The sequence below is a fragment of the Ixodes scapularis genome, unplaced genomic scaffold (assembly GCF_016920785.2).
Source record: "Ixodes scapularis isolate PalLabHiFi unplaced genomic scaffold, ASM1692078v2 PGA_scaffold5__190_contigs__length_132052651, whole genome shotgun sequence".
Classification (NCBI taxonomy): domain Eukaryota; kingdom Metazoa; phylum Arthropoda; class Arachnida; order Ixodida; family Ixodidae; genus Ixodes; species Ixodes scapularis.
Genome location: NW_024609880.1, coordinates 100201606 through 100345131, shown reverse-complemented (window position 1 = coordinate 100345131; position 143526 = coordinate 100201606). Strand labels below are relative to the sequence as shown.

The following is a 143526-nucleotide window of genomic DNA, read 5'->3' as shown; positions in this document are numbered from 1 at the left end:
CGCCCGCTGGGCTTCAACGCTAAGGTTCTGTAGTTGTTAAACGTGATGCTAAAAACGTCTCGTTGTACTTACAGTCGTGCATTTTTGTCTCTTCCTGTACGAGCATTGCTATGCTCCTAGGAATCACAGCGAAACTTCAATCTTCCAGCAAATAATGCGTCTCAGATTAAAAAAAAAGGCGTCAAGTTTTTTACGGTTTTATTAGGAGGCGCGTTCTACGTTTGTTACTTGTCCGATAAGCAGATCGAACATTATTAAAATATTGGCATATATTAACATGGGGGCGATAAATCCGCCCAAAGCTTAATACAGACCTAAACAGTGAATATGGGCAGCGAAGAAGGATGTGCAAGAAGGCAGCCTTCTTGCACCATGCATAAGTCGGTACTAAGCTGAGTGGTTCGTTGATAATTGTGAGTGAAATATATCTTGTACAACTAGTTTTGTGCTTGCAAACTGCACGACCTATTGTCCTTTTTCTTTGCAAATTACAACGCGAACTGTCATTCTCTGCCCTAATTTAGCGCTAGTGGTTCAATGGCAAAATGGGGCCGGTTCTCGGTAACTGGCTTCATTCAGCTCCCTGATTACAAGGGCTCCTCGGCTGCAATTTTCCCATTGAGAATTTCAGAAACTTTCAACAACTTTCAAATAAGATAACTGTTAGCCCTGGAGCTTCGGCATCTGCTTTGAACCGCTAGCGCTACATTTGGGCGGAGAATGAGCATTCGGCGACGCGTAGTTTATTTTTGCGGTGAAAAACACACTGCGATGGGACGCCCTGTGTCATTATGTGCGGTAGCAGTCGCAGCATGCAAGAGAAATCACGAGAGCCTTTTCGCAACTTTGAAAGCAACTCTGCCGATATGTTATCTCTACACGATCTTCATTTTGTTTCCCCCGAACATGTAGAACGTGTAAAGGTTTTTTTTTTATTTAGATGTGTGTTTAGGTTTGATCCCAATCTACCAGGGATTCGCCTGGGGAGGCATCGCCCGTCTTACCGTCTCTCACTTGTCATTACGTGTTTCATGTTCCGAACGCAGCACTTCGTGTGCGCCCAGTGCGAGAAACCGTTCAACGGACGCAGGCACTACGAGAAGAAGGGACATGCCTACTGCGAAACGCACTTCGAGCAGCTCTTCGGCTACGTGTGCTTCGTGTGCAATCTTCCGTCTGCTCAAGGTAAATATGCATGCTACGAGCTCTCTGTGCCCATTGGCCAACGCGATGTTTACGAACAAGTCCGCGCGTTTGTCTACACCAGGTGTGGACAGAGCACTTGCGCAGAAACCGGATTCGTTCTAGGCGCGCCTTAAACCAGATTCGTTAACGATATCGGGTTGGAATATTTATGACTTTGTAGAGGCATACTGGCACAGACCGCCACTGATTCAGAAGCTTCTTCTTTCTTTCTTTTTTTCTTTTTTTGCGGTGAAATTGGAAAGATAAAGAGGAGAATTTCTTTTAGTCTTGCCTTCGCAAAGCTTGATGACGTAATTGTGGGATCGAAATTGAAACCGCCCGCCTGACTACAGTCGAGCGCGGCTCATGGATTGGACACGAGATCTGCGTGATCACTCGACTTTGTCTCGTAACAATACATGCCTCGGCGGCCCTTTGGGTAGTGGTTCGTGTCCAACCATTGCGGTGATGAGAATAGCCAAACAATGACTGGATATCAGCACGCGTTTTCTACATTTCCAACCCCAGCGCGTGGCTATGATTAACGTTGGCGGCATAAGAAAGGCACCAGGCCACGTGGCCGCTTGTTCTGGCTCCGAGTTGAGGGGATAAACGATGCTCATATTTCTCAAAAAAAAAAAAGAAGCTAACATTGCCTAGAAAAAAAAGAAAAATCTAGGCAGGTTTATTCAGTTATCAACGTAAGGGAGTGAATCTAATCAGTATTTAGCCTAAGTAAAAAAATCGTATCGTGGCTCCTAAAGGGATACAGAACCGAAATTTGGATTTCGCAAAATAAGGCCGCAGAAGCGGTGAAGGGGACGCTACGAACTCTAAAACCTCACGCATACGTCGATATCTCAAACGGATGGCCGTATTTTTGGAAAAGAATTTCGCGATCAAGCAAGTACTCTGACGTCACTATCTTCCTGGAACAGTTTAGAATGAGGGGAAGCGGCCTCGCTTCTCTCCTCCTCGCTTCGGTACACCAACTTGACGGGACGAAGCGAGGAGCAGAGGGAATGAGGATCGTGACGTCACATGCCTCGTCGGCCGTCTTCAATCGCGTATTTCTTTTCCAAAAATACGGCCGCCCGTTAGAGATATTTCTGTATGAGTGGTGTTTTGGGGTTCTGCAGCGTCCCGCCTATCGCTCCAGCCCTATTTTGTGAGCTTGAAATTTCGTTTCAATATCCCTTTAAACTATATATGTTTCAGCTGCACCCGCAGCACCTTCTGTGGGCTTCCATTCTTGTCCACTGGGCTGTGTAACGCGTCCTCCTCAGCATGCGCATTAGCTCGATCGTGTATCACTATACTGCGTTATGCACGTTAAAATCCTAAGCTAGCAGTCGGGCTGCACTTTTAGACTATTTATTTAAAGCGAGTGACAGTGTCTCCGTACTTTGGCAGACAAATGTCACCCGGTCAAAACATCTAATTTCATTCATTTATTGATCAGGAAAAAACAGAGAAATTAACCGAAGAAGTCTCGGTTGGCTACTCTGCGTGGGGATGGGGAGTAGGATAACAGAGGACAGGGAAGAGGAAAAAATAAAGGTAGCAAAATACAGAGCGCATATACAGTCTGGTGCAAAAAATCAGTTATCACAGAAGTGAGAATTTGTAAATATGTACACAATGAAAAGAAAAAAAAAAAAAGATCGCTTTTGTAATGCGACAGTGTTAGTTAAAAAGCCCGTCTTCATGTATAACAGTCTCTAGCATTCAACATTGTGTTCGGTTGAGTTCAACCGTGAGGTCTCCGGACACTTTAAAAGACCGTCACATAAGAGGGCTAGAACAGAAAGCTGTGGAGGCAGGTTCGCTCGCCAGCCTTCTAGAGAGAATCAGATATTCCCAGCTCCTTGCGGTCTGAAGACAAAACCCTAAAAGTACGTTGAAAAAAAAAAAAAAAAAGAAACGCGGTGGAAATTGCCAACGAAGGTGGCTATAATTATGAACATCAGTGATTACGTTTAAGAAACATTTAGCGAAAGCAAAGATCATGGCTTGTGGTTCTTTAAGTGGTAGACAAGGGGCCTTACTGTAATATTTGTGAACTAAGTTCGCTGAATGTCTGCCCCGTGTTTATTCGTTGATGATATTACTGTTGGTTTTTGCTGAATATTTCTGTCGACTGTCGTGCGTGAAGTGTAACAAAGACAAATTACGTTGTTCACTTTTTTTTTATCTGAAGGCTACAAGTCTCTGAACAAGATGTGGTGCCCGAGGCATTTTTGTTGTTCCTACTGCGATCGTTCCCTCTCCGACAAGTAAGTGTCAACCACTGATTCATAAAGAACGCGTCTACAAAACACGGCTGACATTTGCAGATCCCGATTTTTCGACATCGACTTAAGGCCTGTATGCAAGAAGTGCTACGAAAAATTTCCCAGCGAGCTACGCAAGCGCCTAATGAAATCGGCAGAGAGAAGCCCCTTCAACAAAAAATAAACAGGTTTGTTCTCAAATACAAGGCAATTTAATAAAAGAACCTATAACGCTGTGTAGTTTGAGTGTCATTGTCTTCCACTCGAAGTACTGGCCCGGTAAGACGACCTTCTGAATAAAGTTTATTAAGAAATAAATATATAAAAAAAGAAAGAAAGCGCGTGGCACAGTCAAGGCCTTCAGCTGAAACCAAGCAGATTTTGGGGAATGCGCCATATTCACCAAAAGATGCACTGTTTCGCCGATTTTATGAGGGACCCTGGGGGACACTTGAAGGCATCCAGAAAAGGAGGGAATCGTGAGAGCGCCACGTTTACACTGAGCTTGCCAGGAATACCCAGCTTGTAGACAATGCTCTGCTTATGGTACATGCCATTTTGTGGAGGCTCGCACAAAGTGGAGGCCCAGTTGATGAAAAACAATTTCTTGGAGGTCTGTCCCGGAATCTCGACCTTCCCGTCACCTGGCGCGAATCTTCGGAAAATATTGTACATGGGGCGTAGCACCGCTGCGTTCATCACGTTCTCCTCTTTGAAGATGTCCGAGGACACATTACTGCTGATATACTGTCTGGCGGCGGCCACGAAAGTGTCTTGGATGCAGGCGGTTTTTTCCATAAACTTCTTCTTTGTGTCAGGTGTCCACCAGCTATGGACATCACCTGCTGCATCAACGGTGCATCCTCGACTATCTATGGCCGAAAATATGCCTCGAAGAATGGGACTCAGCAAGAAGGGCACCGATGTAGAATGCAAGCGGCGCGAGATGGCGCTGACGAACGCCACAGTCGTCGGTGACAATCTAACCGTGTTTTCAACAGGGTCGTACGCAAAGCCAGGTATAAACGAGCTTCCATTCGGAGTCAAAGGTTCCCAAAAGTATTCCAGGTTCTTGGCAAACCAGTACTGGCTGCGTATGAGGCGTATCAGGTTGTAATATGTCGCCAGAAGTTGCGAGCTGTCTGGCGGGGGTGGCAAGCTCGAAGGGCTCGAAACGTAAAGCAAGCTCTTCATTGCTCGGCGTCAGGATAAGTTTCATATGTTCAATCTTGATGACGGTGAGCTCGAACTCGTCTCGCGACATCCACGGAGCTCCAGCAGCGCACTGCATCATCTCGGAACGCGCTTGTTCTCCGAAGAAGCGCAAGTCATGGGCGAGATCCCCCGAAAGGATTGCGGTAGACTTGGTCAACATCGCAGTCCAGATCAAGGACCTGGTTCCGAAAGGGTAAAGTCTTTCCAGGAGGAACATACAGGCTTGAAGACGGTCAGAGGCTTGGTCTACACGGTGGTACTGGTGGCTCAGCGGCATCAAGAGGTTGGCTTTGCTTGCGGGAAGAAGGGGTGACAAGTTGACAAGCAGCTTGTACCCAACGTAGTTTATAAGTACCCTTTGACTGAGATGCGATAGAACAATAGAAATTTTGTCGAAGTAGGCGGGATCAAGGAGCACAACTTTTCCACTGGATCGCCTCATGGCGTCGCCACGAAGGAAGTATGTGAAATAGACGTGCCAGTCCCAGTTTTGAAATGCGGGCATTCTAACTATTGCGCGAATCACGTGGACAATGGGGACGCTTCGAGCAGAATGGCCGGCTATGTCGCTCATCGTCTGCTCCAGCTGCACAAGTTCTAGTGCTAATGCGCTAGTCCTGGAATTAGCTCGCTTCCAGAGAGACAATGTCTTCGAAACAAAATCAGCGTATTTGTAGAGCATGTTCGTCGGATAGAAGGCTTCGTATCGGCGAAGCAGAATGGGTGGGGAATCCACATAAAGCGAAATTTCTCCTCCAGACGACCTCTGTTTCAATGACGTGCTCACGAAGGTTGACAATCCGAGCAGTTTGTCTGCCACCTTGATGATGTCATATGCCTCTGCAAATGGGTGCGGCTCCACGTAAGGCCAGTCTTGAATTCCGAGATCTAGGAAGATCTTGCGAAAAGTGGCCCACTCTTTGTCTCCCTTGGATCCATGGACGCAACCCCTCATAATCAGAGAGGCCTGACTTGCGAAAGACGAAGTCACGTTCACAGGTTGCTCCTGCAGAAACTGCCATAAGTACAACATCGTCGCGGCGGATTCTTTGAAGACGAAAGAGTGGAAGCTGGCAGGTTGATTCGTCTTAAACCATTCGTCAGAACAGACGTGTGAGTAGAAGTCCTCGCAGGGTTGGATAGACCAGTTCAACTTCCCGAGCAGGTACTTCCTTTGCCATAAGCACGAGTCTGTTTCGCATATGGAATACTGCGGTAATTTCCTCGTGAGGCGACCGATCATGTCTGTGCTGCTTCTTATCTTCGCGAGTGCGTTACCTTGGTGTACGTATGAACCACCGTGGTGATTCGAAATTACGCGAGTTGTGCTACGGTAGAGCACGATGGCGCCGCTAAACAACAACACGACCAAAATACCTGCAACGGCCACGACGGGAATGTACGGAACTTGGCATCCCACGTCGTCATCGTAGACCTCTCGATGTGACCTCCATTCCTGTTTCCGGTAAACTGGTTTGACGACAGTTCTTCGGGTTGCACTTCTCTTGTTCGCTTGTTCGGCTGAATACATCACCAGCAACTCCCCGACAGACGGTGACTTGGTCAGCCAAGGCGGTCGGCTGGAACGGACCAGAGGTGGTAACGGGGACAGTTTCGTAGGAGGCGGCTCTCTCCATGGAGGTTGAAGAGGCATCTGCTGAGGATACCAGTACGGGACAAGTGAGTTGCAAGGAGGAACCCTGAGTAACGGAAGCCGGGGTCCGTGAACCATGGTCGGGCGCCGGTGTCCCCGTGCTCGGTCGTGCGACCGGTACCGCTGGTCGTAGGGGGAGGACGACGGCGTAGTCTGGGTGCCGACAGAAGTGGACGATTCGTAGTCGCTCATCTCTATGAGTTTGGAGTTGGATAATAATTCAGAGAGGCTATCTGTCAGCAGCCGTTGAGATTTGGAATGGACAGTCGCGAGGGGGGGGGGGGGGGGGGGGGGGGCGCGAGAACCGGGCCATCAGCTTCTTTCCTTTTGTCTGCGCTGGCAAAGCAATGACGGGCATTTCAATTAAACATTTAGGGTATTGAAGGACGCAGCTAAATAGCATATATCTATTTCATCTCGTGTAACTCGAGCTCAGATCAAAAAACAATTAAACATAGCCCATCATACCGGTGGCTTCATTGGCTTGGTCCGGCACTGAACAGTCTCCAGAAACACGAAATACTACACCGTAGAAATACGCTGTTGATTATGCGCGTTTCACGTGCAGCGGTTCCGCGGGAAAATCGCTACCGGCAGCGGCACAAATCGCAAGGTTTCATTTCATATGCGTGGTCTGTGGGCGTTTTTTGCCGCTGAGACGCCCAACGTTGTTTGCAGAAAGCGGACGCGCACAATGAGTTTGAGCGGTCTCGAATAACAATCGGAATGCCTTGGGATTCTGTTTCCTCTTAATTTTTACTTTCTTAAAACAAACTAATCATCTAAAACGGTCAATTCGTCTTCTTTTGTCCTTTTCCCCTTCTACTTCCTCTTTTTACCAAAGATTAAACCGATCAGACTCGTGTGTTGTTGTTGAAAACTTTACTGGACGTAACAGGAAAGATTGGGAAGGGAAGGGGGAGTTAAAGAGATAGAGAGTGAGTGTATGCCCTCATTCCAGGGCTCCAATTGCGGTTTGGGCATGCAGCGCGCGGGTCACCAGCAGCTTTTGCACATCGATGACTTCACTCTGCAGCCCCGCTTCCCACTCTTGAGTAGAAGGCTCCATCAGTGGAGCCAGTCCAGGGATCTTCTTACACTTCCAAGTAATGTGATGCACGTCCGCCCAGGGGTCACCACAGAAGGGGCAGGCTCCCGTAGTGTACCGGTCGGGGTACCACTGGTGCAACTTGGCGGGGGTCACAAGAGTGCCCGTCTGGAGCCTTCTCCAAGTCCATTCTTCTTCCTTTCCAAGCCCCCCGCACGGGCTCGGGAATACGCGCCTGTCGAGTTTCTTCATTTTGAGTGCCTCGTTAAACGAGAGGTCCGTGTCCACTTGACCACCCGACTGGGACGAGTCCCGGAGAATACAGCCTCGGGCCGCAGCATTTGCTGCCTCATTCCCAGTGTTCCCCATGTGGCCAGGGGACCAGATCAGATGCACCCCCTGCACTTCCGTCTTACGTAGTATTCTATCAGCGACTGCGCACACCATCCCGCGAGCGAAATTTCCACATGCTTTCTGGGAGTCAGAGATGACAGTCGCCCTGGGGTTGCAAACAACCGCCAACGCAATCGCCGCTTCCTCAGCCTGCCCAGCCGACTCTACTCTGACCGAAGCTAATCTTAACACCCGACCCTGGGCGTTAGCCACTGCGATTGTGGCAGCTCCGTTTACTGGGCCGCCACAGTCAACATATAGCGTTCCCTCTCTGTGATCCCATGTCTTAGACAGGGCCTCAGATCTGGCCTTTCTTCTGCCGTCGTCCTTTCCTGGTTGCATATTCCTCGGGATACGACTCACCACTATTTTCTTCCGTATTTCTGCTGACAGCTCGTGGTCGGGGACAGTACCCGTATGCGTTCCTCCTGGAACCGCCATCCCGAGTTTGTCCATGAGCCACGCCCCGTTCTTCGTGGACCCCAACCTCTTCAGCTGAGCCACGAGATGTGCTTCGTGAAGCTCATCTATCGTGTTGTGGACCCCTAACTTTAGTAATTTGTCGGTCGCTGTCCTCTCGGGAAGCCCTAGCGCACTTTTGTAAGCTCTTCTTATCAAAACATCAATTTTTTGGCGTTCCGCTTTACTCAAGACCAAGTACGGTGTGGCGTAAGTGATTCTGGAGATAATAAAGGCCTGAACGAGTTGCATTGCTTCTTTCTCTTTTATGCCCCTCCTACGATTTCTTATCCTTCGAATCATGCCACAGACCTGGGTGGTCATGGTGTCAAGTTTATCGATAGTCGACTTGTTGCCCCTGCCTTGTCGAATGAGCTGGCCGAGGATACGAATCTCCGTGGGTTTAGAGACCCGTTTCCCGCTCACCGAAACCTCAATCTGTTCCGACACACGTTCATAAGGGTTCCTCAAGACAAGTAATTCGGACTTCTCCGGTGCACACTTTAGACCGCACTCCTCAGCGTAGTCTTCTACAATTTTGGCAGCCGCCTGTAGTCTTTCTTCAATCTCCGCGTCGTTTCCCTCCCGACACCACAGGGTAATGTCGTCGGCGTAGATGGCGTGTTCCACACCGGGAACCACCCCCAGCGCCTCCGGCAAACCCCGCAGAGCCAGATTGAAAAGAAGCGGAGATAAAACAGCCCCTTGAGGCGTCCCCTTTGAGCCGAGCTCGAAGCTATTGGATTTCATGCTCCCTAAGGTTAGAGCAGCCTTCCTGTCCGTTAAGAAACTCCGTACGTATTCGAACGTTCTCTGTCCGCAGTGGATCTCGTTCAGGCCTCTGAGTACGCTGGCATGCGAAACGTTATCAAAAGCCCCCTTTAAATCAAGAGCGAGAATACACCGTGTTTGTCCCCTGGAAGGGTTCTCCAAAAGATCTTTGTATATCCACAGGAGGATGTCCTGTGTTGAGGTACGAGGTCTAAACCCAAATTGAGTATGGGGCATGAGATTTTCCTTCTCCGAGTACCTCATTAGCCTAGTGTTTAGTACCCTCTCAAAAGCTTTACCCACGCATGAGGTAAGTGAGATGGGTCTAAGATTTTCCAGATTTAAGTTCTTTTTGGGCTTGGGAATAAAGCGAATGTCAGCGGTTTTCCAGCAAGCTGGCGTCACCCCCCTAGCCCAGTAGTGCTCGTTAAAATGATTAACTAGCTTCCCGAGTTCGCCTTCTTCCAAGTTATAAAGGAGTTTTGCCGTGATGGTGTCGGGCCCCGGCGCGGTGCCCTTTTTCATGGCCCCGAGCTCGTACTCGAATTCTGCCACCGATACCGGCCTATCCAGTTCGGAGTTTTCGCGTCCTAGATATTCCAGAGTTTCCTCCGCGCGTTCAAGACACAAATATCTGCGCGCGAGTTGGTCCATGATTTGCTCTGTATCGTTGGGTAACTCGTATATGAGTTCAGCTATTCTACTGTCCGTAACCGACTTAGTCTTAGTTGGATCTATGAGTGCCCTAAGGAGACGCCAGGACCGTGCCGTACCGAGGCTGCCGCGTATAGAGTCACAAATCCCATACCAGTTGTTCCTAGCGAGGTCGACCGCATGGTCCTCCGCGTCCTTAGTTAGTTCTTGGATCTTAGTACGAATCTTCTTGTTGTGTCGCTGACGTTTCCACCTCTTGGTCAGACCACGCCGGGCCTCCCAAAGGTGGAGGAGTCTTGCATCCACAGCCGGGGTCTTCTCCGAAAGCTCAACCTCCGTGACAAAAGGGCGCAGGCTCGTGGTCACGTCCGCAGCCCACTCCTCAATGTCCGCCAGGTGCACTTCTGTCTTTTCTCTTTTCTTCCTCCATTTGTCCCAGTCCGTGATCTTTGCGGTTCCAGTTTTTCTCTTGTATCCTGCCTCTCTTAGTGTCGTTTCAAGGATACAGTGGTCGCTTCCAAGTTGTTCTGCCAGGTTCTTCCAGTCGGCGCTCCCCACGTTCTTCACCAGCGTGAGGTCCGGGCACGTATCTCTGCACGTGCTAGTCCCCGTCCTGGTAGGCTGGTCAGGTTCCGTGAGGAGCGTGAGGCGTTCCTGGTTGATTCCTTCGAAAAGTTTGCGTCCTTTCGGCGTGACGTATTTGTAACCCCATCCCGGGTGCGGGGCATTAAAGTCCCCCGCGATGACGAGAGGTTCCTTGCCGGCCGCCCTCACCGCGTTTCCCAGGAGAGTTCTGTAGTCAACCTTGTGAAGCTTGGGGTTCCCGTACAGATTCACTATGTGGACACCCCGGTCCCTCTTCTTCACCGGGACGATCACCACATACCCACACTCCACTCCGCCCCCGTCCAGGTGCCTCTCCGTGGCCGCGAATGTCCTGTGGACGAGGGTCGAGAAGTATTGGGTTCCGCCGACCGTCCGGTAGTCCTTAATCTTTACGGGCTTCTTTCCAGGTTCCTGCAGAAGTATTACCGCAGGGGGATCGGTTTCAAGCGACAACCGAAGGCTGAGACTGGCCTGCTTCCGACCTATCCCCCTGCAGTTCCATTGCCATATTTTCAGATATGATTGTTTTAGACGACACATGGTTATTCGTGTCTTCTACTGATTCCACTTCACGTCGTGCATCAGTCGGCGATCTTCTCTTCGCCCCTAGCTCTTGGAGCAGGGAACTTCTTTTTCGTTCCAAGAATGTCGATTTTTTCCCGCTTGACCCAAGTTGCTTGAGCATGGACTCCCGGTTTCGCTCCAACGCTACCACTTTGTTGGAAAGCTGCGTGATTTTTTCCATTAAAAGCTGCGTGGCAGACTGCACCGCCTGTTTCACCGCAGCCTCCACGATTTCTCGAAATTGGTCCGTAGTGATCCCGGGGGTCCCAGAGCAAATGCTCTTCATTTCCACATCTTCCACTCCTTTACTCGGGGCATCCTGCCTGAGGACTTGTGTATGCTGGCTACTCCCGCTTGACCTCGGTGGCGGGTTATTCTTGGTCACATTGATATGGTTATCATTTTTCTGCAGCTCGGGCCATTTCTCCTGGTCCCCCAGGTCCAAGTTCTTCCCGTCCCGCGACATAGATCTTTGATTCCAATTTTGCTTCTTCCCGCCTTTACGACTTTTCCTCTTCCTTTTCTTTTCGGAAAGAGGCGCCGGGCGTGACGAGTTTCTCTTGCAGCTTGCTGATCTGCTGCGAGAGCGAGCACGCGGCCTTGAGCCACTCCGCTCCTTCGACAGCCAGCGCACCTGCTGTTCTCCGTTGCGGTGCCTCGAGCGGCTCCGTCCGGTTCTCTCAATTTGTCTCTTCTCCTTGAAAAACTTCTCAGGACAGTGACTGTCGTATGTTTTGTGCGCCCCTCCGCACAGTGCGCACTTCGGGACACATGGGTGTCCCTCCATCGCTTGCGGGGCCCCGCACATCGCACACGCGTAACCCGTCGGTTTGCTGCACACATCCGTCCGATGGCCGGCCTCTCCGCAGTTAAGGCAGGCTGCCTTTGTCTTCTTGTATAGAAAGCAGGGCGTTTCCAGCCAGTTGAAAGTGACCGTGAACGGAACTTTGGTCCCGGCGAAAGTGATGAGCGCCGATTTGGACCTTCCGAGCCTCCTAGCGTCGAGTATTTCGTGTCCTGGGGCCCTGATTTTCTCTCTGATCTGTGCATTGGACAGCTCCGGCCGAACCCCATGAATGACGCCACGGCATGCCTCTTCCCTCGGGGAGACGTGGTAGGCCTCAACGTCGAGTTGTCCGGACGGGAATATCAAACTTCTAAGCTTCGCCAACGCTTCGGCTTCGTCCCATATGTCCGTGCAGATCATAATGGTGTTTTGCTCTTCTAGCAACCGGACGATTGAATTCTCCGCAAGACACCTCGGGAGTGAGTTCTGCACCGCTTCGCCGATCTGGTCCCGGCAGCTTTTCAAGTCGACCGCCGTCTTCCGTGGCTTCACAATGATCTTGTGCTTGAATTCCTTGAGGCTGGGAAGCCGAAACGGTCTCTTCGTCTCTTTCTTCTTGACCTCCGTTGCTCTACCGGTAGGTCCTCGGTCTTCCTTCCGCTGGTCATGGACTTCTTTCTTCTGGGTCTTCTTTCTATGCAGAACTTGTACCCAGCTATTGCCGGGTAGCGTGCCTACTTGCTCCTCCGAGGCGGTTTTCTGAATTCCATCCGTATAAAGGGGCCGCGCTGCTGGATTTATGGAGTCAAAAGCCACCTTGTCCGGATCGTATCCGGTCCTGGGGCTGAGCACGAGAGCTTCCGTCGATATTACTTCCATCTTGCGTTTTCCACCGCCGCCGCGGCGGTTCCACGTGGTGACGCTTAGCTGGTTAGGGCCAGTAGGGCGGCCGCACCGAGCGAACTCGGCTCATCGCCCTAGTCGAGCAAGGCCCAACGAGGCTTAGCGAGGTTCCTCGTGGGTTCAAAACAAAATGCCTCTAAAATCAAAATATTCCGCTCACCAGCTTGAGGAAGGTATCCACGTGAACTGGGTCACTAACGCTGTCTATCCAAGACTTCTTCTCGCTCGGAAATCAAGAATGTCAGCACGAAACATCGGTTTTTCGCGGAGCCTTAATGAGCATGCGTCCGCTCGCCGCAACCTTCTTCTTCCTTCTCCAGACTCGTGTGAGCCCCGCTTGTGTGGGCTCGTTCAATTCCGGTCCTCCAGACACCACACCAACATGGAGAGGTTCTGACACAATGGAATATAGGAAATGGGGACTTCAACCTTGCAAGCACAGTTCCAAGCCAGCGGTGTCGGTCTACAAGGGGGGGGGGGGGGGGGGGGGGGGGCAGGGGGAGGGGCGAGGGGGGAATTCGGCCCCAAAAGGTTTTATCCGAACATTTCAGAAATTCCTCGCAAAATATTCGGAGGAAGGGGAGAACAATCCCCCTCCCCGATCTCCTAAACCATTTTGACGCGACCGCTGAAGTAAAAAAGCTGAACATCAGGCTGCTCATGCGTCATACAAGAGACTGTTCCCTGCAGACATGGTGACAAAATTATCTGCGGCCTTAAAGGTGCTCGAAGCATGTTTGCTTTATACATACGTATGGTTAGAATATGTCTGCAGACAGTGTTTGTCTGTGCGATGTGACCGCCATACAAGGAACAAACATGCCTCGGACTGTCTTTTGTACGATGTATTAAGCAGGGTGACTGCGGCTTAAAGACAGGTCCGCCTCCTTGCTTTGTGTATGGGTTTATGCAACACGAGTGTAGGGGCACACACAGCGGTCAGGCGCAGCCGAGGAAATGACGAAGCGGAAACGTAGCCAGCGTGCGACGCAGGAAGAGTTCCTGAAGACAGGCCTGCGGCACAGCGCGGAGCACGGGCAGAACCAGAAGTGTCTTGCCGAACTTGGCCGGGCTGTGGGGCCGTGCCTGTGCCATGTACTGGTTCAGTGCAAGCTGGGACTGCTCCAGGAGTGCCTCCACTTGCACCGATGCGGACAGGTCTCGCCTGCAATCTGGAATGTAAAATGTAAAATTTTTTTTTTACATTATAATTGCAACAACACGAGGGTGTTTAAGGATAAGTCTCAAAAGACAATCTGCGTACATATTCGAACGCAAGTCACCGCGATATCCGTGCTTCGAATGCCGCATAACAATGAGTTCAAAGAGAAAGCTTGGCACGCGGCACTCGAACCACGGATATTGCGGCTTCTTGTGTTTGCAGACTGTCCTTTGTATGATGTGTGAGCAGTGTCCCGGCTTAGGACGTTTCGTGAGCGACGTGCCAAGTATCTTAGTAAACGTCGACCACCACTGTGAAGCTGCCGGGTGACCCCTTTTCAAGCACGACACTGCGATCGTTCCTGCGAGATAAACGGAAGGAATGGATGAATGGATGCACGCGGCTAAACCCTTTGAATTGTGCGTCAACTTACGCCACCTATAATTATTGGCAAGATGAGAACGGCTGAAAGGCGTTTCGGTAGTCCCGTCTCCGACAACGGCTTTCTATTTCCGCTAATGCTTCGCCGTCTCCTGAACCTGAAGCGTAAAGTAGCCAAAGCACGGCAGAAGGCAGCCAGGGCGTGCTGGAGGTTGGGCGTCTGAAAAAGACGCCCCGCCTTTCTCACCCTGTCAGCTACTATGCGGAGAGCAAGTTCGTCTGCTTGTTGCACGAAAGTTTTTGGTGACGTCAAAACGCCGAGCTCTGATTGGCTCCGATTGAGCAAATCAGAGCTCGGCCTTCTGGCGTCACCGCAACCCCAGCGCAAGAGGCAGACGAACTTGCGCTCTGCATAATTTATATATATATATATATATATACAACACGGGCACTTCACACCATCGTACGTGGTCTCCGAGGAGGATATAAACGAAATTGTGCAGATGAATGAACCGTACTTAATCCAATGAATTAAAGAATCCAAGTTTCCAGGAACCCGCCGAAAGCCAAAAATTGGCGGAGCCAGGATGTTCAAATCCTGGCTCCGCCAATTTTTGGCTTTCGGCGGGTTCCTGGAAACTTGGATTCTTTAATTCATTGGATTAAGTACGGTTCATTCATCTGCACAATTTCGTTTATATATATATATATATATATATATATATATATATATATATATATATATATATATATATATATATATATATATATATATATATATATATATATATATATATATATATATATAAAGGACGACACGCAGTGGCATATGCATGAAACCTTCTTTTGTTTTGTTTTAGTTTTTGATCAGGCTCAGTGAGAATCGTGCTTCTGGGACAGATGACTTTGTGGATCGTGCAATGCCAAAAGGATAGCGAGGATGACGTTGCAACTTTGGGTTAGTCGCGAACGGGACTATGATACTTGTTCTCGGTGTCTACCGAAATATGCGCGGTCACTATACCGCTAGAGAAGACGGCGCGCAGCATACGCAGGATTCTTCTACGACAAGTTATGATTAGTCTTAGGATTACGCCGATTTCTTTTTTAAATAATCGGCGCATAATATATATTCTATGAGTTGCTTCTATTATTTTTTTGACAAACTTCGAGGCTCAAATGGCGTTTATTCACTAAGATAAAATTGACTTTTAATTGTTGTGGAGTTCCACAACTGAGGTAATCTCGTAACGTTGGGTGGAGCTGCGGTTGATTCCGCACGTTGTACCGCGTACCGCAGCACTACGGAGACGTCACGTCGCGGCCCTGCGGCTGATGATCAGTGTTGCCATCCCTCTAGCAGATAGTTTCGGTTTTGCCGTAGACGCCCGAAACCAAAAAGTGAGCCGTGGTATATAAAAAAACTACACACAATATTGAGAAAAAAAAAATATATACCGTGTAATTTAAAAACACCGCCTGAGCTAAAAACAGTCGTAATCTCAAATTCGAAAATATGGATCGGAGTTGCCCTTGAGACCAGCAAGAACCTAATAGAAAACAAGACTATGACACCAGCACTGCATGCATGTTTATCTGTTGGTGTGCGAAATCCAATCTTTACAAAATGGTAACGGCCAAAAGACCTTTTCTGGAATGCATACGGTGAAGACAAAGGCAGGGGCACGTGCCGTGAATCTAACTCGGAGAATGTTTTGTTTGTACTAGAACTTGTGCATAGAAAGCATACGTTCTGAAGTCACGCGCTCGCCGCCGCAGGTTTAACACTGCAGACGTTTGTGAGATGGAAGAATGCTTTTCCTTCTCTTTTGGCATTTATTTCAACTCTTTTTCCGAACACCATGTGCAAATTTTTACAGCGTACTAAGTTCAGAGACAACAAGTATGTCTTGGCAGACTTGACATTATCCGTCAAATTTACGAATTACCTAATATGCACTTCACAGGACGTTTCTGCGAGAGTTATAACCCTGTATTTATTTTTGTCTCATAGCGTGTTTACTTACCTTTCCTGCACAGTAGAATGGTCTCCAATAGCGTCCTCTCGACGGGATCCAACGCAAGCTCCTGGCACTGCGCAATAGCCTGTTGCACTTGTCGCAGGCTGCTCTGGAGCTCCGACTAGAACGGCGTAAACGACGGAAAGACGTGCAGACCGGTCACAGGGCTGGGCTGACAGTCCATTTTACGCATCTCCCGCACTATACAAAACTTATCGCACGAGTACAACGCTGTCGAAGCTGCTCGCGCGAGCGCGTTGCTTGATATTGCGCGTGATATGGCAATTCATTTTCACGTGCCCTCACGCAAATCAGATGGTTGGTACGCGATCGCTCTATACGCGCTCGCGCCATTGGCTTTGGCAGCATACGGGGGTTCACGTCCGCTTACATCGAGGATCACCGGAAAAACCGTGCTTCGTATGAAGCGGGACGACCATTTCAAGAAGTGGCTTTACACGCGACATTCGAATCACGACTGTTCCGGTAACCCATAGCGTAACGTAAGAAAACGTAAGCAAACCACTAGATAGACCCCATTTCTGCCTTTGGCATCTTTAGCGTTCGTTCTGTGGCAACGAAGTCAAAGCTTTTGCCAGAGAAGGAAGTCCGTTCAAGCATCATAACACGAATCAAAGTTGCGCACGCGCACTCTTCACTCCTTCCAAAAAGGCCACCAAGAGCTCGTAAACTTACGCGTACGAGTAGGGCTGAGGAACTTCCCAAGCCACTGTCGAAGTTGAGCTCCTCTCATTGATTTAATATGGTATTTTATATTTGTTGAAACTTGAAACCCATTATTTGCCTCACCAAGCACGCGCTTAGAAGCGGCGTGAGTTATTCACAGTAGACAGCGGACAGTTTCTCCTTTCATTGAGCGGAAAATGGGGGGAGGGGAGGGGGGGAATCTAGAGACCGTACTTATTTTAATCATTTTCTCACTCTTATTAGCTCAATCTGATGCCCTTTGGTTGTCTTTGCCCATCTTCACCAACTCCTAGATAACAAGCACCTATAGCTCATGGGACCAACATGCAAGCGGCGTCAAAGGCTCAATTCACTGGGCCTTGTCCGTCTATGACTGGTCCAGCGATAATAGAACACGCACAAAACATGACGAACACCACGCGCTCTGGATGCTGTCTGATCGGTCCCAGCGGCCCGTAATGTCGGCTGCGTCTTGACTTAGAGGGGTATTGAAACGATTTTTTTCTATTTTCGCTAAATACATTTAGAATCACTCCCTAACGTTAATAGCTAAATAAACTTCCCTTAGTTTTTCTGTCTAACCAATAACAATCGTACCCAAAACATTCGAGAAATATGAGCGTCGTTTATCCCATCAACTCGGAGCCAGAGCAAGCGGCCATGTGGGCTAGTGCCTATCCTACGCCGCCAACGTTAATCATAACCACGCGCTGGGGTCGGCAAAGGAAAAAATGCGCGCCGAGCTCCAGGCATTGTAAGAGTTCAACAATTCTCATCACCGCGGTGGTTGGACACGAGCCTCTAGTCGAGTGGCCGCCGAGGCATTGATTGTTACGAGCCGATAATGTCATCAAGCTTTGCGAAGGCAAGACTGCAAGAAATAGTTCCCTTTAATCCTCGCAATTTCACCACGTCCAAAAAGCTTATGAATCAGTGGCGGTCCGTGCGAGTATACTTGGGCAAGACTAGGACCAGTACGGCTCTGCAGTCATGAACATTCCCAATATCGTTTCATGACCCCTTTAAAGCGGGGGTGTGCCAGGAAATCACTGACGTGAGCACTTGACTTCGGCTCATATACAATCAATGCCTCGGTGGATACTCGGGTATTTGCTCGTGTCTAACCACTCCGGTGATGAAAATAGCCGAACTCTTACAATGCCTGGAGCTCAGCAAGCGTTTCCTACTTTGCCGACCCCAGCGCGTGTCTATGATTAACGTTGGCGGCATAGGATAGGCACTAGGCCACGTTGCCGCTTGCTCTGGCTGCGAGTTGAGGGAATGAACGATTCTCATATTTCTCGAATTTATTTGCCGGCTGCCATTGCTTAGAAATAAAAACTAAAGCAAGCTCATTAGGTTATTAACGTTGGGAAGTGATTCTGAGTAGTATTTAGCGAAAGTATAAAAATCGTTACAAGGCCCCTTTAAAGCAGAACGAGGTAGGGTGATAGATTTCTTTACGTCACCTACCAGCGTCGGTGCTAGGGTAACTGGGGTATTACAATGGCATTGTATTTCTTGCGGATCTGAAGTCAGGGGAATTATTTTTTAATGCCGCCAAGCACCGACCCGCATGTGGTGGTGGTGCAAAAATGGGCGCTTGTTTTGCTGGTTTGTGGATAATAAAATCTCAGTATTCAAGAAATTTCTTTGTGAAGCAACCTGTCACCCGGGATTTAGTTTGGCTCACCCAGAATGGCGAGGTCAAGAAGACACTGTTCATTCCATGAACCAAAATGGCGACCATACGGGGAGCTTGGCACTACTTTCCCAGGATTCATGTACTTTAGTGGCACCCGCTGACCCCCAGTAAGTGATGTAGATACCTCAGCACCACGGTCTTGTTATATAGGGGGGGCCGTCTTCCCACGACGTTACCTTGAGGGCGGTGGTGAGGTTCTTGAGCAGTGCGAGCAAATCGACGGGCCAGTGAGCGGCTTGGAGGAGGAAGAGCTCGCCCCAGGCCTCGTCCAAGATGGCGACCTGGTCTGTCGCAGGCAGGGTACGAAACAGCTCGTTGGCTCGGGCTCTCCGCAGGGCCACCAGGAGCACTTGGGCGGCCATGTCGCCCAGTAACTCTTCCTTGCGTTGCAGCACAAGGCCTGGAACCAGCGTGGCACCAGGACAGGGGCTTTAATGTATGAAACTGGGCCGCCGTGATTGGCCAGCGCTGGGCAATCGCGGCGGGGACACTCGGCAATCGCGGCGGGGGGGGGGGGATACTTGGCAAGAAAGTCGAAAAAATCTCCAACCGCCGCGATTGCCCAGCGCTGGCAAATCACGGCGGTTGGCGATTTTCTCGACTTTCTTGCCGAGTGTCCATCTTAGAGCTCCAGGTTGAGACTGCTCAGTGGCCATCTGGGGGAACGGTTGGAGTCATCTCGATTCGAGCATGCGGCCAACAAAGGAACCCAACAATTGATTAGCGCCGACATGTTTTGGTGGTTCGTGACGTCACAACGATGATTTGCTGGATCTGCCGTGTCGTCACGAGTTGTATTCCTGTCTGCTTGTCATCCGTTGCGCAAGTACAATGTAAGTTTGGAGTCGTCGCGTTCTTAAACTGACACCATCTAATTTGACTGTCAGGTTCTTATTTTCGTCGATGAATGCAAAATTAATCCAAGTAAAGACGTCATTGTGAGCGTTTGGTCAATCGCGAAAGCCGACCGCAGCGACGTTTTTGGTCGTACAAGTTCATCTGCTCCTTGCGTCATTTGTTTACCCGCCAAATGCGCTCACGTGCATATGTTTCTACCGGCCTCAAGCAACGACGGTGCGCACCTGGCTGCATCGACATCCCGCGTTTCCTGAGCGTTGCCTTTTGATTGGCGTTCCCGTCCTTAACCTGTCACTGACTATAGGCCCTTTCCTTTGCAAACGCTACCAGGCGGTGCTCCAGTCATTGACATTCCAGCGAACTTCTGGTTCATACAAAGATTGAACAAAGCCCACCTTAACACCGCTGCTTGAAACGTCGATGAAACATTTACCCACCAATTTCCCAGGTGAACGCCAGAAAAAACCAAGAAATGCGAGATCTATTAAAATTTTTATAATTTTCTTGTAAACCAACTTGTCTCTTCCAAGACTTTAAATCGTACAGCCGAAGGACCTCGCTACGTCTCCAACTTTGTTGTCCGTGTAACATTTATGCTTTTTAGCGTTGGCGACATAAGCAAACTCGACGAGCTTGCCAAGACGGAGCTTCCGGAAGTCCCTCGGGACGAAAGCAGCGGAATTCATGTTTGTAAACAGTAAAAAGGTCTATAGCGAAAACATGAGGATAGGAATCACCCATCTGTTTCTTTTCTGCCCCAGAACCGCAGAAACCAGGGATCTTGCAGTTGGTTCAATCCCCACCCCGTTCCCTCTCGATCACGGGTGAGCATATAGTACCGGCGTGCGGTCGTGTGTCACAACTGCCTGACGCACGTTAGACCCCAGGCTAGCACTGGTCGTGCACTGGCTAAGTTTTCCACCAGGGGCGGAAACACCAGACGCCCACTGGGCCTGACTAACTTCGCACTGTCTAAGCAAGTACACAAAACACACAAAGATTGTATACATACCCTCCGTTTCCGCGAAGACCTTGTGCGGCACGACCCGTCTGAAGGCGCTGCTGGTGGTGCAGCTGAGCTCCAGTCCGGCCAGGAACCTAGCGGAGGCGAACATGGACTGTCCGGCGGCGACCAGGTGCGGCAGTGGTGGCGGTGGGTAGAATGGAGGTCTCGGAAACGTTTGAGCGTTCATCGACGATCCCGGTCCGATCGAGCAGGGCTCTGTCGCAGACGCCGTTGACGGAACAGCCAGCGAGAAAGTGGGTGGCGCCGTTGGTACCGTCGTTGCCATCGAGCCCAAGAGAGCGTGCTGAGCCCTGGATGGCGCCCGTGCGGGAGTGGACGATGCCCGAAGGGACCGCGACGTTGTGCTCGATGTCTCGGTGGTGGTTTTGGGCCGGTTCTTGTTCTTGCGCGGGCCTCGTTCTTCTTGTACGGCTGTCGCGGAGGCAGGGGACAAGACACGGCAGATTGCAGTAACGGCCTCCGGATGTGCTCTACAATAATCATTACTATTTTAGGTGACGGGTCAAGCAAGATTTTCCGCATACGTTTGGGCAGTTCTACTTTTGATAACGCTTCACTGCACGCAAAGCCAAAGCTCTGCGGGAGGCAACAAGCGGGTGCTGGGGCGAAGCGTCTACTTGTATAAGAGGTGTTCATATTAATGCAAGATAATTGATGACTTTGACTATACTTTTACTATGACTAGACTATACTATAACTACAGTGTTACTACACTATCACTAATTTATTTTGAAGACTATTACTATAATTAATCTCACAATTGTCTCCAGCGAAAACAAAGGCACAGGCACGTGAGCGTAGCTGAACAAAAAGTAATCGTGTTGTGCATATGTTTAGAGAGCCGAAAGCTAGTCAGCTCCAATGGGCGTCTATGGTCTCATCTGTAGATGAGAAATTTAGAGAAACTTTCCAAAGCCTTGCGCTCGTGCCAAGGGTCTTTGTCAGCTCTGCAGATGTTTGTAAGGTGGCGTATTCACTTTTTCTCGCGTGAGTTGAGACGTGGTGGCGCCGGTATGCAAATAGCCCCCAACCACTTGGGGTTTTGAGCTAGAAGGCGGGTTTCGCAGTATTTGCGAGTCCGAATATACAAGCTATCTTCTCTAAATGGCCACATCACTGTGAGACTTAATTCACCCCTATCACAAAATAATGAGGAGTAAAAGGATTAGGGAAAAATACGTGAACCGAAAGCGTGCCGGGGCTATTCAACAGGTGGCGCCAAGGAGTTTGTTGTCAAACAAAAAAGGGCGCACAGTAATAGTTTGTCGACAATAAAAAGCTTTGGTCGGTCGTTTCGATGACTCCGATAGCGAGACCCGATACTCTGCTGCTGCGTTTGCGCAGGCATCCGGTAATAGAGGGTTTTAGTAGATCGTTTTCAAAGGCCCGCTACCGCTACGAGTGCGTGCTTCAGAGCATGCATCGAAGTGGGAGCGCGAGCTCCCGCTACGATTAGCGTGGCCTGAAAACAATAGAGAGTTTTAGTAGATCGTTCCGATACCTCCGATAGCCCCGATAACGATACTATGCATGCGCAAGGGAGGCGGTGGCGAAGTATCGGGATATCGTTATTGGAGTCATGGGAACGATCTACTAAAACTCTCTATTAGAGAGTTTTAGTAGATCGTTCCGATACCTCCGATAGCCCCGATAACGATACTATGCATGCGCAAGGGAGGCGGTGGCGGAGTATCGGGATATCGTTATCGGAGTCATGGGAACGATCTACTAAAACTCTCTACTTTCTTCTAAAACTCTCTGTTGTTATTAGAGAGTTTTAGTAGATCGTTCCCATGACTCCGATAACGATATTCCGATACTCAGCCACCGCCTCCCTTGCGCATACATAGTATCGTTATCGGGGCTATCGGAGGTATCGGAACGATCTACTAAAACTCTCTATTGGGTATCGTTATCGAAAGTATCGGTGGTATCGGAACGATCTACTAAAATTCTCTAGGTTTTAGCGACCTAAGAGTTTACATGGAACGAGAATAATGGCGATCGCAAGGCTAATAGCGTGCCCGGGGCGCTCCGTTGCTAGAGGGTGCTTGTGTCATCGCCTTTCATTGTGTCCTAAGGTTTTGCAGTTCCTATTCCTAATGAAGCAGTCATCATCAGGACAGCTTGACCACTGTCAGGGTTTATTGTGAGTCAATGCACGTGCAGTTGCAAGAATTGCAAGCATGCCAGTTTTACCTTTACGCGCTTCGTTTGCTAGAGCAGATTGGAGTCGCTACATTGTCTAGGGTACATCGACAATGTTTTGCATGCTGTAATATACTTATGCGAAGTTCTTGATCACGATTAATAACGACGCATTGTTCGTACGTTCCTATTATTTTATTTTTAAACAAATAAGTACCGTTTATTATGGGCTATACCGGGATTCGTAAGCTGTGACACGCGTATGGTGACTGGTCAATCACTCGGCGTGACTCGATTCACGTTTTCGTATGTCCCGCCGGCATGTTACAGCTAACAGAGGGCAGCATAGTACAACGTTAAGGGTATCGCATGTTACAATAAATAAATATACAAAAAAAAATGGTGACAGCAAACATTTTGCATCACCCTCTTTTTGTGTTATCCGTATAAGACTTCTTTCGTCGAGCACAAAACGATTTTTTTTAAGAAAAATAAAATAAAATAAGGTTCAAGCATAAAACATCGGGTATGATTGTGTCTTGCTAAATTATAGACGCTCCAAAAGAATACATTTTCCCAACTTGTTGGTCCTCCAGTATCGCAGTTAATCAGATCGTCGTCCTTTCATCATTTTAAACGTAAAAAAAAAAGTTAAAAAAGCCTTATTCCGCGAAGATCACGAAACATGACTGTTCTCTACGAAACAAACGCAGTTTTAAGCGCGAATTCGTATCGCAGTTAAACAAAATTGTTCTTTTTTTTTTTTTTTGTCGTTCCATTACAAAAGGTATAGTTTCCGAATCTCGGATAAAATAAAATATATCGATTAAAACGATGCCCGTCACCAAAATGTGCACGGCGCAGCCGGATTCATACGGGACCCCGGCCGACATTCGAAGGCCTCCGCAAACGGCAGGAACCTCGATAAAGCGACGTTCACGCGAAGCTTGGCCGGCATGGCCAACTTGTAGCGAAGCTGCTTCTTGGCGTGCGACAGCCCTCGGCTGGGCTCGCACATCGTCGAAGCCCAGTTGACGAAAAACAACCGCCGAGAGGTGAGGTTCCGAGGTTGCCCCGGGATCTCTGCCGAAAGTTCGCTCCTCTCGACCAGTCGCTGGTAGATGTTATACAGCGGCCGCAGCACGGCAGCGTCCATTACGTTCTCCTTCATCGAGAGGGACGAGGAAAGGCCGTCTCTGATGAGTCGCATGGCGCCGAAGGCAAAGCTGTTCTGGATGCACTTGGCTCGCTCTAGGTACTTGCGTTCGCTCGCGGGTGACCACCAGCGTCGGAGAATTCCACCGGCGTCGATATTGCTGCCGTCGATGTCGATGGCTGCGAACATGCCTCTAAGTACAGGGTCCAACAAGAAAGGCACGGAGGTTGGATCGAGGCGTCTCGATATGCGGCTCACGAAGTACACTGTCGCCGGCGACACCTCAACGGCGTTGTGGTCCGGATCGTAAGAGAATCCCGGTCTAAAGGAGTCCACGACCGGCGATAGAGGTTCGCGGAAGTACGTCAGGTCGCTGGTGGACCAGTACTGGGCGCGAAAAAAGCGGAGGAGGTCGTAGTAGGTACCGAGCAGTTTAGAGTCTTCGCCGGAGACGGGGAGTTGGAATGGCTCGTAACGGACTCCAAGCTCGTCCTTGTCAGGGAGCAGTGACACGCGCACACGCTCCACTTTGAGTACTGCTTCGTCCGCCTCCTTCTGTGACATCCAAGGAGCCGTGGCGACGACCTGCTTCATCTCGAAGTGCGCCTGGTCTTCGAGACGGTTCATATCGTTAGCGAGATCCTTGCGTTCAACGGCCGTTGACCGGTTGAGAACCGTGGTCCAGACAATAGACGTGATGCCGAAGGGATACAGTCTGTCGAGAAGGAACAGGCAAGCTTGGAGTTGATCGGAGACTCCTTCTACTGGTTGATAATCATGATTGAGCGGGACCATAAAAGCTGCCTTGCTTTCGGGAAGCAACGGCGACAGGTGTACGAGAAGCTTGTACCCGATATAGTTGACCAGAGTCCTCGAGGAGGTGTGTTCAAGAATGTTGGGAAGCCGGTCGAAGTAGAAGGCGTCAAGCAATACCAGTTTGGAACTGGAATGCCGACCGGCATTGCCCTGCAGAAAGAACCTGAAGTAGGTCTGCCAGTTCCAGTTGGCCAGTGGCGTCAACGTGGCTATCTGACGTGTCACGTGAACGACCGGCACGCTGCGAGACGAGTGATCAGCCGCCTCGCTCATCTTCTGCTCTAACAAGACTAATTCGAGCGCAAGGTTTTGGGTCGTCGAGTTGCCAGGTCTGTAGAGGGACATAACTTGGAATACAAACTCGGTGTACCCCTTGACGCTCTTGTCCGGGAAAGTGTTCTGGTGCCGGCGCAAAAGGATCGGCGGCGAGTCAACGTGCATGACAATCTCGAGGTCGGTAAGTCGTTCTCGCGCGGACGTGCTCACGAGGGTGGCTATTCCGAGGAGTTTGTCGGCAACTTTGGCGACGTCGTGAACCTCGGCGCTCGGAAGTGTCTCCTCGTAGGGCCACTCTGGCATCCCAAGGTCCATGAAGATCTTGCGAAAAGCGGCCATAGGGCCGTCTCGACGAACGCCACCAACGCAACTGCGCGCGAGCAGGGCGGCCTGGCTCGCGAAAGAACCGGTAACGTTGAGAGGTTGAGCCCGGAGGAACTGCCACAAGTCGAGCATCACCGAGGCACGCGCCCTGTACGCGTAAGGCTGCTTGTAGTGGACTTTCCTTTCTCTGAACCACTCGGCAGAGCAGACGTGAGAGTAGAAATCGTGACACGGGTCCACTGACCGATCTAACTTCTTGAACAAGTAATCCCCCTGCCAGAGGCAAGCGTCAGTTGCGCAGTCGCCGCTTATTGGTGACGTCACGAGGCTGTCGAATGTCGCGTCTCGAACTACAAAGTCGTCCACCGTCCAGCTGCGCCATTGTCTTGCAGATTCTTCCTCTGGAAAGTCGTCAGAGACGACGTGGAGGAAGTTGAAGGCCGCGCCGAGAAGAAGCATGAGCACGACGGTGACCGTGAGGGCGACGGGTACGCACGGATTGAGAGAGCACATCTCACAGTCCTCGTCTTCGTAGATGTCCTGTCGGTGCTTTCGAATCCTGAGCTTCTCTGGCTTTTCCGAGGGAATGGTGACGTCCGATACCAGTTCTGTTTCTCCTGTCGATGTCTTCAAAGTGTGCTCGTTTTCAAGATTCAGCAGCAGCTGCCCTATGGAAGGCGACCGACGACCTTCGGAGGGCTTATGGGAGGTTTCTGCTGTCGGTTGCGGTGAGAACGATTGAGTTTGTGGTGGAGATGGTAAGGTTGAAGGCAAGGAATGATTCGGCGACTTATTGACCGGTGGAGCTCGTAGCTCCCTATCGTGTTCTGCGCTGCGGCGGCCGAGTGACTGTTTAGGTCCGGTTTCTGAAGACGCCCTGCTACCGCGGCGAGGAGATGTGCTGCGACGGCGAGATGAGCTTCGATGGCGAGACGAGCTCCGACGGCCTCTTTTGTCGTCATTATGGCGGTAAAGGCTATCGCTGCTGGTGCTGTTTCCATAAGGCTTATCATTTGACCTCTTATAACTGGGTTTGTGGTGACGACAGCGATGCTCAAGATCAGGTAGATCATGATCCGTCTTCTCGTATTTAGGCTGTACGTAGAACGGTTGTCCGTAGACAGGTTGCTCATAGACAGGTTGGCTATAGCCCGGTTGACCATAACCAGTTTGGCCACAGTCATATTGCACATAACCGGATTGCGCGAAACCAGGAAGATGTTGCACATAACCGGGTTGCGCCTGACAATATTGCCCATGTTGTTGGTAGCCAGGAAATTCACGGGAAGGTGGAGTAAAACCGGGCTGGGCGATGTTCAGCAGATGGGTGCTTGGTTGACTGACGCCCGCTTGGCCGATGCCTGGCTGATGGAAGCCCATCTGACCTGCGTAAAATCGAGGCTGGCTGCCGAGAGAAGGCTCGGCGAACGAGGCGGCATCGGAACTTGGAAGAAAGCGGGACGAAGAAGTATGGCTCATGAAGGTTGGTTGGAGCCGTTTTAAGGGGTGAAAACTTGCGAAACGGGTGCCGGTAGAACTGGAGACTAAACACGGAACAGAATGACGGCAGAAATCGACTGCACGTGGCGCGAGTTCTGGGGCAGAGCGCGCAAACGACGCCTTGATTTCTTCTTTTTCTTTTGTGTTGGTTGCGTTCAGTGAGTGAGTGAGATAATGTTTTATTTGTCAGAAGAAAAGAAGAGGAGAGAAGGAAGGGGAGAAGACATGCCCACAACCCTTGACCTTTGTCATTGTTCACGGGAGGGGAAGGGGTTAAGGATATGAGCTAAACGCATTGAATAAGCCCGGCCGACTTGATGTCGTCGACCAACGAGTTGGCATTCCTGTGTTCGGGCGACCCCTCTGGAAAAATCCCTCAAATAATTCGGTCTGACTTGCGGTGGCAGCGATTCAATGACGTTCTTGCGTACGTTTTGGCTTTTCAGGCAGTCCCAAAAGACGTGCTCAATGTTCGCGAAGACGTGGCAGTTCTCGCAAAGACCGTCCTGTCCATCTCCATCCGTTTCATTTTTCTTCTTGCTGACAGAGAGAGACCAAACGAGAGATGACTTTATTTTGGGTAGAATGAAGGCCCTAGAGGTGCTCTTCCACTGAGCAGACCAGAGCCAGCTGATCGACGTGAGCCACCGAGAAGACGCTCTTTCGGGCCTGTGTTGGTTGCGTTCAGAGCGACCAAAACTAAGGGCACATTAGAGAATTTCAGTAGATCGTGTGGTTCCGGTGTTCCGGTCGTTGCTTGGACGGTAACCGACCCAAATCTGTGAACCAGCATTACATTTCAAAGATCTTCGACGAGTCGTTAGCCAAACAACGCCTCTAAACGGCAAGGCAAATCCGCCTTAAGTTTTTTACGACACCTCATTCTCCTTCGCTGAGTTCCGTAAAACGAAAATAAGCAGCGCCTATCTTATTTTCGTTACCTAAACATAGAATTTGGACGCCAAATTTTCTAAAACAGTAAATATGTACGCTACTGTGTAAGTGGGCCTTAAATGGATAATGAAACGATGGATTCGAATCGTACGAACTGCACATTCTTTGGCGGGACGAAAGTAAACTAGCAAACGGAGTCAGAAAGATCGTTCTTGCCGTAAATTTTCGGAAATAAGAGCGTACAGTTTTATTATTATTATTATTTTTTTTTTTTGCGGAAAACCTTGGGATGTTTTCAAACAATGATGGGTGCGTCACGTTCGAGCGCGTCTCGGCCACTGCATTACCAGTCGTCTTGCTCTCGGTAACAATCAATCCTTCGTCAAATATCAGAGTATATTCCTTTTGAAATTTCAGCCTGGGCACTGTGGTCACTATCTTCATCTGAGGAATGACATATGTGCCGTAGTAATGGCGGCATTCTAGTGACCGATGGAGAGAGACGTTGACACGATGCTGCAGCAAAACGGAAAGCATCTAGCTGGCAAACACTGAACTGGCCGGAACAGGTCCATTCGCGACTTCTATTCTTCTCTTGTGGCCTCCGTAATTACATGTTGTCGGTGATTTTCGCGATGAAAGAATTGTCCCGATAACTCTGTCGTAACTGTAGTATCAGCTCCTTAACCAGATGCTCTAGGCGCAACCTACGAAACCGCATGAACCAGACACTCCGCATTTATCGAAGTCCATCAGCACCGTGGAAGAGAAGTAGGCAGTCATTTCATCGCCTCCCCGAAGAAAGTGAAGCCTCTGGAAGTTCGCTCACGGCAACGCACCTCGGAAAGTTCGAAACGCGGAGGACAAAAATCGGAGAAAACCATTCTGAGTCCAGTGGTCGCTTGCTGGTGCCCAGCGTTGTAAATTGATCTGGCACATGGCGCCTGTTTTCGACTGCCATATTTGCCCGATAGTGGCGTCCCCTCTAGGTCGCTGGAGTCGCAAATACTCGGGGTTATCAACAAGTTGTGCCTCCTAGGCTGCAATTTTTTATTTAGTGATGAAATTGAAAGGCGTTACATCGAAAGTTTGAATCTCTTCTTTCCTAGGAGCACATAACTTCTCTATATTCGCTCTTTCACGCGTGAGTTAAAACATTATGGCGCCAGTGTGCAAATAGCTCCCAACCACTTCCGGTTCGCAATATTTGCGAAATCAAATATACACTCTATATTCTGGAAAGGGCCACTTATAGCACTGTCAAATTTAATTCACGTTTATGATAAAAGAGTGTTGAGTAATAAATTAGGAAATATACGTGACCGGGAGTGGTGCCGGGGCAACGTTAGTAGAACCACTCAGTTGGAAAACACCCATAGAGCCTGCTCGGAAAAAGTGGCACCGATTCGTACTCGCGCACCGAGCTAGTGGCGATCGTAATGCCGCCATTTCTCCCGCAGCGGCCACTCGAGTAACTGCACGTGACTTTTATTTTGGCTTTAATCGGCCATTTTGGTGCCGAAACAAATACGGTGGAAGGGGTTTCAGGAGTGCCGCCCCCGTCTCCCAAGCGGACGCGCCGCGAATTACTACCCACGCTAGGATGCGCCTAGGTCGGGACGCGCTACCTGAAATCACCGCTGATGTATGGTTGTATAAAAACAATATTAATTGTGCCGCAAAACCTTGTAAACTAAAGATTTCAGAAAACATCACGCGCCCCTCATTTTGTACTAAAACTCTAATAAAAGTTATTACAAAAGGAGTGTTTTTCCGTTGGTTTTTACGCAAAAGCATGCTTTCTAAAAGCTCAAGGTGACCACAGTATAAACAAATGATCAAGGGTGGCGCTGTTGTCGCATTTAGCTCGGTCTCGGTGGACGCCAGCGACCCAGGTTTCGACGGCGAGTTTTGGGTTGTGTGTGTGTGTGTTTATACAGCCTAGAACTTAGTCTGCCTCAAGGGGCGACGAGTCTCCCAGCTGTAGATGAGAAATTTAGCCAGTGCAGTAACAACCGCTAGCCTGGGGTCTTTAACGTGCACCACGCAGTAGTGATACACGACCGCACGCCGGTACGATGCTCATCCAGATCGAAACGGTGAGGGGTGGGGATTGAGCCCAGGATCCTGGGTTCTGCAGTGCGAGCTTTCGCTCCACGTGCTCCGAGCTGGTGTGCGCTAGCCCACTCGGCCACCGATCCCCCTCACGGTGAGCTTTCCCACTGAGTGTTTTAGTAATGTTGGTGCCGGGGCTACCCAAAAAATGGTGCCACTGCACCATCTACGGTGCCGTTGCACCGCTCCCCGCATGCCGTCTTAAAGGGGCCATGAAACGAATTTTGGGTTGGGATGAATGATTTTAAATTGGGACTTTACTAATAGCATATCGTTTAGTTGGCCAAAAGAAAGAGGCTAGAAAGTCAAAAGCCAGCTTTTCGGTACGAACATTTGAAAATATAGCGGACTATTTTGTACCTTCTTGCCTTCGAAAGCTCTCCGCCTTTTCACTATGATACATCCGCGGTTCCAAAAGCGCGTCACCGGCGCCAAACTGACGTCAGCAGAGCCCAGCTCACGCATTGGACACGAGAACTGCGTCACTCAGACGTATGCGCTCGTCAACAATCAATCCGTCGACGAATATTTGGATTCGCGTTCGTGGCCAATGAGTGCCCTGACGGAACTTTTTGTCACTGGGGAACGACAAGTTCTATGGTGTGCATAAAAAGCACGGTGGAAGCTAGGAGTCATCGCACCGGTGCCGAAGGAATGTCACGACCACGTGATTTCACAATTCGCATTTGAGTTGAGGATTAAAGCTAAGGAGCAAGAAGTAGGAAAATCGTTGCCGCGCTGGAGGAGCTGCAGTCCCAAGCTGGGCGAGTTGGCAAACGTTGAACGGGATGAAAAATCGCACGCAGAGAGACAAGGACAAAAGAGGAAGGAACACAGAGCACAGACAGGCGCGTACTCACGACTCTGGTATATTAGGTGAAGACAGGAAAGATGAAGCAAGATTCAACCATGTTTTGCTTCCTCCATCTTAAAGCCCGGACTTCGCGCCATCAGACTTTTGGCTGTTTTTCAAGACAAAACAAAATCTGAAGAGTGCACGGTTTGCGTTCGACGCCGAGGAAACCGCTACCGTGCGCCGTTGGTGTCATCAACAGCAGACCTCAATCATCTACGACGGCATGAAGAGAGTGGTGTACCGGTAGCGGATGGTGCTCTGCCGCCTGTAGGGACTATATTGAAAAGCTATGTGCTTCTGGGAAAGAGGAGATTCTAACTTTCATTCGAATGTAACATGTTTCAATTTCATCGCTAGATAAAATAGACACAGCCTAGGAGGCAAAGCGTATTGATCCCCCCTCGTACATTCGAGGAGTTAGTACAATGCGGCGCAAGAATCGAACACAAGTGCTTCGTAAACAGTCATTTCTACCTCAGATTTAGTCAATTTGTGTGCAGCACACAACGCACTGAAACGAGAACAGATTCCTGTGCGGGGTTATGTGAACGAATGACTCATAATGCAATTAAATGCAAAGGTGCAAGCGAGCTGGACAATAATTACGAAAATAATCAACGGAGAAAGGGAATGAGGAGGACAAAGGACAAATCTCCAAATGCAACTAGGTGACTGGCGCGCGACCTAAAAATTCCGCCTGGTCCTGGTATCGAACCAGGAACCTTTCAACAAACTACGTTCGTGGTTTATTGAGATACCATTTACCAAACGTTTGAGATATAATTTCATAGTATTTAAAAAAAAAAAAAAAACCTTGGTTTGCCCTAAGCGTGCCTATGTACAGCACGTAAATATCACCTATCAAACCGTAGTTTTCAAAACTCGTTAAAAAGACGTATACCTCTTCAATGATACCCGACCCCGGCCCGACCCTGGCAATAGTATGAGAGCGGCCGCTGAAATCGCATCAAACTAAAAAAAAAGAAGGGAGGAAAATAAAAGAGAAATGTATTTAGAACTAAAACGACGGAGAGCGGTCGTCAATCGAAGACACGTGGCGCGGCGGGCGGTCGCTTGTCAGCCAATCAAACGCCGGCGCGTGCCGCGCTTTGTGGACCTATCGGGGAGCGTCCTTCCCCCGAGAGGGGAACATCGTCCAGTATATCGAGCGTCGCGGAGCTGAACACGAAGCGACTCTCACACCCGGGGAACAGTCGTGCCTAGTTAATACGAACCACGTTAATATGAATAGCAGGCTATACAGGCCGGGTGTTTCTTTTTAGGCGTAACAGATTCGGTTTGTGCAGGTGAGTTATACGGCCAGGGGGACATAGTATAGGGGGCTAATCGTAGCGATAAGTCGGCTAATTGAGTAAAATGTGCTCATTGACTTTTTAGTCAGTGCAAATAGACCTATTGTGCCAATTCGAAACTTGCCGAGCGTCATCAAAAACCACTAAATCAGTCATTTTTGGAAAGACTTTGAGCGCGTGGGGAGCGTAGTAGAGCGCTAAAGTTACCACTCGTGGAGATGGAGCAAGGCTACCGGTGCGATAACGCGCCCGCGCGATTTTTCCGTCTCTTATCATATCCCCAGCTTTGTACCTGCTCCACGCCTGGTAACTTTAGCGCACTACTACGCTTCCCGCGCGCTCAAAGTCTTTCTAAAATTATTGATTTAATGGTTTTAGATGACGCTCTGCAAGTTTCTCACTGGAACAAAAAAGTCTATTCTCACAAATTAAGAAGTGAATGAACAAATTTGAGTTAATAATTCGACTTATCTGACGATTAACCCCCGCGTATTCTATCTCCCCCCTTGGCCGTATAACTCACCTTCACAAACCGCATTACTGTAGCTTTCACGGCTTTTTATTTTTTTATTTTTTTAACATAATCGGTTCGCCCTAAATGTAGGGCGAACACCCTACATTTAAACATGATTTTTGGCGACGAAATAGGTAAATACGGGGGCCGACAGAGAAGTAACGCCACCGCACTTGCACCTACCGTTGGGAAGTCGTAGTCTTTAGCGAGTGAAGGGACGTCTCGTATACGTGTTGTTATTGCGTATGACGAAGACGCGCTTAGGAGAGTACGGCAGAGTTAAACGCGTTTACATTTTGCGTTAACCCTTTTCTTTAAACACTGATAACTGTAATCTGTAAAAAATGTCTGTCGCGCGCTTTTTTTTTTTTCTTGTATGATGGTTTTGTTAAATTGGTCTTACGCGTGATTTTCGGGCATTTTCTTTTTTTAGACTTAAAAAAAAAAAAAAGAAACGAGACGACTCAAAAAGATGTATTCTCTCCATGCGATGAGGTGAAGAAACTCGCGGCCGCAACGCTGAAAGTGGCATCGCAAATCGTTATTTTACGATTCTTTTTAATTGTTTTTGAAACACCAATATCTTAGATGCGAAGGAACGCTACTTATAAAATAACATAAAATAATCACAGCCTGCATATTCACCCTGTTGGGAATAAAAAACGACAACAATCGGTTTCCTTACTTTTCGATCGGTCCTCGTACATGCATTTTTGTCTATAGTTATTATGAACAACTCACATTATGGACGCTTTTTCTTAAAAAAAGGGAGGGGGGGGGGGTTGAATCGAAGATGTCTATTTTAACGAAACACATCTGTATATTTTTGTCTATTTCTTCTTTATTTCACGTAAAAACAATGTAGGCGCGTTGGGGTACTCGCTCGGACCAAGTAAAAACTCACAAAAAGAATGTCGGAATTAAAAGGCGTCTAACGTTTGTCAGGTGAATGGGATTCCATTGTGCGCTTGTGCTAATGGAAGAGGCATTTGAAAGAGCTGCCTCCCTTCTCTCCTCGAACGGCGTGGAGTTTTCGAGGGTGCGCTTTCAACGCAGTGACGGGCGCAAAGTGGGCCCAGTGTTGGACGCTTTTGTCTCGAGTGAAGTTTCCCGATTCAACGCGAGGCCGATCGAGTGTCGGTGGAGAGTTGAGAGAAATTCCGCCGATAGCTGCAGGCATTAAACAATTCGCTGGAAAAAAGAAAAATAACTAAAAAAAAAGTAGAGAAAAACCGAACTTTAGCAGCTCTTTCAAACGCCATAGATTGCACTTCTCTTGGGTTTAGTCAAGTTGATGAGCTTAACTGCTAAAATCTCTATTACTGGTTTAAGTTTCTTGACGTTTGTGTATAACTGTACTTTTTTTATTATAATTAAAAAAAAGTACAGTAAACTGCGAAATGGCATTACGGTGAATGCGACAACAGCGTTAAAAAGAATTTCACCAGCGTGAACAAATCGTTGTGCTTAACTAGTAGCAGACACAAGTTGGCTTCTCAATCGTGCCGATTTCTGCACAGATGTGCGTTGTAAGCTCCAGTGTGGTTGGGTGCAATAATTAGTGCGTAAGGCTCTTAACGATATCCGGATTTTAAAGCGGGCTGGCTTTATGCTGATATATAAACGGCTATGCGAGAGATTAGACCCGAACTTACCCGTAATAGACGGTAATCAAATAATAGCGTGCAATCCTTACCGTTTCTGTTCATGCTCACTCCGAAGCACTTTTGGAGCCTGCAGTAGGGACACCAATTACGGCGGGCCTTGTCGATAACGCAGTTTCCGTTTCCAGCTTGAGGTAAAGGAGGAACACGACATGAGTCTTACACATTCGCTTAAAGCTTTTGCTGTGAAATTTGCAGAGGCTGTTGCTGTAGCAGATGAGCGCTTCATATCAGGTGTCGGAATCGCGTAATCATTTAATGAGGAAGCCGATATAGGGTCTCTAATTATATGTTTCATTTGAAGAAGAATGCGGAAAAGTAGCTTTTCTGAAGCTGGGGTCACACTGCTAAAGTTCGATGCACATCATAGTAGAAAAACCCAGAGACAAGGAGCTGAAAAGGACAAGAACAACACCGTCTCAGACGGTGTTGTTCTTGTCCTTTTCAGCTCCTTGTCCCTGGGTTTTTCTACTATGATTCGTCACCAGCTCGCCTGCGTCTTCACTCTAATTTCTCCGATACACATATTTGCGTTTGAGTGCGTTCGACTGCTGCGTCGAGAAACGAAAGCGGGTGACAGTCACATCTGTGCTTCGTATGAAGCGTGGAATCCAATTCAAGGGGTAGCTTGGCACGCGACATACGAAGCAGGGATATGCCCCGGTTTCTCGCAGCCGCAATGCAGTCAAACGCACTAAAACACTTTCAAAGTCAACTGTGTGTAGGGGCCTTTATACATCATACAAAAGACAGTCGGCATACGGATTCGAATGCAAGTCACCGCGACACATGTGCTTCGAATGCCGCATGACAATGAGTTCAAGGAGAAAACTTGGCATGCGGCATTGGAACCACATATACTGTGGCGACTCGTGTTTGCAGACTGTCTTTTGTATGATTTAAGCGTGAACATGTTTGATAGGACTTCGTCTGGTTGAGTCAAAAATCTCAGAAATACGCGCCTTCACCAACCAAGTTTTAAACAGTTAAGGCTGACCCACATAGGGCGTATTCTCAACGAATTTACGCGCGTTTCAGTGGGCGTAATCATGGCATTGGGGGGGGGGGGGTGCGCTTTTTCATAGAAGGGAAGAGGAGAAGTCTCGCCACACCCAAAACGGCGCTTTTCGTCGATGTCTTCTCGGCGTTTGGTGCAGTGTGGCCCAACTCGCGCTTTTCATGAAACGGTGCAAAATGGAAATCGGCTGCTACATTATCGCCCTCCGCAAGGGGACAGAAATAGTTGAATGTTAATCAGCAACGAAAGCTTAATATGCTAGCGCTTGTCTCAAAAATGTATCTTGCAATCGCCGATGCTGCTAACAAGTCCTCAAAACCCTTCCTTTTATAATTGTTTTCGTATTGCCCGCTACATAGGTGAACTTCTCTCTCAATCGATTATCGCTCGTTTGAAAGAAATATCGATAAACCGACAAAGTCGACAAGCGAGCGCCCATATCGGTGGCTGAGTAAGCCAGCCAGCCGGCCGCAAAGCTAGGCAAGCCAATCCTCGAGCAACTTCCGGTTGTCAACTCTCGAGCTGATTGGCTGGCACCGAGCCGTAAGCTTCCGGAAACGTCAAGCTGAGATACGCCGAGATTTGTCTCGGTCGGATCGCCGAGATTACGTCCGCTAAAACGCTCGTAAATACGTCCAAAATACGCCCTATGTAGTTCGGCCTTTAGGAGCTCGACATTTAGAAACCGATTCGTTTCTATTCAAACAGGGGCGACTATTTGCACGTAGAGAGCAGCGGCTTCTTTTCCATCTACGGACGGGGTCGTCTGCTTCACTCACTTTTTCCTCTTCAAGTGCCCTAGTCCATTGACACGCGTCGATGGTTAAGTGGATGTCGACCTATTCATATTTCCTGGTATAGTGTGGATATGCCAGGATTTTATTAGAAGTCGTTGGCTCATTAGTCTGTTTAGCGCTCATTAGTCTGGTGTTGTCAAAATTGATACGGTAGTCGTTGTCGTCACACTGCTCCACGACAGTACTCCGCTCCCGGTCTAATTTTCGCACATCATTCTTGTGTCGCAGAAGTTTTCCATGGAAGTTTTTTTTTCGTCTCGCCGATGTAAGGGGCGGAGCATTCAGAACACGGAATTCGGTATACAACCCCTTGCGCTTTTTCTTTAGGAGGGCGGTCTTTGGACACTATGAGTTTAGAAACCCTGTTAAAGGGCTAAATAAAGTTAGGCAAAATATATTATCTAACTTAAACTTCCATAAAACAAAGCCAGCTACGCCACAAAATGTTTTGAGATAACACACTATTTACACCTCGAAAACCAACTTCCATTCGTCTTAAATTAAAAAAAAAAAACGGATAATTTCAAAGGTGGATGAAATCAGTCAAACGAGTTATTATTGCGATTTGGTCTAGCTAATAACTGCCTATAATGAAGGGAAATTGAAACGGTTCTAAATCTAAAAAAAAAAAAAAACCTTAAATCATCTTCATTTGGTCTTCAGGATCACAAATATCGGAATTATTTTTCAATTTGATGCACGGAGGCTACACAAAATCTTTCTTAAAGTACCGTTGAAGCCCCTCCTTTCCAAAGTGTGACGTCTTACACAGAGTTTTTCGAATCTCTGCTCTCGCGCATCTTCACCACCTATCAAAGCTATGTACGCGCACTCTTGCTATTTTCCAAAAAAAGATCGGAAGAAGACGTCACGACACTCGCTTGGCGGCCGAAATATCTGTTTATGACGTAACATCTGGTCGGAGGGTTTTCATGTTTTCTCGCGTTTAGTTACATCCGGGAAAAATGAACGCGATATTCAAATTCACGGGATAAGAATACTCATGAATACACCTCTAACTCGCTTTTTCAAAAACCTCTTTAGCTCCCCTTTAAGAGAATTTAGCAGTACCACGCGGAAGACACGTGATGCCACTGATTGTGTACAGTTATTACCAATAATTTGTAGTAATTTTCACAAAAATAAAGTTGGCTTTAGCTTCATAAAAGCAAAGAAAAATGACATGTCCGTAACCATAAAAAATAAATAAATAACTGTCACATCAGGCCCTTTTCAAAAGTTCATCGAGCAACATTGGCGGTCGCCATTGCTTGGACACGAAGCGCGTGATTGGACCCGAGTCGTCGCCGAGCGCTGACGTCAGCACTCGTGTCCAATACATGCTCTCAGTATGTGATCAAGCAATGGCGGAAGGGTGTTGGCGCGAATGTTTCAAAAGGGTTTATTACTGAGAAAAGAAGAGTCTGCAGAAGGAGCTGGACTCATTTTTTTATAGTGTCTTATGCGAGCAACGTTCATTCAGTAATACTGAGCTGGTACACCGTAAGGATGAAAGCTGTAAGCCGAGAAAAGTATACATGTGACCAACTGCAAGACAGACAAAAAAACCTAGTGCTTACCGATGCAGGTGTACACAATGCCGCGCCGAATGCTTCGCTTGAAGAAGCAGCTACAACCGTCGCAGCAATACACACCGTAGTGCTTGCCGTACGAGCGGTCCCCGCACACCTTGCAGGGAACAGGAACAGGAAGAGTGCGTCCTGAAACGGTGGAAACGGATCCCTGAGCCGCAACCTTCGTGCTTTCTAATCCTCATTTGTCTGGTCCGCGCGTTAGCCTCCATGCTGCGCGAGATGTTACTTCCAATTTCAAAGGCACGCCTTCCCCTTTCCGTTTCTGCAGGTGTCTGCCGATAGGTGGCGTTGCCTCGCTTGAAGTTGTCACATTAGACCCTCTTGAGTAGCTGGTAAGGGCAACAGAAATGCAGCTGTAATGAGAAATAAAGCGCTGTGGAACTATACCAAGTATGAGGTGGTGAGGGAGATCTGGAAGGGGGAGTTATGGCTCCGAGCCTGACTTTCGTAAGCGCAGTTTTGTGCGCAAAACTGGACGTCCAGACGAGGCTAGAAATAAAGCAACGTGAGGTACGTAGATTGTCTTTGGGAGCACGTGGTAAAACACCGGACCAAGGTGTACAGGGCGATATGGGATGGCCCTCATTCGAGGGCAGGGAAGCTATAGCAATAAGATAGAATTTGAGGATGGGCTAAGAGAAATAGAGGCGGAACGATGGGCACGAAGAGTTCTTAGCTATTTACACATGAGAAGCGTCGATACAAAATAAAGAAAGTAGACTAGAAAGCTTAGATATAAATATATGGTCAATCGCAGGAAAAAAAAAGGTTATAAGAGAGTTAAAGAAACTAGGAGGTTAAATATAGAAAGCAGGCATGTAGACTAAATCGGCCTTGGAAATTTACTGATCGCTTATCGCTTAAAAAGTACATTACTAAGGAGCTTATTTTCGACACTTTTAGGGGAGCTCCTTGTTGTTCGAGGCGAGGGTGGTAGTTTTGCGGACTAAGACATATAGAGCTAGATATCAGGAAGTAGATACGGTGTGTGGAGATCGTAGAGAGGAGAAGGAAACGGCTGAGCGCTTGATACTTTACTGTAAAGCGCCGTTCACACTCTTGCAACCGAGAATTACCGAGAGACACAAGTCCGGTTTTTAAGCTTCTTACGACGGCGTAGGACCTGCTCCGCAGCAGCGCATCCGGTCCTCCGCCATCGCAAAAGGTTTAAAAAGCGGTCTGGTCTCTCTCGGTCGTACTGGGTTGTAAGTGTGTGAACGGCGCTTAAGGGGCTTCACCGTGTAGTAGCTGAGGAGGCGGCTAATTGAACAAACTCACTTGGATTTGGGGACAGGGAGAAAAAAAACAGACATGGGGAAGGTGGAGGTAACCAAGAAGAGATTATCTGAGTGGTTGCATAGGTCGAGGGAAGGAGGAATATCTTCTCATTCCCCTTCGGGTGACCCGTAGGGCGGTAGGTGTGTGCACCCGGTTGCATAAAGGCGCTTCCGTCGTACGGATTGTATATAACTTTCAAAAATAAAGCTCCAGGTATCTAACTATATGTTAAATGAATGTCAAATAAAGAAAAAAAAAGAAAAAAATCTTGCTAGGTGGTCCAACCCGCCGCCCGATTCAAATGGTTCAGCCTCATCCTTCCATCTATCCATTTATCCATCCTTAATTCCAACCATCCATTGGGAAAGCGGAGATCACCAAGCACAGGTTATCAGACTGGTGTCATTAGTCCAGAGAAAAATAAAATTTTGTTATTCTTTCCCTTTCAGTCCGCAGGGCGGAAAGTGCGTGTCTCAGGTTGCGAAGAGGTATCCCCATCGTATACCGGGCTGTAAATTTCGGTAGTGGAGATTGGTAAATGAATGCACGTGCATAGTAGAGATAACACGTTTTTTTACAAGCTCTATTAATTATGTATTAAAAAAGTATATAGTTTCTTTTATTTAAGCTGGGGCAAGTTGGCGCAAGCCGCCACCCGATTAAAAGAGTTAAGCTTTATTTCTATATCTATCCACCGGTAAAGTTAGTATAAGTTGAGAGAATAATTATTTTCTTTATTTTCCTGTCGATCCGTTAGGTAAAAGTGAATGTAGATGATTACAGAAAGGCACTTACATTACAGAAATCATAATTTTTAGTAAAAGATTTAACCTTAATGTGTTTTTTTTTAATATTATGTAGAGGTTAGTTGTTAAACTTATAATAACTAGCTAAGTGACGCAAGCGATCGCCAGGCTAAAATAATTTAGCCGTAGGTATCAACCCCTCCGTACAATTGGCGCGTCATTTTGCAGGCTCCAGATTGAAAAGCATGCTCCCTCACGAATACATACATACATATAGATAAGAAATATAAAGATGCATTTAATGGTTGTATCTTTATGCGTGTCAGATGACGGCATGAAGGTTCTTTTTGTGTGTTTTCCCGCAAGGAAACTTACTTACGCAACATATACGCGTTTAATGGAAAGTAGTATTTAGTATCCACACAAAAAGCAGCAAAAGACAAGATAATCATAATAAAAAATAACTGGTGTTTTACCAACGTTGGAGCAAGCCTAAAACTTTGTTTCAAGTGCACGGAGAACGCAAAAGAAGATCATAAGAGGGAAATGATTGCTCGTTCAGTCTCGCTGCAGGGTGTGGTATACAATACGTACGATGGGCTTCAGACGCCATTGTATTTCGAATGTCCGAAACGCTAATAGCTGGTTTTGGTGTGCGTGACCACATCCCTGGCTGCGCCGCCCTTTCTGATCAAGCAGAAGTTCAGACTGGATCAGCTGACGTGTAACAATGAACCTATAGTTCTGTTCTGGACCTCACCGATTCTGCGCGGACGCAGAAATCTATTCATTCGATTTCTTTGAACGAATTCGTGTATGCATGGTAGGGAAGCCTTGCCACGGCACAGGTACGTTGCGTTTTACCCCCACATGGCGGTTCCCATGATAAAATCGGAAAGGCCAAAGTGAGTGCCGCCCGAACACCGGACTTCAATTATGAATGGTGGCTAGCAAATGCCAGTATAGCTCATGTTGTGCAGTGTGGAACAAAACTGTTAAGCCCATAACTTTGAAGAAAAAAAATACAAAGGTGAGAAAGTGAGATAAGAGCGTTAAATAATCTGGGCCAATCTACTTCTTTAATACTTTATGCGGTGGTTTGTGTTTTGGGGTAAAGAGAGAAGATAAAGTAACAAAATAAACTTGAACAAGAAGCTTTGCTGTGACCGACGATTGCAGTCTGCGATGTGGCGTTCAACATGACGTTTCACAGATTCACTTCGTGCTAAGTGTGACATTGCGCGCCATTAATTTGGAGCTAAAACATTTTGTTTTTCGGTTCTAATCAATTGCAGAACGTTACACGTTTGCGGGGTTGCCGTTCTAACATTTACGTGTATGCTACGCACTCTCGCACAACGGAAACTAAACATCGTCTCACCCTGCGATGGACTATACTGCCAAGGTTACAAGCCACCAGGTCCAATGAATTTAGAAATCGCGGGGTATATTTCTCCGCTTTGATACACGCAACGAGACAACATGTCACGTGGTTTATAACTTGCGCGTGATTGGACTAGCCGGGCCGTATAGCTCTGACTGCAGCGAACCCAAGTGTGAGGCGGAATGTGGCCAAGCCGTCACGCTTGCAATTGTGCCTTCCCGTTTCCGAGCACGTGCTGTCGGACCTTCACTCGAGAGCTTGATGCACTTGCAATCACGTGCTATTACATCCCGTACATCAGGAGTGAATCGGACAATCATGTTGACCGTTTGTCCAGAACAGTGAACTAACGTTCGCACAATTGGGAGCAGAGTACCCTACCACGTGCTCACTGCGCGAAAGCACAAGGCAGACTGCACGCGAATGTAACTTCAAAAATCTGTTATCACAGGTGAAATTTCTCACACGAAGAAATATTTTGAAGCTATTAAAACAGTCCTTTTTCAACTGTGGATAGATTTGTTTGTTTCAATACTTAAGGAGCGAAGGGAGACAGCTTTGTGTTCATGTTACTATTTTCTGATAAGAAAATCATATTTAGTGACGATTCTTTATTCGAAGCTGAGAAAGCTGCATCAGGTGGATCCAAGGCAAAGCACCGGCCTATGGATCCAAAGGTGGCGGCCTTCCGCACTCCGGCGGAAGCTCATTGCGGAGAAGGCGCTGTGTAACCGAGATTTCGGTTGCATGTCAAAAGTTCTCCGGGTGATCGAAATGAATCTTCAGTCCTTCACTCGGGCGTGCCAGATGCCCGTCATTGTTTTGGTGCGCAAAACCTCCAAATAGGATTTAATTTAACGTTAAAAACAACAACATCGTCCTAATTTTTTGTTTTTGTTTTTGGGTAAGCGGTAAATTCTCTGTGATGTCTGTTCTTCCTATGTCCCTGTCTTCAAAGCGCAATCATGTTTTCTAAGGTAAATTCTAGACTTACTTCAGGTAAAACTGCGTTCATTTTCAGAAGAAGGGATATACTACGATCGAACAATAACGGTACATAAATTTGTGCAAGATCTTGGCTACTGCACTTTATTTCGTCGCAAGCAAGGGCGCAGTCAAAAGGCTAGAAAACAAACAAACATAGGTGCGCAGACTAAAGCCGCAAGGTCATGGTGCGCTCGCAGCACTTGATTGGTTAAACCGTTTGGTAACACACGCACGAAAGGGCGATGAACAAAGTAATGTTCAGCTTTAGGCACTACTTAATTGCCTCTATTGTCTCGTAATCTTGGGTGCGCTCTGACGTAAAATGAAACGAAGTATAATGTAGACTATTTGTTATATCCGTGATGCGTACGAGAACAGCGCAAAAATTAAAGAAGTTGTAGCTGATAAAAAAAATCACGTATCTTGTTTATGAACATTTTTATATTACAAAAACTATGAATGATTTAAAACGTGACGCGTTGCTTTGGGACAGAAGTTAAAAAGTTGAATTGCTTACAGCCGGCGGACAAAAATAATAATAATATCAACCCGATATATCACATGGTATGTGTATGCGACTAATTTAAGACGCAAGAATACTCCGAATTTATTGTCAATTTCCAAGCTTAATATAAATTAAATGATAAATTTCGACTAAAGGTAAGTTTGTTTTGATAAAATGGCATGGCATACATTAAAAACACACGCACACACACACACATTACCTCGTCTTTATAAATAGTCGCATGGCTTCACAAACAATTCGACAGAATATAAAAAAAATGTTATTTTATTTTTACTATGTTCACGCTATGCTGAGAGTTGTTAAAATGCGATTGAAACGAGACTTATTTCGTCTATGGCGCTATCAGAAGGGAACAGCGCGATTTTTCCCGCCAGTTGTACTCACCCATGGCCGCTGGGTTGACCCTCAAAGCTGATCGAGATGGAAGAGGCAGATATCAGGAGTTAGCGGCATTCCGAGCGGCGAGTCGGCCAACCGCCGACCGGTTGCCATGACAACGGCGTCAGCCCGCCGCGCCTCATTGGTCAGAAGTCGCGTTCACCTCGCGGCGGGGGAGGGGCCAAAGGGAGGGGGGTCTCCTCATTAATATTACGCGGGAGAAAAAAGGACCTCTCCCGCGGGAAGGAGACAGTGCTTCTATGATCAAATAAAAACCATGTGTGTCTATGCCGACAGTGAGAGTGGTGTTTCTCCGTTTTGATCGCCTTTGACGTGCCTTTTTGCTCGTAGTTGCCTCTTAAAAGTTTCAATAATATAATTTGCGTCATAAAATTAAATATTGCTTTTTAAAAGACAGACATTAAAGGTAAGGAATCTGAAATAAAAATCAAACTAAAAAAAATAATAAACATTAGCACCCTCTTAAACCGCGATTAGCGCCATTTTGGGTGCAGGGATGCATCACCACACTAAGACGCTTAGTGAGGTGAGGCACGCTTTACAGGGGAAATCGTTTTTTTGTGGTTGAGCGCCGCGCACGCTTGTCTTCATGCGGGAACATGTGCGTGCGCTTGCGTGCGTTTTTTGTCTGTGCGCTTGCGCGTGCACGCTTGTTTGTGCTTGCATTTGTGTGTACTGTGTACGAACCGACTTGCGCGTGTTTTGTTTTAAAGCGATAGCTTTATCGGCGACACTTTGCAGAAACTTCGACTTCGTGCCTTGTCGTCGCCGCTACGGAAAATCCCTTTTCTCCGCTCTTGGCGTGAGGCCAGGGAGGTCGGGTTTTCCCGTCGGCCAACCACGCATCCCGCCAGTAACGACACAACGAAAGAAGAGTCTTCGGAGTCGTCTGGTGGATATACCTGTTTTCAAACATTACTCGCGACGCGAAATCCCACTTTGGCAGTGGCCAGTTGCTACACGTAACGTTGAATTGTTTTAGAAATTCCCACCGCGCTTAACCACTTACTTCACGGATTACCAAGCATTGGTGACGGCCGTCAGTGGTATTCATGACACCAGCCACGACGGCTATGAGAACTAACCACGTCGAACCTCCGTCCTCAGGCACGCAACGACACCGTTCCACCCGTATTGAGCGCCCGTAGTACAGCTATCGCTTTTGTTTCTTCGTACATTGTGGGCGAAAAGTACGACATTCTGCGTGCGTGTTCTCGTTTAAAAGTGCGTCCTTTTTGTGCTCGTGTGCGTGCGCACAAGCGGGCGGTGCTTATGCCTCTATTCGTTGTTGTGTTATGTGTATGTTTATTTTTATTTTCGTGAGCGGACGCAGTGGCGCTTGTATCGTTGTGTGCGTTTCGGATTTTCGGGCGCGCGGGTGCGTGTTAAGGTTCCGTGTGTTCACGTTTTCGTAGAGCACAAAGTGCGACGCAGTTTTCACGAACACTCACCAATTTTCTTTTTTACGAATTATTGGCCGTTGAAAAAACTCTTACTGTAGTGGAATGCAATATATGGAAACAACAACTTTAAGAACAGATGACAAATTGTACGCTTACTTCTGCGAGTTGAATATATATATATATATATATATATAAAAGAAAACGTGTCGTGTCCTCGCTAACCTTACAGGCTATAGCGCATTTAAGTGTTTGTGTGTCTATGTCCGTGTTTGTGCGTTCGCGCGCGTACGCTCGTTTTTGCGTGTAGGTTGTCTTGACGTATCTACCCTCGATGGACAGTACGATTCATTTATAGACAATTGTATCAGAAAAAGTCGATTTGGTATTGGTGTAATACAGTGACAATTGATCGTTACCTTCAAGAATCCACGACACTGCTATGTTTATTCCGTTTATCAGGGTAAGAATTGGTTCACGGTGGCTGATGGCTCCAATGACGTTGAGGTTCAACAGGCACTGTGATTGGCCCAGGAGTTGATATACTCGTAGCAGTGTCTTTTCTTTATGTCGAAAAAGAAAGAAAAAGGAAAGATGAAAGCGTGTACATGCTGGTAACATTGCTAGATGTACGAAGGCCTCGTTTCCGGGTTTTTCATAAAGATAGGAAGCGTTTGGAGGCGACATGACTTCATCAGAGGTGAAACCGGGGGAGGCTTCCGGTTTGTAGTGACACGCCCCAACGATGACCGAAACCAAGAAACGCTATTGGACGGACTTGGGCACCCCTGGGGGCGTTCCCGCCGACCGCGACCTCCACTTCCGGCTTCACTCGGGATTTTCTCATTTGGCTGGTTTGAGTCGCTATGTCGCCTCGTCTTATTCCCACCTGCACGGGGGTTCAAAAAGGTACTCTGACGAGTGTTTCTATGTTTGACAGTCTTTTCTAAGTTGCGTAATATGTTGTTAAACAACATGTAACAACTTTCAAATACTTTTGCTGTCTCCTAATCAAATAGTCTATGGTCATTGACTACTATATAAAGGGGGGCGTTGTATATAAAGTGAAGCTAAATAGGTTCTTGAAAAAAACGAGTGTGAGGTGAATCCTAGCGTATTTTTATCCCGTGAATCTGAAAATCACGTTCGTTTTTCCCGAAGATGTAACTAAACACGAGAAAACACGAAAATCCACCGACCAGTCGTTACGTCATACGCAGATTTTTCGGCCGCCAAGCGCGTGTCGTTCGTGTGGGCAGCGCGTGCAATTGCGAGCTTCATAAGCATATTTCCTCGCACTGACACCAGTCGTGAAGTCTTTTTCTGACCTTTTAGCAAATAGCAGGAGTGCGCGTACATAACCTCAATAGGCGCTGAAGATGCGCGAGAGCAGAGATTCCGAAAACTTTCTATATGACGTCACACTCACGGAAGGAGGGGCTTCAACGGTTCTTTAAAAATTATTTTCTGCAGCCTCCGTGCACCAAATTGAAGAAAAAAAAAATCTCGATATTGGTTATCCTGGAAGCCAAATGAAGACGATTTAAGAGTTTTATTTTTCAAATGTTGATGTTAATGTTAATGCTTCTTGCTTCGTGATTCGTCCTTAGGCGTCGTTAGCGTCTCATGCCGCAATCTCATTGGCTAGGGACCGATAATGAGATGATGTGTACTTACCACGTACCGCGTTTAATGAGCTTCCAGCGATAATATAATCATATACGTTAATCTCGGTGATATCATGATTGCGGTCTGTTATTTTTTGTAACGTATAGAAGGCTGCAAACCAGAATAGGATGATCACACGAAAAAAGAAAAACGCGGGATCGTGAGCCGAGGCAGCGAGCGCAGGCAAAGAGCTTTCGACCGCGTCTCCCGCCTCAGCGCTCATCAATTATTTCTCCTCGGAGCCATTGAAGGCAGCTTGACCCAAAGCGAACGGGGAGGGAACCCGACACCTAAATGGCGCTGTGGACACATCCTTCGGCGGCGACGCGGTCCTAGCTGCTTGCATCAAGCATCAAGTTCCCCCATCTGCCGCCAGCCTCCTTTCAGAGTTGGAGGAAAAGGAAGAGTTCGACTGAGAGAGTCTCTCGCCGGGAGAAAAAAAAGCGTTTATTTTCGTGTTTTTTTGTTTCGTCGTGTCTTGGTACTTTTTGGGGGGGTTTTGTTGTTTGGTGGTGTTGGCACGTGCGCGTCACGCCCGAGTTGCGCCGACGGCTCGCTGAATAATTCTCGGAGTTGGGAGAGAACTCAGAGAACGCGATTGAATGGAATGCCCGGACTCCTTCTAGTCTTGTTTTCTTTTTTCGTTTTCGTTTTCTTTTTTTATATTGGGGGGGGGGGGGGGGGGTGAAGATTTACAAGAATTTTCAGATAACTACGTTGCTTCGGGATAAATAAGGGTAGTCGAATCGTTTTGTCTCATCACTCTTTTTTAATTTATTTTAACGAGTTAATAAAAGAAATTCGCAGGACATTTTCGGGATAATTCGATGGATAAAGAAAGACCAAAAGGGGAGGGTGAAAAAAAAACAATTAAAAAAAACTATAGTAATTGACAGTTTAAAATACGGAGGGCAGTGGTTCATTACGCTCATGTTGCTTGCATTGTGATTGGTCGACCTGCGTTATTATCGGATATATATTATATCGGATAATGCGGCGTTCTAACGTCACCGCATCCCCCGCAAAACAAGCAGACGAACTTGCGTTCCGTATACTCCGTTTCACTATGGTGCCTGGAGCGCGTCTTCGTCTAGTGTGTTTAGCGTTCTACGTTTCCCATACATAAAAAGTAGTCCCTAAGTGGCAACAAATGACGTCACAGAAGCCCAAGTGTCGTGCTGTTGTACGTCGCGATCCTGGCGGTTGGTCGCAGAAATGCTAGCGCGAAGGCTGCGAGTAGCACCAGCGAACGCGAGTGTGGCTGTCGTCACGACGTTCCAACCTCTGGCTGCTGACGCTTCCGTAGACTGTCACATTGGAGAGCGACTTGCAGCTGAACAGGCCTCTGCCATAGACACCACCGCTGCTGGGACGCCACCAGGGTCGCGACCGGCGACAGCGTGACACTTGTATGACGTCATCAGGCGGAAATCGAGGAACCAATTTTTTGGACGCGCTAAACACACCAGTCAGAAACGCGTTCCAGGCACCATAGTTTCACTTTAAGTCCGACCGCGGCCGACACTGCGATGCGACGCGGTGCCAAGCAAACAGTGCCAAAAAGTGCATCGTCACGACGCTCGGCGCCTTTGTGCGTTTGTGCCATCACGTATACTGAACCAAAGCATTCACAGTGACTGCGCCGCGATCCTGCGCCATCTTTCGTGCGTGATTGGTTGAGCCGATCATAGCAGAAACGCACAAAGGGCACGTGCGCCGTGACGATGCAATTTTTGGCGCTGCCTGATCGGCCTCATTGCGCCGTAGCGTCCGCCGCGTTCGTATGATCCGAGGACAGTAAAAATGAAAATGAACGAATGTTTGGGAAGATCATCACGCTTGTGAGGGTGGAGCAAAAGGAGAATAGAACAAAGTGGGATGATTCAATTATCGAACAAGCTGCTATCAACGCGTGCTAACACGCAGGTGCAAAAAAAAAAAAGTCTAATACGGGCTCACTTAACGGATGTTAACTCACCTTTAACTGCTGTTACGCGGCACCACAGTTACCGCACTATACTCTCGGACAGCTGTTTGAGAAGAAGTGAAGAGCGTGCGTGCACTGATTCGATGGTTGCTCAAGGTGCCCGAGCGCATGCAGGTTCGTCCATATAGCTTCGACTGCATAGCCGCAGAATGTTGTCCGCAAGTGTTGTGCGCTAACTGTGGCTTAGCGTAAATGCAGTTAAGTGGGCCCGTGTAACATGGGTACTGGCGGTTTACGTGTCAAACCAACTAAGGGCTTTTGGCAAAGCGAGGAATTGGGAATACTTTTCTTTTTCTTACGTAATATCAGAAATGCATTTTGAGAATACCTATTGACGGAGCGACAGTGGCCACTCGGAACACATGTAACCGTAAAGCAAGTAGCGGGATATACACACGGAACCAACGAAAACATCAGTTGCCTAGCACAACGGGTGAGGCGAAGATAGAGTAAAGAATAGGCGCATCATTGTTTGTGGCACCGGCCGCGAAGAAAGGCGTCACTTTGGTGCAGCACCAGTTCGACCAAAAGGGTGGGCGAGTGCACCACAGCTCCTCCTGCAGTAGCACCCGCATGTGCAGCGAGTTGAGGGATCCTGTCGGGCCTGTATCACCGCTCAACACCGCACTGCCCACAACACATTAGGCATTAACAGGTTAAATGACGCCGAGAAAAAAACAGCTAGAACGGAAGGTCTCCGCTGAGTCCAACGGCGACTCAGCATTCGTGTACAACCTATGCCTTTTCGTGGCCTCCGGTAGGTTACCTTGGGAGTCCAACAGTATATGGCCTTGTTACTTGGGAGGCGACGGCATGCACGTACACTGGAAGGCGAGAGGGGAGGGAGTAGAGAACAAGTTCGTGCTTTTGAGTACACAGGGAGACACACAATAGAAGGGTCAAAGCTAAGTTTTTGCGTCCGCAAGAGACGCAAACTTCACGTTCCAGCCCCACTGGAACACCAGCTTTGGCACGGCTTTTTTTTTATTATTATTACAGCGATAGCTGTTAGTGCACAGGACACTTCGCGGTTTCGCGCCGTCGCCCACACCCCATATCGCCGTGGGCCACTTTCGGCACTCCTCCCAAAACATTCCACGGGTCGCTGATAACAAGATGACAAGCGAGCGAGATAAAATGCGTGGTTATGCATAGTAGAAAGATGACACGCATGGTCAGTAAAACAGACCCCATTGGGCAATCTGGCAGTTCACTGGGATAGTCTGACCCAGATTAAGCACAACCAACTATCCTAAATAAAAGTGCCCTTGAATGTTACGATGCACTCTGTATCAAAAAGCAAGGGTAAAGCAAGTGCGTTAGTACCCCGTCACTGCACCTGACAGAGACAAAGTTTCATTTTCTAAATGAATAGCCAGAAATAATAATTGGGGTTGTGGGGATATTTATACAGCGTGTAGTTGGTCAGCCATTAAAGTTGCGACGAGTCACACGCTGTAGATGAGCAATTTAGCCAGTGCAGTACAACCGCTAGCCTGGGGTCTTTAACGTGCACCACGCAGTAGTGATACACGACCGCACGCCGGTACGATGCTCATCCAGATCGAAACGGGCAGGGGTGGGGCTCGAGCCCAGGATCCCTGGGTTCTGCAGCGCGAGCTTTCGCTCCACGCGCGTCGAGCTGGGTGTGCGCTTCAGCCCACTCGGCCACCGATCCCCCTGAATAGCCAGAAAGATCGTATTAATAGTGTGTGTTAAAGTTCGAAACATGTAGCTCCAGCCAAAACTCGAAAGTAACCCCGACGTTGCGAAACCAAGTCGGTTTCCTCTTCAAGGCTGACTGAAAGCACGCGGAACACCAGCAGCTCCTAACTTCTTCGTCTTCAGAAAAACAATTAATTAAATAATATTGTAATTTGTTTAGTTATGAAGGCGGTCATCTCTTCAGCTCTCTTGTCAGGTCACAGAGGCCATGTGCGTACACAGAGGGCAATGCGCCCAGGGACCGGTTTAGGTTTCCTGGCGTACGCTGGACTTGCCACAATTCCAGGAAATGTCATCTTTAGAAATTGGGCTCTGTGTCAATCACGTGCGCGTTTGCGAAGTCAATGCGATGGTCTAGGGTATCCCAATGTTCGTCGAGGGCGCTGCGATCATTGTCAAACTTCCGCACGTCGGTCTCGTGTTCGCGGATTCGCTCGGGAAAGTTCTTTGTCTCGCCGATGTACAGGGTGTCTCAAATAGCGACCAGGCATTTTAAATCAACCTTAAAATCGGTTTCTTAATCTACTGCGTCACGATTTTGTGCAGCGTTGCCCACAGATGTTTTATAAAATTTGCGAAGAGCAAATTTACCTGAGAAAAATGTAAACAGAAAAATTGCTTAACTCCTATGGAAAGGTAGCGAAGCTACCGGTCTTCAAACAATAGGGCGCCGTTTGGCACGGGAGACAACAGATGGAGCAAGCGGTCGCGACGCCAACTGCCGCCAACGAATAAGCATACGGTGCCGCCGAGAGCCGGCGTCATTAGCAGACGATCTTTTCGGCGCCTTGATTTCGTAGTCTGGAGACGCCGAGCGCTCCTCTGGCGGCCGGCGGAGTCTGCAGAAGGGTCAGCACAAACGTTGCCGACTGCCCAGCGCTGCATAATGGCGGCGCATGCTCAGAGGCGCGCTATCTCGGGCCCAGCGTCCACCGGCCAATGTCGCACGCGCAGTGCGGAGCACACCACTCCCGCGTTCTAGACAGGTTTGACGCTGAGTGTGCATCACTCTGCAGACATGGTGAGAGACTCATGTGCGTACGCTTCAAGGATGTTCGGAGCATGTTTGCTTCATATACAGGGTGTCACAAAAAAAAATTACAATTTTTTTTATTGCAAAAATAAACTAGGCATCGCCGAACGCTCATTCTGCAACCAAAGGTAGCACTAGAGGTCACAACCAGATGCTAAAGTTTCAGCCCGATCCGACACCCCATTCAAAAGTTATAAGAGATTTTCCGAAAATTTCAATGGGAAAATGGAGCCCATTTTCGCCCGTTTTCGGTTTCTGGTGCCCATAGGGCCCCATGTATTCGAGAATTCCGTCGGCCGCCATTTTCCCATTGAAAATTTCAGAAAATCACTTATAACTTTTGAATAAGGTGTCGGATCGGGCTGAAACTTTGGCACCTGGTTGTAGAGTGCCTTCATACACTCGCGCGCTTTTGCTTGAGTGGTGACATCTCAGCCATTTTTCCGCCCAATCGTTTTTTTTATGCATTTCGAAGTGCGCGCAATCCGGTGTCACTCAGCTCGAGCGCGTAGCTTTGGCTAATGCATAGACGCCATCTTACCGCCCAAGTCACGCACCGAGTGCCCGAGAGCGTCACGCGCTGGCACATTCAGGGCAACAATGGATGTCTTCACCCTGAGACAAACAGACATGTAGGCACCCTACCTGGTTGCAGAGCCGTTTATACTGAGAGAGTTTGGCCTTCTTAAGGAGATTTTGACAGTCTGACAACCACAGCAGCGTAGTCTGACAACCGGGGGATGACTACTTCCGTCCGCCATATTGTGGCTCTGACTCATAGGAACTCTACGCGATTTCTCAGGAATGAACGAGACAAAGAAGTAACGCCATATTGTGTTATCGCGAAATCCGCTTGTTCTAGCGGCCAACAAGCTCCGCCCATCGGCCAAACTCTCACAGTATAAACGGCTCTGCCTGGTTGTGACCTCTAGCGCTACCTTTGGGCGGAGAATGAGCGTTCGGCGATGCCTAGTTTATTTTCGCGGTAAAAAAGACCGTGTAAATTTTCTTTTGTGACACCTTGTACATATGTATGTTTCGACCATATGTATGGTTTCGGCCATACATGTGGTTTCGCGCCTCCGACAATGGCTGTGTTCGAAATCTTACCCAAATAGATCCGAGCTGCTTCGGCGGGTCGTGTCACGTGATAACACAGATAGAGCGACGCTGGATGCGGCTAGGTTTTCGAACGGAAACGTACAAAACCTAACCCTGGAGTAAGATCGAGTAAGTTTTGGAACACGCGGCCAGTGTCGGCAGTCTGTCTTTTGTAGGATGTGTCAACAGCGTGATCGCGGCTTAATTGACTCAACAATGAATCCTCCTTAGCTTTCCTCCTCAACTCAAAAGCAAAGAAATCACGTGGTTGTGACGTGCTTGGTCTCCGGTGTGATAACTGCAAGCTTCTACCGTGCAATTTAAGCACACTATAAAACGGATCATTCGCAAGCGATGACAAGTGCCGTCACGGCACTCGCTGGCCGTGAACGCGAATTCAAATATTCGTGGACGGATTGATCGTTGACGAGCGTATACGTTCGAGTGACGCCCTGCTCGTGTCCAGTGCGTCAGCGGGGGCAGGCTGACGTGCTTTGGCTACCGCGAATGTATCACAGTGAAAATACGGAGAGCTTTCAAACGAAGGAGGTACGAAATAGTCCGCTATATTTTGAAAATTTTCATAGTGAATAGCAGGTTTTTGAACTTTTTTAGCCTCCTTCTTTTGGCAGGCAACTAAACGATATGAGATTAGTAAAATCGCAATATAAAAATAATTTATCCCAGCCCAAAATTGGGAGCTTCATCCAAAGCGAATAGCTCGCGCTTTTAGCACGCGCGGCTAACAATAGTCCATGCTAAGATGAAACTAGAGCCACTAAGTGAGCTCAGAGCCGTATATGTAGAGAGTTTGGTCAATGGGAGGCGCGGGCAGAGCCAGGGCGTGCGGCAGACTCGGAAAGAGGGCTTGGCATGCTCTCTTGACCAACCAGAAGCCGAAAAGAATCCCCTAGCGGTGGTAGCGAGAAACAGTTCTGAGCCGATCGATCATCGAAGGTCTCTGTTCGTATATGATTTTAATAAGTGCGTAAGAGTGAAGTGTACTAACTCTTTGTGGTTGAAAATAGGGTTCACGTGTTCTTTTATCATGATCATGCAGAAAGATGTAAGAAACGAATGCGCCGCTCGACTCTGTTTTGCGCGGACAGAGTGTGACCGCTCGGACGGCAGATTCCCGGCGCTCGGCGTTTGGCGTAAGGATTATGTCGATCTTTCCGCTAGTCGCACTCTTCCACCATCATTTTAGATGAGTGTGATTGAAACATCACGTGTACCATATTTTCAGCCATCGAGAGTTACTCCAATGCAGTTATCAGGTTTGTTTCTCGCGACCACCGCCAGGGTATTATTTCCGGCTTCTGGTTGGTCACATTCGAATTTCTGAAGACGCCCTGGAACACGCCCAGCCCGCTTTCGGCCAATGGCGCCGCTTCATTTGTCTCCTATACTTCCCAACGAATGGCCAAACTCTCTACATATACGGCTCTGAGTGAGCTGCGCTTAGAGAGTATCGGCACTCTGTTCCCCGACATTGTTGTGGGCGCCGCCATTTTGGTGCTTGCGCAGACCAGAAGCAACTGCCGATCGTCATTATTCCAAAGTGCGACTTCCTCAGAATTAGATTCGATGTTAGGAAGCTTCTGCATTATTGTTTTTCTCTGTCGCAAACTATTTAAACATGTGTGGGAACGGAAAGGCGTTTCCTGTGATTTCAGATAAAGCTTCAAATAACTGGCAACCATAATTTTAAGCCACAATATAGGCAAGTCTCATTACTCTGAAACGTAGCTTATTTAGTGGCACTAGACGAGAGGGAGTAGATACACCTTTTCCACAAGGGCGCAGCCATCTCGAATGTCGTCACTTCTGGTATGTGTCAGTATGCGTTAAAACATCGTTTTGATCTCTCCACTAGAGTGTACTGTATCTTCACTCCTCTGGAAAGTGTTCGCGAAAAACGCGTGATTTTCACACATTCTTGTTTTGCCTCACCTATATTTTCCTGCATATTCCAGGTTGAAATGTGTTATGATTATTTTCGTCCCGCATACCAGATATGAAACCGACGTGACTGAGAACGAAAGAAAACGAAAAACGTCTAAGGGGTTATTTGCTAAACGTCATATTTGAGTGTACTGCTCACTGGGAATGCTCAAAACGAGACCGACAATCATGATGGTGTTAAATACACGTTGCAAAAACCCCGAGGCGAAAGGACGCTCGCCGTCAGCACGCGCTGAGCGGCTACGCGCACAGCTATGGCCGCCAGCGAATATCCCCTTATTATGGTGGGCTAGAAGAAGGGAGGGGGGTGTGACAATCCCTTGCTTCGTCCAGCGGGAGAAAAAGGCGAGGAAGTTCAGCACGCAGCGTTAGCGTCGATATGCAAGTAGCAGTGCCACAACGCCACTCCGCCGCGCTGAGAAGAAGGCAATGTCTTCACCGTTGATCACAATCGTGAAGTACCGCTCAATGAATGTTTCCTTGTTAGCCATAACGAAATTGGAACGGCACATTAAGCTCGATGGAATAAATACATGCTGCAGTGAAGCCATGGGGGGCTCGTGAAGCCCCTCGATGTACTTCTTTCACCTTCTATTTCCTGCAGTCCATGCAGGGCGGTGGTGCTATCCACTCATCGATGGCTGTCCGCCCCGCTATCACTCACCACAGCTCCGCATGCTGAATAACTGAGTCACTTTGGCAGGCGCAATCGTCACACCTCCCCCTTCTAGCCCACCATACCTTTATGGCTACGAGATGTTCCGGTGGCGCCCTCTTACGATGCCTATTCGTGACATCACCTCCAGAACCATAGCTACTATCGACAAGTTGGATAGTGTTTGTGAAAAGCACGGTGGAGACTTGCAATCATCGCCTTCTTAGGTCAATACCGTCCAAGTTGGCAGTCTGACATTACTCTTATTTCCGTCGAGGGCATAAGAATTCACCCATACTCATGATGTCACAGTGAGCAATTGGCCAATCGTGAAAGGCCGACCACAGCGGCGCTTTGGCTAGCGCACGTCGCCAATATGCTTGAGTCAGATGCTTCTCCTGAACTGATAAGCAAAACACACACACACACACACACACACACACACACACACACACACACACACACACACACACACACACACACACACACACACAAACACACACACACACACAAACACACACACACAAACACACACACACACACACACAGAAAAGAATTAGACGCAAAACTTCTACCACGAGCCACACACCGCCATAGACAAACTCGCGCAAGGAAGCGGAACGCTACGGAAAGTCGTTAGAGTCGGCGATCGAAATTGGCTCGCATGCTCAGCGTTGTTGCCGCTGCTGTTGCTGAATGTCATTAAGCCGAAGCACAGGTCGCGCACGATGCAAGTTTGTGTTTGCATGTCGCGGTTGCCTCGCTTACTCGTGCAACGTCTGTGCTCACCATCTGGTGCGCCCAAAATCGCCGGGGGTTACGCACGGGGCACGCAGTTAGATTCTCATTAGGTGTACTGAATAAGTCAACATTCTCGCCGACGCCGGAAGGGTAATGGTAGCGGAGTAAGGTTGTAATAAACCGAACTAGATATTCAAATTAGCGATGTCACCGCTACGAACGCCGATTGATTTGTCCCAGAAGGCTTTTATTTGCCGCAGCGAGAGTGATTTCGAACTGTCCACACTGGCGGTCTGCGATTCATTGTTCCGCCATGCACTCTCCGTTTCGACACGCAAATGGAGTGCCCTTCGCCGATTTTTTTTTTTTTTTTGCTAAGATATAGCGTTGTTGAGCATCTTTCCAGCGTGCCCCGAGCTCTGACAGTTAGTATTATACAGTCTCGCAAATGCTCTCCGAGTGGTTTGATCTTGAAGAGTTTGAAACCTCACCTGCTCTCGCTTGCGGCTCATTTCAGCAGCAAATCTGGTTCTGATTGAGAACTTACTCAGGTATGTGATGGCACTCTTTTACCCGCGATGCGTGTGAAAGGGTGCTGTCACGTACCTGAGGACGGAGGTGTGACGGGGTTAATTACCATAGCCGTCGTGGTTGGCGTCGTAGATGCCACTGACGACTGCCACCAGTGCTCGGTGATCCGTGAGGTAAGTGGGTAAGCGAGGTGGAAGTTTCTAAAACCATCCAACATTACGCGTAGCAACTGGATACTGCCAAATTGTGATTTCGCATAACGTGAGTAATGTTTGAAAACAAGTCTTTCAAGCAGACGACACGAAGAGTCTCTTTTTGTCACGCCATTCTTGGAGGGATGCCAGGGTTGCCCTTTTCGCTCTCTTCGCGCGGCACGGCCGACGGGAAGTCCCGACTTCCCTCTCCTCGCGTCAAGAGGGGAGAAAAAAGTTTTTTTCCCTCTTCGCGCGCGCGGCGACGACAACCCACGAGGTCGAAATCTCTGCAAAGTGTCGGCCGTAGAGCTATCGCTTTAAAACGTGTAAAAACTCACAACAATTACGCAGTATTTTATTCTAAAACGTTAAATGAGGCAACAAAAGTACGCCGGGTGCAAAATTAAAACACACCAGCTGGGGAGGGAGTCAATTGAATTTTCATCGCCATTTTTTTTCGCATAAATCAGTGGTCTGAATAGAAAATTCCACGGAAACTGAACAGCCCAAATGACGCCAACAAAACTTTGGTGTTTGAACAAGTGCTCATAAGCGACTTCTGCAGGTACAACGCCGCAATATTTTCCCAATAAAGTTAAATTACAGCCAGTCTTGTACGCGCTACTGAAAAAAAGTAACCGATTACAATTACAATTACTTAAGACATCTGCCGCAAAGCTGAAGATCCTGCGCTTGAGGGAAGCACGGTGTTGTAGCACGCGCTGGTGGACAGTGGCGTACCAACTTGTTTTTGAGTGTGTGTGTGTATGTATGTGGAGGGCGGGGGGCGGTGCCCTTGGTATCCCTTGGGCGCCGCCGGCCAGTGTTTGCCCTACCCAGTGGCGGCTGTTTCCGGGGTTGGGGGGGGGGGGGGGGCAAAACACACGCCTTGCCCCTTACTCAGAGAGCTGGGGGGGGGGGGGGGGGGGACAAGCGCCCCCCTTGCGCCCCCTGTTGGTACGCCCATGCTGCTGAACCCTTTCGAGATGGAATTGAGGGGGTCTTTATCGTGGTTATTAGATGAAGTCAGTGCAGAACACAGTAGTCTATGATGCGGCGAACCCGGATCGTAACAACCCGTACACAAGAAACGAGGAACTCTTGACAGCCCGACAGTCAAAACGTCGCTGAGCGCGTTGATATTCTAATTCTTCTGGTATCTTAGTACCTTTTTTAGTTGTTTACGAGAAAAACAAAAGTGTCCAACGTTCGTGCAGCATAAATGAGTGATCCTCGGGCAGGCAGAGCGACTCTTTATGTAAAAGAAACTCGACTCAATATTTTAGCTCGTTCTAAAACACACAATTTATTACAGAAAAAATAGTAATTGAATTACAGCGAATGTTACCGCAGAAAAAAACGTAATTGTAGCCTTAAAAAGTTACAATAAAATGTAATTGATTGCAAGTAATGTACTTGTAACTCGTTACGTACAAGTCTGATTACAGCGCAAATGGTATTTGCTGTCTAGTTGTAATCGCACCCGTTCTTGAAGATTAACGTTACAGCGCACCAGCGTTATAGCTGTAACGTTAATCAACATGAGCTACCAACTCGTTCAATCAGCAGTCTTATCAGCGTTCTTGGAGCTTTTTGTTCGCTCGCACTTATGGTTGAACGGAGCATAGGGATTGAATGCTTGCTGGTTAAACTCAGTGCTTCGTAAACACACGCTTCTCTACCTCTTCCTTTCCCGAGGCTAATAGAGAGTTTTAGTAGACCGTTCCGACGACTCCGATAACGATACCCCTCAATCCGCCACCGCCTTTTCGCATGCACCATACTGTTATCGGGTATCGTTATCGGGGGTGTCGAAGGTATCAAAACGATCTACCAAAAAGAAAAAAAAATAACACCTTCGCAAGCAGTTTTTTTTTTTCTTTTCGTTTATCGTCATGTGTTGTACGGCATTAAATCAGGAAAGCGTGAGAAAAACAAAACTGACAAAACAGACTTACGACCTTGGAAGAACTTCCCTCCCCACGATCAGAACAAAACAAACACTAAACTTGCATCCTTCGCCAAAAAAAGAAGAAAAAAAAAAAACAATTTTTGCCGGGTTTGTTTTTTCTTACCCGAACTATTCCCGAACCCCAATCTCTACATGAAGGAATAGCAACAAAAAGAAACGAGACTCAAAGGGAAGGGGTGACTCGACCCTGATTCGATATTTGAACACCGAAACGTCCTCCCACCATAGGTAAACACGAACTAGCTACCGGTGGCGGGTTCGAATGCTGCCGTCGAATATGCTCACAACCGGTTATGCACCGGCAAGCACGGGGCGCTGTGAGCCACGCGAGGTGGAGCTACAGGGCGAGGCACCCCGTTTAAACGCAAGGGTTGCACGAAGATAAGGTTTCTCCTGAGAGCCCTTTCGGCTGGGATTAGTAAACGGAACCACCGCCACGTGGCGCCGGGGAATGCTGTTGACGTTGTTGTCCGATTCCGATCACGGTGTCCCGGAGACTGAACACGATGTAATACAGGGTGTCCCCCCCCCCCCCTTCTCCCCCCCTCCCCCCCCCCCCCAAAAAAAAAAAAGAAAAGAAAAAAGCACAGAGTTTTTTTTACTGCAAAAACCAACTACGCATTGCCAAACGCCCATTCTCCGCCTAGATGTATAGCGGGTCTCAACCAGATGCCGAAGTTTTAGTACGGACCATTATCTTGTTCATAAGTTATAAACGATGTTCTGAAATTTTAATGGGCAAATGGTGGCCGGAGCTCCGCCAGTTGGCGAAGACCCATTTTCCCATTGAAACTTCCATAAAATTACCAATATCTTCCGAATGAGATGTGGGGTTGCCGGGATGCCTTGCGGAATCTTCCGGAAAGGACTATTAGGACCATTGCGTCTGGGTTCGCGCACAACCATTTTGTTCGAATCAGGCTGTGAAATGCAAAGTGCTCTCTTAAAGCTCGTTCACGCGTACACGTTAGTGAAAATAAAGAGCGAAAACCCTTCTTTTAGTTTTTCTCCTTTTCGACTCATGGCCGAAGCTGCTAGGGCACCCTGCACAAAGCACAGCGGCCCGAGGTATTGCTCTTTCGACAGTGATAATGTTCGTGACAGCGTGTCAGATGTGAAGCGAGCGATTTCTGAATAATGCGCCATGAAACTGTGCGAGGGAAAACAAGAGCGCTATAGGGCGCGTCAGAATGCCGAACTCTGGTTGGAATGATTAGAAGGTAGAGCTAAAGCTAGTTGCCTTTCTCCTCCCTGCACTCGTCGAACGCCGGCGTTTGGCTTTCGCATTCGAACGCGTTCGACAGGTGCAATGGAGACAAAAGAAAGCTAGCTTTATGTCTACCCACTAATCCCACTAACCAGAGCTCGGCGTTCTGACGTACCCGAGCGTTCTCGTCTGATCTCTCACTCAGTTTCTCGGCGAACTGTAATATATTATATATATATATATTACTCCGCATTATCTAATGAGAGTTCTATCATGCTAACCTGCCTCGTGAATGGTCGTTTTTCACATGAAGACGACACCAAGCGGCGAAAGATCGACTTGCGATTGGCTTCTGAAGGGGAACTGCGCTACATCTCCGGCCTGTTCCGCGACTCAGAATCTCAGGTCGAGTCGCGGAAGAGATGGGAGAGTTAGCGCATCTCCCCTTCTAGAACCCAACCGTATAGTTCGAGCTTTCGTCGCCGCGAAAGGAGGGCTTCTGCATGTGCATAACTCTAAGGTCCCTATATACTGAAAGGTACTGCAAACCATTAGAGAGTTTTAGTATACCGTTTTCATCTTCCGCTCCGCTCTGAGGGTGCCAAACTGCGCATGCGCGGCCCGCTTCGCCGGAATGGAAGCGGAGGTCCGAAAACGCGTTTTAGTAGAGCGTTTTTCTTCAGCGTAAGAGCGTTTTGAGCGGGTTCGAAAAATTTGCTTGCGTAGCCCCACAAGTGGACGTTTATAGTACTAGTAAGACAAAAAAACCTGAGCGTTAACACCAAGAGAGTAAAAGGTAGCGTGATTGTAGAGGTAGTAAAAACGAAGGCGACAATATTGAGCACAAAAGAGTAGGCACACACCTGAAGAAATATTAAGCTATAAAATATAAATATAATCGTTCCACCTTGTGTGCTAGTGAAGCCGAAGGTATAAGCATGAGCATGTTGCTCTAAACGGTACTTGCACTGCACGAGCGCGCGTGCTTATCAAGGACGCTGAAAGGCCGGCACTCGCTCTTGTAGCTTCTGCTCCACTCGAATTAAAACTAAAACAGATTTACTTATTCGAAGTAGAAAAATAAGAGAAAAGGACGAAGTTTGCGCATTGGGAGTACATCCTTTTGCGTAGTACGAGTACAGTGTTGCTCAAGGCTAGCAAGGCAACTGCACGATGAATCCCCGCTGTTCTCAAGGAAGGAGACTTCTACTAACGAGATTAAGCTGGCGAGACATCGAATCTATGATTCGTATCCCTCGTGCCATCAAGCGCCGAAGCTTCCTTTCCGAACGCGGTTTGCTGGATATTTCCAACGTAGAAAAGAAACCCTTTAGGAAGCTATCCCGCTTAAAGAAGGACCTGGCTGTTCTGCATGCGGGCCTCCAAATACCAGCACCCGACAAATCGGCGCAGGGTGTTGCCAATCTGGCGAGACGCTTTGCATGGTTCTTCCTCGACTGGCCTATCCCAACCGTCTGTTCGTACTTGGATGAGCGTTTGGACGGAACTTGTCGGTGTTCTTCAGTTCTGTGAACCTCATCGTGGGTCACATCAACGAGAGGTTCGGCCACCTGCTCGCTGACATGAACAAACATAGGTGGTTGACCCTGGCGAAACTAGAGCTGTGCTCACAGGTGAGACCCTGCATGGTTTGTGTAAATTTCGCGTTTCCATTGTTTCTAGCACAGCTGCTCTGTGTGGTGAAGAGTTACTTTTTTCTATACGCCAAAGGTGTACATGGGCAGTGTCAGGAGAAGTCACGACGAGCGCGTTCGTAATCTATGAGTATTAGTAGGCCACTTTTATGAGCCCTCTTTGCTCTACTTTACGCTCTGCGAGAAGCATCGTCCCCACCGCGCATGCGTGGCCCGCTCTGAGTTGGAGCGTAAAGTTAGCGGAGTGAGCGTGCGCTCCGCTTCACAAGTTGTAGAGCGGACTGCCCTCAGCGATCCTTAGCGTGATCGCTTAGATCTCAAGATGGCTGCACTTACTCAATACGCGTCGATGTTTTTGACCGTGACCTCAGCTTGAAAGGGGTCGAATCAAGAAGTAAAGCGTACGCCCCGCGCGTAAAAAGTAAACCATTCGATTTGAGTTCTATGTAACACAAAACAGCGTAAGCAAACGAAGTGAACGAGTATCACTTTGCAACCAGCACGGCGTCGGTAAAGTCGTCGCGTTTTGTGGACGGCCTATGGCTATGCAGTCAGATGTACGGGTGCGCGTGCTTGAACGACGATTATATCTGTGCATGCGCCCTCCTGTCGAAAATGCCACTGAAAGCTGACCACGAGCATAGCGCTCGCGAGCTGCACCAAAGAAACCATTCCTCTCAGCTTTATTTATTCACACTCGCACGCAACTTTTGAATTGTTTAACTTTCCTCGAGAAATGTTTGCGTTGGATTTCCTTGGTAGATTTAGAAAATAATAGAAACTTGAATGCAGCCTTTTTAAAAGTGCAACCCATGGTGCCGCTAGTCTTCGAGGCCGCCTTATTTTGGCCAAGTGTCTAGGGAGCAAGAGAGCTACGTCATTGTTTGTCGCGGATGCGAGTCTAAATGTATTAGACACGAATGCTGCGTCAATACTGAATATGAAATGGGTTCTAGTCACAAGTCTCGCACTAAAAGCGATGCCCAAAATATGGCGGCTGAATATGTTACCCGGTGGTGTTTTGAAAAGAGTTACCAATAACGGTCGAAAGAATACTCCACGTCAATTTTTTTTTGTCTGGTGAAAACCAGACAGGCATAAACAATGCAAAATTTAGCAAACACAACCCTGGACTTCCAAGCAATAGTGGTAGATTAGAACAGTTTTCAGAAGTTTCGTTTTGAATTCCGGCGTAGCGGGCCTCGCATGCACAGTTTGACGGCCTCAAACCTTAGCAGAATTAAGAAACAACTATATATATATATATATATATATATATATATATATATATATATATATATATATATATATATATATATATATATATATATATATATATATATATATATATATATATATATATATATATATATATATTATTTTACGATACCCAGTTTTTTACAACCCTACAATGGAAATACGCTTTATCTTAGAGGAGTAACAAGTCCCATATCACATGTTTTGGTAGTGTTTAAATACTGCCGTGTTGTAAGAGAGTTTTTCTTTGTCGTTTTTATTAGGCCGTCAAGGACAAGGGAACGTCAAGGACAAGGGTTTTGTTGACCGCACAGCATGCCCATATGCCGTCCATCAAAAAAATTAGAAGAAAACCACAAGAGGGTGCTCGTCGTGAAGCACTAGGCAGTGATGTGCGCAGACGGCATAATTTGACGGCTGGACGAAACCTACAAAGACCATGGGCATTTTTTTTTGTTTGTTAATATTAGAATGCATAAAATTATCACAGTAAATCATGTTCAAGCTTTTGTACTGAGCGAAATACCTGTCCAACTGGGCTGAAAGGCATCTAGAAATATTTTAATAAAAAACGTTTACTAACGACTCCCATTTTACTTCTCAGATGTGCGTGTGAATATTGCATCTAACCAAATTACAGTGTTACTGTTGAATTCAGCATTGTAAGAGTAGACTATGTTGCGTGGCCTTCTATTGCAAGAAAAGACCGTAGCACAAGTGAGGCAGAAACTGGGCAGGAGCTTAAGCTGAAAAAACGCACTTTCATAAACACACAAAAGAAATAAAAAGAAGTGTATAGTGAAGCAAAATGGTTTCATGTCACCCCCCAAGGCAGATACATACACTGCGCTCCACTGTTAATACGAACACGAAAAAAATCGCTTTTATTTGCAGTTTATTTCTTTGACAGCTAACAGTGTCGCGCAGTGTACATAAACACCAAGGCACCATATCACAAACCGAAGCATACGAAGAAGAAAAGACTCATTTTATTGGGGAAAAAAAAAGTAGAGATATAAATGGAGCACTCGCTTTCGCTAATTTTCACTGTCTTGCTGCCTGAAGTAACCAAACAAAATATCTGTCCGTTTGCCGACTGCTTTAGTCTTTGGTCTTTAACCTTTAATTTTTGGCTCTGGAGAGCTGCGGCACCGCGGAAAGCAGCAGCCCGTACCACCGAGGCCCGCGGTGCCGCGTCTAGGGAACATGGTAATGTGATGAGTATATACGTGCAAGATGACGACGACATGGGTTGTTGGTATTGGGGAGGGTGGCAGTCCGATTCGCAGAAGTCCAGACTTCGTGGAGGCGGGTTGGGCGGGTGAGCAGCGAGCTATGAGGATCTTGCACGCCGTTCGGTCAGTGCATGAAGGAGCACCAGGAACATAATAGCGCTATTGCTCACTGGGGTCCACTGGGGTCAAAGAATCATGCTCCAAGGAGGTAGTCCAGCCGAAGTAGAAGCTGCCGCCTCCGAGGAACCGAGGCCCATGGCTCAGATTGAGACACCGCCGTCTCCCGGTGTGTCATCCTCTCAACGTCGTCGTCGTCATCTCGCATTGAAAAATCGAGCCCGCTGGCTTAGAAAAGGCAGCACCTGTTCCCACCGTTCAGGGGCCGTGAAAGGATTGCGGCCAGCGATTTCTCGAAGCAGCCAGAGGTTCTTGACTACCGTGAAACGTTTTCTGGGGGACGCCTTTTGAAACAAAGTCTGCGCAGCTTCTTAGTGCAGCGAGGTTCATAAGGGTCAAGCGCGCTCCCAAGCATGATTTCAAATAGCGAGCACCCACCTTTCCAGAAAAGCACCATCTAGTGAACCTTCACTGAGAGTGGAACGTACTTCTCAAAATGGCGACGATAGCGGAGCTAACGCTCCACGCTCAAATCCCAGAGCGGGTCGCGCATGCGCGATGGCGACTCCGCTTTCCATAGAGCGGAGCGGGAAACCGAAAACGGTCTACTAAAACTCTCTATTGTCTAAATTGGAGAAGAGAAATTCCAACTCGTCGAGGCCCTTCCTTTCTCAAAATTTTGTTCTCCCGTTTCAGTTGGATCGGGCGCGACACGTGACCGTTACCCTCCCATGATCCCACGCGATTCGGTGGTCTGCTTTGAGCTGGCGCCATTTTCGTGCAATGTAACTCCGTTGCATACAACCCAGCCAAAATTTTTTTTTTTTTTTTACGCAATAGTTTAGTGGGCGACATTTTGAAGAGGTTTTGTCCTAGTGCCTTGTCGTCGCCGCGAGTCCGAAGGATGGAAAAACCCTTATCTCCCCTCTTGGCGCGAGGAGAGGGAAGTCGGGACTTCCCGTCCGCCGTGCCGCGCGAAGCGAGCGAAAAGTCGTAGCCCTGGCGTCCCACCAAGAATTGGGCGACGAAGGGAGAACCATCGTGTCGTCTGCTTGAAAGACTTGTTTTCAAACATTACTGGCGTTTTGTGAAATTCGATTTTGGCAGTACCCAGTTGCTAAGCGTAATGTTGGATGGGTTTAGAAACTTCCACCGGGCTTACCCACTTCACGGATCACTGGTGGCAGTCGCTCGTCAGTGGCATCCACGACGGCTATGAGAATTATTAGGTCGCACCTCCGTCCTCAGGTACGTAATGGCGGACCACCTTGCGTGCAGCGCTCAGGGGGATGTGGCTGGGCAGTGAAGGGGGAAGGGGGGGGGGGGGGAGGGGGCGGTCGCGGCGGGGAACGAGGGGTTAGGGATGTTGCGACGGTTACATACCAATCTGGCTGAAGTGTCCATTAGGCCGAAGCCCCAATTCGACTTAAAGTTCGGCTTAGCACTCCAATTCGGCTCCAGTTCTCCTATTCAGCCGGAGCTCGAATTCAGCTTAAAGTTTTGATTCGACTTAACGCTCCGATTTGAGCCGAGGCCCTGGTTCGGCTGTTTACCCAGTTCGGCTGGAAGCTTTGATTAAATTCTGGGTAACCAAGTTAGACGGGAAAGTACGATTGGCTCACTTGCCGTGAGGAGACAAAGGTTTAATTCAATACGTTTCTGCATGGTAGTCGCGCATGTTTCTGACTGGCACTGTGTTTGTGTTGTTTGTCATGTTGAGCTGCTGTGCACACACAAAGTCTGTCATTCAAGGTGAGATGGTTTATTAACTTTCCTACACTAGGATTGTCCACGTCTTTCAGTGCTGGCCCCCATGAGCCCCAAAGAGAGGAAGTCCCGGCAGTTCCACTTGTCCAACCAACATAAAAGAAAAAAGATGCATCAGTCACATGAAAAAGCATCGTAGCAGAGTTTCTCTTTGATCAGTTATTTTCAATGGGGCCATAAGGCACATCATTGTACAAATATCCCCATATAACCCCTATAAAAGTTATTCTTGACATTTTATTGAAAACGTGTTGAATTTTTGTTGACTCTGATTACTTTATTTTGGCTTTGACTTCCTGTTGACATGGCCAACAAAAAAATTGTTGATTTTGTGCTGAAACTTTTTCAGTTATTTTCTTAAGGATTTTGATTGGTCTAGTTGGTTCGTATTAGCCATGAATAAAAATAGCGCGAACTTTACAAAGACAAAAAGGAGGGCAAAAAACGCCAGTCCTGTCGTACGTGAGCCTTTTTTGTCCTTGTCAAGTTCGTGCTATTTTAATCATGTCTATTTTCTTCAGCCTGAGTCAAAAGAACAATTGTTGACTTTTTATTAACTTTGCGTTGAATTTTTTTCTGCTGACTTTCTGTTGAAAGTGTCATCAGGAAGATTGCAGGCGTTCTGTTTACTTCGTGTTGAAAACGTTCACTTAAAGGCCTGTTCACACATGCAGCGGAGCGCTACAAGCATAGCGCTAACCTCGAGCTTAGCTCGTGCTGACGGCAGCGTTCACCAGCTTTGTATGGCACCGTCGAAACTGTTGCTCATGGCAGACGATAACTAGCTGACGACACGTGAGGAGCGCTACATCAGCGCTTCGCTGCATGTGAGAACCGGCCTTAACTCTCTGCAGCCAGTGTCAATAACAAAGCTACAGACTTTCTGTTGACTTTTTATTATACGTAGTACACCTTGACCACATGTCAAAAGACACTAAGTTTCTCAATAGTCTCTGACAAAGTGAGACCGGTAGGAAGGAGCTTCAGTTGTCCCGCCTCCAGCGCGAGCCTTTTACCCTTGACAATGCTTCGGCGCCTCGCGCACCTCGAGCGCGCGCGCGCAGTCAAAGCACAACGGAAGGCATGAGGCGCGTGCTAGAGGCCAGGCGTTCGAAAGATACGCCCTGCCGTTTTCTTTTTATGACTCTAGTGACTTTATTGACCCTATTAAACTAGTCAACTCGTAAAAAAAAAAAGCAAAAGAGCTTGTTTATAGTGGGGTGACTGCCTTGACTTGCCTCGTTCTGAGTGGTGCTATGCAGAGAAGCGATAACAAGTATTCTAGGAGCCGTTGTGGTGGATGTTGTTTTAGCGACTGCGCCGAATCATTATTAGTTGTACCAATGCTTTTTAGTAAGAGAGAGATAGATAGAGTCCACGAACTTCGAAACCCTTTTTTCCCTTCGACAGATCCACGAGAAATAGACAGGAGTGCTGAGCTGGCCACCGGCCAAATGATAGCCTTCATAATCGTTTGGTGTGACACGTCGCGCATTCTAGCTCAAAATATTTGCAACAATGGGAAGGCCATTTCGCCAGCCCACTTGTTCGTGAGACTGTTCACGGACTACTTTGAAGAAGTTGATTCGTTTGTTTTTGGTCTTTTATTCTTGACATTGCTAATGCATGTCGCAGAAGAGCAAATGTCGATGCTGTGGGCACTGTTGCGGACCGGACTGTCGCAACAGCGAAAGTTCGGGAGATATTCGACTATTTATGTATGAAAATTATAAACACAAAATGTACAAACCGAACCTGAAAGCTTACGTTTAAATGAAAGCTTACGTTTAACACCCTACACACTAGTGATGGGGCTGAGCAGATTACTTCAGTAAAAAAAAAAAAAGGAAAAGCAGTAAAAAAAATTGGGAGTTAAGAGTGCTGGAAAAATCAGCTCTAACAATGTAGAGGACACAAAAACAGGGCACAAGGAAAATGTGTTTGACAATTCACTGGGAAGTCCTTTGCTGTTCGAGGCGAGAACGGGAGTTTTGAGGACGAGGAGGTATAGGGCTAAATTTTAAAATACAAACACATAATTTGCTGCCTGCCATAATGAGAGCGAGACACTGCAGCACTTGGTTTTGAAGTGCACGGGGCTTCGCCCTGCCCTCTCTGAAGGGGTAACAGATTTGGCCAGGCCCCTGGGTTTTGCCGGCGATTATGGAAGGACGGAAGAGAAAGGGATTACAGTCACAAAGAGGCGATCAGAAGATTGGTGGAAATTATCTAAAGAAAATTGAACAAAGTACAACTAACTTGCACATCTGGGGGACAGGTGGGACAGAGGAAAATTGGGACTCCCTCCCGCGTGCCTCCGGCCCAAAGTTCCAACCCCCCCCCCCCTCAGTTCGTTAGGTGCTGGGGCAACGTCAACAAGGTTTGAACAGAGGAAAATTGGCGACTCCCTCGCCGGGGGGAAGAGGCGGGGGGTAATGTTTTTCAGGTTTTTGTTTGCCCGATCCCTGCAGGTCATCCTGATGATATCCCACATTGCCTGGTGATAGTTAGGAGAAAATTGCCTTAGAAGGGTGGGAAGAATCGTATGTTTGTCTTTTTAGACAGGCTAGGTGGTGCAAGTTACCGTCCGTTACAAGGGGTATAGCCATTAACATCCATTCAACATCCATTCATCCAGGGCGATTTGCGCAACCTCCTGGAAAAGGACTGTTGTGCGAGTTGGTACTTGGGTTGCCAAAGGCATGGTAGCGCTTTTTTGGACGAGGACAAAGGAAAGACATGACAGACACGAGCGCTCGTGTCTGTCTTGTCTTTCTTTCTTTTGTCCTCGTACAAAAAAGCGCTACCATGCCTTTGGCAACCCAAGTCCAATACCAACTAGCCCAACATACAGCTTTGATGAGTTGATACTGTGCACTAGAAAACATGATTTCGCTTTAGGACAAGGACAGTGGAAGAACAGACAACACAAAGTGCCAACTTTCAACTGTTTAATCACCCTCTCTGAGCAGGCCTACCCCCTACTACGACTCATCCCACTCAAAGCTGGTTAAAAGAGGAATAGCCAGTTTGTATTTCATGAACGCCTTGAGAAGGTCTTGCCACCATGCAATGCCCTGTGGGCCGGTTTTCCAAAGGCTGTGCTTGTATCTGTAGCAGAAGGCATCCCCTCCGAGAGATAGAAAAAGTGGCAGTTGTGCCGTACATGCCCAGAACAGCGCACAACCTAGGAAAGATAGCGAAACGTGTAAACGTAAAAGTTTTCTCTGCGCCGAAAAAGCTCGCCAAGGTGTGCGAATTGACAGACCCGTTCCGTAGAGCTCCGACGGGCTGCTTAAAGAAACACACGAGTCCCTTATCACTGGAAGAAAAAAAAAAATGTTGTGGCCGAAACGTTGCTGAACTAAATGGTATGAAACTCTATTTTTGATACCTGCGAACTCAATGTAGTCACTTTCCACAAAATGCAAGGAGCATATAAATCGGGTAGTGTCCACTTTCCGAGGTGCCCGTAACTGTTCTGCAGAATTTTGCAGCCAGCGATTGGTCCCGATCCCGCTGATCTTTCGGAAACTTGTGCCATAGCTTCTGCAGACACTGCCGCACAATGCTACTTTGCTATATAGAACCTGTGAGGCAGCTCTTCACGCAACACCTTGGGTGCATTCTTTTCGGAGCCGATCAGGCATTCACCACGGGCAATCACTACTCGTTTCCATATCATCAATGTACAAAACAAGTCATCTTGAAGTGCAGAACAGCGAGCGGCACAAACATAACTGCAAAGCAATCGCACGGCAAACAGTACCCGCAACGCATGTCGTTTGCTACGCGTAGAAAAAAAAAAAAGAAAAAAAAAATAATCCGTGGGAGGAAAAAAAGAAAGAAGCGCACGGTCGGGTGTATCACGTCATTTCCGGCAGTCTCTCACCCGACTTCCGTGTGCAGGTTTCCGTTTCGATCAGTTGCGTTTCTTGGCCTTATTAAAATATGTGCGACTGTATCAAAATATTAATTGGGTAGTCTTCTGACACCATATTAAATCACCTAACAAAAAATTAAAAAAAAAAAATCTTTTTTGGGGAAGTTAGTGTCCCGTTCATGACAGAGTAAGAGAGCACAATCAGAAAGTAAACGGACTTTGGGATGGCCATCCTTTGTGTCACTCTCATGACTACGGGTGCAAACCTTTATTTGCCACGTGTACTGTTCTCGCCAAACACAAAGACAACACTGAGATAATTGGGACTGACACCAGAAAAAGGGATAGCGTACTTGCGATCGGTGACTGTTGTCTGTTCTTCCACCGTCCTTGTCCTGAAGCATGATCACATTTTGTAATGGAAAAGGTTAACTATGCTGTAAGAAAGCGAGGTTCAAACAGGTTACCGTTTATCCAGGTACGGGGCAGCGTTGCGTCATTCGCATGCAACTTTTTGTACGTCACCCAGCATATTACCTGACATATAGACCCATTTGATTCTGTCAGTGCTGTGCTAGCCGCAAAATGCATCGACTTACAGTTCTTTCACGTTAGTGTTTAGGATCTTTGTGGGCAGGTCGATAGCTCTTCTAGGATTCCTTAAAGGCACAGTGTGTCACGTTATGGTATGGCTAATCTGAAAGGAAATGATACAGCGGCCCGAGGCCAAGCTGCACTCTCTGGTGTTAGTATATGCATCACAGCCGATAGACTGTGGTCTAACACAGCCAAAAGAGGTCAGACATTTGAAGAATTTGCGAAAAACCGGAGACGTTCTTCAGAGGTCCCCCCCAATTTCAAGATTGCCACAGGTTATCCAGAGTCTATGCACTTTTATTAAATGCACGCATAATCAAAAGGATGGGCACTCGAGGAACAATAAATGACATTGAAGCAGCCCCCCTATTGCTCAACACACATCCATTCAAGTACTTATATGCGCGAAGCACAAAATCACACCAGTGTTTTTCCTCAGACCTGTTCTCGAGGTTATTACCTGAAAGCTGCAACAAACAGGATTTTGCCCAAGAGACAAATGAAAGCCCAGCATCAGGGTGGAGAATAAAAATCAAGACAATATAAATAGTTTTCTAAATCATAATTCAAATCGTGATTTAGATCACACCGGTTTTACTGTGATGATTTAAATCTAACCTTTCCCGCAGAAATAATTCCCAAACTACTTTTCATGTGACGTTTTTCTATCATATAAAGCTTTCAGGGTGCGCTTGTTTCATATTGAAATCAAATGATCAAGTGAACAACTCTTCTCAGCCAATCAGAGCGTCGAGCTCTTCTTCTAAGTTCAACATAGTTTGTGTCACTTAATGTCCCATGGCAAGCAAATCAAAACGTGAAAGAAATGAAAACAAGAAAAGGAATGTCCAATTGCAAGCAAATCTCAACACGAAAGAAAAAGCAAATACAGCTTTTTCACTAACTAAAAAAATAAGCTGTTTTTGTTCTAGTATGGCAGGTTTATGTCATAAAAAAGTTGTTCATCAAATTTACTTAAAAAGCTTAAATGTACAGTAACCCTTTCTTCCGTGTTGTTTTCAGTGATTGAACAGATTGATAGATCAATCTGCCATGTTTAGAAATACATATAGCGACAAATTTTTTTTTCTAGCTACGGTAATTTATATAAAACTAAATCTGATTTATTTATTATTTTTAAAAAATCATGATTTTTGTTCCCACCCTGCTAAGCTTACATCGTTTCCCCATACGATGGCCCGCAGAGGATGCACAAGCCATCGAAACCAATCCAACGCCCTGAGAGTGCCACATGACTTCTGGGTGAAGCGCAGTGACACGCCGAGTGCATGGCTACGCGACGCGTTCATAGCACTGGACTGACTGGGACGACTCGTAGCTTTCGCTGCGGTTCATTGTAAGGTGAAACGGAGTTTAGAGTTGACCCTGCATGAGGATCAAGTCAAAACCCTGTTTAGGGCACTGCTAATTACACACAATGGTCCGCACATTCTATAAACGCAAGAAAGCATGGTATCAAAAGTCCGTCTATGCAGACCGCAGGAGATACGCCGCTCCACATAAAAAATGGATACAAAACGATATAGCATTGTTCGCTTCACTTGCATAGCAAGATGCATCTTAACAAGGTGGCATACAAAAAGTTGCAGTAGAAAAGCCAGTACACTGGGTACTCTGGCACAATACAAGATATGCAGGTGTAATGTGTAGTAGCAAAAATGTAGCATAGTATGTGTAAAAAAAAGTTGGGAATTATTTTGGGCACTGGTCAAAAAGACACGCAATAGTGAATTTTTTTTCCACTTCCATAAATTGTCAACTTCTCCTACTTATTCCACATGAGCAAGCTGCACTGACAAGTGTAGGAGGCAGTTACCATTATTTGCAGTTTTTCTGTAGTTACTGTCAAAACTTGTTTGCCCCAAAATATAAGCATCGAAAATCGTGCTTTTTGGCCAACTTGCAATGTTGAGCAGTTCTTAAAAAAAAAAAAAAAAAGTTTTTTTTTTTTTTTTAGATAAGCAAATGATGATCTTATCATTCAAAGATGTAAGAAAAAACCTGAATAATTATTCTTAAATTATCATACATAAAGAATCAGAACCCAAACAGCGCTTTTCTCGGCCACAAGTTAGTGAATATCCTCCAACCATAGGCCCAAAGTGGAAGAGAACAACAAATCTATCATTGGCAGGAATTAAACCCACCATGCAATGAAGCTGATATCAATAAAGGCATAGCCCCGACTCATATTGAATCAAGTACTTTTAACCCCTTCCTGACCATGGGAAAAGCAGCAATTCTCAAAGGACCTGTGCAACCATTCTTATCTGCCCATGCATATGCAGAAATATGACACATCAAAATGTGACCAATTGGTTTTTCTTTGAAAAGGAACAGAGGTCGGTGTAATGTGGGGAAAATATTTTAAAATGTAATTTCTTGAAAATACAATGTATGTGCAGAAGGCATATTAACGTCAAAACTTCTACAGCTATGTCAAATCAAAATGACAAATTAAAAAAATTCTGAATATACAAGACGTGTTTCACACCCACGGCCATTACTTCTTGGAGTTAGTGTACTCTAACTGACATTGTCTATTTTTGATTCGTCGAAGAGCTAGCCTCTGTAACATGTGTGCTTTTCAACGAATTAATGCTTATATTGGTGAAACACGTATAGTACACCTCAAAACCCCGGAAGAATGCTTTCTTTGTGTTCTACCTTGGTTTTATCATAGCCTTGATTGCATGTCGTTCATATTTAGCATTTTTGTCTGCCTTGTTGGGAACATAAAATGTGCAGAGGACAGACAGCATTGGAAATTATAGTGATGTTTACCGACATCCACCTGTGATGCCTAAAACACCATTTAAAGTATCTCCAGAGCTCTTGAGCTCTAAAAAATATGCTCCAATACAGTTGAATTATGTAAATAATGCCATCTTTGTGATGAAGACTGATGGAAGCAGTTAGCCATGTTAGACAAGTGCAACCACCGTTCCCAGGGCTATTTTTGACGGCATACCAACTTGTGATCAAGCTAAAACCTATGTTGAAACTGAAACTACAGTTCTTCGGTTATTTGCGAGATTGAAAAACATAATTCTCTGCACTAAATTTGATTTTTGACGACGCTTGGAAACCATCGATCACCGGGGATCGACGGCTTATGGGCATGGTCAGGAAAGAGTTAAAAACTACCAGTAAACAAGAAGAATAAAGACTTAGACTTTACAGATCCCTTCAGACACCTGCCAAAAAGGCAATGATAACTTGAAGATATTCGCTCTAGAAATTGGTTTCACAGAGTATGTCACACAATACTCAATCTCACAGTTTGGAACTTAAATATTCACAAAAATATATACAATTTTCACTCAGTATGCTGAGACAGAGATTTCTCTATAAGTGAGCAGCAAAAACATTAATGACAATTAAATTATGTTGGATACTAAACTCTACGGGCCATATATTCCAGTGGCCACTGTCCACCTCACAGAGGAGGCAGTTCCAGAGATACTAATGCCACGACAAAAAAGAAATTCATGCATAATCTTCAACACACAGGGTGTCCCCGAAAAAATTTGCAGGGTTTTTTCCATTGCAAAAGTAAACTATGCAACGCCAAACGCTCATTTTCCACCCACAGGTAGTGCTGGAGGTCCGAAGCAGATGGCAAAGTTTCAGCACGAAGCAATATTTTATTCAAAAGTTATAAATGATTTTTTTGAAAAATTCAACGGGAAAATGGGGCCCATTTTTGCCCGTTTTCGGTTTCTGTCCTCATAGAGCTCCGTGTATTTGAGAGCTCCGTCAGCCACCGTTTTCCCATTGAACTTTTCAGAAACTCGCTTATAACTTTTGAATAAAATATGGGTTCGTGCTGAACCTTTGGCATTTGGTACGGACCTCTAGCGCCACCTTGGGGCGGAGATTGAGCGTTCAGCAATGCGTAGTTTAATTTGCGGTGAAAAATACCCTGTACATTTTTTTTTCCCCGGGAACGTCCTATACATCACAGTTGAAAGTATAACCTGAGGCCTTTTTAAAGAAAAATCATGGAATGCATATTGCATGATGGAAAAGTTTCACCTTGAGCCTGCTAAGCAACTCATTACATTATTGTCTGCTGGAATTCCCAAGCATGCAGTAACCACTAATTACTAAGGCTACCAACATTTTGGAAAATCTGTGCTGGAGGAAATCGGTCTCCAACTCCCTGTGCAATGCGCATATTATTTTATGAACTCGCCCCCACACTGATACAAAACCGAAGATTGGTATGCGGACTCCGTGTGATCACAAATGCAGTAGACAAAGCTTAGAACTTGTGATATGGTGAGCAAATTAAGAAGATACAGCGCTCCCCCAAAAAAATCTTTTGAAAACTGCCTCACTGGTACACATTTTCAATTAAATTAATTTCCCCACACAAAAAAAAATGAATGCAATATTTATGTCAGCAGACATAATTTGACAGAGCTGTATAAGTGTACATCCCATCCACATTTCTTCTCTGTGCCTTTTTGCACCATACATAGGAGAGTTGAGGTGTTTACTCCTCAGGTTAAGCACAAATGGGTGCATATCTTCACTGCACTCCTTAATCCCAGTGGGAAAATGTATAGAACTGCTCTTACTCTGCCGTCACTGTGATATTGATCTCAAAACAGGCACCATCCTAGTAGCCCCTTCTAAGCCAAAATGCCTCATCTCAAAACTCGCTGTCCGCAAAATAACAAATAGAAATGCCATCCGAGAAATACTAGTACCTATAAAAATGAGATAGCTATACCCTCGTTCGTGCGAGCTGACAGTGAAGCGAAAACATTTTGTAGCCCTCAATGCGGCATCAACTCAACGCCGAACGGAGTAATTGAAGGCACGCAAGGCACAAGCTCAGCTTCGCTCGCGTCACACCGATTTGGCATGCCTAGCATCACAGGAATCGAGACGCCGACCAATGACTCTACGCCGGCGTCACTCGAGGCCATCGGCAACTGTACAGTCCAGGAGCTCTAGATGCTTTTCCCGCATGGCGTCGGTCACCTTGAACATTGGGCCGTGTCCGGGAACGACGAAGTCTGCAATGTGCAGTATCATCTGCCGGCTCTTGACCTGCTGCTTGGGGTCTTCGCTGCCGGCCACCTCTCTCCAGATCCTGGGGTCGTCGATGTCTTCTGCCTTCTCGAACAGGTCACCTAAAGGACGTCGCACAAAAGAAAACCCTCCGTCAAGTAGATTGACAGACGTCTCGAGGCAGAGCACATGAAACACGCACCTCAATGGTATTCTTGTAACATGTCAGCTATTCGTAGCCATGTTGCCATGTGCACTGCGCAAAACTGTTGGAGTGAACACGAGATCAAAGACTTTTGGCATATTGCTTCTAAAGGGTATTGGTGTGCATAAAATTTTACCTCTTATGTTAGTGTCCCAAAATGAGTGCCTTAGACTATAGTGGTAGTTTTGATGACAGCCATTTCATTTTAAGAGAAAATAAAGACTGGCAATCATCTATTTGCATTACCAGGTATGTATAAAGTGATTAGACATCCCGATTTAGGCGGGATAGGTCCCGCTTTTCCGACAGTGATCCCGCTGTCCCGCCAGCACGCTTGTGGAACGGTGTTTTGTCCTACTTAGGCGCCCCCAAACATTGAATAGATAAAAGACACGGTTAAACAAAAGGATGCATTAGTAGAGAGGGTGCATTCTCTGATCAATGAACAAGATATGCTTTAAAGCGATGGTGATGCTGAAGGTTAATTTGCGTATGACATGTGAACAGTACTATGGACATACTATCTACAAAAATAAATCCAATAATACTAAAGAAATGTTCCAGCCATACTACATAAAAGGGTTCCAAACTTGCAAACTTCAGCAGACAACAAGGTAATGAGTTGCTTAGCCAGTTTTGAGTTTGGAGAAAATTTTGGAGCAGAAAAAATCTCGTTATGAAGCCCCTTTGTATCAGAAAAAATAGCTTTATGGAGCAGCTCTGGAGGAGCACATATGCAAGTTTGGCGCAATTCAATGCAGTTCCCTATTTGTGATGCCGGCATGCATTTATGTGGTCAGTTACGTGACGCCCATTAAAAAGCCAAAATTAGCAGTACTACTGTACTATAGTTGGTGACAGGTTAAGACTAAAGTGGAAACTCCTCCCACCCCTTTCCACTTTAGCAGAGCAAACACTGGAGAGGAGGTCACCTCCTCCAGCGTTCACTCTGCTAAAGTGGAAAGAGCTGGGAAGAGCTTCCACTTTACTTTTCACCTGTCACCGAATATAGCAGGGGTGGCCAGACAGACATACTGAAAGAGCCATAAAAAGGAACCAGTTTAAGCAAGGAGCTGCAAAAAAAGGGGGCGTGTCACCCAAAACAGGTCCCGTCTCCTCAGTTGGTGGACACGGCAAATTCCGCTCATAAAATGATTGCTCAGTATGTTTCTTCAGTGTAAGTCCCCATTTGTAAAACAAGGACCTTACTCTTTTTTTTTCTTCTGTCTTTCCTTTTGATTTTGCTGGGGGTAGGTTTACCAGGGAGCCGCGAGGCCGCGAGCCGCACTGGTGCTCCCAGAGAGCCACATGAGGCTCATGAGCCGTGGTTTGGTAACCCCTGGACTATAGTCAAATTGCCCTTCAACTGCTCTGAAGCTGTGCTTTAAACTTAGTCAAATTTGTGTCTTGTTCACATTAGTGCTAGTAGACTAAAGTTAGCAGGACTGGCGTAAGCGTGCGAACTATAACCATTGGTAGGTTGATGTAGAGTACCAATTGGACCATCTAGACTAGGCGCCTTCAAATGTCTTGGCTAAGGGGCCGGATTGGGCACTTGTCACACTCCACAGGGCCGGAAAATAAACAAAATTACATTAGTGAGAAAAAACTAAATAAGTAAGCCTACATAAGCATTTGAAAAACAAAATCTAAAATAGAGCAAAAAAAAATGTAAGGTGGTTGAATAATTTATACTTTACTTTAAACACTTTATATTTAAATGCTTTCACCCGTATTCACCAGGTGCGAGTAGGGCCTGTTTAACCACCTACTAGCGATGTCGTCAACTAAAATGATCACGTGGCGAGCGATAGTCGCCGCTAAGTGAGCGCTTTGAATTCACCGGTCATGGTTAGGGCCTAGTCGCCCAGCGCGACTAAGTCGACTAACAAATCTTAGTCATGGGGTAGGGCTAGTTTAGCCGGTGTTTAGCGGGTGACTAGCGGCTCAGTGCCATGGCCGACTCGTATCACCACTGACCACCAGCGCTAACGAAGCACTTACTGTCTCGGAATGCTGGGGGACACATGTAGAAAGAATTGGAGGAGGAAATATTGTGTAAATAGCCCTGTTCAACGGCCAGAGATACCACCAAAGTGATCTCAACAGGGCGCCGGACGGCGAGAAAAAAACGCATTTACAGGCACCGTTACTAGATCAACTCAGTTATGGAACTTCCCATAGACGCAGTACATTGGAGGGGGTCCGAAACCGTGTCTGATTTTTTTGCAGCTAGGTGGTGCTGCCGGCGCATTATTCCACGCCTTTTCGTCTGCTACTGCTCCGCGGCTGCTTGCGAGTCCCGACTCCTCTCGAGGTTCAGCATGGTTTTTTGCCCTTTCACTAGTAAAAATGACAATTTGAGCATGAAAAGCGCTACGACCGTTTTGGCATACGCTTTGCATTATTGTAAAATGCTGCTGCCTTAGCTGTGCTGACAGCGCGAAGCGTTTCGAACAACCCAAATTCGTCTGCGCCGCAATCCAATGGCTACAATCAGGGCAAGTTTGTACATATTGTCATAGTAGATGTGCCGATAACTACCAACTGCAGCAGAAACAATTTGAAAGTCGTCTGCTACTGTCAGAAAAAGCGTCACAAACATCCGTAAGCTCAGTAGGCCAGATGCAACAGCCATGTACGATCTCTATGGCAACGGCCACAAGCGTGCCGTCAATGATGATGATAGCGAGTAATAATGCGGAGCGCCCGCACTCTAACAGGCGCCACGCAAAGGGACCCCCCTCCGGAGCGCAGTTCCAGAACTGAGTTGGTTCTAATAACATTGCTTACAGGTGCTTCCATATTTGCTTATGTCGCTGGCAATGCGACTTCCGTATTTCTTCCTTGCGTTTCTTTTAATTTTTCTTTGTAAAACTCTGTCTCGGGCAATTAGTCTCTCATTGTAACTTTTTTCTTCCTGATAAAGATTTAAATATTAGTTTTTATACGATAAAATACCCATTTGCGCAGCGGAATTTAAGTATGCGTGCGCGTGAAATTTTTACGTCACGTCTGCTTCTTAGCTCTGGCAAGATAGTCACCCGCTCGCTTCGCGCTCGTGAATACCGCAGGACTAGTCGATCCTTAGTCGCTGATTTTTTCTCTTAGTTCGCGACTACTTAGTCGCAATACTAACTTTAAAACAGCCCTAGTTAGTCACGACTGGTGAATACGGGTGAATATGTTGTTAATTTTGACATTACACAATACTTGTGACCCAGAAAACTCAAGAGGCATAAATCAAAGTTCATTACTGTGGCATAAAAAATACAGGGCAGAAGAAGACTAATGAGAATGCTAGATCTGATGATGAGAATATGCAAGAGTTATGACAGATTATAGTTACACATACATGAACAGGGAACTATGAATTGTAATGCTGGTGATGACAATGGACAACAAATACTGTGACGAGAGGGCCTGCGTTTTGATGTAGATTTTCTCATTCTTACTTATACCTTCGCTAGCTAGCGCTTCTGAAACGTGTTGCAACAACACCTTTTTTTTTTTTTTTTTTAAGGACTTTTTTTTTTTTGCATTAAAAGCAGTGGGTTGTGGGCCAAGCGCCACTGAAAAGACTCCGGCCATCTGCGGGCTGGAGGGAGTGCCTCTACGGGCCGGGGTCTCGAGACCCCTGCTCCAGATAGAGGGGTAAATGGCACTACACAGTCTTCCCAGATGACATAAAAAAATTAGTTTTTTTTAAATTTAGACACATTAACGGGTAGTATGATCAAGGATTCACAGCCTTTGACGTAATGAAAAGGCAACAATTTGTAACCAAGCAGTCCAGACCATTGATCTCCATGACAAGTTGCTCGATCGCGCATCCCCGCTTGGTCGGTGCAGTGCAAGTACAGTGAACTAGAAATGATTGAATGAGGCAAGCTACAGGCTTCGCTCACGCATTCAGTTGAACTCAGAATTTGGAAAGTTGGTGTGGTGAAGCTGCAATCGAAGTGGCTTGGGTTGTCTGGATTTTCGCTATGACGTCATCGTCGTTGTTCGCCGTCGTGACGACATGTTGCGTCGAGGACGATGGCATTGTGACATCAATCGATGTTGTAAAGCGTTCGTGACATTGCGTCGTGTTGAGGACGACGCCGTTACGTGAAATCAAGTCGCCGTTGTAGTGCAATCGTGACGACGCGCCACATCGAGGACGACATCGACGTGGTCGTCCATGCCCCATGCAACGTCAAACGTCGTTATGATATCACGTTAACATCATCCTGATGTCGCATTACGTAATTGTCATATTAACGTCGTCCTGATGTCATGGGATGTCGTCGTCAACGTCACAAATTGTCGGGACATCATTGTGACGTCGAGTTGCGTCATGTCGAAAATGACGTCGACGACCTGACGCCAAGCATCTTTATGACGTTGCACTGATGACAAGGACGCTGTCGTCTTGACGTAGCGTGACCTCGTCGTCGTCAACGTTGACATCGCCGTCGTTGTCAGTGTAATATGACGCCAGAATGCAGTCTTGATGTAGTGTAACGCGCATTGTCAACATCAACAACGACGTCAATGCGTTGTCGTGATGTCGCATGGCGTTGTGACGGCATGTGAGGTCGGGGTGATGTTATGTATTGACGTGACGCCCCACGTCTGGATAGTATAAAAATATAGCCCGGGGCTCTATTGTTTCTATGTCCTTGACATGTGTGCTGGTCGAGCGTGGCAATGGAATGCAACGCTTTTTTCATAAGAAGCGGCTGATAAAATACATTGAGCTTTTATTGTAGTGTCCGTTTACTCCTTGTTTATGCAAATCCAAGCCACTTTGCTTGTACCGCCCTCTCATAATTTTTCCACATGCGGAGCTTTAGATATAGCACTCCGGTGGCCCCGCTCATCCTCTTTCTAGTTCGCTTCAGCACAAGTGCGGCCACCGGACGGCCATCTTGCAACACAGAAAGTCGTCCTTTTGGAGCACAGTGAGGCTGGGCAACAGCATGCTTCAGACACATTTTCTGCCCGTTTGTGGTCATTCGCCAAAGAAGTTTCTTAAAACCTTGTGTAAACGGTGATACAGTAGAATCTCGATGATACGAATCTCGAGGGGAACCGAAAATATTCATATAATCCGAAATTCGTATAAACAAAAAACAAGTCACATAAGTACACGAAAGCAAAGCGGGGCCTATTTGTCTTTTATTGGTCACACTCCCGGCCAAAGAAGTCAGTAATGTTCTTCCGAGTCTTCCTTTTTTCAATAACACCCAAGAGACAGTTTTGGAACATGTAAAAACGTGCGCATGTGTCGTCGCTGATATAGATAGAGCTCACTATGCGCCGCAGCACGTCGAGGGCATGCAGCGCTTCAGCAGTCGTTGGCTGTTGCTCGTCGTTAGTTACATCATCAGCATCTCCACTACTAGCCTCCCCTTGCTATGCCGTCACTTCAGCAATGATTTCCTCGACAGTCCTTAATCCGCAAGTCGCAAGGTTGTCATCCGCGATAATAAAATCGACAGCAGATTCCTCAGCACAAAGTAGGTCCTAGTCCTTAATTGTCAAGTTTTCTTCTGGCTCCAGAGGAGCAGCCACTGTACGGTTTACGAATCCACACTTGCAAAAGCAGTTTGCCATGGTGCTCGCAGTAACATGGTCCGAGGACACATAGAGGAGGTGCAAAGCATTTAGCAGGCTTATTCGAAGCTCTTCGTCTTGCCGTTCGATCTTGGCGAGCAGAAGCCCTTTGAAATGGCACTTTACGTTCCGAATTATGCCGACGTCCAGTGGCTGGAGGTGGCTCGTTGTGTTAACCGGTAGAAACACCACACTAACATTTTTTAGGCTAACTTGTTTCGGGTGGGCAGCGCACTGGTCGAGGAACAGTAGGATCTTCCTACCCTGGCATGACATTTTGTTGTCAAGGTATGTGAGAAATTCCTGAAAAAAGGGTCTTGTCATCCAAAACTTCTCGTTTGCCTTATAAATGCAGGGCAAACAACCTGCCCCATTGAAACACCTCGGCTTCTCGAATCTGCCGATGGCGGCCAGCTTCATCTTTTCAGAACCATAGGAATTGCAACAAAAAAGAATGGTAACTCTCTGCTTGCTCTTCTGTCTGCCCTTTCAAGTCTGGCCCTTGAAGCAAAGGCTCTTCTCTGGTTGTACATTAATGAAGACACCTGCCTCATCAGCGTTGAATATATCACGGGCTTCATAACCCGCAATAAGCGACGGGAGAGTGTCTGTCATCCAGTCAGTGACGACAGATTAATCTGCTTTCTTGCCTTCGCCGCAGACTTGTTTATATGCCAAGCCATGTCTAGCTTTAAAACGGTGCACCCAACCGCCCGATGCATGGAAGTTCTCTATGTCGAGCGAAAGCTCAACACTGACCACGCTAACAGTACTTTTTCAAGCTTCTCGTGTTGCGCAGTCTTCGCTTGTTTCAAGCCTCGTCCACTTTCCTCAGAACTTCCAGCTTCTCCTTGAAGGACTCGCCCTCGCCCAGTCAGCAGTTTTATTAGCAATTTTCTCTTGCGAGACGATGACGCTCACGTCATGAACGCCGATTCCGAATGTCGTTTCTCGTGTTCACTCGATTGACTGAGAGTTGCTAAAACCCATTTATCATGTGACAACAAAAATAAAGCAGCAACCCTGGAGTAGGTGAATGCGAGTTACTCCGGCAATCCGAATTCGAATCACGTGACAACACAGATAGTGCAGCAACGGTGGGCGTGGGCATGTTTTCGAATTTTGGAACGCAGCCACAGTTATTGTGATTGCAGCGCGTACCTATGTAGAAAGAGCGGCAAGAGAAATAACACAAAAACGGCGGCTACAGTTGTCGGAGCCGAGTGATGCCGCCCTAAAGAATGTTTAAACTTTGTCGATCGTTGTTCGTATGATCCACCGCGGCCCGAGGAAGAATTCGGACTATCCAGAAACGTAATACATTAGCCTTAAGCAGTGATGTGATTAGCCTAAGCCATTTTGGAGCACCTTTTGGAGCAGCCAAAACAGTGTTTTGGAGCAGCAAACGTGGCCTTTGGAGCAGCCAAGATAGTGTTTTGGAGCAGCAAAAGTGGCTCTTGGAGCAGCCAAAACAGTGCTTCAGAGCAGAAAAAGTAACTTTTGGAGCATATATTCTTAGAAAAATAAATATTTGTTTTAAGTGCTGAAGAAACGAAGGCCACTTTGTGTTGAATTGTGGCGTGTTGGGGCGCAACTCGCCGCTTGTGTTTTTGCTGCTGAGACATCCCACAAGTATGCAAAGCTGTAAACGTTGCCGAGCAATCCCCCCCCTCCCCAAAAAAAAATAAAATAAAGCACTTACTGGTTTTCGACGTGGCAGATTTTTTTATAAAAAGTGAGCAAACGTAAAACAATGGATTGCAAGCGTCTCAGCTGGTGCCTCTCGTGCAATCATGTTCACATGCACGTGAGGGCAACTTCGGCAGGCTTGCAGTTACACGTGCTTCGTCGCGCGAGCGGAGACAACGGCTGTTCGGCCGAAACCGAAACCATGCCACTTCGCTCCGTCGCCAACTGGTTCCCAAAATAGTATGCAAAATGTAACTCTCCAGCATACAACAATAAACGGTCCAGCGGCGCGTGCTTGCCAGGCCGGCAGGCGAGGTACAGGCTAAACACACAGAAAAAAAGAACCTGAGTGTATCGACGCAAGACATTGCGAATCAAGGTCAAAAAGTTCTTGGAGCGCTTTGTGAAACGACTGAACTCGAGACAAACAAGCGCCCTGTGCGGGTTCAGCGTGCAGACATTGCCTTCGTTGCTTATATAGCTCGCTTCTCGTCATCAACTTTCTTTCGCGGCAGATTTTTCACGTACCCGGGTCTTTCTCGTAAGAAAGCCCACCGAGAGAAGCCTAGATAATCAAAGCTTCGCCAAGCAGTCATTGAGTTAAAGAGGGATTTTTGTAGCACCGTATGATTTAAACAAGAGCAGGAATGTCGACGTGTTTCAGTTTAGAAAGCGCCATATCTGCAGCGACGTGGGGACGGCAACACACGACGTCGCGCGACCACGGCGACTGTGTTCGCGCGAGCGCTTCAGCTCGCAAAGTAACTCTCGCCGCGCAAAAACGTGGTTTTGTTTCACAGCATGACGGCATGGCTGGCACACGGCACACTAACGTCGGAGCGTCCGCACACGCCCACGTCTATCGCTAAAAAATTAAAAAAAAAAAAAAAAAAGACGCGAGACGAGATTTTTTAGACGACGGGAGCGCGAAACGCAAGACGACGGGAAAAATCACGGAAGACCGGATAGACGATTGATACAGGGTACTTTGTGTCGGGCGGCGTCTTGAGCCACCTAGCTCACGTATGCTCAATTACGGTTCTTAGTTTAGTTTCGTTTTTGAAAAGCGACCAAAATTGGTCCTTTGGCGCAGGCTTGGCACAAATTAGCCATATTTCAGCGAAATGTAGCAGGATGTAGCAGGGCTAGCCCCTTGGCGCAGTTTGGCGCAATTGGCACAGCAATCACATCACTGCTTAAAGGGGCCCTGCAATCATATTTAAGCGTCTACCTTTTTTGCGGTTTCCACGTTTCTTGGGGTTGGGGCAAGCCAGCGGGCACGGAGAGAGTAACTAAATATCAGTGTGTCATATTTTAACCGGACGATGCGGAAACCTCCTCCACCGACGAGGGCGACCCGCAGTACCGAAAGCGCGCAAAATGTGACGTCTTTGGTCCTGGGCTTGTCACTGGTCAAAGGCGCTAAGAGCTTTTTTTTAGTCGAGACACAAAATATAAGTGTCGCGAACCGCTTCGATTATGTATGAAAGTAGTTTTTGTTCACTATTTTAGATCAGAAAAGAAACAAATGCAGTTTAGAAAGTACGGAAACGAGAAATGGCCTGTCGACATACCCGCCACCAAGCGGCGGAAAAAAACGGCGCATACTAGAAAAGGCTAGTGGGATGAGGCTACGACAAACGAGGAGAGTAGAAAGGTCCCGGATGTACGCGGCGGCGCTGTGGTCGTATACCGGCTCAAGAATCCGACCGGTTCCGAGCGTTCCGAAGGCCTTCGGCGCGGGCCCTGTTGGCGATTGGGCCATTTGGCGGTGCGTCAGCGCGAAGTGGCTCCTGTTCTGAACTGATCTTTACCCCGTGCTTGCTGTCGTTTGTGGCCAATGAAATGTTAAGCCGAATTAGTGTTTAGTCGCGCTGCAAATGCAATACGAGCTGCCCCGGCCGCCCACTTCATACAGCCTATCCAACACGTGCTTTAGTGGCGCCCTCTCGAGCCGTCGACACGGAGTGCGGCAGCCGTATGCGCTCGATGAGCTCACTACTCTTCCTCTAGTTCAAGGCCACTCAAGGCAGGACCTACGACGTCATGAAGGAGGTTATTTTTTGCTTGTTTTTGTAATTCTAATTTGCCTATAACTTTTAAAATAAAGCGAAATTTGAGAAAAGAAAAGTTGGATTAAGTTACTACGATCAGTACGCTCAGGTTCAGTGCAAATTAAAAACCAGTCAAAAAGTCATTGCAGGGCCCCTTTAAGGGACTTTGGCTGGGGATTTTTAAAAATTCATATCATCCCGAAATTTGGATGAACTGTGATCGTATCATCGAGCTGTCTTTGAGGACCTGTAGAAATTTTTCCCAAAGCGCAGCACTGCAGAAAAAAGGCGCAACTTGTGAAACACAAGTCTCGCCGGTCTTGCGGCGTGATCAAAGCTTCCTTGGTACGCCGAAGAGCTGCGTCTCTGTGCCTTCGCACGCTTGGATACCCATCAAGAATTGACGCCATGTGGATGTGTTTTGTGAGTGCAATGTGCGTGAAAACGTATGTGCCTCTGAAGCAGCGTTTTACTTTACTCTAATGACTGCACTTGTAAATTGCGGCATTCATGATCCAGAAACGAGCTTGATGCAGTGGCGACGGAAACTGGGGGGGGGGGGAGGTGAGGTGGCGGAGGCACGGCGATGGCGTCGCGTGTTTTGTTTCCTAGACACTTCTAGCAATCAGTTTAGTAGAAAGGAAATGATAAGAGTTCAAGGGAGGCTTTTTTGTGGGATATACGCAAGAGGCACGAATAAGCCCTGACCGAGGTGGAGGAATTCTCGAGTAACCGCATGAGGCTACAATGAAGCAGTTCGCAGTAAGTATTCAATTATTTTAATAAAGAAAACAAAGTATGTTATTTGAGACATTCAGCAGTTCCAATAAACACAACACTACACGCTTGTTATAAAATGGAGCACATAAATAGAAATTTATTCCGAGTCTGACTCCTCACTGACCCAAAAACATTATAGTATGCCTGTTAGTGGACATTATGCTTGGGCCCACGCTGTGTTCTATAAACTGCATTACCTGGTGATGCAGACTTATCTTTGAGTAGCACGAAACTGTTAGCAACTCGCCGGAACAGCTGGACGATCGAGAACATTGTGGCCAATATGTATGCAGCAAAGACATCTACGCACGACACACCTTCAAAACTTTCCCACGGCGTCGATTCTTGATCGGTATGCATGCGTGCGAAGGCACAAAGAGGCAGCACTTCGGCATGCCAAGGAAGCTTTGATCATGCTGCGAGACCAGCGAGACTTACATTTGACGAGTTGTGCCTTTTTCCTACGGTGCTGCTCTTTCGTAAAAATTTCCTCATGTTCTCGAAGGCAACTATCACCGTTCGCGCATGGTTTTAAGGAACTTATTTGGCGAATGACGGCGAATGAGCAGAAAATGTGTCTTCGAGCATGTTGCCGACCAGCCTCTGCAACACTGCAAAACGCTGACTTTCTGTGTCGCAAGTATAGTTTAAACTTGTTTAAACTTTTTATGGCTCGGCATCAAATGCCATGGAGGCAGAAGCCTGGATTGAATTGTGATGGCCAAACCCCACTGGATCCCTATAGTTGCCAGACAAAAACGAAAACTCCTCCAAAAACCAATTTGTCCGCATTTGTTCACTTTGGCGCAGTTTGGTGCAAGTTTTCCCTTTGGGAGCAGAAAGGCACAGGCAAGCGGGAATTTATGAATATGGTGCAAATGGCGCAACTGGACCACCTTTGTACATACATACTACATGTGCATGTCAAACAGTATGCAATCTGCAAGGAAAAGGAATGCCTGCAGTGTATACGAAATAATAAAAAAAAAAGGGTGATTTGTTATCTAGGTGTTGACTTCATCCATGCCTGTAAGTAAGTTGTTAGTTCCCAGACAAACAGGGCTGCATACTGACTAACAAAATACATAATATGAATGCAAATTCATATTACCATAGAATACTGTGCATCTGCCCATTCCACATTAAGCGCCCATTACCAAATTTGTAAGATTGGAGAAAATAGGAACAGTACATTTATATGCAAAATTGGTGATCGGACAAGAGCCCATCCCCATTCTTTTGTGATTATCTCCAAAGCTTGAGCGGGCGCTTGCCCAGTATTTTACGGTATGTACTAGGTTGGATAAATGCACAGTCATCCCATGGGTGATGTGCAACTAGCTTGCGAGTCACCCATCGGGGCATCGAGGGCGAAAGTAAGAAATGACAGTCTCTGACTAACGCCAAATGTGAAACAGCCAGAGAGTGTGATCTCTAACACCGCACTAAGCGGTAGCAACACCAAAATCAAAATATTAAAAAAATATATATATTTTGTATAGTTTATGCTTTTAAACAGTCTGCAGAGCATAGAATATACCAACATTTCAATGTGTACAGTCTTCAGACTATAGTTTGGAAAATATGGTATCCTTTCTGGTTTCAACCTGATTCTGAAAGCCTCTTTTGTTAGCAGTGTTTATCTGCACCAGCCCAACTATACCAGAGGAAGGGAGAAGGGCCCATGCCAACATTGTGCGGAACGACAAACTATAGTTTCCGTATAGCCTGGCTGGATAACTGAGAAGTGCAGCTTTGGCTAGATGGGAGGGCCCACACAGGTGTCTTCGAATGTATGTAATTTCAGCCAGATCACAGTCTACAGATGTGTGTCACTCTGGCCTGTAGGAATGTAAATTATATCTGCAGTGAGTTCGAAGGCACATGTTGAAGAGTTCCCTTCTATTCAAAGCTATGCGGAGCATAAGTTTGTCCGCTTCCTTTGCAGGGGATGTGGTGACGTCAGAATGCTGGGTTCTGAATGAAAAAAGTGAAAGCCGTTTACAACTTCCTGTAACGCCGAATTGGAGCGCAGCTCTTGAGGAGGAGGAGTGGAGGGTATATTCATCCTCCTCCCTCGTGATCATGCCTGCTAGTCCTCCTCCCCTCCTGCTCCCCCTCCCTCTCCTTTACCACCTCCTCGTCCTTCAAGCTCCTCCCCTCCCCTCGCCTCCGCCTCCTCGTCTCTCCTCCCCCCCTCCTCCACCTTCGTACTGCTTTCCTCCTTGCCGCTCAAGCCGGACAATGAGGGGAGGAGGAGGAGGGGGAGGAGGAAGAGGGGGGGAGGAGGAGGGGAGGAGGAGAAGGGGAGGAGGAGGAGGGGAGGAAGAGGGGGAGAAGGAGAGGGAGGAGGAGGAGAGGGAGGGGCGCGGTTACGCCGACGCCGACGCCGCTCAGGCTGGAAACGGGCCCCTAAGAGCTGCGCTCTAAAACAGTGGGTAGACCTCAAGGCAGCTTGCCTTGAGGTCTACCCACTATCCTTCAATCAGAGTCAATTAGGGCTCGGCGTTCCGACGTCACCACAACCCTTGCAAAAGAAGCTGACGAACTTGCACTCCGCATAGTGTAGCCACTTAAACAAACTACTAATTTGATGCTAGCGTAGAAAATTCTTGTGCACCTAAGTATACTGCGTGCTTTGCCACAGCCAGTGAATGCAGTGGGGCAACCTTTTTGGTAAGAAGTGGCATAACTCTATGAAAATGTTGTTGGTGTATCAAAAGTGCAGAATTGCAGTTTATGAATGACAGCGTTGCAAACGAGGTAAATGTGGGATTCATCACCTGTTATGGCAACAGTCCCGAGCTTGGCAGTCTTCACGATGACGCTCACGTCGGACAGGGTGTGTCCTGGTGTAGGAATTATTTGGACGTCTGTGGCAATGCGGTAGGGCTCGTCCTAAAAGGAGAAAAAAAAGTCGAGTTTGTTCTGTTTTGAGCGTCGCTATGTGGCCTTTGTAAGTGGCCAAATTGCAAAGGCAAAAGAAACTTTATGGTGGCTGCTTTTGTATGCTGCTGGTAATGCCTGCGACACACTCTTATTGTATACCAATCAAATAATAATTGTGTCATACGTGTGCTTCTGCAGCCAGAAGTTAGTCAGCCTCAATGGGCATCTGGTGTCTCGGCTGTAGATGAGAAATTTAGCCAGTGCACTAGCACTGCAAGCCTAGGATCCCTAACGTGCATCACGCAGTAGTGATACACGACCTCACGCTGGTACGATGCTCATCCAGATTGAAACGGGCAAGCATGGGGATTGATTCCTAAGTTCTTCAGCGCAAGCTTTCACTCCACGCGCTGAGAGCTGCAGTGTGCCAACATACTCGGCCACCGATCCCCCTATATAACAATCATACTTTCCGTGACTGCAGTAAATCACAAAAGATATGAGTGCAATCTCTGAAGGCCCATTCACACAGTGCCATTTATGACAGCACTGAAAAAGGCTTATGCTGAAAGATGATTACGCGCTACAAAGCGTTGCGCAGCTTGGCTATCATGATAACTCCCAGTCGTGTCTTGAACGAAGCCCCCATAACATTATTGAACACTCCAGTGTGAAAGTGTATTAGCATTTCGCTATCAGATCACCTTAACTTCTGCACGGCTGGCTGAAGTATCCAGTCAAATGGATGGACTCTGATGTCTGGCACATTTTTAAAGTGGTAACCAATTTTTCAACTACTATGTAGGCACACCAGTACCTCGCTGAAGTGCTCCCAGGCAATAAACTTTTTCAGCTGTAACACATCACGAGAGCCCGTCCTGAAAACTGATTTTCCGTCTGTCATGTTTGCCTTCCCAGTTGCCATGTTCAGAGACAGCCTCCCTACACGGCGCTTTGTGCTGCCTGATCCAAACCGCACTCTTTTTCCTCGACTCCCTGCACTGTGCTCCTCACCCGAGCCAACACCACCTGGCCTGCTCGGGCACGACCATAGTGCCTTAAACCAGGTTTGGAAGAAAGACAAAAAGAAAAAGAAAGAGACTCGGGTTTTTGCAATAGCCCAACCCTCGTTCACCTCTCTCTTTTTTTTTTTCATCTGTTGAATTTATTTCTGCGAGTTCTGTTTCATGTTGAGCTCCAAGATAGCGCTGGCCGTGCCTATCGGCGGTTACGGCATCACAAAGTAAAAAGTCAGTTTCTCTTAGCCCCTTAGGTGGGCTCCCGAGGCATGACCAAGCCTCGGCAGGCTTTCGGATTCAAAATTTAAAAAATCTTTCGGCATCCAAACATCGGAATTTGTGCTTTATTTACACATGCTGGGGTATCACATTCCAGTCTGTTAATTTTTACATGTTTGTTTTCGTATCATAAATTACAAAGCAATCTTTCGGAACTACACTACCTTGCACTGCAACATATCCAATTGTCTTCATTGTCCTTTAAGGAAGGCAGACAGCATCCATCAAAAGGCTGCAGTTAAGTTACATAGAGAAATCTCGCTCATGTGCGCGCGTATTCATTTAGGTCGGGTCAGAAAGAAAAAACTTCTTATGGACTAGAGCACAACTCTTATTCTCTCCCTCGGAGTGTCTATTTCGAGGGAGAGGGTAGTCTATGTTGAGAACATAGGGATACATGGTATTCCATTTAGAAATCCGCACGGGCACAAGCCAGTCCGCGGGCCGGCCGAGCTCTTCCGAGCTCCCCAGCGGCTGCCCGCAACCGCGGGCCGACCACGGCCGCGGGCCGGGCTTCATGGTAACATTCAGGAAGAGTCTGGGCCGGGTACGGGCCTTGCATTCAACTCTACAAGGCGGACCAAAGCAAACCAAGCCGCCATTACTTTTTTTTTTTAGCAGGAATGTTTTTTGGAAGCGTGTTCGGGGGAGTTGGGAGAGGGACCACAGTGGGGGAGACCCAAATGTTGAAAGCATGTGTATGTGCGTGTATACTATATTTTGTACGGTTCGGTGTGTGCAGCAAATACTCTTCCAAAGCACTAGTGGTGGCGTTCCTTTTCGTCACCGGAGGCGCCGCCATTGTACCATGACTTCTCCCTATCGACACGCACACATACGCGCCTACAGAATGCACACCCTCGCCGTCGTAAACCATCTGCACGTACGAGTGCATGCATCCACAATATGGGTGAAGAGATTCCCCTGAGGGGTGCTTTTCCTAAACAATTTCTCACAAACCACCGCAAAAGACGGGGACTTTTTTTTTTCAGTTGTACGCATTGGGAGTGGCCAATTTAGAACTTTGGTTGTCTTTTGTCCAAACTGATTGCGACATTTCCATTCTTTTACAACTTTGCGACATAATTTTGTTTACTGCTGCTGGTCATTTTTGTTTTTCCGTCCTTCCCCCGCGGGTTTGGTCGCAGCAAATGACGTCGGAGCATTAATAGCAGCAAAAAAAAAAGATGCTTACAGCATTGACTGTCGGTTCTGTAATCAACATATCTGTAGCAGTGACAAGCGAGCTGCCAAGCCGTGCAATTTGTAGGCCATTCATACTGGGCCAATATAAAGGGGGCCTCAGCGGGCCCAAGAAAATTAGCGTCGGGCCGGGCCGGCTGTCACAAATAGATAGCGGGCCGCTGGCGGGTCCGGACCCAAGAGACAGCGGGCCGGGCTGGGCCGGGCTTCTAAATATCGGCCCATGCAGACTTCTAATTCCATTATCACTTCTTGCGTCCTATTTACAACATTGCCATCAATATGTTCAGGTTGGAAACTCGTCATCCACGGTGCAGCACGTTTACTCTGGGGTTCCTAAGTAAGCATATTAGGTACCCTGTTGTTTATTATTTATGTCAATGATATTACAGACATTGAAACTTCTGCCAAATTGATTATGTATGCAGACGATACCAGCATATTTTTTTCTGATTGTAGAGAAGACATAATCACTTCCAAAGAAATCCATTTTTTGGTTATAAGAACATCAAAAGGAAGTATTTTCGGACAAATATAGGGTACTATAGTAGAGTGTGTATGCAGCGTCAAGACCCTCGATGTTGTGTTCTCTGAACGCATGTTGTGGAATCTTCATGTTTCTTACATAAAAAACTTTGTAAAGTAGTAGGAATAATGAACAAGTATAGTCAATTGCTTCCAGTAACTATTAAAAAATTAATATATAATTCCCCTTTTCATTCAATTTTTTGTTACTGCCATCTGGTCTGGGGGACAACAACAAAAAGTAACTATGACAGGCTGAGGTTAATGCAGAAAGAAAGCAATAAAAATAATTTAAAATGTTCCCATGCGATCATAGTTCTCTTTTCTTATTTATGAAGCATAAAATACTTGACATACCAAACATGTACTCCAATAGATTAACTGTCACATATCAATGTGCGTTGAAAAAATACTGCAATAAAAAAAAAGCTTTTTAAAGAGCACTTTTTTACGGGAGGAGAATAGCTTTTGTGCATTATTTACGCTGTTAGATGCAATTTAGGTGGAGGTCGAGAATCCTTCCCCAGTCACAAATCAGTTGCCCCGCCCATTAATGTTGGATTTGCCTGGCTGCTCGGCCAAACACGCTAACAAGCCTAGTGTCTCCCTTTCGCGACATTCAGTCAGTCTAGTCTGTCGTCCAACAACGCCTGCTAGTTGTGCGAGCAGACGCACGGCAGCCTCCGGCATCATCTGCTATTTAATCACAATCCATAGTGATTCGCTATGCCCGAAGAATGTGGACATGAATGCTGCTCGTCAGTATACATTCTCGCCTTCATCAGTTTGCCATTTTGCCCCCGTCTAAAAACATTTACGATTGCAAGGCTTGACCATAAAAGCGAGCGACAGAACAATACAAGCGTCTCTCATCGTCTGTTGAGGAAGAAGAAAGGGCAGAAAGGAAGACAAAGAAGTTAACCTGGGGTATTTTGTCCCGGTTTGCTATTTTGTTTTGGGGGAGAGGGGTGTGAGGAATAAAAGAAAAAAGAAATTTAAACAGAAAGTTAAAAAAAGAAAAATTAAGAACTACGAAGTTTGAACACTAACACTGCGCTATTCACTAACAATGAAGGTCATCTTCTATAAGCAGAAGTCCAGGCGTGTTGCTTTTAGGAATCTAACTAGTGCTTTTGTGGCCTTGGCTTCTTTGTGTGGATTGTCCCAAGCACTTAGCACTGTAGTCACGGAGAAGGGTCGGTTGTCTAGGCATGCTAGTGTGTTTTTGAGTTGTGTCCTTTCTGTGTCGTAGATGACACATTCACATAAGATGTGATGAATTGTTTCAATGGAGTCACAACTTGGGCACTTAGGTGTTGTGACCTGTCCAATCCGATGAAGGAACTTGTGTGTGTACGCTACACCGAGTCTCATTCTATGAATCACTGCCTCTGTCCGCCGTGGCATATCACTTGGAGTGTGGAATGAAAGATCCGGATCCAAAGCGTAGAGAGGTCCATACTGATGATAGGTCGCAGTATGCCACAATCTTCTTGTTTCGGTGAAGGCGTAGTGATTAATAAGAGACCGTATGTCGTTTTGACAGTACGGCACCATGACGTTGGGGGTTAAGAAATGGGCTGATTTCGCACCAGCATCAGCTGCCTTGTTCCCAGGTATGTGACAGTGACTTGGGATCCATAGGAATTTAATAGTGTGTCCTAGGTCGAAGCATTTTTTAAGATTCAGTAAAACGTCAATAAGGATTTGATCGTTTTGATTATGTCTCATAAATGTGGATATCACTTGTAGTGCCGCTTTACAGTTTGAAAATATTGTCCAGTGTTCGGGCGGCTTCGGGAAGATCATTTCAAGTGCTTGATTAATCATTGTCTGTTGATGTGCGGTAAAAAGCGACCAAGAGGATTAAAAAAAGCAACAAAATAAATATGCTGTCATTTGAGCTTTTATGTTCTCGTTATTTTTTTTCGCATGGCATCCGCGAGCAAGGTGAGAATGTGTCATGATGCACAATGAAAACTTAAACCTAAAATTATTTGCTTTGGCAGGCCAGGTGCACTGCAAAACTTGAGAACTACTTGCCCTTTGAAGCGAAATGACGGGAATATAGACAAACGTCCGATTGCCTCCAGCCGATTGGCTCGCAAATTCTTATCTGTGTAGGTATCTTCTTGGTATTGAAACAATGGTCGCAATCCCGATGAGTGCACAATTCACAGAGCAACGGGGCCACTTTTACGGGAACCAACATCTTTATTCAGCATGAACACATGCAAAGAAAGAAATCAAGCCAGATCGATCAAAATAGTGAATGTCGAAAGCTAGGCTTAGGCCACTTCGACTACAGAAACAAGCATCCGCACAGTGCTTCCGAAGGCGCATCTTGCGACAGTTGTTTGCTGCAAACTATGTCAGTTGATGGGATCTTCCTCTAAACACCTCTGTAAACTCAGAAAGAACCGCACTCCTAAAAATTGACGAGATGAACGAGCTACGCTCGTTCAGCACTCTGCAAACACTGGCAGCCATGTTTGTTATACCCTATTAATCGAGTAATAGCCGCACTCTTTATGAACAAGGCCCTTGCATCTACTTTCCTGCAGAACACATATAGAGCCAATCACTGCGTTGTGCATAAATAACATAGCAAATAACTAGACCAAGAACACGATTCTCCATACAAGTGCGACCTTCACAGATGGTGTCTTCGCGCGAAGACGTTATCTCTGTCCTGTAAATTGCTGGAATCATGCTGTCGATTCCGGTGATTGGCAATTCGTGTGCTCCGCGGAAAAGCGAACCCTCAGGTTTTCTTCGTAAAAGTGTGGCTATTACTCGAGTAAATACGGTAGTTTGAAACCAAAGCAGAAAGGCAATCTCGGAATATTCTTGAAAACAATATTGATTCAATCTAAATTATTTGTCCCAAAATATAAAACAAAAGTTGGTTAAAATACTATTATGGCACGGGGATACAAATTTACAACCAACCTTTCACATGTCAATCATCTCTCCTGCCAATGAAAGATGTAAGCACCTTGGAAGCACGGGGCAAGGCTTAGTGGGCTGCGACCTCCACATTCTGCACCCAAATTGCGTCTAGCGGCGTAAATATTACTTGTCCAAAATTTAGTTTTTGTGGTAAAAGTTTTTTAACATATGTCGCTTTAAAAAAGAAACATGTTTCATTGCGGTGTCCTTTTAAGAGAAAATATTACAATTATTTTAGACCTCACCAAACATGAAAATAATGTATCATTATACTCGTCACACCATTGGCATCCATGGCGCATCCCATCATCTAGAAATCATTTTGGCTTCCCCAGCTTGAGTTACAAATTACCGTCCCTCCTAAACAACTATTTTTCTCAAGATGTTGATACACTTTCATTAAGTGTCCATACGATTCAAACTTTCCTGTAAAAGTGAAAATGTGTGTTTTATGTTTGTTATATTTATTTACCTCAATGTGTATTGAAATGCAACTTATGTCACAATCAAAACAAAAGCAGAATGCAGCTTAGACCTTGCACAGAACGGTTGTGTAACATCTGAACTACAAGTTAGCGACTACATATTTTCTCTTCAGGAAGTCAGAACGAAAATGTGGCAGTGAAATTGGAGCGTTGTACATGCAGAAGTGGGTCTTTCTTAAGCCTTATTTTTTACATTGTTAATTTATCATTAACACTATGGTGTGAATCGTTGAACACTCGATAAATTTACCGAAAACTGAAAGTCATATCCATTATGTTGACATAGACAACGAGCTAGTGTCATCGGCTATGCCAGCTGTGACAGCAGATGCAGCCGCGATCTGGCATTCTCGAAGAAAAAAGAAAAAAAAGGAGCACACGAAACGCAAATTTAATAAAATCAAGTCTTGAAAATAGGATAGAACTCGAAACAGCTGTTAGATTAGCAAAGGTGCCAATGCTGTGCAATGCACACTCAGTCCGGGCAACAGCCCACTACTGGCAGTGGGACAGCCAAACAGCTTCGGATCCTCAAGAATTCGATCCTGAATGAAGAGAGGAGGATCCTTTCTTCATTCAGAAATTTTGGAAGATTCCTGAATGAAGTCAAAATGGCACTGGCCAGGAGCCCAACACAGAATGGAGTATACCTCCCGCCGAGCAAAGTCCAGGCAGTGGCAATTCCATACCAGTCCAGCTGGAAAGGTTGACTTAAAATATCCCAATCTTGTGTAAATAATAAATGTAAACAATTGACATGTAGCACCGAGTCATCCCCACATTACTCAGCAATGTATACCACCTAGCAGGGTCGAGTATTCACTCAATGAATTCCAGGGTACTATCACATTCACTTTCGACGTAGTCATGTCATTCAGGGGAAATCGGAACTTTGAAGCCGTTCTGAATCCGAATCGCAACACTATTTCAATGGCGCGTTATAATACTGATTTTGGTATCGTTTGGCACTGTAACTACAATCAACTTGGCAACCTGGCTTCCTTCCTTCCATCTCTTGAAACAATAGCGGTTGCTAGTCCCCTCCTAAGAAACACGTGCTGCATGAAACGAAAGTGCAAACCTGTGCACTAGTTTGCATGGCTCTTTTTATGTTTCAGCAAGTATCTTTTTGCACGAAAACCAACAGGACAAGATGCTGTAAGCTCTTAATGATAGAGATTGATATAAAATGACTGCTGCTTAGGTAAAGTGATTGATTGCGGACCTCACGAAATGTTGGTGCAAGGGAAATGTCTTTTATGAAACAACCTGTCGTCGCCAATTCTGAACCAGCTCGTTCACACTTTAAAGGCCAATGAGAAACTCCGTCGACATGTGGCCCCCAAAAGGGCACTATCCGATACTGAGCTTCTCGGCAGAGCTCGGTATCAGTACTCTGAACGTTTATCTAGTGACTCTAGGGACATGCACTCCAATCACAGACAAACTGGATAACCCCAGTGTATGGCCAACCTTGTCAAATGTGTCCAGCTGATAGACGTCCCCATTGGACACGCTGGTTCCTATGATGTGGGTGGCCCTCTGGAAGAGATTGAGGTTCCCGATGTGGTCCGAATGGCCGTGAGTGCAGACCACGTAGTTGACTTCGTCACAGGACAAACCCAGCTTGGACAGACCTGGAGATGAGCAGAAAGTAATTATGTAATTATGGCCCTGCATAGGTTCTTAGGGGCTTTGTAACATCATATATCAAATTATAGCTAACTTATCCGAGAGTAAAGCAAATCAGACTTCAGATGTAAATTGAAATTCGAGATGTCCACGAGATGTTTCAGTGATGCTCTAAGTGTCCCGAGCGACACTTGGCCAAGGTTTTGTACAATGATTTTTGTCTTTTGTTATTTCTGAAGCAAAGCTGCAGTGCACCTTGCATTTCACCTCCTGCAAGCCTGCCTGAACACAATTGTCCATCATAGAGATATAATTTAGCCTTTGTTGGTTTCAGAAGGCGTTCGTGAAGTCACAAACATATACATAATCAGTCATTTCCGGGAAGAGATGACTGCAACTGAAAAGGTGAGTAACTTGAGCCCAGCAGAGCCGATGTTGGCAACCTCAATGCTAACATAAGGGGTTGCATTTTTGTTGCCCTTTCATTTCCTGCTTCATGAGTTTTCTGCCCTTGCCTATTTTCTGGGCTATCAGCTACCACTGGAATTTTCGCGTACCGCTGAACATTACTGTTAAAGCACCCAACTCGTTGTGGCAGTGGCAAGAATAGTGAACTTGAGTATTTGAAATTTCCAGAGTTTATTGGCAATGAGACGTTTTGGTGGTGCCACCTCACGGGCGCCCTCCTAAGACGGAGCTGGTAGGACGCGAGCAGACAACGCCCTATGTCAAAACCTGGAGTGGCTATGTTAGTTTGCGTCTATGCCGATTAAAAGCGGTTTATTTATTAAAGAAACGTAAATGACAGGTTTGTGTGCTATCTTTATATTAAATAACAGTGCTTTGAAGTTGCTTTTTATATAAAAAATACTTTAAAATGTTCAAAAACAAGCCTGCAGCTTCACATTACAGCTTGCGTGGCATGAGTCAGGGCTAATCACAGCCTGTCTGGTTCTTGTCTTTTCGGATCTGCGGAGGCTGCTGTACACAAATGCTTTGCATTCCCCAGGGTAAATGACATGCTGGCTTAGCTGTGCATGCGCGCACAGTTGTGTTGCAAAGCGCCACACGCTTGTCTTAGCAACATTGAGCTTGCCGATACTGACGCTTCTATCCAAGTGCGACTCAGCAGTTGCTGATGCACGTCAGCAACTGACGCTTAGCTCCTCCCGCATCAAATAACTGGCAAAGAAGTTTGTCACATTGTGACTTCTGCTCGAAAGGAAAGCATGAATTGTCATAAATACTTAAATTGTCGGATATGTCTCGGCAAATTGAGGTGATTGATCAATTTGTTCTATCCAATTTTTACTAAGAATTGTTTACAAATTTAGAATCGCTCGCTGAGATGCGCATCACGCATTATGCGCCATTTGGGTCCGCAAAATTAAACATACAAATGGTAGTAATTCATAGCAGGTGTATACCTCATTTTTTGGGAAGCTGAAGTGACACCGACTTACTAGATTTAAGACTTCGATTGTGAGGGGGTCTCGCACGTTTCGCGTCGACCGGGGGAATAAGAAGGGATTTAATTGAAACAGCTCCAGCAGAAAGCCACCGCTTCTTCCTGCCAGTTATTTTGAGGAAAGTTTGCTTACTGGTTTACAAAATTAAAAAAAGGAATCAACTTGGAAGTAATAAGAGACCAGCACTCGCAGAACATATTGGAACCAACAGGATACATGGAGTCACTTTCACTGAAGTGTTCACTACACACGCGAAAGGTTTAAAAGTTCCGTTTTTCTATTTTCAACTTGATGAGACATTCCTTTCTCAGTTTTACTTTGTCCAAATCATAATAAAAAAATACACCCTATTCGCTGTGGTAGATTTTGTAACGGGGTAAAGCAGTGCATATTCTATATTCATCATCCAACTTTGTGTACTGGGGTAGAGAACAGAAAACCACCATCCAAGCGCTTCGATACTTCAGCGCCAAAAGTGTTTGTTAGCACGACTATGCGTGCCACAGTTTCAAGCTTTGCTAAAATGTCCTACTACAAATATAGCTTCCCCAAACATACACAGCACGTGAAACAGGCTTTGCCGCGCGTTACCCAAAAAGCGCATGAAGCGAACTGACGAGCCGAGGGATCCAAGATCTGTGTGGTCTGTCCCACTCTGGGCCACCCCTGACGTCACAAACAATGATGATGATAGCTAAAGAAGTGCCCCCGTAGTATGTGCGTGCCAGCGACAGGGTTACACGGTTTAGCCCAGAGAACCACTTTTGTCTTAGGTAATGACTAGTGCCCTCTATCAGCTTTGACATATTGAAATAAAGGTCAAGCCTGCAGAGAAGCACCATTCAAATTTCCCCGCTCAACAAACATGTCTTGTGTATCTGCGACATCAACTCAACCACAATCATAATATGGTGTCAGAAGTGGGACGACGTTTACATCAGAGGCATTGTCTAGCTTGAAGGTGAGTTCATGGCCGTTCACACAGACTGCTTAGGTAATCCCATTCTGTAGAGTCTGTGCCAACACTGTAGACATCTAAGCTGCAGAGGAAAACCTTTCAGCCTTTCCACTTTGGTGAAGAAGACCAGCGAAGCTGTACTATGGTGGGACGACCTCAAGGACGACTTCTTAAACCACTTCTTAAACGACTTCAAGGACGACGCCTAGAGGACATACCTCGGCAAACCTCACTCATGAGGGCCCTCACTCACCCTCATCTTCACACGTGAGGTGAGGGTGAGTGAGTTTCTGAACCAGGAAAATTCATGAGTGTGAGGGTGAGTGAGGGCCGTGAGGGCCGTGAGGGCTGTGAGGGCCGTGAGGGCCGTGAGGGCCGTGGGGGCCGTGAGGGCCGTGGGGGCGGTGAGGGCGGTGAGGGCCATGAGGGCCGTGAGGGCTGTGAGGGTTGTGAGGGCTGTGAGGGCCATGAGGGCCGTGAGGGCGGTGAGGGCGGCAAGGCGTATGAGGGCCATGAGTGCGTGAGGGGCGTGAGGGAGGTGAGTGGCGTGAGGGCCATGAGTGCGTGAGTGGTGTGAGGGCGGTGAGTGTGTGAGGGGTGTGAGGGCCAAGAGTGCGTGAGGGCAGTGAGTGGCATGAAAGGCGTGAGGGCCGTGAGGGCGGTGAGCGCATGAGGTGTGTGAGGGCCATGAGTGCGTGAGTGCGGTGAGTGCGTGAGGCCCCCTTCAGATCGAGCATCTTTCTCAGCAATTTTGGTGTTAATGGCGGGTTGTTCTCTAGTTTTCCCTAGATCGACACGAATTGCTGAGATCGGGTCCGGCTCGAAATAAGCAAGCAACTCGGAGCAATTCGAATGCGTTTGATGCGGCTGCATCCAATCAGGGACGCAAAATTTTCACGTGATACCTCGTGCCGGTGATGATGACACCGAAAGACTTGGTTCTGGTTTGAAATCAATCGTTTCTTTGGAAATAAACTGTTTCAGAAAGGTGCATTAGTATTGTTAACGAGATTTAAATGCATAAAAACACGTTTATAACGCGTAATTGTGTCTAAATAGTGCAAGAAAAATAAAATTTTATGATGACGATGGCAAATTGCAGCAATTGGTTGCTGCGTGTGATTGCGGGCGGCCCGTGTTGCTGGTGTTGCGACGTAAAGTTTCTGGGCGAATTTGCCCCATCTGAAGCTGGCCTGAGTGGCGGTGAGGGCCATCAGTGCTTGGGGGGAGTGAGGGGTGTGAGGGCTGCAAGGGCGGTGTGGCGCGTGAGGGCGGTGAGTGGCGTGAAGGCGGTGAGTGGCGTGAGGGCCGTGAGGGCGGTGAGGGCGGTGAGGGCGGTGAGGGGCGTGAGGGCCGTGAGGGCGGTGAATGCGTGAGGGCCGTGATGTTCAGTGAGGGTGAGTGAAGGGCTGAAGGTGAGTGTGACTGTGAGGGTGAGGGTGAGTGAGGGGCTGAAGGTGAGTGTAGCTGTGAGGGTGAGTGAGGGCGACCTAAAATGCCGACCTCTGCTAGATGACGACCTCAAGGACGACCTCTAGGTCGATCTCAAGGACGACTTCTAGGACGATTTTGAGGACGACCTCAAGAACGACATTTAGGACAACCTCAAAGACAATGTCTACGACGACCTGAAGGATGCCTAGAGGACGACCTCTAGGACGACCTCAAGGATGACTTCTAAGATGACCTCGAGGAAAACCTCTCGGACAACCTCAAGCACGACGTCTAGGACGACCTCGAGGACGACTTCTAGGGCAACCTCGAGGATGATATCTAGGACATCGCCTAGAGAAATTCAGCCTTCCGACTCTGGTGAAAATCGGAGTGGAAAAGCTGGAAAGGTTGCTGCCATTCATGAGCGAGGACAGCAAACCGGTTGTCTGGTTGCCACTGTTGCTTTGTGTCAACATTTTTTTGGTACCAGACACGATCCTGGGGAACCTAGCCCTTAACAGCTCCGCTGCAAAAATTCTTTGTGCGAATCCTCCAACAAGCCAACTTGCGATGTGTGTGCTGTGATGGGTCGCTGCGGTTTATAAAGGTTCGCAAAGTGGCCAAATTTGCCACAGCTGTAGGAGATTTGGTCCTAAGCTGGGCACTGTCGAGGAGGGCGCGTCTTTCCACAACGAGAACACTTGCGGTGAGGTGTCTTCGGTCGTTTATTGAGCAAGCCAAGCCCTCCAACCTCGAAGACGTCCAGATTGTCGTGGTGGCTTCTGACCATGCTTGAATACGGTGTTCACCTTTAATTGTGGTTCCTTTATCGTGAAATCTTTCATGTGCTTCTCCGAAATCTCTGCTGCCTTGCACGCAGAAATGATTTTGTCCAAGGTGAGGTCTCACTGCCGGAACAAGTGCTCTCTTGCGTCACGGATACAGACGACTATCCGGCCGCCAACAAGCCAGTCACATTTGTCTCCAAAGTCGCATCTCTGCGCCTGGCAAAGGAGCCGAGTGATGAAGTCGTCTGACCTGGGGCCTGTACCAGGGAGTTGAAGACAGCCACCGCTTAGATCACGTTTTTATAGGGCACGTCTTTGAAGGCATAGGACAACTATCTGGAAAGTACAGCATCCATCTACTTGAAGGTGCAACACCAACAGCTTCTACTCCTCGTAAAGAACCAAGTGCACAGGAGAGCAAAGTCAAAGACGAGTTGAAGCGTATAAAGGAGAATGGCATCATTGCATCGGTCTCGGAAAATTCAGAATGGATCCATCCTATAGTGGCCATCACGAAGAAAGATGGAAATGTCTGACTCTGCCTCAATCCCAAGAACCCCAACGCAGCACTAAAGAGGCAACACTATCAGATGCCAGTTCCTGAAAAACTCTTCACAAGCCCGAGTGGTTCAACTGTTTTTTTTAGTTCTCAACACCAAGAGCGCTTTCTGGCAACTTACTCTTGACGAACCAAGCTCACGGCTTTGTACATTTGCAACACAAGAGGGTCGCTAACATTTTCTGTGCGTTCCATTTGGGCTCGCTAGAGCTCCCGAGCTGTTCCAACAGGCGATCGACAAGGTGCTCGAAGGCCAAGTCATCTCTAAACCTTGCTTTGATGACATTTTGGTAGAGTCCAAGACGCAAACGCATAAGGAACATACTGACCACCTCAGTCAAGTGATGACTACTGCTAGAGAGAACAGCCTGAAACTGAACAAAGCCAAACTTAAGTTGGCTTTGTTCAGTTTCACTCCTCGAAAGAATTGGCTCTGATCCAGACAAAGTGAAGGCAACCAAGCAACCAAACTCAAGGAAATTCAACACGCAATAAGTCAGGATCCGCTTCTTCAGCAACCAACCAAGCACATCCAGGCAGGATGGCCAGAACAACTCTCGGATGCCATCCCAGCAGCAAAACCGTACTTCCACACCAGAAGTAATTGTACACGACATACGGCTCTATCTGTTGCAGTCGGCGGTTGGTCATTCCAGCAGCCCACCAAGCCAGAGTACCGTATTTACACGAATGTAGGTCGACCCTTTTTTTCAATTTTTGAAAATCAGAAGTGGGGGGGGGGGGTCGACTTGTAATCGAACCAAAGCATTCCACCGCCGGCAAAAACAAAACAATTGCGATATCATGGACACATCGGCTTGTTATGAGTTCAGCCGGCTGTACCCCGAGCATTACATTGTTTTGTGCGCTCATTTTACAAATTAATTATTTTTTATTTGCGCGAACGAGTATTATTGGTAGCGATTCGCAAATTAACCCGATTGCACGGCGGTGAACAGAGCACGGAGCGCCCGATTCCCGGGGGGTGACGGCACTTCTCGTAAGAGCCTTGTCTGGCGAGCCTCACAGCTAGACCTATGCTCCGCCGCGCCGCGCCGCCGCCGCTGCCTGTTTTGCTCTCGCCGCCCTGCGCCGCTGCCGGCATCCCCAGAGCCAGCACGCCGCCGGCGCCGCCAAACAAAAAATTTGACGCGCCGCCGGCGCCGCCAACTTTTTTTTTTTTTTTAGGGGGGGGGGGGGGAGGAGGGGTGCGTAGCATTAAAGGGCAACTCCACTCAAAGAGTCGACCCTATCGAAATGACTGATATCGCTTTAGGAGGTCAAAATACGGTCATACCCAAAATATTACGTCAAACCAATGCCGCGTTGTCGATTAAAACCAATATTAGAAATGTTCTCCCGGCTCGGTTAGCGGCCCGAAAGCGGGTGGGCAACGCTGGCACCGGGTGAGCTAGTGAAGCAACACTGGGCAATGACGTAGTTCTAGTCCTACGCTCTCGTACGGACGCCGCGAGCGCCTCGTTTCCCGTGGCATTCTGCGATTCTGCTGACGGCACAAGGTGTTTACCACATTATTTTGTGTTTCCCTATTTTTATTAGCCTCCAGGCAGTTCCTTTAACTCCAGCATTGCTTCCGCGACAGCGCGGAAGAGAGCAAAGCGGTGCCGCTCGCTAACGCGAGCGTCGTGGAGCCGGAGAGATTTGCCGGACTCGCGTTGGGCAATGTCGAGCAGGATTTGTAGTGGTCTGGGTTGCACCAACAACCCGGTGCACAACCCGAAGCTGCCGTTCCACCAGTTCCCAAGAGACCGTAAGAGGCACAAGGTGTGGGTCGGTGCCGTTCGCCGGATAGACTTCGGAAGACCGTTGACTCTGAGCTCCAACGCGAAGCTCTGCTCCCAGCACTTTACGTCAGACACCTACACACAGGATCTGCGGCTGCTGACTGTTGCCGGTTTCTCCAAGAAACATGCGTCTTTGAAGAACGATGCGGTGCCGTCACTGCGTACCGTCCGCCGGCTGCTCCAGCACGATCGGCCGGACGCAGCAGGTCGCGGCTGATCTAACTAGCATGCACATAAAGGCACCTTAGCTTAGCAACTTAGACCACTTGTGGATAGATCTGCCCATCTATCTCCCGTTATTTCGTTTTCTCTCGGTCCGCGAGCAAAAAACAAATACAGTCACGCTGCGCCGGCACCGACCGCGTCATATTTATAGCAGTCGGATTCGCTTTTCGGCCGGCAAATTTATAAATACATACTAAAACTTACTACATTTAGTGCATATTAACAAAGTAAAGCGGTAAAAAAAGCAAATGTGCATCTAACCTTCTGTTTTGAAACTCGACGTGCTATTGAGCCGACCTTGTCGGCGTGTCGGCTGAGAAGCGTGGGACCAGAACTAGGTCATGCCGACGACGCGCCACTAGTATCAGTGTTGCCAAGCTGCTTCAACCGGTAGTTTCGGTTTCGCCATGCCGCCAGAACGATACTTGGATTCGCTATATCTACAAAACTATACACACTACCGAAAAACAAATTATATCTCGTGATTCAGGGCCGCCGGCTTCGACTAAACAGATCATAACCCAAAAATTGTAAAAATGGAGTGGAGTTGCCCTTTAATGTTTCTTTTTTTCTGCTCTGTATGAGTCTCACCTACTATATTATGCATAACACCGCAGAGCGCTTACTTTCAACTGATTTAATCCGAGAGCCTCAGCGTAGATACACACTGTGTCACCGCACCACATCTCAACCAATCCGTGGCCCTGTCGCGGACCGCAAATACACTATCTCTTTTTCTGCAAACTCAATTGAAACCAGCATAACTGCAGGTGCAAACCATTACTTGCTTCTTCCACTGTTCTCGCTAGGCACAAAGATAAGACTGTTAGACAGATAACTTAGGCGGACGCCATCAATAGTTCCGGCACGTGTTGTACACGTGTTTTTTGGTGGCACCCCTGAGGACCACTTGAAAAGGAGGTTAACCTTTCTAATTTGTGCTGAGCTTTGAAACTAAATTTACACCGAACCTCTCTGCCACTGATATAAAGTTATAAGAGCTAGATTCCCAAGGTAGTAAGGCACACGTACACACAACATTCTTTACAACCGGTTTTTCCACAGGAGCCGGATTAAATGTTCCTAACACCTTGAGCACAACTCTAACAATCACATATCCTGGTGTAATTGTTAGAATATCTTGTGAACGAAAATGGAGCTTGGTAGAAGGTGTTGTCAGTTTTTATCCCGAAATGCCTGATGGGAGCGGAGCAACAGTCCATTGTCACTCAAAAACTCTGAGCAATTGATTGAAATATTGAATCCACATCATGAGAGAAGGTGTGATGTGACAACTGTAGACATCACGGACTTATTACTCTATGGATAAGTCGGAGCTGTTAATAAGGGTCAAGAGGTATGATGATAATCTAGTGAAGTTGCAGTCTGCCTCTGGGATTGATGTAAATAGTTTTATGAGCATTATAGTGTTTTATTTAGAGTCCAATGCCGTAGACTTCGATGGTTCTCTTTTTATCCACAAAGAGGGAGTGTGTATCGGGTCGTGAATTGCTCCAGTGTTGTCCGAGATTTTTTAAAACGAGAATAAGGTTCACGTTGACACGGTTGTGCAGTCCTTGTAGATTGGACCACACGACCCTGCGGTTGCAACAGTCGAATAGAGTACTTATAGACCTCCTGCTGCACACAAAAAAGGACCTGTGCTGGAGGTGCGGCAAGGAATCAGCAAAGCCTCTTTTGGCAACGTCTATGTTAGCTGCTGACAGCTGTCACTTAAAAATAGTTAAGAGTGGTGTAATTGCGTCTGCGAAGGATAACGCCTGTAAAAAGTCTCGTATGCTTTAGGTTGGAGAGGCAGTTGAGTTGCAAAAGATGAGTCGTTTGGAAGCGGGCCACCACCACGATGTAATTGTTAAAGTTGTGCTCAAGGTGCTGAAAGTTTAATCCGGCTCTTGTGGAAGAAACGGTTGTGAAGAATGCTGTGTGTGTGCCTTACAACCATGGAATCTCTCATAACTTTATATCAGTGGCAAAGAGGTTTGGTGTAAATTTAGTTTTCAAAGCTTATCACAAATTAGAAAGGTTAACCCCCTTTTGGTGGTCCTCAGGGCTGCCACAAAATAAACATAAGAACCCAGATGTAACTTTTCAGGCAGGAGTGGTGTACGGGACCCTCTAATTTCGTCGAAAATCGTTTCGTGGAATTGCGTATCGTGGACAACTTCTCATGGGCAGACGTTTTCCGGACACACGTTTTGTCGACACAATCGTTTCATCGACACTCGTTAAGCGAATTGCACGCTGTAGGGACATCTCGTCACGTGTGTATCCTATTATAGTGTTGTGATGGAGTTGCCTGTTATCACAGGTGGCTGGTCAGTCATCAAGCGAGGTCGTCGGGGTGGCTGGTTGGTGTAACCATGAATCATTTGTATTTGTCTGAGTGTCCAACTTTCAGTAACCTACACACGAAAAAAAAAAAAATTTTTCTTACACTTTTTGTCTTATGTAAGACACTCCAAAGTTTCAGTGCAACATACAGCGCACTGACGTCAATCTGTCGGTACTGACTTTCACAAGAGGCTTGATAGCCGTGGGGTACAACTTATTAAAATATCTAATGTATGCGTTACTGACTACAAAAAAAAACAAAAAACCTCGGAGTTTTTTTGGCTTTACAGCAAAACCTCAGTGTTTTCATTGCGTGAACTTTGATACATACTTTAGTCATTTAATGAGTTATATTGCACCGTCATCAAGCCCCTCGTAAAATTAGGGGCTGTCTGTTTGACTGTTGTGCGCTGTACGTCGAACTAAAGTTTTGAGGTGCATTATATGGGACAAAAGAGTGTATGGTGATACCTTTTTTTTTAAGGTGTAGTGTAGTGGTTTTTTTTTTCTTCTGGTGGCGAGGGTCTTGATCTATATATAAGAGCATTCGTTGTTCAAATAAACTGTACCTGTTTTCTCAAGAAAAAAAAAGAAAGTTTTGACCATTGTTCATATACGCGACGCGAAGTCTTACGAGATTTGGTTGTTGGAGAAAAAAGCGATGATTTTGGCGCTGGAACGTGTACGTCTTGATAATATATATAGTAGAATTCACCTACACATATCTTAATTTTTCACATAAAGGTGGAAATTAGTAATGGTTCGCAAGAAGTCGGACTTTTTTTTTTTTTTTTAGGGTTCTTGACGTGAAAACGGGTATACATTTTTCCAAAAAACGCTCCTAGGCCGCCGCCATGTTGCTGATGCTGATGTGGCTGGTGCGACTCTCGCGCCCTCTATCAGCTAGAAATTTTTTGCCACTCCCTGGGACTGTGAAGATCCGCTCAGCGCGGTTCTCTACCTGCTTTTTTGCGGTTTTTCATTCGAAGCTTTCTCGCCCCTCTTGAAAGTTTCCACTTAATGTTTTTTTATGCTCGCTGCGTACCCTTTTTGTGTTATCTTCCACTGTGAGAAATAAGGCTGGTAAGTGCCTGCCATTCAAGCTTTTCTGCTCGACATTCACGGGAAACGAAGGAGGTGAAAAACGTCAAACAACCCTCGACGCGATTTTGCGAACATTGTTCTCCCCCCTCCCAGAGATAATCCGCGTAAAATCCTCAGTCATCTCCAAAAATAGTTTTCCAGGTTGGGGTGAGAAACGGGTCAGTCGCGTTTGTTTCTTTGCCTTGGTGCGGTTGTGAAAAAAGGAAGCTCTCCCCAACACGTGCCCCAAGACGAAGTCTTCTAGGATTCCGTCCGATCGCCAAGATGCAACTGTCGTCGACTGTGACTGTGTTATTTGAGATCTTTCTCCTATAAATTCTCTTCAGATAACGCTGCATCGTGTGGTACGTACGATATATTGTTAGAATGTTAACACTTCCTCAACTGTATGTCCGTGTCCTGTCCATCGGTAAACACGTTATTTGTGAGCGTAAAGAATGCATGCCTTTCGGCCCTCTTCTGTTGCAATTTATTTTTGACAGCAAAGCGCTTTGTTGTTTCACATGCGGCGAATCCCGCGGCGCCGTCGAAGCTTATCGTAAGAAAAAAACAAATAACTACAACTATACATTCCAGTCGCATTCGTTCCGTCGCGCGCATACCCAACAAATATTGTTAAAGGACACATGCAAAGGAAAAAAACATTTTTTTTAAACGGCTTAGATGGAAAAAGGACGCCGTAAAACGATTTTACAACGAAGAAAAAAAAATTTTTAGAGCTATATTTACGGCGCAAAACGAATTTGTAGTTGGCGCCCGCGGGCACCGCGGAAAAGTGGTCTGTATTTATCACCTGACTGGTCTTTATTTATCACGTGGTGCTTGCGTTCTTTCGGAAGCTTCCTATGGCCTCTAAAAGTAACTTATTCATCTTTGTTTGAAGTATAACAAAAAAACTAAGATGAATAAGTAACTTTTAGAGCCCAAAGGAAACTCCTGAAAAAGCGCAAGCAGACGTGATAGACCTGCGCGCCGGTCAGACGACGGCGGCGGCGCCCCGAAGCAGACGAACTTGTGCGGCGGCGGCGACGGCGGCGTGGAGAAACGCATTGAAGTGGCGTTCGCACAACACTCAGCGTGCGGCGGCGACGCAGCGCGGCGGCGCGCGGGCCTACCACGTGACCAGCGGCGGCTCCCGCGAGCGCCAACTACAAATTCGTATAGCGCCGTAAATATAGCTCTAAAATTTTTTTTTCTTCTTTGTAAAATCGTTTTATGGCATCCTTTTTCCATCTAAGCTGTCTAAAAAAAATGTTTTTTTCCTTTGCATGTGTCCTTTAACAGTTTTTTTTTTTGTTGCTTTTTTGTTTTTTTAAATGTGGCACAATGCTTTCTCAATGTCTTCAGGAAAATACATGAACCATGAAACACAAAATATAGCGGGAAAAGACGAGAATTTAGCCGCCAGCAGCGTTTGAAACTGCGCCTACGCAGGCTGCGCCTATTGAAATCACAGTTCACTCGGTTAGGGTTGGGAGGGACGCCGGTGAGAGTCTATTTTCAAACTCAGTGACTGGGCTTGAAAACGGTTTTTTGCCCCTGGGGTCGAGGGTTTTTTGGAAAGGTGTATAGAAGCTGTGTTTGAGACTTCTTGTCTTGTCCGTTATTTTTATCGTTCCATATCTCCGATTACTATGGAAGTTCTTCACCAACTCGCCTGTGAGTGTTATAACGAAATGAACGGTTTTGTAGACTGCAAAACGATTTATTGAAAACTTTGTGAAATAATTTGATACAAGAGGGCTATATTCGCGTTCGTTTTCGTTCCAGTCATATCGTGTACCTAGGGGTTCTCTTTCTCTTTCCCACGCCGCCGGGATCCAGCATCAGGGGTCGAAGTCGAGCTGCAGTCGGGCTCCCATCCGGTCGGGGCGGGGAGGCTCTCCTTACGGGTCTTTGCCGCCAGCGTATTACCTTACACTACCGAGCTCATAATCTTTGCGTCCTCGCATATTTTTGTTAATGTTGTTGTGATCCTCTGTTGCGCGTCTAGCCATCGTGAAGGGCACCGTCAGAGTGAAGCGCGTGTAATCGGAAGATCTGCCGCGGTGCAAAGACAGTTGCACTGAAATCGACGTCAATCGCTAATTGTTCATGAAAAAAAAAAAAAAAAATGTTGTTGCGTGGCAGTTTGGCGGCAGTCCAGTGTGCCTTGCGGGTTAAACCTGGAAATGGTGTAGGTTTGCTTGTCCATGTTGGTCCGTGGAAAAGCGTGCCAAGAAGTTTCGAGGTGCAAAGGCCGTTCGTGTACCATACCCTGTCCCTGACGCTGTGTGGAGCTGGTCGATGTTTAGCATCGTAGGACGCTTCATGCCGTGAAGGTAGTAAGCGAGGTTCGCTTTTGCAGCGTCGCGGTTCGCGTGGACGTCGCCGACCTGGTCGGGAAGCCGGGAAAATTCCATTGGTCGACGTGGGACAAAGCCGAACGGTATGTCTGGAGTCCGGCGTGCGGCTGCTCGTTAAAGCTATATGGTCGATGTCGCCGTAGACGTTCTTTCACAGACATGAAAGGATTTCTCCGTTGGCGCGTTCGACAAAGCCGTTAGCTTCGGGAGCGCAAGGTACTGTTAGGATGTTCTGAATGCACCTGTCAGTGAACTACCGTGAAGCCAAACGTGAGGTTAGGATCCTGTCATTGTCGGTGATGACGGCTGTGGCGTACCGAATGAGAGTAGGAGTTCTTAAAGATCGAAAGACGTGCTCGGTCGACTTGTCAGGCACGGGGCGCGGGATAAGCGCGTGGTGAGGTCGAACGCGGTGATAAAGTACCTGTTGTCGTCACTCCTCGTCCTGCTACAGTGTAGTCTTGCGGCGGATCTTGCGCCTCAACTGCGGCCGGCGGCATATTCTCTTACAAAAGATAATAAACAAGAAGCCGGAGTACCTGATTCTTCTAACGGACGCACTCTTCACAGCAAAGGCAACGTAATTCTCCACAAAAAAAAAGTGTTCCTTTTTATGGTATTTGCATCTTGTTTTCCAAATTCAAATGACTCCTTTCTTTCTCCCCCTCACTTTCTAATTTACCCCCTCCCCTCCCTCTTCCGCGCCACGCTGCCGCCGATCCGGTGATCCCCGCGCCGTGAACACGCCGCCGCCGGAGGTACAAACACCGGCGCGCCGCCGCCGGCGATTTCTGACCGGCACAAAGGTCTACTCACGGCTCGCTTGGCTCGCTCACCCCGCGGCGCCGTGGCTTCTCTTCGCAGTTTTTCGGACGATTCACGGTCGCACATCGTTTGATCAAGTACAAGATTATGCTGGTGCGCTAACTATGTTCATTTGTATTGAAACGCGTGATCCTGGCAGTTTAGGTTTTCGGTGCTCGTTTATGGCCGTTCTTCACTCAGAAGCAACCAACAACTGCGCTGTTGGACGCAAGTTCGACCCGTCGGAGTGGGTGATGCTCCAGTAGAGTCTGCGGTGGCGCGGAATCTTAAAGTGTGACCGGTGTGACGGCAAACGAAGAAGCTTCCGCAGGCCAAAGTCTGGATAGGTGGGGATGCCTTGCGGAGTTGGAGGTCAGGCTTGCAACGTACGGTGCAAAAGTGTGCAATCGGTCCCTACCCGTGACGTCCAACGCAATCGCCGAACAAGCACGGAAGGTGCAGATGATCCTGTCATTTGCGAAGTGCGAGATTTCATTGGACGACGCCGACGACATGCTTCGAGAACGTAGTAGTGATGACGACGGGACTGACATCACCAGTGCAGACGAGTTGTAGTCTAGTCGCGAATGGAGTGATAACGACAGTGAGCAGCTTCAGTTGTCCCGCCTACAGTGTGAACTTTCTAGTTCTGATAACGCCTGGCCATCTCATGCACCTCGCACATGCATGCGCAGCCAAAGCACGGCAGAAGGCATCGATCGTGTGTTGGAGGCTCGGCTTTCGAAACAGACACTTTGCCATTCTCACGTGCTTGCAATAAAATGCGCATCTAAAAAAATTTTTTTTTTTTTTTGCTGATGTGCGATGTGGGGGGGTCGACTTACAATCGAGTCGACCTACAATCGTGTAAATACGGTACTTCAAAAGTTGCATCAGGCACATCGTGGCATGCAAAGGTGTAGCAAGCCAGAGTGTCTCTCGGATGACTCTCAACAAAGACATCGAGGCCCTCATCTCAAGCTGCGATATTTGCCAATCCAACCAAAAAGCAAACCTCCACCAACCACTGCTCGACCAAAATCTGCCATCTCGTCCATGGGAAAAGTTGGCTTTGGATTTCTTCCATTGTCAAGGCAGCACCTACTTTCTTATAGTGGACTACTTCTCAAAGTTTGTAGAAGTGAAACAGATGGACATCACAACAGCAAGAGCACTCATTTCAATTCTGAGAGACGTGTGTGCACGATTTAAAATCCCTAGCATGCTCATCTGTGACCAACTCGGCAGCATTCAAAGCATTCTTACAAGAATGGTACATTGTCCATAAAACATCACCACTGTACCCCCAGTCAAATGGCCAAATGGAACGAACCATGCAGACTGTCAAATCCATGCTGACCAAGTCCAGCAGCAAAGGCAAGGATCTTGCTTTGGTCCTCCTCAAATACCACCCCAGCCTTTGGAGGAGTTTACCAGCAGTGCTACTAATAGGTAGAAAGCTGAGAACGTTCATCCCAGCCCTACCGCAAAACTTGAAAACACAGTTTCCCACTCAAGCCCACCGAAACCTCCTCAAGCGTCAAAGACGGGAATAACACAAGCATGGAGACTGCCACACTTGGGCTCTCCCGGCTCTTACAAAGGACCAGCCTGTCTGGGTAAGACACAGGAATGCCTAGCAAAAGGCAATTGTTACACAAGCTTGACCCGAGCCAAGACGCTACACGGTACAAACATCTCCTACTACCATGTATGTCAGAAACCGCTAGCACCTCAAACCGTCTTCAGCTCGTGACGAGCTGAAGACTACAATCGCTCAGAAGAAGACTACTTCCCAGACGAGCACAGATCCATAAGAGACAGTGACGCTATACTTTGTGGGATGGTCACGGGTGGTGGTAACCGAAGGGTTCAGCGGCGGTCTCTAATCGGGAGACGCCAAGCCTACTCCCACACCCCGCAGCTTTCTCTCGAGAACACCGCTACGGGCGGGTCCGAACGTCGGCCGCACAACTGATCGCTTCTCTAAAAAGGAGGAGCACGTACCACAATAGGACTGGGTCCAACGGTGTTTATTGGAACACCAAAAGACACACTGTCCCCCAAAACCCCCGAGCCGACAAGGTCAGATGAAAGGCTCACCCTGTCGACACCGTCCCGAGAGCGCAGTCCGGAGCGGGCAAAGGAAGTCCTTCGCGACACGTCCGATCTCTATCGCATCCGCGGGAAGAGTCCCCCACGTTCCCGATGTCGGGAACGTGCGTCGACCTCCTCCCCCCGCGGGCGTCGTCCTCACCCAAAACAACCAGGTCCCGGATGAGCAGGGGGACGGAAAAAGGTCCCCCCGGGAGAGAGTGAGGAGGAGAGCCCCCCAAGCCAGGCAGCTCTCCTACGCTTCACGAACAGGTTCGAACTCACGGCAACCAGGCCGCGCGTCCCGAACCACGGCCGTTATACCGGCCATCGGGGAAGGGCGACCAACGGTCCCCACATCCCCCCCTCCTTAAAACGCTTGGTGGGCCTCCCCGATGTAAGAGGGAGGCCCACCGGCTCTCATAAATAAAAAAAAAGGAATAGCAGGCTTACCCGAGCCCAAAGGGGCTCGAAGTCGTCGTCTCTGCCCAGCGGTCTCCAGGTCAAAGCAGGTCGAGGTCAATATCCATGTCGACCAGGTCCTGGAGTCCGCTGGGCCCGGCCTGCTCTTCGATGGGCGGCGCTGGCGATCCCGGCGGCACAGTCGCCGGGGCAGGAACAGCCACTCCTTGCAGCCCGGCCACTGCCAGGGCGGCTGCAGCAAACACAGGGTCCCGGGCCAGCCGGGCGCCGAAGCAGCGGATGGCGTCCGGGTGCTCCGCCGGGTCGTCCACGCGCCGTGGCCCGATGATGTCGCCGTCCCCGCCGTTGGCCCGGCTCCGGTGGAACAGCGACCGGTCGTGCCCGTCGCCGTGAAGAAGCAGCCCGCCGCAGACGCGGCAAAAGATGTCCCCCGGCCGAGACGGGAGGCAGGCATCGCGCGCTCGGGTGTCCATCTCGCTGACCGTGCGGCCCCGGAACGGCCAGGGGACGCGTTCGAGTGCATGCCCCGGCTCCGGTCGTCTCTGGTCCCCCCAGGGCTTTCTCGAGACGTAGAACCGAGGGGGCTCCGTGCCGTCCTGGGAGGTCCAGGTGGCCACAGAGAGCCCGACCGGAGTTGCCGAACGTGGGGCAGGCAAGCGCCGTCCGCTCCCCAGGATCCGATTTTGCCCGGGGCCGTCACGACGATCCTGGCGACGGCGCCCACGTCGATCTCCAGCCCGGGACACAGACGACGGCGGCGACCGCTACATCCTCGGCCCGCCACGGCCACCCCGGCGACGCTGACCCCCGGCCCGAGTGCCCGACGGCGACGGCGAAGACGGCGAAGATGTTGACGACGATGACCCTGCGTGCTTGGCGGTCGGCGACATGGTGGCTTCTGGCAAACCCCTCCAATGGGACGGGTGGCCTCCAGAGTCACAAAGTGGCCCGCCGTCCCTGGCCGCTCCGCTCCGCGAGTATCAGGTGTCACGGAGCGGGCGAGCCAGGTCCTGGTCGGCCAGGCTTCAAGCCATTTCAAAACGGAAACGACGAGCCTGCGGACCGACGCAAGTCCAACGGGGGAAAGGTTGCTGTCTCCAAACGGGGTCGGCAACCGACAGGAGCCACATAAATCTCTTGGTGGCCCACCGTCAGGCGAGCAGCAAGGCAAAGCTAGGCCATGCCGCTCGAGCCTTCTTTCGGGCGGCGGAGAGCAAAGGCGACGAAAAGACGCCTCGTCTGCGAGATGAGGGGGCAAGCTTCCCCAAAAGGGGAAAGCACTTCCGCCTGGCTCACCCGTCCCCCTCCACCAGAGCGGGGGCAGCGGCATTCCAGGCCACTGCCGCGCGCCTCTATGATGGACCTTGCGCAAAAGCGGCTCAGACCTGACGGCACCCCCAAACACTCCGGGGGTTCGTCTGTCGAGCCGGGAAGAAGTCATTCCGAAAGCGCGAACGACATGGCTGGGGTCTGTCTTCTACCGCCGACAAGGGAGGGCAGGAGACACACAAAGAAAAGCCATTTGTTCTTCCTTGTCCACACGCAAAGTAAACCAACTAGGGTCTGCTCTGCGGCGGAGTCCAAGGGGGAGAATTTCTGAGAAAAAGTACAGAGCTCACCCCACCAGCAGACACGGAAGCTGCCCACATTATCCGGCTTTCTAGCCCCCGGAAACCCGTCCGTTGGCTATAAGCGGCTTGGGCAGACGACATAGCCAGCACTATGGCCTCAGTCATACGAAGTTATTCGGACATTAGGACCGAAAACTCCGCAGATTGTAGCGCGGCTGTGGCCCAGAGGGGCCGTCGCGGGAACGCCTCGTGCGTGTCTGCTGACGCATGCGACACGTTTCCTCGGCCGCCTCATCCCTGCTAATGTAGGGTTTGAGATCGCCGACGTGCACCGGCCCGCCCACGTCCCTGGATTGCAGGTCCGTCAGTCTATACACGAGAGGAGAAACAGTCTCTTTTACTTGGTAGGGGCCCGACCATTTCGGTGCCAGCGCAGCAGAAAAGGCTTTGCTAGCGTCGCTCAAGACGTGCGTTCGTCTGAGCACCAGATCGCCCACTTGATAGCGGACATCCCGGTGTGAACGGTCGTACTGAGCCTTCTGACTGGCTCTGGCTGCGCACAGATTTTGGTGGGCTTTCGACAGGGCCGCCTCCATCCGCGTTTGCAACCGCCGGGCGTAGTCAGCATAGGCTGGCTGCGCGCCGCCCCCGTCGCCTGTAGCCGCCAAGACCCGATCCATGGGGTTCGGCAGCTCCCTCCCAAGATTGAGGAGAGCAGGGCTGAAACCTGTCGATCTGTTCACCGTGGAGCGGAGTGCAAACCCGATCTCGGGTAGATAGGCATCCCAATCCCGGTGTCGTTCCACATACGCTGCAAGCATAGGCTTCAGGTTGCGATTGACACGCTCGGTGATGTTCGACTGGGGGTGGTACGTCGTCGTCCTTTTGTGCTTTATGCCAAGGGCTGCACAGGAATCGGCGAATACCTTTGACGTGAAGATGCTGGCGTTGTCAGAAATCAAAGCTTGAGGGTATCCGAAACGGGAAAACACCTCCATCAGCTTGTCCAGCACTGCCCGGGCCGTCAGTTTGCGCAGAGGAAAAAGCTCTACCCATTTACTGAAGTGGTCGGTGACGACCAGCAAATACTGGTGTCCTTTCGGGCTATTTGGATAGGGGGCCGATCAGATCGCACGCCACCAGAGACCAGGATTGCTGGCTTTGAACTGGCTGCAGGAGGCCCGGGGGTTTGCCGCCTCGTGGCTTGAGGCTCTGGCACAGGTGACACGAACGCGCATACTGAAGTACGTCGCGCTTCATGCCCAGCCAGGTGGCGAAATGACACAACTTGAAATAAGTCTTGGGGCCACTCGCGTGCCCTGCCAGGGGCGTGTCGTGATAAAAGTGCATAAGTGCGCCCTTAAGACTGCGGGGTACGACCACTTTGAACGCATTAGTGTCGTTCTCGGATGGTATGTACAGCAGCAGGAGTCCGTCAGCGTCAAGCAGGTATGAATCCAACGCACCAACTGCAATACCAGCAGTTTCTCGGTGCTCGGCGTTTTCCACAGCATTACCAGCTGCTATTCGCCCGACGGCCGCGCCGTCCGACTCCGCGGAGTCCAGCTCTTTCTTGAGCTCGTCGATCATCTCTCGACACAAAGGATCACCCTGCTGAGCTCTGAGGAGCTCTTCTCTGCTGAACGCAATCCCCACCGAACTAATCAGGTTCAGGTGGTTCACGATTTCGTCCGAGGAATGTGGCGGAATCGCCTCCTTTTGGGACTGGCTTTCGGCTTCACGCGGCGCCACGTGCTGAGCCGGGGCATCGGACGCGGGAGGGTTCGGGCAAGAAACGGGGGCACGCGACAAGGCGTCCGCCACGACATTCGAGCTCCCCTTCCTGTAGCGCACCACATAGGTATAGCGCTGCAACGTCAAGGCCCACCTTGCTAGACGACCAGAGGGTTCGCGAAGCCTTTGCAACCACACAAGTGCCATATGGTCCGTTTCTACCACAAAGGTGGTTCCATCGACAAACATGTCGAACTTGGACAGGGCAAAAATGATCGCCAGGCACTCCTTCTCCGTGGTGCTGTAGTTGACCTCCGCCGGCGTCAACGATCGACTGGCAAAGGCCACCGGTCGGAGCTCGGCTTCGTGTTCCTGGAGCAAAACTGCCCCGAGACCCAGATTGCTGGCGTCAGTCTGAATCACGAACGGCCGGTTCAGGTCGGGCAGCCTTAAGTTGGCTGTGTCAACCAGAGCGTTGGAAAGACGAATAAAAGCCGCCTCCTGCTCGGGACCCCAACTCCATCTCTCAGACTTCCTCAACAAACGAGTGAGAGGTGCCTGGAGGGCCGCACATCCCGGAATAAAGTGACGATAAAAATTCATCAGTCCGAGATAGCGGCGCAGAGAGCTGACATCAGACGGCCTCGGATACTCCAGAATAGGCTGGAGCTTTTGCGGGCAGGGCGCAACGCGCCCGTCGTCGATCACGAAACCCAGTAAGGAGATACGGGTCTCAGCGATTTGGGCTTTGTTGGGGTTCAAAGTGATCCCCGCAGCCCGCAGCTTCTCGAGAACATCCTTCAAGTGACGTAAGTGGTCCTCGAAGGTGTCGGAGTACACGACGATGTCGTCTAGGTAAGCCATTGCATGCGACCATCTGGCATTGCCTAAGACATTGTCCATTAGCCGTTGGAATGTCATTGGAGCTCCGGCTAGGCCAAAGGGCATCCGAGTAAACTCGAAAAGCCCACGGTGACAAACAAATGCGGTCTTTTCTTCGTCACCGGGCTCCATCCGAACCTGCAGGTACCCTCTGCTGGCGTCGAGCGTAGTGAAATATCTAGCTCCGCCCAGGTTGGATATGATCGAGTCAATGCTTTGGAACGGATAAGCGTCCTTGCAAGTGACCTCATTCAGCTTGCGGTAGTCCACGCACAGGCGCGAGCTGCCGTCCTTTTTCGGAACGAGAACGACGGGGAACCCCCATGGGCTCTCCGACGACCGGACAACGCCGGTGTCAATCATCTCGACCAAGGCAGCGTCAATGGCCTTTCGTTTGGCCAAACTCACGGGACGGGGATGGCACTTCCAAGCAGGGGCCTCTCCCGTGTCAATCCGATGCCGCACCGAATCGGCGCAGCCCGGACGATCCGTGAACATCGAGTCGTAAGAGTACAACAACGACGCAAGACGAGCCTTGTCGCGCCTCCCCAGACCGCAAGAACCAGCAATTAGCGGGTGGGTGGCGACTCGGGACGCCGCGGCGGCGCTCGCTCCCAAAAGAGGGGGGCGCGCGACCGCAGGGTCCACAACCGGTTTCCGGGAAACAGCGTCTCCCGCGTGGCCGCGGTTGTTGCGGCTGCTCAACGGGAAAGAGGCCGGAGCGGCGGCGGGGGGTTCGGCGAACGGCTTGACTGAGCCGAAAGCGCCTTCACGATAGCCAGCGTTGCCGAGATCAATGACTATGCCAGTCTGAGCCAAGAAGTCTCGACCCAAAATTACCGGCACAGAAAGACCAGGGAGGTGCACAAAGCGATGTCGCCTCACCCGATTGTCCCAGCGTACAACCAGCCGCACGGAGCCGCTCGAAAGAGCAGTGCCCCCCGCTGCGAGCTGAAATGCCGTGTTACACTCTCTCAATCGGACAGAATGGGTCCGGAGGTGCGCCAACACGTCCTCACCGAACGACGAAGCACTGGCTCCGGAGTCCAGGAGAGCCTTAAACGTTCGGCCAGCGATCGTCAAGGCCAGGAACGGGGCGGGCGCACCGGACAAACCATCGGCCCGGTACGCCGACGGCGCTAGAGCAAAACCAGGTGCTCCAGCCTTCCGTCGAGCCGCCGGCCTCGTTAGCGGCGGCTTGGCCCGTTTCCCGATGCCTGTGGATTCGTGCAGTTTCGCGCCAAGTGACCAATGCGGTCACAGCGATAGCATCGAATTTCGGGAGCCAAAGGGTTCCGTCCGGCAGGTCTCGGGGAATTCCTCCTCTCGTTCGGAGCGAAAGGCTCGTTTCGAGGTCGCCTCTCCTCGCGTCTAGGACCCACAACGCGGTCCTGACTGTGCGGGCCCGACTGCGATTTGGCAGCGGATCTTCGCAACCCGTAGGAGTATGGATCAAGCGCCCGATCAGAAATCTCTCGTGCGTCTCGACCCTGGGCGTTGGCATATGCCGTGGAGGCCTCGGCCCGGCGGGAATGGGGAGCGACAGGGTCGCCATTCCACGCGCACCGCGGCTCAAGAGATGCCGTGGGTGGGGGTGGGGGCCGGTAGGCTCGAGCCGCAAGAATGTCACCTTGAATGCGGCGAGCCTCGAGTGCCAGGTCATCGAGTGAATGGAAACGGCTGCCTCGAAGGTAGGCGGAGAAAGTCGGGTGCGCCTGCCGAATGACACGCTCAACCCGTTCCGCATTAGGGGCCGAGGGGTCAGCGAGAAGGAACAGCTCCTGCATCGCCCTCACGTACTCCAGCAACGATTCGTCTGGGTGCTGTGTACGCCGCTCCAACTCCCGTCTCATCCGCCTTTCGCAGTCAGCGGGGAGAAATTCCTGGCGAAACAGGGCCCGGAATTGATCGAGAGTCAGCGCGTTTTGTCCGCAAAGGCGGAACCACCGCGCAGCTTGGTCAGTCAGTGCGACAGGCAGGACTCGGCCAAGAACCTCTTGATCGACCATTCCCGTGGCCTGCTGGTAATGGAGCAGGTCCTCGAGAAAGTCGTTCGCGCTTATGGAGTCTCCGTAACCCTTGTACTTGGGAATTGGGACTCGCACAGGTGGTCGCAGTGCCCTGGGTGCCTGCAGTACTGACTGCATTGCACCGGTCAAGCTTTCAATGACTCGCGCCGCTTCTTGTAGCAGCACATCATGAGAGCTCCCAGCACCAGCCCCAAAGGGAGCGGCGCTAGACACCGGCGGAGCCCGGGGGCCATCTCCAAACAGAGAAGCCTCCAGGCCGCTAACGGGCGACGCGCCAGCTCGGAAGGGAGCGGGGTCGCACGGAGCCGGTGGACGGACATTGTCGGCGGGCAACTCAATCAAGTCGCCGGAAGCATTGACTCCAATCGGGGTCGTGCTTTGCGCGGACCAGGGTGGGATATTGTCTCGCGGCAGAGGAACCGCTTCGTGGCCATCGGGCAGCGCGCCGTCCCGAAGGGGGGAGGCGCCGAACTGCACGGAACTCCGAGCGGCACCACAAAAGAGGGGCGCGCTCGGTCCAGCCGCCGGGTTGCCTCCCATCGGGAAGCGACCGGGCGGTTGCCGAACCTGATAACCGTCTCGGACAGGAGAAGTCGTCATGTGGCTGCCCGGCAGGGCGTCAGCTTGAACAGTAGCTACACCCAAATGCCGGTGATCTGCGCCGCCTCCGGAGGGAGTGGCATCGAGGGAGCCCACAACGCTGGCTCTAATAGGAGCGGCGTAGGGCTCTGGCCGCAACAGAGAGCCGTCTCGGAAAGGAGAAGCTCTCGTGGGCCCATCAACCGAGGCGTTTCCTCCAATCAGAGGTGCACCTGGCTGGCTCGGCGACAACACACGGCTTGCATAAGAGGCTGCCGGGTCACCGATGGGTACGAGGGGATCAGAAGTGAGCCCTCTCGTAGCCACTTCTGCCAACGTGATCAGCGACCGAAAATTGGGCTGACCTGTCGACATGGCGTGAAAGGGCAGACAACAGTGCTAGCCAAACGTTCAACGAATGCCACGACCGCGATAAAGGAAGTCGTGGCCCCACGTTGGGCGCCAGAATATGTGGGATGGTCACAGGTGGTGGTAACCGAAGGGTTCAGCGGCGGTCTCTAAGCGGGAGACGCCAAGCCTACTCCCACACCCCGCAGCTTTCTCTCGAGAACACCGCTACGGGCGGGTCCGAACGTCGGCCGCACAACTGATCGCTTCTCTAAAAAGGAGGAGCACGTACCACAATAGGACTGGGTCCAACGGTGTTTATTGGAACACCAAAAGACACACTGTCCCCCAAAACCCCCGCGCCGACAAGGTCAGATGAAAGGCTCACCCTGTCGACACCGTCCCGAGAGCGCAGTCCGGAGCGGGCAAAGGAAGTCCTTCGCGACACGTCCGATCTCTATCGCATCCGCGGGAGGAGTCCCCCAAGTTCCCGATGTCGGGAACGTGCGTCGACCTCCTCCCCCCGCAAGCGTCGTCCTCACCCAAAACAACCAGGTCCCGGATGAGCAGGGGGACGGAAAAAGGTCCCCCCGGGAGAGAGTGAGGAGGAGAGCCCCCCAAGCCAGGCAGCTCTCCTACGCTTCACGAACAGGTTCGAACTCACGGCAACCAGGCCGTGCGTCCCGAACCACGGCCGTTATACCGGCCATCGGGGAAGGGCGACCAACGGTCCCCACAACTTCGTCTCACCTTAGTATGGACTATTGTTAGCCACGCGTGCTAAAAGCGCGAGCTAGTCGCTTTGAATGAAGCCGCGGCGGCTGCACGAGCGCTCGTGCAGCAAGTGCTCTAGTCAAGGCAGTCAAGGCTTGCCGCTCGCGCTAGCACAGTCTTCGCGGTTAGTCCATGCTAGGGTGAGACGAAGTATACACAACAGAGTGACCAAGCCCCAAAGAATGGACAAGTGCGTCCAAGTGTAACGATCCAAAAGCATCCACCATCCTGCTAGATACAGAGACTGAATTTTGCAAGGCATTTTCTTGTCGGTTGTTATTTTGTTTTGTTGTTTATGTAATATGTTATGTAATTACTAGCGCCTCCTATCAGCTTTAACATAACAGAATAAAGGCCAAGTTTACAGAGCAGTGTCATTTGGATCTTCCCGCTCAAGAAACATGTCTCGTGTCTCTGCGACATCGACCCAACAACAATTATAGCATTTAGAACCGGAAGGAACATTTTCTTGACAAATGACAACGAAAGGTTCTTCGACAACACTGCAGCCAGCTGGGTCTGGTAGGGAGAGCAGTCCTTTCAAGATGAACCGAAGAGCCAAAGCACTTCAATTCATAAAAAAAAAGTGGTAGTGTGCGTCTTATTCTTTTTAATTCTTTTCCTTAATTCTTTGCAAAATTATTCCAGAGCTGGCTTTAGCTCTGTATGTGTGCGTCTACTTGTCCTTTGTCCGTCTTCGTGCTGTTTTTAATTCCACATTGCAGAACCAACTCGCCCAAGTTTCAAAGATACAATAGCTCAAAGACAATCATTGAATCATAAACAAAAAAAAAAGCGTCATGATTAAAGAAGTTTTTGAAATTTGCAGGCTAGACGGTGCAAGCAACCACTTGTCGCAAAGAGCACCACCCATCCATTCATGAAACAAGCACTATCACTGACGTGTTGCAAATTACATCTCAAAGGTTTCATTACATATCAATGGGGAGGGCTACTTGGCTGTTGGCCTACAGGAATAATACACGGAGTAATATTTTGAGAGAAGAATAAGTAAATACCAAATTTAGCGAGACCTACTTTCAATGAGAAAATCCTTGTCCCACGCCGACAAGGTGTCCACGATGACGTTGAATCCGGTCCCTCTAACAAGCGTGGACGTCCCATTGGCAACCATGGTGCGACCATCGTTGCTCATCAGCGAGTAGCCCTCCTTGATGACGTGAACGTCATAGTCCATCTTCTGCAAGCAACGATTGAACCGAATTACCGCTATGCAAAGCGCAAGTTTGTCTGCATCTTCTGCAGGGGTTGTGGTGATGTCAAAACGCCGAGCTCCGATTGATGGATAGTGAGTAGACCTCAAGGCAGTGCTGGGAAGTACTTTAAGTACATTGTACTTAAAAGTAGTACTTCAAGTAGATTTAGAAAACTTGTACTTTACTTGAAGTACATTCTCTGAGTATGTACTTGTACTTTAAAGTATTTTTTTCTGGTACTTTCCGAAAAATGTATAACTCCCGACTTCAAAGTACATTTCCCAAATTTAGTCGTTAAATTTATATCACAAAATTTTGCTTTGTCAAGTTTTCAGAAATACTGGAAGGGCGAATATAAGAGTTAACCAACCCTTAACAAAAAAATGCCGTATCGTTACCATGATCCTTACCGAGACGCTGTTTACGTGCCATGTAATGAGTTTCTAGTAGTGGCATGTAAACAAAATAATGCCCACGTTGCCTTAATTGACAAAATACATGGGAAATGGAATCCCAGTGTAGTTCCGGGGGGGGGGGGAGCACCCTTTTTCCCTTTCGGAGAACTTCTCAGCCTGCTCCCCTGGAAAAATGGAAAGTCTACGTTGCTGCATCATCTGGTCATTTTTATGAGTGAAGTAATAGCAGCTATACGACCGATACAAATAGGTGCCTCATAAGTTGGTTGTGTTAAATCAGGGGTCTCCAAACATTTCGGCTAAGGGGATGTTTCGGCTAAGGGGCCGGATTGGGGATCTGTTGCAGTCTTGGGGGCCGGAAAATAAACAAGTAAATACTAACTACATAAACATGAATAGGCCAGAGTCGTATATTAGGAGAGTTTGGCCAGTGGGTGGGGCGACGAAGGCGCCGGAGAGGAGAAAAGTAAATGAAAGGGAGGAGAGCGCCGAAGGAGCGAGAAAGAAAGAAGGGAGCAGAGAGGAGACGACCGCCATTTTTGAGCAACACTGTCGGAGAAGAGCACTGGTGAGGCTATGCGTCGTCTGCTACGGGCCGACTTCTCTTTCGCCTGAATAAAAGTTTGTGGCCATACGCCGAAAAATCTTCATTTATTAGCTTTTTAACCCACCGAGGAATAACAGAATGTCATTTTCTTGCCAGAGCCAGCGATATAAAAGGCAATAATCGAGATTTAGATGCCAATCTCACGCATTCCTCCGGGAGAATGATCGAAGATGGCGGCCCTCCCCACTCAGGTGGGAGCAGCCGGAAGTTCATGCGAATGCGCTCATGCCTCTCGCTCTACGCCACGTGCTGATTGGCTCACTTGGGAGATGCGTTACGGTGGCGAGATCATAGACTGACCAAACTCTCTCCATATACGGCTCTGGAATAGGCATCTAAATACAGAAACGTATAGTGGAATAAAGATACACAAAATGCAAGGGTCGGATCAGTATATAAACTTTATAGTACATTTTGCTCCGTGTATCTGCTACTTTACTTGAAGTACATACCGTAAAATACCAAGCAAGTGCCCACTCAAACTTTGGAGATAATCGCGAAAAAATGGGGATGGGCACTTGTCCGGTCATCAATTTTACATATAAATGTATTGAGCATATTTTCTCGGATCTTACGAATTTGGAAATGGGCACTTAGTTAGAATGAGCGGATGCATGGCATTCTACAGTAAACTCTTGTTTACTTTGTACATTACTTCAAGTACTTTTCCAATGTACTTTATCCAACACTTCCTCAAGGCAGCTTCCTTTGAGGTCTTCTATCCACTATCCTACAGTCATAGCCAATCAGAACTCGGTGTCGTTCCGACATCACCGCAACCCCTGTGCAAGAAGCAGACGACTTGCTCTTTATGTTGTCACCTCACTGAAGAACATCATGTACCCAAGGAATTTCAGTACAAGGGAAAGATTCCCGAAAGAACAAACATCCAAAACAAAGCAGAAGGTGAGCATGCTGGTTGCAATTAAGGCGGCACCGGAAGTATTAACACAAGGAGGGACAAGAAGACACTTCTTACGTTATGCCATTTTGTTCGTTCTTGCGTTTATACTTTAACGTCTAAATACAAAACAAATAGAAGAAAACAAATGCCATTTTGTCCGTTCTAGCGTTTATACTTTAACGTCTAAATACAAAACAAAAGAAGTTTCAATATGCACAGAAGGTTACAGGCCATGGTCATTCCTCTGCCTCAGTTCCATTGGGTTTGTTCCCATCTATAATATACTGATTTTGAGAGTTGTTTGAATAAGCATTGTCATTGACTTTATGTATTAAAGTTATTGATTTGGGTATGCATTCAAGAACAATGTGTGCAGAACAGCCTATTGAGGAGTTGGGCTTGTGCCTGAAGCAACAAACTCTGAGGAGATTAACCCATTACAAATATGAATGCACAATTATTTCACTAACAATAGTAATAAACTAATGAACTATAGCAAGGTACAGCGTGATGGTGGGATACAGCAACAAACTACGTAATAAAGAGAACGTCCAGAAGAAACCTGGGAGAGATATCAACATTTTGCAACTTCGACGACACATCGCTAAACGTGCAATCGACGCAACATAAAAACTGATATAAGTGCATCAAATCTCACGGGCTGCCTTTCCCAGACAGAAGCGAAGAAATCAACGATGGGTGATCTTCCACAACTGCCAACGTTGGAGCTCAACACATCTCTTGCATCTCTGCCGATAGCCGTGGTAGCCGTGGCGACGCTCCCGGAATCGGCCTGATGTTTATGGAGAGCGCTTCGCATCTCATTCGATGCTTCCTGTTTGATCATTCCAAGAGGAGAAAAACAACCACCACCGCCGTCGTTCGTACACATACACCAACGCTCGAGGTACAGGAAGAGCAAATGTGCAATCAACTGTTACCGCATTCGAACTTTCAAAATCGGTCATGAGTCATGCGATGGCGCCGAATTCGACAATTTTCGGCATCAGCTGCTTCACTGATCTCCAGAGCTGCTTCGTCAGGAGATTGGTTCATCCGCGCGATCCGCGCAGAGGAGTAGAAACAAGAGAAAACCTGACAATATTTCGAACGTTTCACACGGTGAACCACTACTTTGTTTTCCTTGTTCAAACCACTTTATCGCTAATAAAGGATTTATTAATTGAACTAAGAGCTTAATTAGTCAGATTACTAAAGTTCTTTGAGGCAAGTGATGATGAACTCACCGCAATTTTTGTTGCTGGGGGGCGATGCTCGCGAAGTTATCGAGAACAAAAGCGGATGAGGTGGGAGCGTACGTTTTCGCTCCTTGTTTCAGATTAATCGAAGGTATTGATGACCTGATCCTTGATTATTGGCTTACGCTGACCCCTCGACTCCTCTGTAAGTTGAATCAAGGTTCGGTGAGGTGAAAATTCACACAGACGAAACGAATGGAATGCTTATCTTACCGCCTCCGGGTGAACAGCTGTTCGCTAGGTTACAATTTACAAAGAAAAAAAGAAAAGATAATATCTATCATCATCATCAAGAATTTGTATGATTAAAAGTGAAACTCACATTTATATGCTGTTTTTATAGGTTTTTGTTTGTCAACCTTCTGAATATTTGATAGACAAACAAAAACTGATCTATTTCGGAAAAAATCGTCTCCGTGGTTTCGGGAATATTCCCCTGGGGGGCATTCCAGCTCGCCGTCCAAATCGCCATTTTTTTTGTGGCTGTTGCCGTTGCTTGAACTTTTTGTGTTTTAGGGACTGTGCGTGAATTAGTTTAAAATATGTGGTACGAGATACTGCCATCCATCGCGATCATCTCGGTCTGTATGTCATTGCCAAACTTTCTGAGCAAGTATTTGAACCTGGCCGTGGATGGAAAGGTAATGTATCTGCTCTTCGGAGCCATGACCTTCCGTTGCACCTTCGAAGTGAATTACAGCAACTTGCCTCTATTCCGGAGTAATCAATCAAATTACGTTGTTTCTGCTCATGCATTGTAATGCATAGGGGAATTATAATTTTGTATGATAGAAGACTGGAACTTATTCGTCGCCACACAGTGTATAGAAATTGTAATGTAGAACCGAACTCCTTCATCGTTAGGTTTTTTGGACATCAGGGGAGCGTACGATAATGTGAGGCAGGAAAAACTTTATTGTCAGCTGAAGGACTATAACTTAAATGCAAGATTGGTTAGGTCTATTCAGAAGGTGTACACAGACAGTAAGGTAGTTATAACATGGGAAGCAGAAACTATACAACCCGCAGTAATAAAAAGGGGGCTCAGGGAGGGCTGTCCACTGTCACCTCTGCTCTTCATGATATATCGCAGTGAAATGGAAAAGAAGTTGGAGCAGATCAACCTAGGTTTTGATGCGAGTTATATGGAAGGAGGGAGAACGGTAATATGGGTAATACCAGGACTGACGTACGCGGAAGACATAGTACTTATGGCAGGTAACCAGGATACGTTACAGGAACTAGCTGGAATATGTGGAGAGGAAGGGGACACCTTGGGCATGAGTTTTAGTAGTGACAAGTATAAAGTAAGGCTGAAAAGGGGGAACCCTTGAGGATGCAAGACATTGTAATAGACCATGGAGGGAAATACAAATATCTGGGAGTCTGTCGAGTTTGTCTCAGTGAGGGAAGGAAATGTCTAAAGGAACATGAGGAGAATATAATTAGAAAAGGGAAAAGAAATTCATCTATTATGAAGATCAAGGCACTATGGACCTATAATAGATATGTAGTGGTCAGAGGTATAGACGCTTTGCACACGCGCCAAATTACAGCCGCCATTGCTGACCTCTTGTCTTACCGAGATGCCGAGAAACTGAAACGGTCGTTGACGATCCTCTAAAAAGGCCGATGCTTTAGAAAAGGACACAGTTGAATCTAATATGGCAATAACCTGGCCTGCTATGGTAATGATGAAGTGAAATAAACGAAATAAGAGGAGGCAAAAACTGAAGGTCAGTTATGGCGGCGTCCATGCACAGCTGCTGCAAAGCGTCTATATGGAAAGGTGTGATGGTACCAGGACTGTCTTTTGGCAATGGGGTACTGTGCATAAAATCAGAGGTTCAATCAGGATTAGAAATTCGCCAAAGGAGCATAGGCAGTTTGGCACTGTGAGTACATGGAACGACACCAAATGAGGGAGTACATGGGGACATGAGCTGGTCGTCTTCTGAGAGCAGGGAGGCAATTAGTAAGTTGAAATTTGAACAAAAGTCGACCGGTATGGATGATATGCAATGGGCGCGGTAGGTATTCAAGTATTTATTCATAAAGTTTAAACATAAAATGGACATACCAAACCCGAAAACTTGCATTTAAATACATACCCACTAGTGATGGGGCTGAGCAGATTATTTCAGTGGAAAAGGGAATGAAAGAGGCAGAAAAAAAAAGTGTGACGTAAGAATTCAGGAAAAATCGGCTCTAACAATGTGCAAGACACAAACACGGGGCATAAGAAAAGGATATGTGTTTGACAATTCACTGGGAACTTCTTTACTGTTCGAGGCGAGAACAGGAGTTTTGAGGAGGGGGAAGTATGGGGATAAATTTCAGGAGACAGACACGTTATGTGTTTCTTGCCATAATGAGAGCGAGACACTACAGCACTTGGTATTGAAGTGCACGGGGCTTCGCCCTGCCCTGCCCTCCCTCAAGGGGTTACAGATTTGGTCAGGGCCCTGGGTTTCGCTGGTGACGGTGGAAGGATGGAAGAGAAAAGGATTACAGTCACAAAGAGGTGATTAGAAGATTAGTGGAAATTATGTAGGGAAAATTGAATGATGCACAACTAAAATGATGCACAACTAACTAGTGCAGCTGGGGAAAGGTGAGACAGAGGGAAAACTCCCTCCCGCGTGGTCCTGATTCAAAGTCTCAACCCTGTTCCCCAGTGGCTCCGGTGCTGGGGTAGCGCCGACAAGGTTTAACCAGAGGAAAATTGTCAACTTCCTCGCCAAATAAAAAAAAAGCAAACAATAACTTTTTTTTTTTTTTTTTAAAGGTAGTCCTGGTGATAAATCGCACTGCCTGGTGATAGTTAGGGGGAGTTACAAAGGGTATAGCCATTAACATTCATCCGTCCGTCAATATTTCTATCAGGTAACAAACGTGTGAAAATAGAAAAACGCTGGAGGCTTACAGGGTGAGTGCTAACGATTGGCTGCAACACTTGCTATGAATGATTCTCTCCTAGAGAGACGTTTAGCCGTTACAAATCCAGTTTAATTTGAGGTATGGAGAATTGTTTTGCTCGTGAAACAGCTGTAGATAATTTCTATCTGTTCCTATCACAGTCATTGTCGGAATTAAAATTGCGTGCTCCAGCGACTATTTGCTCTGTATTCAACTATTTTACTGTACTTCCAGGGTTATATTAAAAAGACTATAATATAAACCTCAACATCTTTTTTTTTTTTTTGCTGCAATTATAGTTACATTAAACCAAAAGCACTCTATAAATTATGTTTTAGGTGGTACAAACGTAATTTCGTCCATAGCGGAACAAGCTCGTCCCATAGAGCCTTCCATCTTTCCACTCTAGCAGAGCGAATGCTAGAGAAAAATAAATTGTTAATCATGGCAATAGAGAGCGTTGTGGGGGGGACTGGTCCTGCTCTTCTGAACCCACAACAGTCTACAGTTTATCTGGCATGAGCATTCTCTCTTCTTTGTTAACTGTACACTGTAGATGTGGAATTTCGAAACAGCCAGCATGTGGAAGTAGTGACAACCACCATTGCAGAATGATGTGTGCTTTGATGAAGCTGGGAAATTTGCGTAGCCTGAAATGCCATTCCTGGAGCTGCTTCATCGCTAAGGGTTTGTGATTTTCAATGTTTCAGCCTTACAGGCGAGATATGATTAAACCATGGAATCTGGACACACTGATGAGAGACGAAAGGTTAACAGGAAATCCTTACAAAACAGTTGTAAGTATGAAAGGCTTTGCTCGTACCCAGTGATGTCCCTACATCCTCCCTACGGGAGTGTACTTCCCCCCTTGTTTTTCCGAAGGCACCCCCTTAATTCGCAACAACTTCTATATTCTCAATGTGCCCCCCCCCCCCCCCCCCCCCCCCCCCTTAAAAATTTAGACACCCCCCTATTTTCAATTTCTGGGGAAACCCTTGCTTGAATCTTCTCTCTGGCTGTGCAAGGTGTTCAGCAATTTACATGCTTATGTTGTTCGACATAACCAAAAACTCGAGACGCAGACAAAAAGAGGTACAACATGACGTCTCAAATGCAGCTACTAAATTTTATTCACCGCACTTCGTTTATACAGTTACCTTCATCCTAGCACCGTCTCACCCATTTGCAGACGCTCCACATCGTCTGCTAAAGTTCAATCGGTCAACCTTCACTATCGGGTAACCTTTTCATCTCTGACTGGACCCTTCCGGGCCCTCACGAAAACCAAGATCATAGTGCACACCGTCAGTCAACGAAGCGCTAACTGCTTCCCCTTCTTGATTTACACCCGCAAAAATGTTGTTGCTGCATCGAGGGCCATTGAGGGCTGACTTGTACAGTTCCTTATTGAAGCTATCCTAATAGTTTGCTCCAACGCTCGTTTTACACAATTTCTTTGTTTGAGACATTGCATTTCTCCTCGCTTTTCTTCCTCCTTCTCGAGTTTTAGTATGTCGAGTAACAGCCAGCTTGCCCGCCTAGTAACACTGTCTTGCTTATGTTACTTTTGGCTAATGGTGTCTCTTATTGACTTAATTTTGAGTTTCCAAGGGCATAAACTGGCCGTCTATGTTGTGTCAGGGTTTTGCTTCGGCCTCAAGGACATGGGGTACTGGGTTAAAAATTCTGAGTGATGTCTTCCTCAAGAAATTTGCAGAGCATCACTCACAGCCATACTTACTTTTCGACATAGAGGCCCCAATGTTTTCTTTTCATCAGAAACTGCAGCTGAAACTCAGTCCCTCTTTACTTCATAGCCTGTAAGGTTGCCGCTTTTGTAACTTGTATGTGGAAGAGTGTAAAAGGTACAAAATCAGGGACGCTTACCATTCCACGCTGGATGTAAGAGTGCATCCAAGACAGCGGGTCACAATCTCACGCAACTGGTGACTTATGATTGTTTTTGTTGTTCAGTGCACCCACTCAGAAGTGTGAGATTTAGAAAGACGTTCATACACAGCATGAAACACCCTAATACTTAAATGCAAATTTGTAACTATATTTTTGTTGTGTGGGCACCTCGGGCAACAGGCATGACCAGGGTGTTGAGGCTCAGATTGGATACCTTCAATGATACACTTGAACATAACCAGGTGGGGCAGCGTAGGAAACATATTTTATTCTCAATTAACCATTCTCATTTGACCAATGAGTCCTTGGTCGCAGTTTTTCGAAGCTGCAATCACCTTACCCATTTTCCGCGCTTAAAAAAGTCAAAAAGGAAGAGCAAACAAAAAAACTTCGGATATGAGGTCATCCTGGCGATACCCCACACCGCCTGTTGATAGTTACAAAATTGGAGAGGGGACTCAAATTGGCTTAGAAGGGCAAAGGGAGGAGTCATTCTTTTGGTTTTTAGTTCCTGGGCTAGGTGACAAAAGCCACCACCCGATATAAAGGGTACAGCCATTAGCATCCATCCATCCATCCATGAAATGATCATAGTTTACTCAGTATACTACAAAGTTTCATGGTTTTATGAGCTCTTGTAATTACTAAAATAAATTCTACAATGATAATTTGCATCAGACAACCAAGAACCTTGACAGAATCCTGACACAACCTGCGTAGAGTTCTTGTGTTATAGTATTTATGAACCATGTGATTGTAATCATACAGTTGAACACTCTTCATATTAGGCTTATCCACACTTGTCACACTCGCATTCTATGTGACTGCTCTCGTTCGCTTGCCTCCTAGCCTGCTCCTTACATCTGGTCTGCCGTAACAATGTTACGATGACGTGAGTGATGCCGTAGAGTCCACCAGCGCGAAGCGAGGAGTCTGAAGTAGCCCAAGCGCTACGAGAGCCAAGTCTGCGCGCGCATGCACGAGATTGGTTGGAGACACTGAGCGATGTGTACATGACATATGGTGATAGAGATGAGGCAGACTACATCACCAACCTTTCAAACACGGCGGCCTTCCTGAATGGGTTGATTCGAGGGCCTACAATAAATTTTCAACCAAACAAAGTAAAAGGTTGGCCTAATAGTGGGCAGTCTATGGCCTGACAAATCACACCCCTAAAAGTCTAAGGAATGACTCTTACGATTGATCTCTGTAGATTGTAAACTCGTTACAGTGCCACAAATCTAGACATGGATATGGGTGTGGGTAACATCGGTGAGATCTGACGGACAAAGAAGAGTTCTTTTGCTATACATTAGTTGACATGACAGGAGTTTCTGGAATCGCCTCCCTGTTTGAAGCCAGTCGAATTTAATGACGACTCCACTCTTGAGAGGTTGGTCTCACAAAATGCAGTTTCATTTAGTGCCCCGGGAGGTTTGGTCATAGCCTCCTTTATTCTAGAAAGCCTGTCGGTTCCACGATGTAGCCGTTGAGCACCCGGCCGCCAAAACAAGACGAGGAGCTGCGCCGAACGGCCACCCATGTGGGATTGCAGAGCCACTTCTGAAATAACCCTTCAGCCAGCGCCAAAACTATGCGCGGTGGCTTCTCTGCGAAACAACAAACTGCAAAAAAAAAAAAAAAGAAAGAAAAAAAAAAGAAGGGTATCTGCACGTGGAGAAACTGGAGAAGGGTGGTATAGACCTTTTTTGCAAGGGCGCCGCCATCTTGAATTGTCGTCACTTCCAGTATGGGCGAAAACATTGTTTTGCCGTCGCCACGCCGATAGAGGGCATTTAGGACATAAACGTAACCGTCACACATTCATTTTACTATTTGCACGTTGAAACGTTTTGATATTTTTTCGTCGCCCATACCGGATATGTCTACCTGGCGGTCGGGGGCGAGAGTAAGCGGAAAAGGTCTATACACGTTTGCAAGTCCGGTCTCAGGGCGCCGCCATCTTCCTCAGTGGGGTGCGCTCTCGGGAGCGGCCATAATCCGATTACGACGCCTTAGCAAGGCTTCGTAATCGGATTATGACTGGTTCAAGCGCACCCCAGACAGGCAAGATGGCAGCGCCCTGAAGCCGGACTTGCAAACGTGTATACACGTTTGCAAGTCCGGTCTCAGGGCGCCGCCATCTTCCTCACTGGGGTGCGCTCTCGGGAGCGGCCATAATCCGATTACGACGCCTTAGCAAGGCTTCGTAATCGGATTATGACTGGTTCAAGCGCACCCCAGACAGGCAAGATGGCAGCGCCCTGAAGCCGGACTTGCAAACGTGTATAGGTGGAGAGTCGACGGAAAATGTTCTCTCTTCCTGAAAAAAAAAAAAGACGAAACAAAAGGGAGCGCATTTGGGTTTCTGGATTTTACCGTGGGTGCATTGTTTGGCTCCACCTGAGAGAACCCCTGTGCACACCCTCTTTGACCTCCTTTCCCCTTTACAGCACCCACATTCTTTTGTAATTTGACACTCTTTCTGGAATAAAGGAGGCTATAATTTGGTACGACAAACCACAATTTGTTGAAAGAGGGATTATTGTGTCATTGCACAAGTTGCAAGTGAAATGCTTGTCTTCTGGCTTATTTACTGTAAAGGCAAGTGACTATTACTTTGGTGCGAAATTTTAACCGAAGTGTGGAAAATAGGGACCGATGAGAGATGGTCAAAGCAGTTCCTGCTGTATTTTGACGGTCTTAGCAGAGGTGCTTACAATGGAGCGCATGTGTCTTTCTCGTAGGGTCTTGAAGGCATTCCTGATGAGTCCCAGCAGCAATGAAGCCACCTTAACGAGCGACGATGCTGGTCTTGGCACCAGATTTTAAACTTAGCAGAGTCAGTTCAGTCATCAATAAACATGCCGGTTTATGTTTTTTGTTGTGCTGTCAGTGGTTGCAGGTTTAGACTTGTGAACTATCTTGCAGCAGCCATTGCAGAAGATTTGCCCTGGGGATGTGGAACAAGGGACTTTTTTTTTAATATAAATGTTAGATAAATGTTTTGTACGCAAACATTGTGTAACTTCTTCCCTCGTAAAAGGCATCATGTATGACTGTTTTCAATATTTTTTTCGGATCACGATCATGGGGCTTTATTATTTTCCTCTCTGCGATCTAGAGGGTGAAAAAGCTGGTAACTATTTCCCACAGCTGGAATCCTCCAGAATTATTTTATGAAAAATTCCAAGTTATATTAAACAATAAAAAGCTGTAATAAAAAAAGTTGAATGCATTATTATGGCAAAGGCAGTAGTAACACAGAATGTATTTCGTGTTTCTTCGCGGTGATGTCGCACATATCAACTTGGTACTCGTTTTGTACGTCGGCGGCGTGAACATCGTAGTGCACAGCGTCTCTGAAAGAAAGCCCTGCCAAAGCTAGCGCTCGTAGTGCGTCTCTTGCGGTAATACACCCCAGCTTTGACTCGGCTGTTTCCCGCTTGCCCGTTTCGTGCCGCCGCTTACAAAGCACGTGCTTGTCCTCTTCGCCTCCTGCACACACGTCATACGCGTGAGCGCGCTCGCTGGACCTCCTATACACGAACTCAACTCTCCTACGTCACGCCGCGGTGGTGGCGCGTCGGTCGCACTTCCGGTCTGGGGCGGTGGGCAGAAGTCGCCATGCGAGACATGCATTCTTGTGTTCTTTTCGGATAAACCAGACAAAAAACCTGCGTTCTCGTCAAAATGCTGCGACGGGGACTGCACCAAAAGACTCTGGAAAAGTTTGAAGATCAGTTTTCATGTGTTTCTTACCGCTCCGTTCGTCCGAGTACGTGGATAGTAGCCGTGAAAAGGGTTAACTAGACGCTGTCGAACTACGATTGCTTGCGCGGGCAACACTTTGTGGTCGGCAGATGTATTTGTTTTGTTCCAACATGAACGAGAGAAAACTGCCAAGTTGTCCGGGCCACCCGGGGGTTCAGTGCGTCTTCAAATTCACACGGCCGCATGATCGTTCGATCTTTCGTCTGCTCTTTCGAGCCTGCTTTTTGTCGTCTGCTCGTTCAAACAAAAGCGGCCTGTAGACCAAAGTTTGACCCGGTGATTGCAATAAGAAGTAATTGCAGGCCTCAAAAGACTTATATAGGCTCGGTGTAAGGAGTATATACAAGATGTTGATCATTGGTACCGGTGGCCATCACCAACTAGTTACGCTTGGTCTGTTCCCCCTTCCGAATTTCAGTATAGACGTCGATCATCGGCGCTACCTTCTACACTTTTGCAGCACGAGCGACGTCGCGACCGAAAATATCTAGAAGAATCTCATCATGGTTTTGGCGTCCATTCTGCACTGTTCACACGAATAAATCGCCGCACGTCAAATCATTTACGCAAAATTTAGTGGTGTAACGAGCCTTGATAATTTCGCTCAGGCAATTAAAGTGGTAAGACATTGCTATGGGGACGTAGAATAGACAATTCTAACGCGAAAAACAGTATGCAGACTCACACAGACGCCGACAACGTGACATTCCAATGGTTTGTTGACGCGGGACGCGGTGCTTCTTGCCCGCACTCAATTGCGCAAGCGTTCGAACTGTCGTCTGCTCTTTCAAACTTGTCTACTTTTTGTCGTCAGCTCGTTCAAACAACAGCGGCCCGTCAACCAAACGTTGACCCGGTAATTGCGATTAGAAGTAAGTGCAGGCCTCAAAACACTCTTGAAGATTGGTTTGGGTGAGAAGTGTAAACAGTAGATACAAGAAGATGATGATCATTGTTACCACTGGCCATCACCGATTAATATTGCCCGATTCTACTTGCGGTTTTCAGTATCGACGTCCACCATCTCAGCTACGGTCCAGGCTTTTGCAGCCCGAGCGACGTCACGACTGAAAATAGCGAGCAGAATCTCATCGTGCGAGTCAGGCAGGCTTTAGCGCCCATTCTGCGGCGTCCACGTGAAATGAATCGCCGCAAGTAGCATTATTCACGCAAAGTTTTGCCTCGTTAATTTTGCTAAAGCCGCTCAAGTAGTCAGACACTGTTAGGAGGACGTAGAATCAACAATTCCAACTCGAAAAAGAGCACTGGGACTCCCTCCGACGCCGAAAACAGCGCGATTCAATGGTTTGTTTATGGACGACGCGGCGGGCTTCTTGCCCACCGTCCACCGCGCATGCGCGGCGCCGGTGGCGTCCGGTAGGGGCGCTCCGGTTTGTTTGTAAACATGAGTTGGTGTATATACGTATTCGCCTCAAGAACAGTAGTAAAAAAAAAAAGTCCGGCTTTTCGCGAACGTTACCGATTTCCCCTTCCTTCCTGTGTTGAATTAAGATATATATATAGGCACATCTTAGATTAACTTTGCGTTATTTTATCAAGACGTACACGTTTCAAAAGCCGAAATCATCGCTTTTTTTTTTTCTTTTTTTTGACAACCAAATCTTGTGAGAACTTTTTCGCGCAGCGCATGAATAATGGGCAAAACGTCACCCACCGGACGCCACCGCAGGACGCAGATTGGACACGAGTGCTGTGTTGTTTGGCTGAAGCTCGTGTCCAATCAGGAAGGATACGAGTTTCATCCGAACGCTGACGCAGCACTCGTGTCCAATAAATTTTTGTGTGACGCAGAGCGTCACACGAAAGTACGGTAGAGGAAAATTTTAGGTGCAAGCCATAAGATATAACCGGGGCCGTAAAAATCGGCACCTGCACGTATCACTCTAAACCTTTCGTGAAAGGTGTATTTCACAGGTGGGTTTTATCATGCAAAATTGCAAAGCGTAGCTCCCTTTTTGTAAAAAAATGGGGTTCAAAACTTGTCAGGGTCAACGGCGACGCAGACGACCGAGTCGAGTGGCGGGGCGCGTTTGGCGTACGTATTGATACGTTGCGTCGGGAGCAAAGTCGGAAGGTGTAGCCGATCAGCGAAAGGAAGCAGACGACACGCTAAAGATTTCCGTGTGCAGCAATAGAGAGTTCTAGTAGATCGTTCAGATGACTCCTATAACGATACCCGACCCAGGGTGTAAGATAGACAGGTGGGGAAACGGCCCATAGAAACCTACCGCAGCGCCGTGACCCGATTGTGTAATCGTCTGCTTGCGGGTGGCTTGCAGGTACCCCCGATTTGCGACAGATGGCGCTGCGGCGAGAAGAAAAAAAATTGGAATCGAATTTGGATGGAACTTTATGGGAGAGTGCGCAAAATAAACTGAGAGCACGACAGTCCTCCATTAAAAATCCACGAGAAACCTTCTCCGTCAGTTTAACCGGTCGCCAGCGTTCGCCCACCCGGAGTGAAAGTTCGCGGTCCTCCACATAGATGGCGCCACAGAAAAAGAGAAAACCGAGGGGGACACAATCCGGTCGCTCATTTGGCTCTCGTTTCACCACCTGTCTATCTTGCACCCTGACCCGACCCAATAAAACTATCAATAGCGCTGCTCGCGCCGTCCCTATGTCAACCGCGTTTTTTTTTTTTTTTTTTTTTTTTTTTTTTTACTTTAAGTTTTGCTATTATTGTCCGTGTTTATTTTTAAACCACAGGTACCTTACAAAAAGATTATGTTCATTTTATTACACCACGATCGTCGAGAGCAGTCTCAATAAGGAGGTAGCGCCATCTATCAATACATAATATACGCCAACCGCGCCTCGCCACACGACTCGTCTGCGTCCCCGTCCGCCGTTTACTCTGGCAAGTTTTTCGGCCCTATTTTTTACAGAAAGAGAACTACGCTTTGTAATTTTACAAGATAAAACCGACCCGCGAAATACACGATTAACAAAAAGTTTAGATTGCTACGCGCGGGCGCCGATTTTACAGCCCATTACAGTTACATTAATGCGTTACATTAATGCGGTCTGCTCAGGTGAGTTGCTATAGTCCCGGTTGCTGAACGCCTTGACCAAAATAGCAAGGAGCATGACCCCTCGCACTTAGGGTGCGTGGGGTAGTGAACACATACAGGTCCGTGTGAGCGGTTCGCCGCGAGCGGGTTGGTGAAAGCTGCTTGCATTTTGCTGGTGCTTCCGGGGCTCCAGTGAGGAAGATCGAAGTCAGTTGCCCCACGTGCGCTAATCAGAAAGCGGTGTCCGTGTTTTTGGTCATGGGAGGCTAGCATAGGGGGCTAATCGTCGGGATAAGTGGAAGACAAAACTGAAATTAGTTTATTTATCTTTATAATTCGCACTTCCCACGTGCTTTAAGTCTTTGTAAATTTGACTAATTTTGTGGTTTTCAATGCTGCTCAGCAAGTTTCTAGAGGGAAAAGGTTTGTGTTTATTTTCTCAAATGAAAAAGTTAAAGTGACACTGACAGGGTAGGGTATTCATGCTCGCCAAGGCTTTTATTTTTACATGATATATGAGAGCTCAACTACCCAGAACACAATTCGCAGCTCAAAATTCGTTTCAGTGGTCACGTGCCGTTTTCTATATGGTTTAGAAGCAACCACCAAACGTAATCAAAGTCGGATCATCGAAGGGGGACACACTCAACATTAACAATAAAAGCAAAAAATAGGATACCAATTCCTTGTGGCTTCTAAAAAAACTGCAAATACGTTAATTGAAAAAAAAAAAAAAAAAAAGTTGCGCAGCCACGAGATTTTTGGCAACTTTTCTTCATTTTTATATTCTTCCTCCCTAGTCCAGTTTCGGTTTCGAGCAGTTGCGTATTTTACTTTATTAAAAATATACGTGACACTGTAGGAAAATATTGATTGCTAGTCTTCTGACACCATAATAAATCGCCTGGCAAAAAATGCAAAAAAAAAAAGTGTCTGTGTCCCTTTAAAATGAACAAACTCTAAATATTTGTTTCACTGATCGTAGCGATTAACTCCCTAAACGAAGTCCCCCTGGCCGTTAAACTCGCATGTCACAATAAAAAGAAGTAAAGGACAGCAGAAGTCATTTCAGAATAAACGACGTTACTTCAGAATAAACTTTCCGTTGTTCTCATGAACGAGTACTTCGTTCGCATTTTCTAGCAAGTGCCACTAAGTTAGCTAAATTATTATTATTATTTTTTTTTATGTGTTGCGGCTCAAAGACGTGCTCAAATCGGTGACAATTTCTCGAGCGCAGAATTTAAACAAATGGAAGCATCAAGGTCAAGTTAGACTCTCGTTCACTTTTAAGAGACAAAAAAAAACAAAAAACATAATAATAATAACACGCTTCTTTTTTAGTTTCCCCATTACCGAGGCAGGCTTCCCCATTTCCGGGAAAACCGCTCAAATAATTATGTGTGGTTCACAAGCTGCCATGTAGGTGGCGCCACGACCCTTCCCTGTCTCAGTCCCAGGGTCGGCCAGCAAACTTTGGCTGCCTGTTTGAGCGGGAAAGCTTAAAATGATATATTGCGTTTTGCAGCTGACGCTGTGATTCGATGGAGCCCAAAAGTGCATCATCACTGCGCTCGTTGTCTTGGCGGGTTGGCTATCACCAGCTAAATCAATCACGCGCAGGAAAAATAAGAGTGGAACGCGATAGCGTTATCGGGCCTCGTTCGCATCGCATTCTCATTCGCCTTAAGCCTAGTTCACATGCAGCGGTTTTGGCCCAAGAGCGGCGCGATTTCTGCCGTCGCGGCGCTCTGGCCAGCACCAGCAATTCAGTGGCACGAGCGCCGCGACGGCAGAAATCGCGCCGCTCTAGGGCCAAAACCGCTGCATGTGAAACACGCTTTACATGGCGAATCTGGCTTCGCAATTGAAGGGCCGTGGGTTCGAATCCCGCCTAAAATTCTTCAATTTGTCTTCTTTAAGGCAAATGAATTACTTTATAAAGTGAAATCATTTGACACACGCGGCGACCTTTGATTCGCATTACACGTCATGTTTATCACTTTCATTTTACGCGTGACGTCACGTGAGCGTTGTAGGTTGTTTGAAATTCCCGCGCGAGGTCATGTGACGTCATGACCCTATCGACCAATCAGGATTTTCGTGACACGCCACCGACGCCGGCTTTTCTGCGATACCAGTTCCTTAACGCTCTTGCGTTAAAACGCAGGATCACGGCGCCTTCGTAGCTGGGCGTGATCATCAACTTCGAGAAACGAGAGCCTGCACGCTTCGTATTATGACGTCAGCTACGTCGCAGCCCTTAGGCCAATCATCGAGAGCCAGCGGAGCGTCTTATTCATTACCGAGCAGCTGTGCCGATAATGACGATGCCACGATGAATGCCAGATTGCCCGAATACACTGATTTGTTTCGTTTTTGTTTACTTTGTGCGTCGTCATCCTCGTCCTGTTCGTTCCACAAGGCGAAGAATGAAAGTGTGTTGTAGGTTGTAACGACTAAATAATAGAAAAAAAAGAAAAGATATAAGATTACGCGACGTGACGAGGCACCGTTACCAGACGTCAGACGGCTCGCATGCAAAGAAAAGCTAGACGGTGGATTTGCGACCTAGAAGGTCGCTGGATATTATATCGAGCTGAAGAAGCGACTGCACAGCGCGATGTCCAGACTAACAAAGAGGCTCGTGTACAATGGGGCGGGGCGCACAAGGTTGCTTACAAATAATGAACGATCCGATAGAGGTATACGGAGACGAGACACGAGCCTTGGATTTCACTTCGTCCCTCGTCGACAAGAGTGTTTACAGCAAATGTGAGGGCCAATAGACAATTGCAAGCATGGCGCCCCAACTAAAGCCCCTCTATACTGGGAAAAGTGGCGCCATTGATCTTTGTGGAAATGATCAAGGCACGTGCCGCGAGTCACTTCTGAAAAGAACAAGATCGTCTGCAATCTAGCCGCCACGGTGGCTCCTAGGCGAGAGCGCTGGCCTACGGATCCCCATGTGGCGGGTTCGAATCCCGGCCGAGGTGCCCGCAATCTGACGGAGGCTTATTGCGGAGGAGGCGCCGTGGTAACCGAGCTTTCGGTTGCACGTCAAAAGATCCCCAGGTGGTCCAAATTAATCCTCAGTCCTCCGCTGAGGTGTGCCAGATGCCTGTCATTGGTTTGGCTTGTAAAACCCCCAAATTTGATTTTTATCTGCAATTTAACTCAGTGCTGCGCTGTGCCGCAAGTCCCAAGGGCTGCACGTTGCACATCCCCCGTGCATCGACGCACCTTGCGCTACTTTTGCAACATGAAGGGGCTTTAGCCCCAACTGGTGCCCCATGAGTGCAAGCACGTGCAGCTTGCGCGTGAACATAGCTTTAGCAAGCTTGGAATTGCACGAGCTTGTCCGCACGAGCAGAGACAGGGCGGTTGCCAGTGGCCTTGCTTGCAGTCGTTTATACCTTATGAATGTTGTGTGCCGGGGTGTTGGCAAAACTTCGCCGAGGAAGCCAACGTTCACATTCCTTCCCAACGGACGAGCAACGATGCGACCGATGAGTTAAGGCAAGACCCCGCAAAGGCTTTCAAGTTACGAGCTCTTCAAAGGTATATCAAGCGGTTGCGCAGCCTTGTTTTATCGCGGACGCAATATTGTCACAAATAGAAACTGGAAGCCGAATGTGAAGCTGAATATAAGCATTTTATAAGGCGAACTCGTGCTTATAAAACCAGGCGTCGAGCATCCTGCATCGGCGGAGAAGGGTGACTAACTCAAAGCGGAGCAGTACCACTGCATTTATACACAACGCTCAAAATGACATTGAAGAATGGGCTGGAACCTTGCGGAAGAGCACAAATAACTAAAGGACCCTTCCAATTATGGTTCGAATCCCGTTCCTCCCAGTGGCAGCCATGTGCGTCGCCCATTCTGCCAGGAACGCGGCAATATTATGTAATACTGTCATAGCCTCCTACATGCATTTAAAGTTAGTATATTTTTTTCTTGATATATACAAATTTACTCTTGCATTATGTGTTCAGTGTTTTTGCTAAAAGATTAAAAACAAAGTAATGATGACATTTATATAAGCCCTTTATCACACAAATGCCCTGGATACGATCCGAGCACCCCTCTGCAGACATCATAGGTTGTAGCTTTATTGCCCGTTTATATTGCCTATTCTAATAAAAATGGTAAAAATGATTGTCTTTTTACAGTTCCGCGTTTTTGTGGCGCCAGACGCTCGCGCCGTTCCTCACGATGCTTCACCGAGCAAGAAAGATGTGTGTGTCTTAAATACATGGCTTCCCCTAAGTGCCAACCTTCTGAAGCGTGCATTTTGCACCACCGGATTTTAGTTTCTCGGCAAGAACCAATCGCAATGACCACCAGCGTATAGGGCGATGACGTCTCGTGCAAACCATGTCCAACAGATGAGTTTCCTGGTGAAATGCGACGTTGGCAATACTAGCAGAAGTAGATGTCCAAATGGTAAAGTTGTACAGTATATACTGCAATCTCGCGATGATAAACGGCAGCGTCATAAAATGGTAGAGGGCACGACTGGTAAAGCACAGAGTTGTGAAGTGAGGGCGCAAAGGGCCAAAAAACGAGAACAACAACAACATACAACCGAATATAACATTAGCTTCTCGAGGCATTCTTTCGCAAAGATTCGAGCTCGTGCAAGCTATGCCCAAATTTAAGTTATGTTAAGATTATAAGAATTTTCGTCTGTCCTTCGCGCCGTGGTATTCACACGAGGGAGAAATCCCCGGGGATTTCTCCCTCGTGTGAATACCCCTTTATGCGTAATTAGGAACATGACTACATCTCTATGTATTTCCTTTTGCAGTAAAACATTGTGTATTGGATTCTTTTGAAGAATGCCATTTATTATCTATGTCGTTATGCACATTCCGTGTATTTGCCTTCAAATCTATCATTCGAACACAAAGGTTTTTTTTTTTTTTTCATAAGCTGCGATTATGTGTTCCACCGTGTCAAACAGCGAACAAAATATCACGTTTCCGCAGATCAGCTCAGCTGCTGGCATATTTTCGAGTACCGTCCTCCCTCGTTGGTCTCAAGCGGTTAAAAAAAAAAAATTGGGTTGTGTGTGTGTTTATACAGCCTAGAACTTGGTCTGCCTCACAGGGGCGACGAGTCTCCCAGCTGTAGATGAGCAATTTAGCCAGTGCGGTACAGCCGCTAGCCTGGGGTCTTTAACGTGCATCACGCAGTAGTGATACACGACCGCACGCCGGTACGATGCTCATCCAGATCGAAACGGGCAGGGGTGGGGCTCGAGCCCAGGATCCCTGGGTTCTGCAGCGCGAGCTTTCGCTCCACGTGCTCCGAGCTGGTGTGCGCTAGACCACTCGGGCACCGATCCCCCCGGTCTCAAGCGGTTATGTAAGCTTCATACAGTCAATTATTTTTTATTTTGATAAACATGTATTTTGTTACTGACTGAAGATTTGACAATATAAATGAAAGGCTGATTATCTTAACGATATATATCATAAGTAGAAGCACCCCAAATTATCTGAATGATGTTGTGCAAATATTTTCCCTAGTGCTTATTCTTGATAGGTGCTGGAATAAGTGGTTTGGGAGCGCCTTAAACACATTTTTGATTATGAAGCTGATTTAAACAACTGTATTACAAACCCATCAATCTCTTCTCAAGCTTATAGAAGTCTGTTATCGCCTCTTTTATGTGATGAACAGCAATGTTATGTGTATGTGGGCTAGACAAAAACCAAAAAGGGGCGCGTGGTGGAACTATTACGGACACGCAGGCTGATTGCCAAGAAGTAACCAATCAAGAGGCTGCCATGTCGAGTAGGGCTACCTTCAGAGAGCGGCGACGTCGCAAGATCAACGAGCACGCTAGGATAATCACAGTCACGCTGATCACCAGGTCATCATGGACAACTACCATGTAGGCAGCGAGTGCGGTTCTGATGCTGATATATGCGAAAGGTGAGAGCCGAAACGGAACAATCTAACGAAGAGCAGACGACGAAAGAGCGGGAAATCCGACGGGAGGCGCCCGCGCGATCGCGAGAGCCAGTGCTGTCACGTGACGCCCGCACTCCTCGCGTTGGGACGCCGGACAGCGGGGCCGCCCGGCGGCGCCGACCGGCGGCGCCGTTCACGCTAGTGTGGTCAGGCCTCAAGGTCCTAGCTAAGGTCGTGTCACTAGTTCCGTGCAGTGCAGGCGAAGGCAACGCCAGGCGAAGGGAAAGACGGCGAGCACTGGGAAGGCGGGACGGGAGAGGAAGGCAATGGACGGCAAGGGGAGAAAGAAAGAGCACTAGGAACGGGAGGAGAGGAGCAGACTTGCGTTCCGCATAAAAACGCCACCTACGTTTGCCCTTTTCACATCCCAAAAGGCGCGAAAGTATCTGTGTTTTGTAACTTAATCGAAGTTCTTACTACGTTAAACTTAGTCCCGTTTCGAACTTCTTTTTTTCCTTCTATCTTTCTGACAAGAAAACAATCAACCAGTAGTTTTTCGAATAAGATATGTATACGATACATTTCTCGTGGAATGTATGTATATTTTGAACGCGCATACTATCGACTTATACCCCTGTCGAACGGGCTAGTTTAGTGCCACTACAAGCGAGTGCACTTCGCTCTTAGTGTCATTTCTGTAGTGTGCCACACGGCTCCTTCCTGAGGAACACACTTGGCTTGGAGTGAGTTTGACGAACTCACTTCGCTCGATCGAGTGCGTGGCATCAATAGGAGTGTTTCAACAGTAAAACATCACAACACAGAAACCAAAAGCGTGGAGTAAGTTTTATTTTGTAAAGAAAAAGAAATTCGTGAAAGAGGCGATATGTAGAAGAGTGGCATTGCAGAAAAATAGTGGGGTGGACTTGGAGTTTAGGCTGATCTGAATCAAGATTAGCGCAGCGGTGAAATTGATGAAAGACGACGACAAAGTCAGTCATTCATGGCTATCTTGGTTAGCAGAGGATGATAGAGCCTACTTTTGTTTCAGCATGTAACTACTGGAGACAAGACGATAATTATGATCTGCTTAGGCAGTGTCAGGGCCTCCTTGTAGACTTCCGTGGAACGAAGCGGAACGCCAAAGTTGGATATGCTTCATTTTTTATCTTAATTATCGTAGCGTAGTTTTCGAGCACAGCTCCTAGGCACTCGTTTCTGAGTTGAGCGGCGTCGGCGTAACCGCGCGTTGCATTAAGGGCTATTTCCCAAAATGACGTCACACGTGACGTCACGTGTGACGTCACGAGGGTAAAAGTTTCCTGCTAAATTTTGCGGTAAAAGTTGTAGCTAAGTTTGGCGGAAAATTTTTCCGCTAAATTTGGAGGAAAAATTTTACCCGTGTGACGTTACGTGACGTCACACTTAAAATTTCAAATGACGTGTCATGTGACGTCACACGTCAATTCAGAGGGAAAATTTCTCGGCAAAATTTAGCGGGAAATTTAGCGAAATTTTTACGCTAAGTGGGATGGGAAGAGGAGAGGA

The 143526-nt window shown here is 47.6% G+C and overlaps 5 protein-coding genes across 5 annotated transcripts in view; 2 read left to right on the top strand and 3 right to left on the bottom strand.

Annotated features, from left to right (window-relative positions):
- LOC8033935 (LIM and senescent cell antigen-like-containing domain protein 1) overlaps positions 1 to 3698 on the top strand; it is a 16911-nt gene extending 13213 nt beyond the window's left edge. Inside the window, exons 8-10 of the mRNA XM_029995825.3 lie at positions 1047 to 1185; positions 3386 to 3461; positions 3522 to 3698. Of these exons, the coding sequence (XP_029851685.2) occupies positions 1047 to 1185; positions 3386 to 3461; positions 3522 to 3642 (336 nt within the window). The 3' untranslated portion in view covers positions 3643 to 3698. The remainder of the gene's footprint in view (positions 1 to 1046; positions 1186 to 3385; positions 3462 to 3521) is intronic.
- Positions 3699 to 3857: 159 nt separating this feature from the next.
- On the bottom strand, positions 3858 to 4256 carry LOC8033930 (neprilysin-1-like). Its single transcript, XM_002406807.3, has one exon. It carries the CDS (start codon positions 4254 to 4256, stop codon positions 3858 to 3860), a length of 399 nt encoding a protein of 132 aa, XP_002406851.3.
- Positions 4257 to 13451: 9195 nt separating this feature from the next.
- Positions 13452 to 42669, bottom strand: LOC8033933 (nuclear receptor subfamily 2 group E member 1). The gene is made up of 7 exons (XM_040221072.1): positions 42666 to 42669; positions 37346 to 37486; positions 33983 to 34078; positions 20360 to 20785; positions 18661 to 18889; positions 16083 to 16180; positions 13452 to 13684 (listed from the first exon to the last, which is right to left on the bottom strand). The coding sequence occupies exons 1-7, from the start codon at positions 42667 to 42669 to the stop codon at positions 13452 to 13454; spliced, it is 1227 nt and encodes a 408-aa protein (XP_040077006.1).
- A 26977-nt stretch (positions 42670 to 69646) lies between these two features.
- LOC8026094 (metallo-beta-lactamase domain-containing protein 1) lies at positions 69647 to 124646 on the bottom strand. The gene is made up of 7 exons (XM_042293838.1): positions 124627 to 124646; positions 124402 to 124556; positions 123813 to 123989; positions 121049 to 121211; positions 95574 to 95737; positions 87532 to 87646; positions 69647 to 74538 (listed from the first exon to the last, which is right to left on the bottom strand). Exons 3-7 carry the CDS (start codon positions 123972 to 123974, stop codon positions 74318 to 74320), a joined length of 825 nt encoding a protein of 274 aa, XP_042149772.1. The 5' UTR covers positions 123975 to 123989; positions 124402 to 124556; positions 124627 to 124646; the 3' UTR covers positions 69647 to 74317.
- A 206-nt stretch (positions 124647 to 124852) lies between these two features.
- LOC115333217 (NADH dehydrogenase [ubiquinone] 1 alpha subcomplex subunit 1) lies at positions 124853 to 132121 on the top strand. Its single transcript, XM_029995861.4, has 3 exons — positions 124853 to 125054; positions 128043 to 128129; positions 131994 to 132121. The coding sequence occupies exons 1-3, from the start codon at positions 124956 to 124958 to the stop codon at positions 132030 to 132032; spliced, it is 225 nt and encodes a 74-aa protein (XP_029851721.3). The 5' UTR covers positions 124853 to 124955; the 3' UTR covers positions 132033 to 132121.
- The last annotated feature ends 11405 nt before the right edge of the window (positions 132122 to 143526 follow it).

Coding starts and splice junctions, on each gene's coding strand:
- LOC115333217 (XM_029995861.4), top strand. CDS start 124,956: ATGTGGTACGAGATACTGCCATCCATCGCGATCATCTCGGTCTGTATG. Junction 125,055..128,042: donor ACCTGGCCGTGGATGGAAAG/GTAATGTATCTG, acceptor TCAATGTTTCAG/CCTTACAGGCGAGATATGAT. Junction 128,130..131,993: donor GAAATCCTTACAAAACAGTT/GTAAGTATGAAA, acceptor TCTTTCTCGTAG/GGTCTTGAAGGCATTCCTGA.
- LOC8033933 (XM_040221072.1), bottom strand. Junction 20,786..33,982: donor AGTGAGCATGAACAGAAACG/GTAAGGATTGCA, acceptor CCTCCGCGACAG/CCGTACAAGAAGAACGAGGC. Junction 18,890..20,359: donor GGTCTTCGCGGAAACGGAGG/GTATGTATACAA, acceptor CGCTGGTTCCAG/GCCTTGTGCTGCAACGCAAG.
- LOC8026094 (XM_042293838.1), bottom strand. CDS start 123,974: ATGCGAAGCGCTCTCCATAAACATCAGGCCGATTCCGGGAGCGTCGCC. Junction 87,647..95,573: donor AGCTGGACACATTTGACAAG/GTTGGCCATACA, acceptor TTCTCCTTTTAG/GACGAGCCCTACCGCATTGC. Junction 74,539..87,531: donor CGGGACTGTTGCCATAACAG/GTGATGAATCCC, acceptor GACGTCCTTTAG/GTGACCTGTTCGAGAAGGCA.
- LOC8033930 (XM_002406807.3), bottom strand. CDS start 4,256: ATGGAAAAAACCGCCTGCATCCAAGACACTTTCGTGGCCGCCGCCAGA.